Below are 144,179 nucleotides of genomic sequence, written 5' to 3'. Positions count from 1 at the left end.
TCTATCATTTAGGATGACTGACCCACTTGAAATACACTAAAAGTGACAGCAAATAGGTGCATGTTTGTAGCTTTAGTTTTTGTAGTTTGTGGTAAACAAAACTGTATTAACAGGACCTTGCATCATCGTGTAGTGGTTCAACAAGTGTGTGAAAATATAACCGTAGTGGCAATTTGTCCTCAGACTAAACCACAAAAAAAAAAAAAATCTAAATCTAACAGCCACTGAGGCACCGAAGGAATTCATCTTACACAGAGAATAAAAACGTCAATTGTCCAGGCAAGGATGGCGTTTTGTGAGGTTTATTTTTCCAGTTTTGTCAAGCAAAGAATTTAAGAAAAGAACAATGGTGTCTCTCTTGCCCTGATAAAAAAACCACAACCCCTGCCCGTTATCTAGCTACCTGGTACTCTTCCTGCTTACTCATATATAGATACTAGATAGATAGATGGACTAGATAGATAGAAGGCCGTTGACGCACACAACTGCGGTGAAGCTAAGCGAGCATGTCCCATCTCCATGGTCAAACCAGCTCACTTCATCTAAATACTCTGCTCCCTGACCCTTCCCTCTGGATTCTACACAAGATATATTGCTAACGTTATGTAGCCAACGTTAAACATCGCTAAAGTAGCTGACCGCTCCAGCAGCGAAGTAACGTTAACGTTAGCTGCTATGGCTATCTGTTTATAAAGTGGAAGTAGATAACTTATCAACTAGCTAGCTAATCTGTCTGCTTATCAACTCCCTGAACGGATTATAGTAACTTTTACCACGGATTATTGTAGAAAGGCCACTGCAAGAAAAACGTATAGATTATTAAAAAGACATCATTCATGGATCATTGATGTTTGTTTGACTGCCGATGTTAGAGCTAGCGAACGTTAGCACGCTAACGTTAGCTCGCTGCTAGCGCGCTGCAATCATGCAAAATAAAAAGCAATCCAACAGCACATTATACAACGTAAACTTCGAACCAAATAAAATCAGAGTTTTTTTTTAAGTAAATGATCACAAAATCAATGTTTACTGATGATATACAGTATTACTTCATATTTGAAGCATATATAAAACATTTCACATCTAATGAGATATGGTAAACAAAAAGAACAAACAAAAAAAACATCTCAAAGCTATCAGCTGTCAAATAAATGTCACTGTTGCTCACACCTCTATAATTCCACAGCATATTAATGGCAATGACAACAACAAATATACTCAGTCATTCAGTAGCCTATTTAAAAGTAATTTCTCACAATTGCATCTCTAATTGCATGTCCAGTGTGTCCTTCATTAGGTAAGAACATTGGCGGCTGTTCTGGCTCAGGTCCATCAAAATTGTCATCAAGAGGGATATGACGCCTGATGGCGATGTTATGCAAAACAATACAGGCAAGGATTATGTTGCGTGCCACCTTGGGTTGTACTCGCAAGTAGTTAAGACACGCAAACCGTCTCTTCAGGACTCCATTTAAGCGTTCAATGGCACATCTTGTTTTACAGTGTGAGGAGTTGAAGCGTGCCTGCTCAGGTGTGTTTGCAACTGGAAAAGGGGTCATTAGCCATGGTAGGAGTGGATACGTGCTGTCTCCCAATACTATGCCATTTGGTCGGTGGGATTGAAGCTCTCTGTATAGTGCACTCTCTCTTAGAATACGTGCATCATGAACAGACCCTGGCCATTTAACAACACAGTTGGTTATTATGAGGTCGGCGCTGCCCACAAGTTGGATGTTGATGCTGTGCCTCCCCTTTCGATTGACATACTTCCACTCCCTTTCACAAGGTGCTTGGATATGCTTGGATATGCACATGTGTGCAATCACTAGCACCAATAGTGCTAGGCATGTTCCCCATTTGAAAAAAACTTGTTTAGTCTGAGCTGTCTGGTCATCCTTGGGAAAGGAAACCAATTGATTGATCAGACTGCCCAGTGCTACTGACATAGCCTTCACCACATTACTCACGGTTGATTTTCTCACTCCCATATTGTCACCAATTACTTGGTAGAAAGTCCCAAATGTGTAAAAGCGCAGAGCGATTAAGCACTGTTCCTCCACAGATAAAGCATGACTCCTTTGGGTTTGGTGTTGGAGTGTTGGCCTGACAAGATCCGCAATGTACTTAATGTCATCTCTCCCAAAGTGAAAACGTGCATACAGTTCTTCTGTACGTGTATTGCTCGAGTGGTTTGGCACGCTCAGCATGCACCCTTTCACGGTACCTTCTCCTACGGTAACGATGAACAATACCTGCCATGTGGATGCCTCTGTAGGCTAAGAGAAATGGGTGCAAAGACATGATGTGTTTAAATGGTGTCACCCATTAACCAGTAATGAGCTGATTGGTGTAAGCCTAATTGAGCACAGGCCAAAGCAATCAGGCTTTTAAGATCAGTGTTGTCTACACCAAAGAGTTGGAACCATGGACTCAAAAGGACCTAATTTCCCTGTGACAGAAACCTGTGCACTGCTGGAGGGTGTTCGGGGCAATTGTGCTTCGATAGTAGGAGGTTTCAGCCCCTGGGGGTGGATAAGTGACCTAAAAAGGAAAAGACAACATTTGGGAGGACATAACCTATCATGTCAATGCCATGGGGTCTGGCCAAAAGAGGACTATAAAACAAGTTATGTTGCGATGGAAGAACCTTATGGCCAAGGCAACGAAAGACCTTACTGAAGCCAAGAACCCCAAAACAGGTAACAAGCCATATAAGAGAGGTGATTTCACTGATATGGTCCTTGATATCATAGGAGGAGAAAACTCAAAATTCTCCTGCAGAAGAAATGTTTGTCATGGACCTGTCTCCAGTGATTGAGGAGGAAGTGGATGTAATGAAGACAGTCCAAGACGTTCCTACAAGAAAACGCAAAAATTTCTCAACTACAAACCAGGATGGTGACAGCTATGAGTTGCTTCTGAAACGGGAAGCAGAAGTTTACAAATTGAACTGGGTAAAGAACAAATCTTGCTTACCCAACTGCAGCAGAAACAAGTGCAGATGGAGATACATCTCCTAAAGGCAGAGATGGAAAGAGCTGGTGTCTGTCCTGTAAATGATTTTTGACTATTGGATAGTATTGTTTTTGTTTTGTAAATAACAACATCCAAAGATGGATGGATGTTTTTGTTTTGTTATTTAACATTATAAAAAATAATGAATGTAAAATGTTTCTGTTTATTACAGTTTTTCTGTTTTTTAAAATTAAAACAAACAATGGCTATTTGTGGCCACTGGCATTTTGCCTATCTGTTGTTCTTTGCTAAGCCAGTAGGCTACACTGTTGGTTCCATTTAAGGCTCTGGTAAACAGGATTTGGTAATCCTGAAATTTGGTATTTGGATCACAGTGATCCAATCCAATGTTCCTTTAAAAAAACTGGCATAAAAGTAAGATGGAACAGGTGATCCTGGATAGCAAAACATGGGATTTCCAAATCTGCATCAATTTGATCCAGATAATTTTTTTTTTAAAAACTGGGTCCAGAAGATCTTGCTGTATACAGTGAGTTAAATAGTTAAACAATGAACACAATATGCATATGGTCAGAGAAGGATGCATCCTTAATGCTTATGTTATCAATGGAAAACCCATGGGATGAAATCACATGAAGGGTGTACCCGAACATGGATCGCCTGATTTATGTACTGGAGGAGGCCAAATGACTCCATTGCATGGCAAAACTCACTAACCAAGGGTTTACCTGGGCAACAGACATGAATATTAAAATTACCCAAAATCAACAAACGGTCATAGTATGTTGCATAATGAGACAGAAAGTCTGAGAATTCTTTTATGAGATGTTTATCTGATTTGGAAGGCCTGTAAACAAGTGCGCACATCAATGGTGTAGTAGCGGATTCTACTTTTATGCATTGTACTTCAAAGGAAGAAAAGCTCCCAGCAGAGCCGCAACTTAACCTTTTTGTTTTACTCTCCTCAATCTCATAAGCATTGTTTTTGGCAGCCCTTTTAAAGCAAAAACTGTAAAACCTCGCTGTAAATTACCCGCTCAGTACCAAACAGCAGACAAAGTTAGAGACCAGCAAATTAACATAGTGGCATAGAGTTTAGAGCTAAAACTAACTGGTCTAATGTTCAGTCACAGTAGAGTTCAGACCCAGTACTGGACAGGAACATATAGAAACGTAACCCTAGTGTTAACGTACTGTATGAGATGAAACATCGCTTTATCTGTTAAGTACAGAGTGAAGAACTCCTTATCGGGAAACATTATAATCTCTGAAAGGTTGTCAAACATTGGTTGAACTCTGCCTGACTTCAGTCATGAAAGATAAAAACAAGACAAGAAATCATATACGGTGAACACAGCACTTGGTTGCACACCAGAACACATTGGTTAAACTCAGCTAAGGACAGCTTACGTTGTAGGTCACAGGATTCAGTGAGTTTTTGTTTCATTTAATGGTGCTGGTGAAGCCACAGGTTACCAGCAAATTAGGTGTGATGTGATAGTGGACACCGCTGGATTGCTTGTTTGTATTCATTATTTGCTGCTGGGACGTCAGGCCTCTCTTCTCATTTCTCTATTCAACTATTATATGAAATACTGCATATAGTTGATGATAACCACTTTTTAGCGTTAAATGTCCTTTTGATGTCTGTGTGAGGGGATCTTTGTGAAGTGCAAGTCCCCAGAGGGCTTCCCGCCACAGACACTATTTCTGGGATACAATTTACTGGGTCTTTCCCTCTATTTTCTGCTTCACTTGTCTATTCCCATAACAAAAAAATTTACATTAGATGAATTATATAAAAAAAGATATAAAAATGAACTAAATCAACTGTCCATAAAGCATTGATGATTTTTCAAAAAACATCCAATTGTTGTAATGGTAGCATTTGTAACATTATTTACATGAGTCACTATGACTTTGCTTGATATTCCCAATATTTTCTATTTTAAAGAAATAGTTCAACGATTTGAGAAATGTGTTATTAGTTGTCCTACATGAGACGATCAATCCTAGTCTCATGTTTGTGCATAAAACATAGAGCTTCACATAAAGTAACTATTCCTCCGCAAACAAATTCTGTACAATTCTGTATCTAGGGCCACAGTGCATTTTTTTTGTTACAAGACTCAGAAGTCACTACAGGCAATAGCCTTGTATAGTGAAAATACATTCTTCCATTAAAACCGCAAACTGTTTTTACATTTCCATGTGTGTACAGATTAAATACGCAAAATAAAATGAGATAATAGTGGGAGTTTTAGCTAGTGTATTTTTGAACGTTGAAGAGAGCCAGTCTAGCTGTTTCTCCCTCCTTCCAAACCGTTATGTTTAGCTTAACTGTTCACCCCCCAACTATAATAATGCACAGACATGAGTGTAGTATGGATCATTTAACATTCTGAAGGACAGTAAATAAGCAGTGTTCCAAAAATGATTCCTTTTAAATGTATTTTTGTGCTGCATGGTGTCCTATAGGTGAATAACACGGGGACACTGCTATGCTAACTGTGCAGCAATATAGGTCCCAGGTTATAATTAAATAATGAACTGATTGTTGTTGGTGCGGTGGTTTCAGCTATCCTTTCATTGGATATTTCCATCGGCTGTAATTCTGCAGCTCTAATCAATCGATAAAAGCTTCCCTGTCATGCCAAAGTGGGAATTTTTAGGGGTCATGTCCTAGATGAAAGAAAGAAGAGAGCAAAAGAGCTTACGTGTGTAAATGTAAGTAATTACACAAAAAAGTTGCTGCAATGCAGTGAATAATTTGAAAACACGTTTCTTCTTTCTTTTATAGTCACCATATACTGAGATGACCAAATCAGTGAAAAGTCAATGCAGTAGAAATACATCTTGTTTAACACAAACACAGTGTTACATACAGTATATCTCTCTGTGAATGATTGTCCGTGACACAGTAGTCTTACTTTACTTCAAGGGAGAGGAGCTGATAACCGTTTCATCTTCCTTAGGCATATACTGGTTGCAAACAGCAATGCATCTACAGTTTAAGATTATTGGGGTGAATTTGCAGTGTTGCCAGACCACAACTTTGATGAAAAATCCTTAAGTGGCTTAGTTATGCTTCTGTTGTGATGTTCAATTTATGCCAACTGCTGAAGGGCCTAAGTTGTTTTTGTGGGAATTTCCTTCCTGCTTACAGGATCTTAAGTTAGTTTACCCTTGGTGGGGTATAAGCCATCCTTTCATTACATTACGTCTGGTTTTACACAAAAGGGAAATAGTGGTTCTATGCAATAGAGGTGAACTCGCAACTGCAATGCTCTGCAAAAGATTCTCGAACTGGACAAACTAATTTCCATTTCATAATTCAAAACCGTCATATCATCCTTGTTCACGGACATATGCAGTTGCTTCTCTACATGATCATTTTTCCAGCTAAATATTTGAATGGTTTCTCCCTCTACTGACCCATGTACCTGTGCACGTATCTCTTTATAAGTGTTTACTGTTGTCTGTGTAGTATTTCAAATTGTATTTTATGTAACTTCTAAACTGTATGTATTTCTAATGAATTCATTCCCTTTCCCTAAGTGGCTATGCCACTTGTCAGTCCACCATTGTAAATAAGAACCTGTCCTTAATGACTTGCCTGTAAAAATAAAGGTGAAATAAAAAAAAAAAGGTAAAATAGGTTTACCTATACTGTAATTCTGTTGATATAGATTAAACAGTGGGAGCTGATAAAGTTCTTTCAGTATGCTTTTAGACCATAAAAAGAAGGCATGTCCCCTCAGCCTGGAATATGTTCTGTCCTAGTAAGTAAAGAAACTTTAAGCAGGGTTCAACGTTAAGACAACAAGACAGTCACGCGTCACTAGTGCCAACTCAATTATAGATTGGCTAACAGCACATTCAAATCAAATCATTCAAAAACGGGTGCCCAGATAGCACAGTTGGTAGAGCGGGTGCCCATATATAGAGGTTTACTCCTCGACGCAGCGGGCCTGGGTTCGACTCCAACCTGCGGCCCTTTGCTGCAAGTCATTCCCCCTCTCTCTCCCCTTTCATGTCTTCAGCTGTCCTGTCAAATAAAGGCCTAAAATGCCCAAAAAAGCATTCTCCGACGTGGGCAAGGGGATGGGGGCAAGAGAACGATACATAAAGACGTAATTTATATGATAATCGGAAACATTTTTGAACTTTTTTGTCATACCACTTGCCCAACGTGGCGTTTTACCTGCCCTGGACCATCGGGCAACCCTTATTGTTGAACCCTGGTTAAGAGAATTTGCTGAACTTGAAGTGGCCAGTAACCCTATCTGTGGGTCCCAAACTTTTCATGACACCACAACAACAAGGGAGTTGTCAAGAGATCCAAATGTAATATTTAGAAAATACAGTAAAATGACTTTAAGTTATTTTTCTATTACAAATATAACCTCATCGGTTGACCAGTCCTAAGAAATTTCCTATAGACCCATCTGCACATCAAACGACTTCCCTGTGAAGCCCTGACTCCATAATTGAGTAAGTACTACATAATCTATATAGGCCAGTTCGATTCTGCTATCAACCTGACTTGCACGTCTGTGGCATTTGTGAAGGAACATAAAAAACGGGATCCTCCCTGTATGCCTTGTGCTGTCAGTTAACGACTTACCTTTCAGCGACCCCATAGAAACCATAAAATGTTTACGCCTCTTTGAGTGATTATTGTACAGTGTTTCAAGCAAATATTGGAGCACAAAGTTAAATTAAGATAAGAAAACCCAGACATGTCATGTTACCAATATATTTCCCTGTGGCAGTTTTTGAAATGCATAACTGATATTTAATTCATTAAGTTTTACTTTATATACTGATAATACATAACTATATTTTTCAGTTTTGTTGTTTTGGGGCTTGGGCAAACATGGAGGACCAAATAAGAGCCCTTACGTTTGTTGGGCAGTTGATGAATGTCATAATACACACGGATAAACAAGAATACATGTTTGTATACTTATATTAAAACAATGTCCAGATGTACATAGAGGACTAAAACTTGTTGTTATTGTCAATCTAACCTTCAGTATTCTAAAAAAATAAATAATATGAAAATCTACCCAAACAGGGATACCAGTTAGCAAGAAAAACAAAATATCAAAAGATCCATTATTCCAGAAATAGAAGTTTACAGACAGTACATCTGGTCAATTTTGTGTTTCTATAAATATTTTGGTCACACTTAATGAAAAGGGTACAAGTAATATCCATGAACATATGATGTTAATGGTGAACAATAGTAAGTCATGATAGCCTATATCCTGTATTAATCACGCATTATATCAAGAGTAATTTGTTAGTTACTACTGTATATACCATTACTTAAGTGTATAGTGTACCTTTTATTAAGTGTTATTAAATTTCCCTACCAGCTATTCATCCAAGTGTATCTGCTTTCACCATCACTGCACATATGCATGCATATTAAGCATGAAAAACTAAAATATAAATGATCATGTGGAATAAAGAACTACTTGAGGAGAATGATGCTGACAGGGCTTTTGCCACTTGTCAGTAAGATTTAGTGATTATCTCTGTGAATAATTTACCAGTTGTATAATCTTGTGATCACAAGTACTTCTGTTTTTTAGAGGCTTATGCAATCATAAAATTATGGTTTGCTTGCCTAGTTATCTGACTGCTTCTAGGGGGGTCACAGCCAGGACAACAGTATAAAGCTGAGCCAGTGTCAGAGAAACAGTAGAGACAGAGCTACAGCCATGGACACCATCACACATCAACAGAGCAATATCCCAGGTAAACATTTGATTCTACTAGCTGTGCACAATTTCACTTCAAATCAATTATTTGTTTAATTGATAATGTCCCTTGTTTTATATGTTGACAATGGGTCTATGGTTTGCCCTAAAATAAAGTTTGTTACATTTTTCCCCTTAGCGCTAACAAATTCCAAGTCTAGGCAGAACATCGACCACTTCACAGATGTGCATGGTCTGCCTTGCATTGAGAAGATTGTGCGCTCAGTGGAGGATAACCCTAATCCCATTAGCACCGTTATCACTGGAAAAATCCCAGAATGGATCAACGGACGCTTCTTGAGAAATGGGCCTGGGAAGTTCGAGATCGGAAACCATAAGTGAGTATAAGATTTTAAAGTGTTGATACATCTACTGCTGCCACTACATCACAAAGCTGACCCCTTTCTCTTGTTCCCTCCATTCTCATCAGGTTCAACCACTGGTTTGATGGTATGGCTCTCCTGCACCAGTTCAAAATATCCAACGGACAGGTGACTTACAAAAGCCGCTTCCTGTCCAGTGACAGTTACAAAGCCAACAAGGAGCACAACCGCATCACAGTGTCAGAGTTTGGCACTGTCAAGATACCAGACCCCTGTAAAAACTTATTCCAGCGCTTCCTGTCAAGATTTGAATTACCAAGTGAGTATTTAATCAAACTAATTGAACAGGAACAAAACTCAATGCAGCGAAAAGACGTAACCTGAATGCAAAAAGCCTTACAACAGTTTAATTCACTTCAATGTGAAATACAAAATATGAGTGATTAGTGAGGTGTTTTTGTGGTTGTGCTGTGTTGTATTAACTTTGGCATCTTCATTTTCTCCTCTAGAGACCACAGATAATGCCAATGTGAGCTTTGTGACCTACAAAGGTGATTATTATGTCAGCACTGAAACCAATGTGATGCACAAGGTGGACCCTGAGACACTAGAGACAACTAAAAAGGTAACATGATTTTGAATGTAGTTGTAAGACATGTAGTTGTAGCTGATACTTCTGCAGGGACACATCTGTGCACAGCAGTTTTATTGCTAAGGCAAGTCATACACAAGTGCAATATTATTGCTATTTTATAGCCGGCTTGCAGGCTACTGTCACTCCCCATTGTATGATTAGCTGCTGGATAAAATCATAAAATAGAAATAAAGAGTTAACAAAGTCTTTGCACTCATGTATTTCTACCTTAGGTGGACTGGAGCAAATTCATTGCTGTGAACGGAGCGACTGCACACCCTCACACGGAGCCTGATGGAACAACTTACAACATGGGGAATTCATACAGCGCTAAAGGTAATTTAGGAAACACCAAATCAGTTTGTTCACAGGGCATCATCAAAAGTATGTCTATTGTATCACTGTATGTAAGTGTACAGAACAACAAAACTGCTCCCCATGTGTCTGATTATGACCTTCAGCAAGAAATTCATTGTATCTGTGCTGACAGGAGCGACCTATAACATCATCCGAGTGCCGCCGACCAAGAAAACAGCTGAGGAAACCCTGGAGGGAGCCACAGTGCTGTGCTCTATTCCCTCAGTGGACAAGAGCAAACCATCCTACTACCACAGCTTTGGTAAGCAAAAGTTGTAGCACTCAAATCAAAGTACTCATTGCTTACACCCTTGAGCCTTGACTATAGAGCTATTTCAAGGAGTTAGATTAACTCTTCATGTTTATTCAACCAATGAATGGTATCTGTGCATGTACTGACGTTATTAACTGGGCTAGGTATTGGCCAGATGAGACAGATTAAATACAGTTTCTTCAATGTGATTGAAGTCAGTGTTTCTGCTATCACATTCATTCAGTCACATCAATCCCTAGCTTACTTAAAGTGCTCATATTATGCTCATTTTCAGGTTCATAATTGTATTTAGAGGTTATATCAGAATAGGTTTACATTAGGGTTGGGTACCTTTTGCATCTGAATCAATACTAGTCCAATACCGGTACCTGAAATTCGGTTCCCGGTACCCAACGGTATTTTTTCCGGTACTTTCCCTCTGTAATTACAAAAAATTATTTCAGTTGTAAAAATAATTCCAAACCTATTTACTTAGAACATTGTTATTTATTTAGAATATTTTACACTGACAGAAATTCAACAAAAATAAAAATGAAACCCCTCCCTCTCTCCTCCCAAACCCATCCCTACAACCTATTGAATTGAATAATTATTAATTTCTTACTCACTGTAACTTTTATTCTTGTATTGGTATATTATTCTATTTTAGCCTGTTTTATTTTCATCATGACCGTTTTTAATTGCTCTTTAATGTTTTATGTAAAGCACTCTGAATTGCCTTGTTGCTGAAAGGTGCTGTAGAAATAAAGTTGCATTGCCTTACAAGCTCAGCCTGTCAGTCAGTCCCCAGGGCATAGAACCCACTGTTGTGCCTACTTGTCTCAGAGGAAGTGTAACGTCAACAGCACCGCGACTGCTTTCGGCTCGCCATTAAAATGATATCACAGTGAATGCTGTCTGCGTGAAGTTTTGAAAAACTGTAACCACACTTGAAACCACTTTATCGGCATTGCCGTGACTCACTGTGACTTCAACAAAACTGCACCGCAGCTCCGTGCGTGCATGTGTCTCGGACCTCTGCTCTCTGTCAACATGCAGAGAGGACAGATAAGCTTGCGCTTACTCTCAGGTACTGAAATTTGGCACGGTTTGATTTTACGTGAACCAATACTCGGTAGTACCGACGTGATTCGGTCGGTACCGGTAGAAGTACAGGGTTCGGTAATTTAAAAAAAACACCAAATGCTACTACACATTGCTGCAGCTCTTCTTTTCACCCTGTGTGTTGAGCTCTCTGTTTTAGCTACAGAGTGAGGCATCACACTTCTCTGAGTCGGACATGCGCAGTACCTAGGACAGCACTACTAGCCAGTCAGAAGCAGAGTATGAAGGCGTGCCACGCTAGCAGCTAGGCGAGCATTATAACGTGCATTACAAAGTGACGCAAAATGAAGCGCATTTGTCACAGAAGTAAAGGCTGGACTATAATAGAGCCGTTTGGAACAGTTTGTGAACAGTGTTTTCTCAGAGTCCTTTTGGGGTGGACTATGCCAAAAAGCATAATATGAGTACTTTAAATAAAAATTATCAAGGGCTGCAACTAACGATTATTTTCATTATACATTAATCTGCCGATTATTCATTCCATAGATCATTTGACCTATGAAATTAATCAACTAATCATTTCAGCTCTAGAATGATCCCAATGAGTTCCACGCAGAGAGGTTTACAGATTTGGGGAATAAAATAATATAATAATAGCAGAGAGAGCACTGGTATCTGATCAGGACTAGGTATTGGCAGATTCTCTTGGTTGAGGAATCGGAATTGGTATCCATCTAGTTTCCTTATGAAAATGTCTGAACAGAATGCCAACTACAACTGAATCATCTTTTCAGAATTTTGAATAGAAACTAATATAACCGTCTCAATTCATTACAGCAATGTCAGAGAACTATGTGGTGTTTATTGAGCAGCCTATCAAGATGGACCTGTTAAAGATTGTGACAGGCAAGCTGAGAGGGAAAAGCATCAGTGATGGAATTTTCTGGGACCCGAAACGCGACACCATCTTCCACCTGATTCACAAGCATACAGGAAAGGTCAGGAAATAAAACGGACCTTGAGTTCTCTGAAATGCAGTGTATTCACTATGATTGTACTGTATATTAACAAATATAGGCTGTTTTTTATTCTTCTACTCAATCCTGTGTTGCAGTTAAGTTCCATCAAGTACCTTGCCAAGCCGCTGTTAACTCTGCACCAGATTAACGCATACGAGGAGGATGGCTTCTTGATCCTAGATATGTGTGCTTCAGATGATGGCAAGGCAATTAATAACTACAACATTCAAAACCTGCGCAAGTCTGGAGAAGATCTTGATGAGGTAAGCAGGTTAAGTAAAACGGTCAATTTTTTTTTTTTTTTTTTTTTTTTTTTTTAGTCGATCGAGATGTATTTACCCTGAACATTGATTTTCTATTTTTCTTGTTCTTCTTTAAAAGTTCGGCTTTGTTGTTCCTCTGAACATGAACGGACTGTTTATATTTTAAAGAAAAAAACCGCGCAGCCACTTCGATAAGAACTGCCAAGAAGACGGTATAGTCAGCCAACTAATGATCTAAACGTATCAGCACAAAAGAGATTGTGAAAAAATTTTTGCGTAGTAAAAAGGAAAAAGATGCAAACTCCAACTGATAGCAAAACACATTAGGTAACTTAAAACTTTGATAAAATGGTAGGCTACCACTTACGACAACTCTCTTTCTTGCAAAGTTTTATGACCGAATGGCCATGTGCAGACATGCTTTATAGTTTTTAAATCCATTTAGTGTTTTGTAAAACATCACAACTGTTTGAATTATGTTTGATATCCACAAACAGAAAAGCTATTTCTTTTTAACATTCTGATCTCATTTTAATTACTTGTTTTTTGAGGGTGGATACCTTTTTTAATTTAATTTCCCCAACTGTTAATTAAAAAAAAACAACTATAGAACTGTAACTGCTAATGTTTCCTGAGTCTCATTAACCAGGTTGCTTTTTCTTTGTATAGGTCTTCTGTACCCATGAGGACCTCCACGGAGAGGATCTTCATCAATATGGAGGTCTGGAGTTCCCCCAGATCCACTACGACAAGTACAACACCCACCCCTACCGCTACTTCTATGGCTGCGGCTTCAGACATCTTGTAGGAGACACGCTGATTAAGATGGACCTCCACGGGAAACACATGAAGGTGAATTGAGTTTTATTGATTTCTCCCTCGGATGTTTCCAGCTGTTACAGCATGGCAACAATTCATTATTTTAGTGATATGCAGTCGTACATGTAGTAAAGAAGTGTTCTATAATATTGTAGTAATTAAAAGGGAGACAAATTCTAACATCCAGTCTATGATCATTACAAGTCATATAACAACCAGTACAACTAAACATTTCAGATGTACACTACCGGTCAAAAGTTTGGGGTCACTTAGAAATTTCCATTCCACTCCATTACAGACAGGATACCAGCTGAGATCAGGTGCATTGTTTTTTGAATCAGGGCACAGTTTTCAGATTACATTATCTGCTTACATAATTGCAAAAGCATTCTAGACTGTTGTAGAAAGAAGTGGCTGATCTTTAATGCAATATCTACATTGCCCATTATCAGCAACCATTCATCCAATGTTCCAAAGGCACATTCTGTTTACTAATCTGATATCATTTTAAAAGGCTAACTGAGAAAACATTGGAGAATCCTTTAATAACATAATGTAATCTGAAAACTGTTGCCCTGGTTAAAAAAACAATGCAACTGATCTCAGCTGGTATTCTGTCTGTAATGGAGCGGAAACTTTTGACCGGTAGTGTACATTTGCACATCATTTGTTGTACTTTTTATATTATAAACAACAGTCCTTAAGATTTAAAGAACACAAAAGAGAAGTAAAATATAGAGCTATACTGCAGCAAACTTAAACTCTACAACTCACGAGTAACTCTACTGTATTTTCTCACAGGTGTGGGAACAACCTGGTCTTTATCCCTCCGAACCAGTCTTTGTACCCTCCCCTAATGCCACGGAGGAGGACGATGGTGTCGTCATGTCTGTGGTCATCACTCCTAATAAGGTCAGTCACGTTCAGTCAAAAAAAAAATTGAAAAACGGACCACACCTCAATTTCTCATTTTGTAATGGCAACAACATTACACTTTTAGACTGCCTTTTAAACACAGTCTTACTACAGGTTACAACCCTGAGAGATACACTTCATGATTTTGTTATAGGACACAAATCCCCCAAAATTTCTTCCCAGCTCACTGTTGGTTCAACACAATCATACAAACACAGCTGATTATCAAAACAACAGCTGTGAGGTGGGAGACAATTGTGAGAGTTGGAGGCACTATACCAAAATGAAGGTGTACAAAAGACATACAAATGCAATTGCTCAATAAACGTGTGAGTTCTATAACTCTTACTCTTAAAGGTCCCATGACATGGTGCTCTTTGGATGCTTTTATATAGGCCTTAGTGGTCCCCTATTATACTATATCTGAAGTCTCTTTCCCAAAAGCCTTGGTGCAGAATTACAGCCACTAGAGCCAGTCCCACAATGAGCTTTCCTTAGGATGTGCCATTTCTGTGTCTGTAGCTATTGAGGAGGAGAGAGGGGGGCAAGGTGGAGGGTGGGGGTGTGGCCTTGACCAACTGCCACTTTGCTCGTTTGAAAGCCATGATGTCTCTCTCTCATGGATAGGCCAAATTCTCTGGGCGGGCAAAGCTTCCAGATCAGCCCATCTGCGCTTTCATTTTCTCAAAGGCAGAGCAGGATACCCAGGGCTCGGTTTACACCTATCACCATTTCTAGCCACTGGGGGACCATAGGCAGGCTGGGGGAATGCATATTAATGTTAAAAAACCTCATAAAGTGAAATTGTCATGCCATGGGACCTTTAAACTCTATAGCTTTAAACAAGTTTTACACCTGCGTCTTCATTTTTTCCAGGACAAGAGTACATTCCTCCTGGTTTTAGATGCCAAAACGTTCGAGGAGCTGGGCAGGGCTGCGGTGCCCGTCAACATCCCCTACGGTTTCCACGGGACATTCAATGCCACGCCAGAGATGTAGGAGAGGAGGAAATACATGATGAGTGTACCTTTGACCTCACATGGATGGATAGAAGTCCTAGCATAAGTTATAAACTATTTAAACATGATTGATGTTGACATTTTGGTTGTCTCAACATACACGTAAATTTAGAGGTCACTACACAAATATGAATGTAATGTATAGTTTACTTGTTAGAGAAAGAAGACAAAGATTCCTACTCATATTTAATCCTATTGTAGCTGTATTATTGAAGTTGTGCTGTTGGAAATCTTTTGGGAAAAATAAGTCCTGTTTTAATTAAGTAAGTTCTTCTTTCTATACTTTAAAACATTCTCTTGAAAATGTTTGTAAATAAAAAGGAACTGATAAGTATAATGCATGCTTTGGCACAATTACCAGATGTTGGAAAAATGTATGTTAATTAAAGAAATGATTCATTGTTAATTAAAGAAATGATTTACTGTATAAATGACACTATAAATAAAAAAACTGTACTTCAACATTTGGTCTATGTGGATTAATTTCCTTCTGGTAGTAAAAGTTGTTTAAAAAATAAAAATAATGTGCTTGCTAACTGAAGGTAGATTTTATATAACACAACTAAAGATTGGCTTATTACAACCGGTGGAAAATATTGTATTGCTTTAATTGGAATCCTATAAATGGTAACTAAATTCTAGAAACTGTACATTTCAGTCACTGATATATTATATATTACATTTGTACAACAGTACTGGCAAAAGTACTAAATATTTCTAATTGTTAATGTCAATTTATAAAGTTGTGGTCACTGAGTGTGGCACACTTGCACCCTCTGCTGGCTGGCCAATTGAAAGAATACTGCTTGAATACCGATTAAAAACAAGCTTAATATATATAGCCAAAAAAAAAAAGGAATGCAACAAAGCTTTCTCTACTTTTCCTCTTGGTCATGGGTTTTGGATAAGTTTTCCTTTTATTTATTTATTTTGTGTGTGTGTTTTGGGAGAGGGCATTTCCCCAAATCCTTCTTATTAGCTATCAATAATGACAACAAATAAACATATTTCTTACTTAATTGGCACTTTAACTCGGAATAAACAGTAATAGATACATTTCTGCATAGTAAACTTTCTTTTAATATTCTTTCAAAAATAATGATGGTTGGTTTATATTTAGGCAATATCACAAAATTTAAAGTATGAAGAATCAAAGCGAAATTGTGATATGGGATAAGGAAGAATAAATAATATCCTATTCACTAAAACTATTCACCTATTTACTAAAACTCATAACTCAATAAACATTTAACATATATTAGTTTCTTTCAAAATCAAAGTAATGCCAGAGTATTAGTTAATGACTAACATATGAACTGCAGAAGGCACATGTGCAATACATAAACAAAGCCGTTCACTGAAAGAAAAGCATTCTTCAGTAAAATGAACAGGTCTGCATCTTTACATAAGTAACAGTCCATACAACAGACTTAACCCTGCAGTTTATCCGAAATCAGAGCCAATGTTTGCCTCAGGTGCTTCTTCTTCTCTTTTAGGTAGGACTCTAGGCTTTGAGCTTCTGTCAAAATGCCCTCCAGTTCCTTCATCTGGGACGTATCTGCTGCAGCTCTCTCACTGCAGAAGAAGCAAGTGTGTGTCGGTGTTCAATCGATTAAAATAGTTTGTGGCACTAAATTAAGAAGTCAAGGGATCAACAGAGTCATTAGGACTCATCCTCTGGGACTATCTGTACTAAGTTTAATGTATCTCCATCAAAAAGATGTCCAGTAGTCACCACACCTTTTACTTTTTTAGGAGAAAAACTGATGAATAACGTTAAAATGACTGCATTGGAGTTGTGTGTGGCTTTCACCTTCTGTATTTGATGTCTACCTGCGAGCCAGCAACTCACTAGAATAGGTGCGTGTTTTCCCACAGTTCTTCAATGTTTTATTAGCATCATTTTCAGATGGAAAGGTCGTAACTCTTTCATTTTGTTTTACCTAATTCGTTCAAGGTTTTAAGCAAAAATAGATAATCAAGAGTAGAACATGACACTACTTTGTGAAATCTAATCTAATTTGGAATGTGACCTACCTTAATACTTCAGCAAATTTTGAAAACAGCATGCTGACCTCTCTACTTGCACCTGTAACAGAGAGCAAAACAAAGGAGGGATGCTGCAAATTTCACTCGATGGCAAAAAATATCTTGACAATCAAGCTGAATAAGTATTATTTTTCCCAATATTCTAATTATGTGACTGAAAATTTGATGTGGAAGCATTCACTGGTCTGGAACCAGACTATTTCAATCAGCACAGTGACGAGCCGCAAACGGATATTTCAGCAACAGCTTTGAACCACATTCACGTCATGCAATGTGTTTACACGACACTTTTCTCATATCCTGTTTTTAATTCACACCACTCGCAGGCCACTTAGTTGATGGGACACTTCATTCTGACTTTCTGTGAGCTCATGTTGCTGACAGTGTGACAGCACAGTTTGTTTTTGCTTTCATTTGTTTTGACATTCAAAAACAGTAACATGTATGAGAAGAAATTATGCATGATATTCCTTTTCAATGGAATTCCATTGCTAGGCAACAGCCTGGGTCTTTGTTAACTTCCTGTGTCAGCTGATGTCATTCACATAGACTGCAACAAGGAAACTTATAATGTTTCTAAGCTTTGTTGCACTGAAACAGGAAATATACTGGGACCCATTTAGAATGCTTATGTTTACATCTGTGAAATGGCCTATAGTACTATTTTATTTGTAGGCTGAAATGTAATGTGACGGCCACTACTAGGGGTGGGAATCACCAGAGGCCTCACCATACGATATCATCACGATACTTTTGTCACGATACGATGTTATTGCGAATTTAAACATATTGCAATATTCTGCGATATATTGCAATTTATTACCTTTTTTTACAACTTCAAATGTTTTCCCCAAAAGGAAACTTTGTCAACATCTGTTTTATCTAAAAACATACATTTCTCTGTTTGTTCATCTCACTTCAATTTTATTGCTGCAAAATGGGATTGTCAAGCAGACAAACTGACCAATACATATATATAATAAAAGATCAATACTTGGTGTCTGTGTATCGATACAGCATTGTCACAGAAAATATCACGATACTATTATGTATCGATTTCCCCCCCACACCCCTAGCCACTATAGTGCGACATACCTGCAGTTGTAGCCACAAATAAATCTGCTGACTCCAACGTGGATGGTTTAGAGGGAGGTTTTTTCTTTTTTGGTGGAGATTTGTCTTGATTTGCGGGTGTATGTTCCGTCTATTGCAATGGGGAAAAGACTGGTTGCATTTAAACATTATTTAAGCATTGAAAAATCTATCTGTTTCAAAACAAGTGAAAATCTCATTATACAAAAGCAGTACAAATTCTGTACCATTTCCAGCACACACATTACTTTAATTATTGTTATTTCCTTATTCTGAGGGACTGTGGCAAACATTCAGCAAAGAGCTCTTTGACCCTCTTACCTTCTCAGTATCTGTTAGAATACTGTATTTCTGAGCTGTCAATGACTCAAGATGAGCTTTATTTAAAACTTGAATAGATTTTTTTTCTTGTAAATGACTGAATACACATTTCCTCATTTCTTACCTCTTGGGGTGTTGTCTGTTTAGGGGCTTTGTTGTTGTTCACTGCCCTCTTGTTTAATGTTGGGGGAATCAGCTTTCCTACCATTGGTGTTGCTTCTTTCATTGTCACGCAATGTTACTGCAAATGTGAAATTAAAATAGACATTAGAATTACCTGTAGTTTATTAATCACAAAGGTCTGTTTGTCTCTAAATACCATCAGTGCTACAGTAACTTATAGTGTGTGCTAAAATCTGCCTATATAAATCCTGCGTAGGTCTTTGAATTACGGTTTCTTGTATTGCTCATCTTATTCTTCACAGTCTCAGTCACAGCTGATAACCAAAATATTGTTAAATCATGGTTTGGTAACAAACTGACTTAAGTCTGACTCAGGTGTACATTTTACTACACCTTGTCTATTTGTGTCTGTAGTAGATTTCTCCTAAATTCACCAAAGGTTTGCATTAGATAACGCCTCATTTGCACATTTAGCAAAACATAACATTTCAGAAAACTTGTAATAAAAAAAGTATTGTCTTAATGTAGCTAGCTAGTTAAGTAATCAACAGGGGCAGTTTCATGGTAAAAACTATTAACGTTAGTTAAAATATTTACCCTATTCACCTCTAGTGTCTCCACTAAACTGTTAACACCTCCATGTCATCAATATAGCTAACTTTAGCTAGCTAGCTATTCTACAGGTCTTTCATAGCTAACTATATATAGTGTTATCATACCATTTTGACCCCATTCACTTAGTTAGCTAGTCAGTTATTATAATCAACTTAGAATTAAAATTAAATGTTAATAGCAGGTAGCTAAGCAAACATTAGCTGCTAACTTAGCTAACTTACCTGCTAATATCCAACTTTAGTTAACGTTAGCTAACGTTAGCTGTTGATGGCATATAGCCAGGATTTTTAGAGCAATGACAGTTAACGTTAACGTTACTTACAAGACATACAAGGTCTTAGTCGAAGAGTTGAATATTTCATAAAATAATTTAACAGAGTAACAGTTAACTGTCAGATATTAGCTATATCCCTAGTATGTGTACAGTGAGTTATCGATTTTAACGTTAGGTCCAACTTCCATAACGGGCAGGCACTTGCGCGTCTGGAAAATGTTGCATTCAAGGATCCTAGTGAATTCAGGTTCCACAGTTCTGCAGAAAATTCAAGAGAGGAGGGGGGTATAACTGACTGTAGAAGAATAACTGTATTTTAACTTTTATAAGAATACTCATCCTACACACCATGGACAAAATGTTGCATTTAGCTGTCAAAAATTGGTGGAATTTGTATTTTAATTTTCAAATGTTAGCTTCCATCTGGTGTAGGCTACTAGCCTACTGAATAAAACAATAAAATAAACACACAAACAGGCAATTAGGCTGCATCATACCCCTCACACACGTGTGGGCAACGGACCAGATTGACAAACCATAGCTTTGCTGATGAGCAGTGTGATGGCCTGTTTATTGATAAGGGTCACCAATGGCAGAGCCAGACAATTCCAATAGGCCAGGCTGAGGCCAGTACTCACTTTGGGGTGGCACAGAAATGAGTAACTTGTTCAGATTTTTCTGCATGGCATGGTGCTGCAAAGGTTAGATTAAGATGTTTTCTTATGGCCAAAATTATTTAAGCCGCCCATCTGTGTTTAAATTAATTTTGTCATTACAATCAGATTAGACAAAAGTTATTTGTAAACCAGGTGCCTTTTTGAAGAATGGCCCTCCTTAGTTTAAGTCACATTTGTTGTACATTAGCCATGCCTTGTGCCACTGTATGTTCTGTTTGTGTTCTGTACCATGTGATTATGGTCCTGAGCCACATGAATAAATTAATTAAATTAGCCCCTGATAGATGTGCAGGCAATAAGAGAGAAACCGTGCCATTTTATTTATTTACTATTAGAAATGTTTTCATTGATGATATTATATGAAACTTTTAGTAGACCCCTCGAGAGGAAACTAATTGGGCCATGCTTTTTCTCTTTCCAATTAAGGTTGTAATGGAAAATCACATATTTGTCTTACTATTGACTTGTTTTTTTTGTTTTAAGCTGTGTGAACTTTTTACCCTTATCTGATGTATGGACCTCACTTTATAGCCTAACTTTATGTTCTGCTGTTCATCTAAAGTGCAGAGACTGGCTTTTCTCTACCTCCCATTTCGGTCCCAGATTTGGAGGTCAGAGTTCAGATGGACTTATAGTCACAAGGGCTGTTAATTTTACCCCCTCCCTCTTTCTGTCAGCTTGTTAGAGGGTTAATTAGCAATTGATTCTCCAAGACTTTTTGTTCATTCTCTCAGACTCAATGAACTGAACCTTCTTTGCGCAAAGAATAAATACTTAAAAGACTTGGTTAAATGAAGCCTTATTTCAGATCTCACCTAGGTATTAGAATTTCTACCACAAACTGAGCAAATATTAACTTAGCTTTAAAAGTGACAGATCCATTCCCACATGTGGATTAAGATGTTTTTTGCACATGGAAAATGTCTCTTTTAATAAGAATAACAGAGACTGGCTGTCATAGACATGCAGTGTCATCAAATCTCTTCATGTAGCCTAGGTGGATTAAATCAATGGGATTATACAAAAGAAGATTAGCAGTACACTGTGAATATGAATAAAGTGGATATCAGATGAAGCTACTAAAGTGGTGGATTTACCGGCAGATCAATGTTGCTGCCCACTGGCAGCAAAGTGGATTATTGTAGTGTAAAAAAATAAAAACATAAAGTAGCAACATAAACTGAATAAAGTAAATTAACCAGATAATCAGGTTAAGGTGATAAAGTTGTACCACAAACTGTACCAGAATTTGATTAATGTGTAAATACTTAGAAGTGCTAATCTTACAAGAGGTGCAATGTTGTTTTTACACTGGAAATATAGTATGACCTGCTACCTGGATAGCATGGGCCTACAACCTATTACCTTGCCCACCTCACTTAGATCTATTACTTAATTTGTTTTTTTAAGGCATCTGTCTTTAATTATCTACAATTAACCTGCTCCTGTTTCTAACTTGACATAACACAATTCTTTTTTATTAATTTTTTATTTTTATTTTTTTGTGTGTGTGTTGGCTCCTGTTTGTGCAGCAGCACAGCAGCACATTTGGGATGTATGCAAATTTACTGTTTTTACTTGTTTGTATATTGGGGGAGGGAGGATCAGTTGGTGTTGGAGCTGTCAGGCTTGGGAGTGCTGTGTGTATGTGTGAATGTATTTTGTGTTTTGTATTTACTGTTTAATTGATTTAAGGACCCCTGTCGAAAATGAGATGATTCATCTCAAGGAGTTATCCTACTAATACATACTTCTAAATACAATGTTGTTTGACTGGACATGTTAATTGTTTGTGAAATGGAAGTGACACTTTGTAATGTCACCAAGTTGTTTTTATGTGTTGTTGGAACTTGTAGCATTTTTTTTAAATATACTGCATGTGTGCTGATGAAGTATTTTCTGCATGCAAGATCACTTGAAGTTTAGCAGCTATGTTTCACATTTCTTTCTTATATATATATATATATATATATATATATATATATATATATATATATATATATATATATATATATATATATATATGTATGTGCACACATTTCCCTGAACATAGTTCTCCATTTTGAGCCTGACTGGTTCTGAATGTTTTGAACACTGAAAACAGGAAGGTCACCTCCATACAGACTGAATATACTGTCCATCACATAAATTGAATATACAGTGCATATACAGTGTATAGAGATTGTATTACATTCAGCGGTCAGATTTTCTGCAATGTAATGACTTCAATAATGATGTTGATATACTAACTTAAAGACTTCTTGAATTTAGTGCAAACTAACCAAATCGATAATCCATACCCGTCTTGAGTGTTATAAGGTCACTGTAGTTTCTAGACTGCTTTAAGAACTAAACCAAAAAGTTACTTTTTAAACCATAATGAAACCCTCCTGCAGGGCTCACATTCAGACGAGCTGTGTTTTCCTGTAGAAGTGGGAGTCCAATCAATTTCCAACTAATTCAAAAGTTTTACAGGAAAGAATGAAATTATTGGAAGATGTTTATGAATGCAATCCCTGAAGAACACAATCGATGAAAATAAAGCAGACTGAATCGATTTCAAAGTAGAGATATTGTAGAGAAATGTGTCTGGTTGATATTGTTGCAGAGCTACACTGACCATTTGCAGAGTTTGACTGTACATATAGCATATAAAACTGATTTAAAAGGAAAATAAAGAGAAAATGTATTGATTGTCAAAATCTGGATTATTCCTTGACTTGATATTTGACCTTGACTTGAATGCTGGAAGACCTTACTTACTTGACTTGAAAACAGAAATGTAATGTATTGTAAAGTTTAAAGTAAAGTATATACTGTATGTAAAAGAATCAGGCAATTCTTACATAGCCACACATCTTGAATATTTAACTATTAGTCAATGAAATGACTTGGTATGTAAAAAACAATATTAGTTCAACTTTAAAAGGAAAATGGGCCAGCATACAAAGACCTGAAAGACTTGCAACTGACTTGCAATTTTTAAGACTTGTGACTTGACATGGACACTTGACACTTGAGATTTTGACAGACTTTTTATAAGCAACTATCCCTTTAATATTTCTTCTTGGCAGGCTATACTGTAAGCCATTGTTGGCAATGTTGCAAATTGATGCCTGATTGATGACTTTGTCTAAGATAGCCGACATGAATTGCATTTATTTGCTTCTGGTATCCCGAGAGGTGGCTAATTTCCTTTATTTATTTATTTAACTTAATGTAGCCTAATTCATTTGTAACTCGTATGATGATAAGTAGGCTATTCCTTTTCATACTGCGTATTTTTTTATTTCATGTTTATTTTTGCGGTCGCCAGTGTGTGTTTCTTTTGTTCTTTTGTCTCTCAATTAAAAAAAGACTGCGTCGAGCATCGGAGACTTGCTGCCTTTGTGTGTAGTAGCCTACTAACACAACGTTAGGATGTTTGAACTGAGAAGTCTAGTTGTTCCCTACATTCCTACGGCTTGTGAATGCAGCATTAAGGGGCATCACTGCCAGTAGAAGGAGCTCTTCAGTCTTACCTAATCCACAAGCCAAACATACACAAACATGGCGATATTACAAGCAGGCAAGATGCAGTGCTCTCTTCGGTGGTCGTTATATTTATTAGTCCTCTGGGTTGCCGGAATTAATTCGTCGACCCTTCGTCTGCACACGGAGCGGGACTACATACTGCCGCAAAACAGAGGATTTTTCACAATAGAAGCAAATGAGGATTTACCAGACAGAGATGGAGGAGGCGCCGCGGCTCCAACGCTGCTTCTGGCCGCTCGTAGTGCCGCTGAAGGCGGGTCGGACTCCGGCGCCTATCCGCAACATCGAAGCCGTCGGAGCCCTGGTGAATCGGCTATGCCAAAGGTGTACGGGCAGGTAACGTAAATGTAGTGCATCTCGGCGGTACTAACGTTACTCTGTTAAATCTACATACTGTGCATCACCTCAGACTGCCCTTAGCTGGCATTGATGTCTTGAAGAAATTACGCAAGCCCCAGTGTTGTTTTCTAAGTCACACCATGTATTGCACCTTATGCTGAAGTAGCCCTGATGACTGTTGTATGGAGAGACTAGGACGCAAAGTGCCCTGTTTACCTCAAAGCAACATACCTAGCTAGTGCACAGAACACTCGGTGGTGTTTTCGACGTTTACAGCTCACTAAACATGTATTGAAATGAATGCCAGCTGCACAAACCTGGTTTCCCTTGTAGTTGGTTATGGGCAACCTGTCCGCGGCTTCTAAAGTAGATACAGAAATAAAGTAAGAACTATCTAGGTACTACGTAGCTTAAATGTATGTAGTTACCAGAAAACCCTTAAGAGTCTGAACAAGAATTTGTTTAGTGCTACCGGGCGTGTATGTCCGCCGATAAAAAAGAAAGCAAAAGACATTTATTTTGTAATAGTTGTTCTCAATAGAAGATAACGCGGACAGAAGAGTGGTGCTAATGCAAGGTGAGAGACAAATGGTTCAAGCTGTTGTTATCCTTTACCCGCTGTCTCGACGGGATGTTGTGCTGACATTACATTGAAAGTTTGTGTTAAAGCAGCCAGTTTCTCAGAGAAGGACTCAGATTCAGAGTATCTCTGTTAAGCTGTTCAGCCAAACTTCATTCAAAATAAGGCAATTCAGCTGTCTCTGGTCATCGTCAGATACTGTAAATTACACCTGGTAAAGATGCAATTTACATTTTCTGTAGTAGCCTACATGACAAACCTTTATTTTAAGAGTGGCATCAATAGCTGTCAAATCAAATCATTTGGATCTGCGGGAACTTAGATGAAGGTTGAATTTAGCAAAATATAACATTTTCTGAAAAATACAGCCTACAGTTATGGTCAAACATTTCAGTATTGCAAGGCCACAGTAAATTAAGTTTTTTTGTTGTTGGTGTGGAGGTCGCCACAAGACAGAACACAACCTTTTGGTGCTAGATCTAAATTTGGAAGCAAACTGTTTTTCTCCCGATTTGTACCAGTCCAGCAGCTGCTGCCAGTGTTTGTCCAGACTCTATCCTAAATTGGCCGTATTTGAACATATTAAACTCTTACAAAACTGCACTTGGTTGAATTTAAATTGGATGGAGAATGGAAATCCATGCTTGGTGTCACAGTTAAACATCATTCCTTCTGTCCTTGTTCAATATGAGACAGTACTGTTAGCTGAGGAGCAGTCAGAGTCCAGCGTTGGTTTACAGCGTCGGTATATGATTATTGGCTGTGGTGCAATCTGGTATAGCATTGTCATTCATTACAAAGACCGTTCATTCAGTAGTCTGACATCTTGCACTGGACTGTTGCACTCTCCTAGCCTACCGGCATTATGAAGCTGTTGAACACATTTAGAGACAACACCATGCTTGAAAAAGTGTAATGAAGCATCTCTGAACAAACTGCAGCAGTCTCAGTGAAACATGATTGCCTGGGAAAATATGTCCTGCTGCAAGTGGAGAAAGAAAGTGAGAGTTAGGGCAGCGTCATTGTGAAACTAGTCTGGGAACCTATTAGTTGGTTACAGCATGAACACAAATTGGCTGGAATTGTAAAGGGGACATGGATCTATGCCTCAAAGGTTAGAGCTTTTCTACGATGGATTGAAGGAGGGCGGCAATTATTAGTTGATTGTTGATTATAAGTTGATGGAATTTAAGAGAAATGCCAAAAATTCAGTGCTTGCAAATGTGAATTTGTAGGTTGTCTTAGTGTAATATAAAAGAAGACTGTATGAATATGAACCCCTGCTCTCTGAAAACTTGTGATTCACATTTTACAGCATCTTCTAACACATGATAAATTGACTAATCAAGAAAATGGTGTACAGATGTATCAACAATGAAAGTAATCCTAAATTGTATCCCTAATTTGAAGCATTAATGGCTCTAGGGCCAGACAAGGAAGATGAAAACACAAAGATTTGTGCAAAAAAAAGAAACTGTGTGGGTGCTTGTCTTTACATGTGTGGATGTCTGTGGTTGACAAAGCCAGAATGAGCTTCATAAGGAGGAAGAGAAGTGAGCAGAGGGAAGTGTTTATCTCCATCAGCAGCCTGCTGTCTCACACTGAACGTTGCTTCCTTGTCTGGTGACACACGCAGCCCAAACACAGCGAACGGGCAAATAGCCTCCAGAGAGTCAGATCAGGATCAGGTTTCGTTGCTCGTGCAAGATGCGACCGACAGAGGTTGTTATTAAATGCTTAGCTTGTTGTCCCTGTTGGCTTGTAGCAGTATGACTGGGCTTGTTAAGCTTGAGCACTGTGAGCAGGCATCATAATTAGAGATAATGGCTTGGTCTGAGTGGGGTGCAGTTTGCATACTTAATAATCATGCCTCCGTTGACCTAATCTGTGGGTAACTGACCTGGTATGAGGTTTGATAGTGCTGGCAAAAAATTCCCCGTGAAATTCTGTGTAATGTGTGCTCTTACGTAGGGCTGGGTATCGTCAATGATTTTTTTTCGAATCAATCCGATTCTGATTCACAAGGTCCCCGAATCAATTTTATTCCCGATTTTATTTTCGATTCAATATCAGTTAGGTTAGGAACACTTCAGTTACAATACCAATTTAGCTTGGATATGAAAGAGATTCTACAATTGTACAAGGTTCCCTGTAACCTTCTGCATTCTTAAAAGTATTAGTGTTTACATTAGAACTGACCCCAAAGCAGTTACATTGCAACGTACAGCTCTACAGACTCTACAATCAGTGAGTATAGAGTGACATTTCATTCAGATATATTAAAATGGCCAGGGCAGTTTCTTCCTGACTGACTACATGTAGCTAGCCTGGTTTACAGAGAGTGGGTCTGGGAAAGGTTCATTGACAGCTCATTTCCAATGGGGCGTCACCAACGGATGCCGCTCAAATGCCTCTGGGCGCATTGGATAGTCCTTCAACCAATCAGACCAACAATCCGGGTGACGCTGTGCTTCGGTAGCCGCCATGTTGAATGTAAACAAAAAGCTGCTCGCCGTCGCTGCGCTATCATCATCGCGTAAAGCCCGCCTCAGCGGTTGTGATTGGTGCCTCGATTTTGGGGACATTGGAAATGGTTTTGAATGGGCTCTTCACCAGACTGACTTGCAGAGCAAATCTCAAATTTGCCGGAAGTTCGTCAGAGTTTATCCAGGCTAACATGTAGCCTGACTGTAGCCCGACAAGCTAGCATGACATAGTGGGGTACCAATGGATTTCTTAGGTCTTCTAGTTTCATGTGATACCTGACAGATATTGGTCCGTGGATTTTATGAATTGATTTTGGATCATTCAAATGAAAATTGATTTATATTGGAAAACCAATTTTTTTTTAAATCCAGCCCTACTCTTACAGGAGGTAACAAATGTCAGTCCTCAACGGAGCGATATATAGGCTAGCTAAACAGAGAATTTCCATGACCACAGTACTAAACAAACATGGCATCTCTGGAGGAACTGTGGTTGTTTTGAGCAGAAGTGAACCCAAACAGAAGGGTTCAGCTCTCTTTTGTTGTTTCGTGTTATAGCTCGCCTAGCAGCAACGCTCACACTGCAGCTCAGGCTTGCGTTACAAATGTCAGGTGACTCATTCAAGAACTAGAATGATGTAGGTCCCCTTCAAAGCCAAGCTAATGTTAGAAGTCCCTCTAGTGGACAGAACGTGTAACGAAAACCACATGCTTATCGTGGCATTGGCAATGCATAAGCCTGAGTAGTGTAGTACATATTAATAACAGGCTGCATATAGCATTAAATATTCGAATATTATTTGAATATAAAAAAAAAAAATGAAATTCCAGTGGTATTATAGAGGAAGATTGACACACACAGAAATTCCTTGCTTGATAGTTAGATTCCTGTCTCTGTGTTAACATCTTACAGTCAGCTGTTAAAAAAATATGACTGGTTTTGAGGTTTCAGCTTGCTGAGCTCGCTACAGGAGAGCAGCATCCAAATGACAAGTCAAACTGCTTTAAGTCCTCAAATCTGCTGTTCTTTCACCAGCTGTTGTTGTTCAGAGACAGTCACTTCTATTTCTGGTCTCCCGATGTTGCAATTACCCCCTCTTAATCATAATGTGCTCGCAGTACTGTGGAGTGCAAATAAACCACACAGTGAGTATGCACAAATTTGTACTGTATGTTGTATGTTAAGAGATATTTCTGTTTTTATCCCTATCTCCAGGAACATTTCATTCCAAACAATACAATTTCACTAGTAATCCCAAAAGCTTACATTAAAAATGATGTCTGTTTAGCCCTAATCTAATTAATATAAAGTTGTATTAGATATTACATGGAGTGATTCAACCTGTGGCCTACATGCAGTTTCAAATACTTGGAGTCTAATAGATCTTTGCTTGTGAAAAGTGGGAAGAACTGGGTCAGGTCAGTTTACCAAGGAATTCAGTTCATATCAAACTGCAGCACAATTTCTGTCCAGTGTCAACGTTAGTTGCTAGTACTGGAAGTGTTGAATGTATAGAAGCATATTAATGAAAAAAAATTGAGAGAGCTGAAAACATAGTCTTAGCAATACTGTTCAAGTCAACATTTGAGAGCACACAGGCATGGACTCAGAACATAGCAGAATTAGGGCCTGTGTCTATAGCCTTTTTTTCTGGCAGAAAGCGCTGGCAGGGAGCTGGGAAGCACTTTGAAGTGCTGCCCGTGGGTTTTGTTTCTATGACGGCATTTACGTTAGCTAGGTAGCAAACTTAACGCTACGTTAACAATGGGTTGACTACATAGCCGACTACAAAGGCTAACAGACTAACAGGCTTACAACGCGTACGCTAATAAAAGCAGAGCACTCACCAGCCGACAGTCAGTATTGTGCTCTCTTTTCAATGGGAACAATTGAAAAAAGACGCTGGCGCTTAGAAAAAAATTGTGGACACTAGGCCTTAGATTTGTGCAATCTCGATCATGTGATGCTCGTTTCCGAGTCTGTTCTCTCAACTTTCTCCAGCTGTTTTGGCAGCTGCTGAGCACTTGAGCTCACAAGATGTCACTAACCAAGGAAAAGTCTGCACAAGGAGAAAAAAAAAGCTTTTTAATATATATTGCTTCTCTGTAAGAAGCAATTGGTGACCATACGACTACATTATGCCTTATAGGGCTGCGCGATATGGAGAAAATCCAATATCACGATATTTTTGACCTAAAACTTCTATATCGATATTGCAGTGATATTGTAGGGTTGACTACTGGTGCTTTTCACAAAAATATTTACACAACAGGATTTTTGATAATCATCAATTATGTCAATATAATAAGTGGATAAAGGCAAATAATAGAACAGCTAGAACAGTCTGGTAAGTTAAAAAAAATTGCATCCCTTTACTGTAACGCAGCCTGTAAAACCAGGAAGAGACAACACTTACGATGTGACGATATCCAAATCTAAGACGATATCTGATGTCATATCATGATATCGATATAATATCGATATATTGCCCAGCTCTAATGCCTTATCACTTAGCCTACAATTTGAATTATTGCGGGTGTGTGGATCTTAGTACCACCTAGGGTTGGGTATCGTTTGGGTTTTTTCGATACCGGTACTACAATGATACTTTTAAAACCTGAACCAATACTTAAAAAAGAAAGAAAAGAAGAGCATAAAATGACTGGTTGGTGACATTAAAGAACGGCTTGCTTATTGCTAAGGCCATTTGGTCAAATTTAAATGATATAAATGTAATAACAATAACTTATTTTACCAGTCAACTGCTGGTTCACTCCACATAAAATGCATCGGAACTACATTACATCACTTCCCGGAGAATAATGAGAGCAAAACAGCATCACTGATCTGTTTTAATCAAATTTAATCAGGTCTAGCTCAGTTTAAAACACAAAAACACAGATTTCGCTCACAGTCGTTCACTATGGAGCCTGTTTGTAACCAGTCGGCTACCACTAATGTTATCTTCACTTAACCTGTTCAACTGACTTTTGCAGTTTAGATAACCCACTCGACTGTCCTGCTATTATTTCCGACATGTAAACTGACCACAGACAGTTGCCTCGTTCATAGGCTCACGGCGGTGCAGAATGAACGTAGGGGAAACACTGGAATGAATATTTGCCGTTATTTCTGACATTACAAAAATTGCCTGGTGGGGGTTCCCTGGCGGCCTGTTCAATTATAGGAGAAACACTAATTGTTAAATATTGATTATTGCAATACAGATTACAGATTATCAGATTATCTTTGGGAAGTTCGTTATTATAAATTGGAGACAAAATACAAAAACCAAACCCGGATCTTCACAGACTACCACTATGTGTGAGAGTGACGTGTATGTGTGCATTTGAATGCATGCTACATTTGAACTATCGAGTGCATAATATTTATAATTTTATGTCTATGATTTGAGCTGAATGTAAAATCCAACCGAGTGTCTCCTTAAATGACCCAGGGCTGAAGCAGTGTAAACTTACCTCCTCAAACCACCACACACACTCGTCCTGACACACTCACACGCCTTCATAACGCACGGCGCCCATCTTTACCCTTAATGCTTGTGTGCTGATTCCGATTCTCAAAGCCTTCTTAAAATTCATCACTGACTCTCACTCTGAAATCCCTGAGCTCGGGCTTGAGCTTGAGGGGTGTGTGTGTGTGTGTGTGTGTGTGTGTGTGTGTGTGTGTGTGTGTGTGTGTGTGTGTGTGTGTGTGTGTGTGTGTGTGTGTGTGTGTGTGTGTGTGTGTGTGTGTGTGTGTGTGTGTGTGTGTGTGTGTGTGTGTGTGTGTGTGTGTGTGTGTGCGTCGCGTCGCGTGCGTGCGTGTACTTAGCTCCAGTATGAAAACATCTTCATTCGTTTTTGACTGGTTGACTTTGTGCAGCTGCTGTCAAGACGTTTCAAGCTGAGCTTTCTTGGTGTGAAACCACCTTAGCCCACTCCACATTCACAAGAACTAGAATATAATATTAATCATTTTTATTGAGTGCCTCCTCCATTCCACGCAATAGAAGGTCTTTGCATTGGAGCTTTGTTAACGTTCAGTTTCACCTACACACAACGCGTTGGCCAATTTTCCTGCATCTTTGTATTTGTATCCTGTTTTGTTGTCTCAATTCGTCAACACCTTGCTTTCCATAGGTGAAAGCATACCTGAAAAGAACCCATATGGGGATGTGTGCTGTCACATTGTGAGGACAGTGGCTTAGTTGTATTTTTTTTCTGCCTGTAGCCAGAAATACGCAGGTTGCTAACTTACACATTCAAACTGGAGAGTGCTCAGTGCCTGGTGAGCGCGCAGCGAGCCTTCCTTGCCTGCCAGTCCTGCAGATATGATGTCATTGTTTGAGACTGGCTCTGCCACTGATGCCCCCCCCCCCTCCAAACACAGTTGAATAATGGAGAGCTCTGAGCTGAGGAGAGGGGAGGGTGGTGGAGGGGGAGAGTGTAGGCTAAATGCCCAGGCATATTGTTGCTCCGTTCCGCTCCTTGGTAGTACCAGACACAGAGCCTAACTCCTCCACGCTACCAATAGGATATCAAAGTGCTAGAAGGGTGGGAAGGAAGGAGAGGAATGCAGCAGATAGCAATAAAGTGGTTTCTGTATCAGTTTTAAAGCCTGTGCTGCAAAAAGATTCTCTCAATTCAAATCAGAAGTGTCATTTCCCTCATGCTAATGCCATTTTCTGCCATCTTAAGATTCTTGTTTCCAGACAATTCTGAACAATCTTACTTTGCTGGTTGAAGAAGGCTAAAGCTGCAGACACACTGACCAGAAGGCCGACCCTCGAGAGAAAAGGCAGTTGGACTGATCAGTCTCCCCGAAGTTGGTCAAAAAACCACCAAACACCAAAGCGACGAGATGTAATACGTCTCCATAACAGCAGGCGGCGCTAATCAAACCCCGACACAAATGTCTTTGCTGGTTTAAGAACAACGCAGTTGTCAATTTCCCGTCCAGTGCAGGGCTCGACATTAACTTTTTGAGGCACTCGTCTTTTGGACAAGTGCATTTACGTTTCACTTGTCCATGCACAAAAGTCACTTGTCCGGGTAAAGATTTATCATTTTATAATTTTTTTGTGTGTTTTGATGCAGAATTCGAACAAACCGTTGAAAGCATCCAAACACTATCAACATTAATAAAATTCAGTTGAAACAGTAGAAACAAACGTGTCCCAAGTCCCAAGAATAGATTTGCCCTTCAACAAGAAAAAAGGATCTCCAGACTCCTAATACAGAGTAATACGTTTCACGCCGGTGTGCAGTGTATCACCAGAGGTAGTGGTTACTTGAACTTATACTATATCTAAAATAATTTTGTAGACATAACAATGGATTTTGCCACTAAATGTTGGTGTTAACGTTTTTTTTCTATCTACAAATTCACTTTCTACCCGTCAGGTACTTTACCAAGGGATCCTTTAAAAGGTGTAGCTACTTTACAGTTGATTATTAGCTGATATTTAATCCGGGCAAGTCGCGTAGCTGAGGTTTAACAATAACTGACGGATAAACGAGCAGCGGAGTAGTAACGTTACGAGGCAGAGAGCCGGCCGCTAAATGAGTCAAATTAACTTCATGCTTCATCCACACAAATCTGTCACCACGAGTGACCGCTTTATTCGGCTTGTTTTCTGTGAATGATGTGGTGAGTCGACGGTGTAACGTTAAGTCGGAGTTAGCAAGCTAACGTTAGCTAACTAACACCGGCTGGTTGGCTTGCTCGTTCCACCGTGCTTTTATGCTGCATCGCTTACAGAGAATGCTATCCCACTGCCGCTGGGTCTAACATTAGCGGTCCGCTATCCCACTGCCCAGCTAACGTTAGCTGTCCGCTATCCCACTGCCGCTGGGTCTGATGTTAGAGGTCCGCTATCCCACTGCCGCTGGGTCTGATGTTAGCGGTCCGCTATCCCACTGCCGCTGGGTCTAACGTTAGCGGTCCTCTATCCCACTGCCGCTGGGTCTAACGTTAGCGGTCCGCTGCCCCGGGATTGGGGGGAAAAAATTTATTTGTTTCAAATCGGTAACATAGACGTAATGAGTGGCACATAACGTGAAGTAACATGGCATTTTATTTTGTTTTATTTAAGTTTTAACTTGTCCAGTGGGGCAAGTAAATTTCTCTTCCATTTGCCCTACAAAAAATCCACTTGTCCCAGACACACGTACAAGCCTTAATGTCGAGCCCTGCAGCGCCCACGCCGTTTAAATAGCAAATGCACCTGCGCCCAACTTTGCGCCCATGGGCGTGCTGGTCTTACAGGGAGGTGTGTTCAGGTGCATTCTTGGTGTATTGCTACCTTGAGGCAGCGGAAAGTGATTGCGCCATTGACCAACAAAAACCTGGTTTAAAGTCAATAACGCAGCATTTCATTGTTATTTTAACAGCGCATTAGTAAAATGCGCCTAGGCTCGTGCACAGCGTGAGCACACTATGCTTGTTACACACACAGGAATGCGCAGCAGCACACAAACATGCAAAAGTAGTATTATGAAATGATCTGCTCACGCGCTTTCACTTCACGCACGAGCAGGTCAGTTTCTTCTCCTGAAAATCTCTCCTTCCTGACCCAGGGAGGAACTTTCTAACGTATTGTAATAGATTGGGCAAGCAGCATTGTCTACAGCAGCGGTTCCCAAACTTTTTAGGCAACGCACCTCATTCTACATCCTGACCGGGTTGATGCACCCCCAATCTTTTTTGATCTTTTCTTTTTATGGCCAAATTAAAGTAAGGGGCTTTTGACTTACATTGGCATGCTTTGTGTTCAGGTGGCAACATAGATAAGAGGGCTTCATACAGTTGTTAGCCAGAACCTCACTGCACACCACAAACTGTGGCTTTGGGAAATCTGCATCGCCAGTCCAAGGGAAGCCCAGACCTAAATAAGTTTCGTCATATTTCATTCGTTTTCTTCCAGTCTCATTGCCTCTTTTCCCTACTTGCTTGGATGATGAGCATATGTCCTCTTGATTTGCCTGTGCTCTCCGATCCTCCTTTTCAGTCTCCCTCATCTCATCGTTCTCTGTCTCCCGCTCAGTTTCTTCTCCCGGTCCCGGTCCTTCCGGCCTAACTCATCTCTCCGTTTCTCTTGCCTCCGATTCCCCAGTCTCTCTCTTTCTCGCTACCCTTTCATGACTTATAACTTTAGATGTGCCACCTGAGAGTTTCCCTGATTTTAGCCAGTTGTGCATATTTGCGTAAATAAACAATTTCAGCTAGTAGGCTAGCCAGTAGGCCTACATAAGTAACATCAAAGTGATGATTCGGAGTAATTCACCCTAGGGTCCTTTGCACCATGACCTCGAGCCAAACACCCCCCCAGAAGCTTTTTTCACCTGGGTCTAACATTGGGAGAGTTAGCTAGAGTAGCGTTATCAGCTGAATGCGTTAGATAGCGTTTTTAATGTTTATCTCTAGTTACCCCACTAATAATGCCCGAAATGATACCAAACGTCTACAAGTAGTACAAATAGGTTATGCTCTCATAAAACGATGGATTGGAAAGTTTGTAAGTACACCAGAAGTTTATGAATACTTGCCTGCTCTCTTCAGCTCTCTGTTGCTGCTGCTGCTACCTGCAGTTAGACGAGTGCTTAGGGACGTCTACAAATTACTACACCGAAAAGAGATACAACAAAAATACTTATTAATTTAATGATTAAATAAGGTAATGTCTCCAAACTTACCTCAATTATTACTTGTCTCCTGCTAGTTATACTACAGCACTTACTTAAAAAAAAAAAAGTGAAATAAAAAAATATTTTTGTTGCATTTCTTTTCGGTGTTGTAATTTGTAGACGGCCCTAAGCACTCGTCTTACAGCAGCAACAACAACAGCAGAGAGCAGAAGCCAGCAGGCAAGTGTTATTTACATAACCTTCTGGTGTACTTACAAACTTTCCAATCCATCGTTTTATGAGTGCATAACCTATTTGTACTACTTGTAGACGTTTGGTATCATTTCGGGCATTATTAGTGGGGTAACTTACGAGATACAAACGTGGGTCCATTAGCCCCTGCTCTAAGCTATTCAGCTGATAACGCTACTCTAGCTAACTCTCCCAATGTAAGACCCAGGTGAAAAAAACTTCTGGGGGCGTGTTTGGCTCGAGGTCATGGTGCAAAGGACCCTAGGGTGAATTACTCCGAACCATCACTTTAAAGCTAGTAATGTTATGCTACACGTACGTTACGTGAAGACAGGCTGACTGGCAGGAACCAAAGTGCATTTTGGGTACATTTATTCATTCATTAAAATGTAAGTTTTTAATTTAAAATGCATTAAAGCAAAGTTTTCAATTTTAGGTTTTAATTCATGAAAAATCCCACTAAAAAAGTATTGGTGTAGTTATTACACCATTACATTTCTCCTCTCGCGCACCCCCTAGGGGCACCTCAAGCACCCCAAGGGGTGCGTACACAACACTTTGGGAGTGTTTGTGGTGTTCAAGTTTCACTTACATTGCTAATCCTCTGACGAGATTTGTCTGGTCTGGATCACTAATGTTGCGAGAGGCTGATCCTGTTTTGTTTATGGCCATTGTATATAATATACTTTGTGAATACTAAACACTGCAATTGAACATGACAAAACATGACAAAATAAATGACATTAGTTCCATTCCAAATGTTCAGTATACATTGATGAGGCTTTGCATAACCGCTAAAGATGCTCCTTAACTGTTGTCAGACAGCCAGTTGAAACCCCTGCAGCTTAACAAGACCAGAGGCTTTTTATTTAGATCCAAGCACAAATAAGGAATGCAGCCAGTTTCTCAGTTGCATGTAATGGCTTGTTAGTGAAAGGAAAAGCCTTGCTTGTAATTTCATTTTTGTTAGTTTTAAACAAAAACTAAAGTAGTAGTAGTACTAGTTTTTGTACGTGAAATTCGTCTCAATTTGTCATGCATTTGAATGTCTTCGAAGCATTTTGAGATTCTAGCATTATGTCTGTTATGTACAGTTGCCATGTTTACATAATGTGTCCTTCTCGTACATCAGGAGGATGTTTGTTTTCGTAGTTTGACCTAGCTGAGTTGTTGTTGTTGTTGTAGCTGCTTCTTTTCTAATTCTCAGCGTAGATACATTTAGTCCACAAGTCTGGTTCTTCCCACAACCGTAACATCAGATAACATTATAGACACACAATGTTATTGAATGCAAGATGCATCTTATTAAGAGTAGCGCAGCTAAATCAACTTTTGGTTATTTCTCTTACTTTGGGGGAGGAGGATTGATATACTAATTAGCGCTAGAGGTTACAGTGTGTGATTCTGCAGATGCATGCAGGTTGCTGAATAAGACTGCATAAAAAACAGTAATGCGTTCATTTTTCAATTTGTAGTTTTGTTTTTATTTGTTGACAAAAAATAATACATAATATATTGCATTATAGTATTTGCAAATATTATTTGGTCATAGTTTTTGTTGATGAAATGAACAATGATTGGACTCTGTAAGGTGTAAAATGAGATAAAGAGCACAAAAGGCATTGGTAACTTTAAGGATACTCCATGGTCATTACAGGCCAAATGATGATACCTTAGTGTTTTGTCCAGGTGTTGGGGTCACCTGTGCGGGTGGGCCAGCTGGGGTGGGGCTGGTGCTTAACAGACTCTTAAGGCCTGGTCACAGCAGCATTACAATAACTAAATTCTGCAACAAAATCCGTTTATTTTTATGCAGTTGGTGCACTCCGTATACTTGCAAGGGTAGGGTAAATCTGTGCGAATTGTCACGTTGAGTTCAAATTTTTCAAACTTTCAAATTTGTGCTGTTGACAATATAAAAACATCAGTACTGAAGGAACAAAGAGGTGAAAAGTCCAAAAACAAGGAAGTTATTGTAGCTTAGTTGCTGTGTTGCACCAATCACTTTTTTTTAAAGGTCCCATGGCATGAAAATTTCACTTTATGAGGTTTTTTAACATTAATATGCTTTCCCCCAGCCTGCCTATGGTCCCCAATTGGCTTGAAATGGTGAAAGGTGTAAACCGAGCCCTGGGTATCCTGCTCTGCCTTTGAGAAAATGAAAGCTCGGATGAGCTGTTCTGGAATCTTGCTCCTTATGAGGTCATAACAAGCAAGGTTACCTCCCCTTTCTCTGCTTTGCCCGCCCAGAGAATTTGGCCAACCCATGGGAGAGAGACATCATGGCTTTCAAATGAGCAAAGTGGTCAAGGCCACACCCCCACCCTCCACCTTGCCCCGCCCTCTCTCCTCCTCAATAGCTAGAGACACAAAAATGGCACATACTAAGGAAAGCTCATTGTGGGACTGGCTCTAGTGGCTGTAATTCTGCACCAAGGCTGAATTTCGGGAAAGAGACTTCAGATACAGTATTAGGGGACCACTAAGGTCTATATAAAAGCATCCAAAGAGCACCATGTCATGGGACCTTTAACCTCCTCTGCCAGAGTATTAACTGCAGCTCCAAAACGGTACCATTATGAGACCGGTGTCAGTGGTATAACATTTTATTACTTATTCCAGTTAGACATAATAATAATAAAATGTTATAATACAATTTCATTTCCTTGTGTATGGGATTATGTGGAGACAGAACTTGTGTATCAAGGATGGGCCTGTATAGAAGAAGTACTGTTTAACTTGGTTTTAAGAGGACTGCTTAATGGTCTCTAAAAGTCTTTATGGCCTTTTTCCAAATTCCCTTTCTGGCAGTTTTACTTATTTTTTCGGGACTCAGTGGGCCTTAACACAGGAACCAGTTTTGCCCATTTCACCTGTGCTGACAGGAAAAACTAAGCAGATATAAAATGTTACAATTTGGGGGGTGTGGAGTTAGACAGATTGTCTGTCTGAATCTTGCTTATCATCTTTGCTTGAGACTAGCACTTCAAGGCTTCATCAGCCGCTACTAACATAACACAACCGAAACTCCTATGGGAGTATCCGAGGTCGAGTTGCATTGTGGTTTATGATGGCTCCAGGTTTTGACACGGATAAGAAATGTGTGAAATAGGGGTGTAACAGTACAGAAGTCACAGTTGTGTTCATACCCCGGAGTCGGGGTTTGATGGGAGTTTGGTACAGGGGATAATAAAATAAAATGCACCGTAACATTTGGGCAGGAATACATAAACTGTTACAGCCCTAGTGTGGAATAAAAAACGATATATCTGGTTCTGCTTTTGATTTCTAAACTGTCCATCATTAGTCTGACAGTGTGAAACAAGTGAAATGCAAAATAAGTGGAGTACTCTTTTAAGTAATCCTAAATGTATTGTGGGATCAAACCCTGGAATACAGTTTTGGCAATAATATCATAGCCATTAGTCTTTTTCAATGGGACTAGTATTACCAGGGGACCTCATGTGATTTAGAAATGACCCCACCCTACGTCTGTGTTTATGGCAGCGCATTGATACGGGAAACTAAGTGAAGTCTGTATTTTACTCAAATTTAGTGGATATAATGTCAAGGCTCTGTCAAAACTTTAATTTATAATTGGCAACGCAGCCAATATGACCCCAAATCAGAGATGCTGATTCACAGGTGACTAATATTATTGTATCTGTAATTATTATTAGAGCTGGGCGATATGGAGAAAATCAAATATCACAATATTTTTGACCAAATACACTGATGGCGATATTGTGGCGATATTGTAGGGTTGACTATAGGTGCTTTCACAAAATATTAACACAATGAGAGTTTTGATAAATAATCACCAATAATGTGGATACAATGATTTAAGCGTGTTAAGGCAAACAATAAAACAGCTAGTAAGTCTGGTTAAGTTAAGAAAAGTACTTCACTTTACTGTAATACAGCCTTTAAAACCAGGAAAAGAAGGTATTACGATATCCAAAATGTAAGACGATATCCAGCCTCATAATCGATGTCGATATAATATCGATATATTGCCCAGCCCTATTTAATATACAATAAAAATATACAAATTCTGTGTTTAGCGAATTATGGTAGGCTATTTGTCGTGTAATTTTTCCTTTACAAATTACTGACATGGCATGTTGGCATGGGATCAAGATCATGGCGACCTCCCTAATTATTACTAATTACTAGAGGTTCCCAGGTAATACTAGTCCTGTACGAATAGGGCTTAATTCAGACTGTGGTTATTATGAAAATAGAGTTGAATATGATGCTGCTGTCTTTTACAGGACTGTGTGTGAGTGACTCAGACATCCGTAATTTGTAACACCATTAACTTCAATTTACTGAATGTAAAATATAAGTACAACTTTTCGCCGTATATTGGCCTACACACTTTTTCTCAAACAAGGTTTGATCCATGTACGAATGTTAAGTAAATATGTTTTTGCTAAGTAGTTTTTGTATTGTATTTAGTATTTGAGCAGGTTGTGCCAGTGCAGATATAAATCTTCCCTCATACCAGAGGTAGTTGGCACTGTTAAGATGGCGACAAACTCACTGTTCCAGTCTATCGACTCTCAAGGTCTGACTGAGGAGTGACCCATCATGAAAAGAGAAAAATATTTCCCCTCTGCACTCTGCTCGGTCAGGTATGAAGGGTTTGCACCAGATAGCTTTTGGTGAGATGGAATGTATAATGAATGTGAGTGTGAGCGCGACAGACAGAAACCGTGGCAGTACAGCAGCCTTGTTGGCTGTCTGCGATGCGCTTGACGCCAACTCCTCCCTCTATCCCCCCAACTCCCCCAGGTGACCACAAAGCTGTCGTAGAGATTGATGGACGGAGCAGATGAGGAACACCTCTCTGCCACTTATAGAGCCACCTCTGGACTACCCGCCATGTTGCAGTGCAGCGTGTGATGGAAAACAAAGGAAACAAACAGCACAGGCAAAATGCATAATACCATGATCATTACTTAAATCTTATCAGCATTATTTTTAGACAACATGCATAGCTTTGACATAGCAACGTCATCAGTGTCCTAATGCATATATAATTCTCCGCCTTGTTTAAATAACAAGCAATGTTGACAAAGATAGTGTTGCTATGTAGAGATCATATTATGATTAAACCGTACAGTACTTTGCAACAGGGAGATAATTAACCCTGACTCGCAAAAATATTTTCTGATGTACTTTTTCATCCTTTCATGCTATAATCCTTATATAGATGCTATTCATGGTGTCATTTATCCAGTAAAAGCCATTTAGTGTATATGCATTTAGTAATTACCTTTTGTATACAGTAGTTTTTATTCTTTGTGGCGGAGGTCGCCATTCCCATGAGGGATTTAAATGAAATACACACGAACAAGAGATTCATGTACTTTAACATTACGGTTTGTAATGTTATCTCATTAGTATACTTTGGGAAATAAAAATTAACCTACTTATGAGCAGTCACCTGGAGAGTTCAGCACTGTTTTGCAGCCCATTTTGAAGTGTGAAATGTCGGACCTCGTGTTCCAAAGACGGACCACTACGGACACGTTTACAGCTACAGTGTTTACCGGTAGTAAACACCGTAGCTGTAAATGTGGGGGGTGTCAGCAATGATGTACGTAGACAGTGCATTCGGAATTTTAGTCTTGGTCATAATCTAAGGAAAAGGGCTGCTTGAGGTGTGATGTGCAACTGTCTGGGCATCCATGAAAAGCCCTGGTGTAGCTTATGTGAGGGAGGTCATGAAAATGTCAGTTTAGCTTGAAGGAGAGCTGTGAAACTATAGTTGTGAACCAAACCACAACGTCTGTTCTGTACAGGCTTACATTAGCAGTTTATGGAGCTTACAACAAACGGTGCCGTGTTGCATAAAAAGATACCCAGGAGCTTTTATGGTATACAAATGCACCTCATTATGGTGGAGATAGTGGCCCTCCCTCCATTTTGAGCCACTACCGATGAACAGGAAAGTGATCATCTATGGATGGGCCCTTGCAGCGTTAACTCTCATGCTGCAATTTGCTGCAACCGGGCACATTGTTTTCATCTTCACAGTCCTCATCATTCTATACATTCAACTGTGTCAGTCTGTGGAGCCGCTGGCACCCTTTTGTCCCGCTTGACCGCGGCCAATGAGGCCTAAAATGCAGAGATTTACTGCTGCAACACCTCAGACTGAGAGCCCTGGCTTTTACTGAGGCGGCCCAGAGGGAGGCAGACTGAGGAAGATGGAGAGGAGGAGGAGGAGGAGCAGGAGGCTGATGACTAAGGCAAGAGCTGGAAAAGAAAGTTGTGTATCAGTCAAGCTGGCTTCATGACAGTGGCTCATAATCGTCCCTTTGTTTAGAAGTTAAATGAGGAAAAGGTTAAATTAGTGTCTTTCTGGCGACATACAGTCTAGTCCTGCAGTGTTGGCTTTGCTGTTGTCTGGCGACGACTGCAACATCATGCTGAAGGAAAATATCCACAGTTAGGTCGTCTCTCTTTGACTTATTTGTCATCGATCTCTGATGTTTGATGCTTTTCCTTTTTTGTTGTTGTTGCGATAAACTGTTATTTTCCAGAATCACCCAACCCTTTATTCAATGCACAATATGTGTTGTGTTGCTGTATTGCTTTATAGATTTTTGAGGCTTCTGTGGGTGGTGATATTAGTGTCTCTGCCTTTTCTTCGATGTAGGCTATTTCTCATGTAAGATTATTGTTGAGTTTAGATGGAATCTAGGACTGCAGCTATCGATTATTTTAGTAATCGAGTATTCTACAGATTATTCCATTGATTAATCGAGTAATTGGATAAGAAATGATGTTGCTTTGTAGTAAATAGCTAGAGTAAATATATAAAGGTTTTAGTTTTGGAAAAGCAATTGTATTGCTTAAACGTATACAGTACAATAACAGGAATAGACGCTAATATTTTTAAGCACTGGCAACATGGCCCACCCTGCCCCTAAATCAGGTGGCCAAAGTACCAATCTTTTTTGCCCCCCTTCCCCTTCATGCCTTTGGCTTTTTACACTGCATATACAAAAAAGCTGCTCACTAAGCCCAGGTACAAAGCTTACAGCAGGGCTATTCAACTATACTGTTCTGGGGGGACACATTTTCATAAGGCTGATCTGAGTGAAGTTTAGAACGAGCGAAGAATGCAGATGATGTCAGCATCACGTGCATATTGAGTAGCCATGTGCAAGAGGCGCTGGTTTAAGAGAAAGGGGCTGGTTTGTCTCCGCCAGCAGCTAAGTTTACCGACAGCTTTCGTTTTAGCTTATTTTCTTAAACAAATCACTATTTGCAGAGTAGCGTGCTGTAGTTGTGTAAAACGCTGGACAAGAGACTGCATGCAGACGTCAACGTTACCTTGTGTAACTTGTCCGCTCCGTAACGCACTGTCCAGAGTTTTTGGTTTTTTTTTGCAGCTTAAAATGATCCTAAACCTTCTGTCGTTTTCTCCGCTTGTCTCTTCTCTTAGCCCCTCACTATTTACGCTCTCTTCCTTCATTTTGTAATCTGCGCCGTAAGTCTTCACAGCATGTGTCAACAGCAGCGTCAGTCCGTTGTGCGACGGTAATAATCATCCGTGCAGAAACCCATACAACCATGTAAAATATTAACAGCATAGTAACAGTATATGTATACTGTAAGTGACCATAGTTTAAAATACTTTTATTTTGAAATAACACAAACAGTTTAAGAGACTTTTATTTTGAAATCACACGGAACAGGAGGAAGCGACAAAAAGGAAAACATAGCAGCGCGCAAGCACCTTGCTAGACGAGACCGCTACTTTTTCGCTCTCTTTGCTTAAAACATACACCACATGTACTATACAACATGTAAACTCAACATTTTTCATTGTCTTACTGAAGCTTATTTGTATGTCCTTCAGATTACTTTTTAACGTATATGCTCGGTGTTAAGTTTCGATGAATTACCAGCGTAATAGACAGCTAAGTATCTTTCACCCTTGGGAAGTGAGCAGAGTATGGAATCTTAAATACTCTTATTTAACGTTCATGTTCAGTTGTTCTGAACTTGTAATGAGTGTTAAATTATATTTTATTGTTTTATGAGTTAACCGTCATGTATTGAATTTAATGTGAACATTGGCTTTACTGTAGCCTATTGCATTTATCATTTGAGCATCAAGTTAATATTTTGATACCCATGCACTTTATTTGTAATTTATTTACTTGCTCTTATTTGTATCATATCCTTTAGTTTCACGGTGCTGGAAGAGCGGCAATAAACGTTATTGCACCCGTTTTCGAGACTTCTCTTCATTTCGGTTCCAAGGGCTGCTACAGTGAAACTCGTCACTACGCTTGAGTCATCTACCATGCTCTGCCAGCATCAGCTGCAAGACGTCCTGTATGCGGTCTACAGATAAGTCCACAATCAGAGACTGACAGAGTACAGGTTAAATTCAGCAACCATCAACATTGGACCTTGATACATGGAACATGATTTATGGTATTGTGTGTTTACAAGATAATCAAGTAATTTCATGTTAATCTTGTGACCTTAAAGATGAAAATAGATATTTTAAAATGAGCAAGAAAACAGAAAGTCAATGCATTCCACACTGTTTATTGTGTCAACCTGAAAGAATTTAAAGGGAATATATTGTTTGATTGTAGATCATCAGTGATATTATCTATATCGTGATTGTTGTTCTCTGCTTATCTTAGTGTATCCTTGAAGGGTAAATGTCTGATTTGAGTGGTTACATAGTTCAATATTTGGTTAGAGTCACTTAACGGATTTGAGTACAGACATACTACACTTAAAGGCTTGTAACATAAACAGACACATAGATAAACAAGATGTCAGAAACCTCTGAAGAAGCAGACAAGATATCAGAACCCACTGAAGAAGCGGACAAGTCACTGCAGGTCAGGTCTAGCCTCGTGGAGCGAAATTTAACAGAAAAAGGCAAAGAGTTACATGAACAAGAAGCAAAGAAAAATGAGAAAGCATTCAACAAAACTTATGAAGTGTGGCGACAGACAGCAAGGGAAATAAGAACACAGCTAAAGTCGTGCTGCTCAGATGAAGAGCTTAAATCCTACCAAGTTAACATTGAATCTAAGCTCAGCACAGTTGCTCAACATTATCAAGCTATGCAGCGAAACTACACTACTACTCCAGACATTGTAAGTCGAATGGATACATGTGGCTGTATAACAGCAGAGATATGTGAACTTGCCACCAGACGGCTAAAGAACATACATGAAGCCTTTAACGATCGACTTGAAAAGGAAAGAGTGAGGATGACATTAAATAAGCATGAGTACGGGTCAGTCTTCGGCAAAACAAATACTGAAACAGTGTTCTCTGAGCCACCTGAAGAATTAGATAAGATCTCTAATACCAACTCCGGGGCGTCTAGCAAACGTGCCGATGCTGAGGCTGAGCTCGCTGCCAGATTAGAACAGGCAAAGGCCATGCAAGAACTACATGCTCAACAGTCAAAGCTTGATGAACTGGAGAGTGAATGGAAAGCCAGGGAGGCTGAAATGAAATTAAAAATAGGGAGAGAGAAAATATAGGCAACAACAGCTACAAGCAGAGAGTGATGTAAGGTAGTAGCCGCTGCGGTGAAGGCTTACAATGATTGTGATAGCCTCATTCATGGTGGTGAAGAAACACACATCCAAGCCCCACCAGACCACCAAGACACTGTCATAACTCCAGTAAATGTACAAGCCAAACTGTTCCAGCCTCGTCCATACACCACAAGGAGGGTGTGACAATCAGTCAGAAGTCAACTTAGCTCGAGAAATCGCTAGCTCATTCACTCTAAGTCGTCTACCTGTTCCCGAACCCACAACATTCACTGGCGACCCCCTGAAGTTTATTGATTGGCAATTATCTTTCAATGCCCTAATTGATCAGAAGCCCCTTCCAGTTGCTGAAAAAATGCTCTATTTAAAGAGTTATCTTGCAGGAGAAGCACGCAAGGCTGTGGAGGGATTTTTCTATCGGAATGCAGATGATGCATATAAGGGTGCTTGGGCGGTCCTTCAAGACAGGTACGGGAATCCGTTCATTGTTCAAAAGGCTTTTAGAGACAAGCTTGCAAAGTGGCCGAAGATTTCTGCAAATGACCCAATCGCACTTAGAGAGTTCGCTGACTTTCTTAAAGGATGTGCTGGGGCCATTCCCCACGTTAAGGGACTGAGTATTCTCGATGATTGTGAGGAGAATCACAAACTTCTTAAAAGGCTTCCTGAGTGGTTGGTTCGTAGGTGGAGTCGTATTGTCGTGGAAGAATTAGACCAAAGTGGAAATTATCCCAGCTTTGCACGCTTTACAGAGTTCATGGCAAAAGAAGCCAAAATAGCATGCAACCCCATTGCCTCACCACTTCTGCTTAATATTAAAACCACAGAAGAGAGGCTCCCACAACGAGCCAAAGTCCTAAACACAGTCACTCAAGCAAAAGATTCCACTACAGAGACAGTAGAACAGTCAAGGGCATGGCCGCCTTGCTTATGTTGTCAGGACGAAGCTCATGGTATTGCTAAATGTCCAACCTTTGCTGCAAAATCCATAGATGATAAAAGAGCATTCATTTATGAACATCACCTTTGTTTTGGTTGCCTAAGAAAGGGGCACATTACCAAAGAGTGTAAAAGGCGGCACACTTGCAACACATGTGGTCGACGTCATCCTACATGCCTGCACATAGAAGGAAAGATAAACTCAAATGAAATAGTCACAAAGGACTCTGGAGCTGTGGGAGAGCATAGGAATGAGGAAACACACAAGGTTACATTTTCGCTTTGACACAACGTGCGCTCAGCCACCTCTAGCATTGTCCCAGTTCTTGTGTCTTCGACGACAGCACCAGAGAAGGAAATCCTCACTTATGCACTGCTTGATACACAGAGTGACTGTACTTTCATATTGGAGGATCTAGCTGCTGGACTCAGTGTGACCACTCTTTCGGTGCAACTCAAGTTAAGCACCATGACTGCTGCCAATACAGTAATAGCAAGTAAGACTGTTAGTGGTCTACAGGTTAGGGGACTGAACTCTGAAACATACATCACAGTAAAACAGGCCTATACGCGAGACTTCATTCCAGTCGATAAGTCACACATTCCCACTAAAAGCACAGCAATCCAGTGGCCTCATTTGAACCACTTAAGAAACAAGATGCCACCATTGCAAGACTGTGAGGTGGGACTACTGATTGGGTACGACTGCCCGTCTGCACTGGCTCCCCTAGAGGTCATCACAGGTAGTGAAAATGAACCTTTTGCGCAAAGGACTGCATTAGGCTGGAGCATCATAGGGTCGACCGATCCCCATTTGGACAGACAAGAAAACCATAGCTTCGTTCATCGAGTCTCAGTGAAGGAAATCCCAGTGCCATCTGCCCCAGATGTGTTGAGGATTTTGGAATCGGACTTCAACGAAAGGACCTATGAGAATAAATACGTGTCTCAGGATGACGTCCGATTCATTCAGTTTCTGAGCGACAACATTAAGCAGAAGGACAATAGACATTACGAAATGCCACTCCCATTTAAGAGCACTGGTTTACCAGTTCTTCCAAATAACAAGAAGCTGGCCACTGTTAGGTTGCAACACCTGAAGAAAAGGTTGATTTCAAACAAACAATACTATGACCACTACACAGCCTTCATGAAAGACATCATGGACAGAGGTGATGCAGAATTAGCCCCCGCAGTCGCTGAGAGAGAAACTGTGTGGTACATTCCGCATCATGGGGTATACCACCCCAGAAAGCCTGATAAACTTCGAGTTGTTTTTGACTGCTCTGCTAAGTTTAATGGGATCTCTTTGAATGACACACTACTCACTGGCCCTGATTTGATCAACTCTCTAGTGGGAGTTCTTCTACGGTTTAGAAGAGAAGCTGTTGCTGTGATCTGTGACATTGAGAAAATGTTTCATCAGTTCTCTGTCTTGCCTGAATGCCGTAATTACCTGAAGTTCCTTTGGTGGGAGGGAGGTCAGTTGGAAGCAGAACCTCAAGAATATAGAATGACAGTTCACCTTTTCGGCGCTGCCTCCTCCCCTGGGTGTGCCAATTTCGGACTCAGGTACCTGGCACAGCAACATAAAACTGACCATCCCCTAGCATCAGCCTTTGTAGAGAATCATTTCTATGTGGATGATGGGTTAATCAGTGTTTCAACAGAGGAAGAGGCTAAAGAGCTAATCATCGGGGCGCAGCAACTTTGCAAAAGTGCAGGCTTGCGCTTACATAAGTTTAACTCAAACCGAAGAGAGGTCCTTACCTGTGTAGCTCCATCAGAAAGAGCAGCAACTACTGACCCCCTCAATCTCAATCCAGGCACTTTAACAGAAGGACACGTACTTGGCATTCAGTGGTCCATGGAAACTGACACCTTTGCCTTCAATATCGAAGCCAAAGACCACCCCCCAACTCGCCGTGGTATCTTGTCAGCTGTCCGCCTCTATGACCCACTTGGGTTCGTGGCTCCATTCACCCTGAGAGGGAAATGTATCCTGCAGGAGCTGTGTCGCCGAGGTGTTGGATGGGATGATCCCATTCCTGTAGGCCTTCAGTCACGGTGGGAGGAGTGGAAGGATGGTCTTAGAAGATTAAAGGGGATCACTATACCCCGATGTAATGTCCCTCACAACTTCGGTACCATTGTAAGGATTGAACTACATCACTTTGCAGATGCCAGCAGTACAGGATATGGCGCGTGTTCCTACCTAAGGTACACAAACAACAAAGGTGAGATCCATTGCAGTCTCGTAATGGCAAAATCCAGAGTAGCTCCATCAAAGATCTTAAGTATCCCGAGATTGGAACTCTCAGCTGCTGTCACCGCAGCCAGAATGAGCGTCATGTTAAAGACAGAACTTCAGATGAAAATTGATGAAGAATCCTTTTGGACTGACTCTCAGGTGGTGCTAGCATACATCTGCAATGAAGCACGAAGGTTCCACGTGTTTGTGGCCAACCGTGTTCAACTGATAAGAGGAAGTACAGATCCCAACCAATGGCACTACGTTGACACAACACAAAACCCGGCTGACCACGCTTCAAGAGGTGTTAACGCAGAAGAAATCGCTTCATCTAACTGGTTATCCGGGCCCAAGTTTCTGTGGGAACAGGAAGTGCTCTTGCCACCTAAACCCTCAACTGAATTGCTTGTCGGAGATCCAGAAGTCAAGGCAGTTCAAATATTTGCAATCCAAGTCAATGAAACAAGTGATATCCTAAGCCGTCTGAACCGGTTTTCCTCCTGGACAAAGCTAGTCAAGGTGGTTGCAAGAATCAAGAGAGTTGGATCTAAGGAAACCTCACAACATGTTGACTGTGTGTCCATTGAAGAACGTAAGAGAGCTGCTGAGGTTGTGATTAAGCTGGTCCAACAACAAGCCTTCTCTCAAGAGATAAAGGTACTTCAAACAAGTCACAAGGGCAAGTGTCTCCCAAGTTCAAGTCCTCTTCTTTGCCTAAACCCCATTCTTGATGAAGGACTGCTTCGTGTTGGTGGGAGACTAAAAGAGTCATCCCTCAGTGAAGAACTAAAGCACCCCATTATCCTCCCAAGGGACAGCCACATCACTGAGTTGATTATAGCTCATTACCATGCCCAGATCTGTCATCAGGGACGAAATCAAACATTGATGGAACTACGAGCTAATGGCTTTTGGATCCTTGGTGGGAGTAAGACTATTGCTAAGTTTGTTCACAAATGTATAAAATGTCGAAAACTTAGACGACCTACAGAGGAACAAAAAATGTCTGACCTTCCAAAGGAACGCTGCCAACCTTCAGCCCCTTTTTCATTCTGTGGGATGGACTGCTTCGGCCCATTTGTCACTAAAAAGAGTCGCAAGGAGTGCAAGCGATATGGGCTTATCTTCACATGTTTGTATTCACGAGCGGTCCACATTGAAATGCTTGAAGATATGTCTACTGACTGTCTTATCAATGCCATAAGATGCTTTGTAAGTCTGAGAGGAGCAGTCAGTCAACTCCGTTGTGACCAGGGCACAAATTTCGTCGGAGCTAGAAATGAGCTCAAGGAAGCTCTTAAGCAATGTGATACGAAGGCACTGGAAGCTTTCCTGGCAGATAAACAATGTGAGTTCATCTTCAATGCCCCTTCCGCCAGTCACGCAGGAGGCGTCTGGGAGCGACAAATCCGAACCATTCGAAATGTGTTGAATGCTACTGTTGCTCAGTGCCCAGGTAGACTAGATGACTCTTCTCTCAGAACACTATTCTACGAAGCCATGGCCATTGTGAACAGTCGTCCATTAAACGTGGAAGGAATCAATGACCCTCACTCATTAGAGCCCTTGACTCCAAATCACCTCGTCTTGATGAAATCCAAAGTTGCTTTGCCACCGCCTGGGAAGTTTGTCAGGGAGGATTTATATGCTGCAAAAAGGTGGCGCAGGGTACAATACCTTGTTGAGCAGTTCTGGAGCAGGTGGAAAAGAGAATACCTCCTGAACGTTTCCTTGAGACAAAAGTGGCACTTACCCGGCGCGAATCTAAAGGTAAATGACCTAGTTATCATCAAGGATGACATGCTCGCCAAGAAATGAGTGTCGCGTCTTGGACGAAAGTGATCGACGGCCACAGAAGGAAGTGATGGGTTGGTTCGTCGAGTCAAGGTACTAGTAGGAGATCGGAATCTGACGGGAAAGGGACACTACACTTTCAAAGCATCAATTATGGAACGACCTATCCAAAAACTTGTCTTGCTACTTGAAGCTCAGTAAATAATTTCCAACACAAACCACTTGCATCAGACATGTTTGGGTTATCTGCTTTGTTTCCTCTTATGTGAGATGTTTCTGTTTTTGTTTTTGTTTTTTATTTTTTTGTGTGTGTGTATTAAGGTGGCCTAGAAATCATGGCTGATTCATTGTTTAATTTTCATGCCTACCTCATTCACGTTACATGATTTGGTGGGAGTGTAAGTGACCATAGTTTAAAATACTTTTATTTTGAAATAACACAAACAGTTTAAGAGACTTTTATTTTGAAATCACACGGAACAGGAGGAAGCTGCAAAAAGGAAAACATAGCAGCGCCAGCAAACCTTGCTAGACGAGAGCCGCATTTTTTCGCTCTCTTGCTTAAAAACATACACCACATGTACTATACAACATGTAAACTCAACATTTTTCATTTCTTACTGAAGCTTATTTGTATGTCCCGCCTCAGATTACTTTTGAACGTATATGCGCGTGTTAAGTCTGTCGGTGAACTACCTGCAAGTGGCTAATGGACAGCTAAGTAGACTGCTAGCTTTGCACCCTTTGGGAAGTGGAGCGAGGTATGGAATCCTTTAAATGACTCTTATTTAACATGTTCAGTTGTTCAAGTGAACTTGTAATGCAAAGTGTTAAATTATATTTGCAATGTTTCTTGCGGTTGAGTTAACACGGGTCAGCAACTTGTGAATTTAATGTGAACATTGGCTTTACTGTAGCCTATTGCATTTATCATTTGAGCATCAAGTTAATATTTTGCATAAACCCATGCACTTTATTTGTAATTTATTTTAGACTTCTCTCATTTCGGTTCCAAGGGCTCTACATATACAAAGTTCGTTACATTGTTTAAACAAAGCTTCGATTCAAGGATTTTTAGTAATCAAATTATTCAAGTTACTCGAGGAATCGTTTTAGCCCTGGTGGAATCCAAACCCTGATCCAAATGTTTCAGGCTGAATATTTTATTAACGTTTTTCTCGATTGCTAAAACACATTTCTTGAAACCCTCACCCATTTTCTCAAAACTGTGAACACAAAACCAAATTCTCAAACTACATTCACATAACACCTGACTCTGCTGTCAAAATCAAACTCAAAATGCTTTCAGATCATACACGCAGCCAGTCAATAACTAAACACTACAGAGCATTCATTAGACATTACCTTAAAAATTCGAGAACACAGTGTCCGCATCAGCATTCAGTGCTCCTGTGCCACCTGTGCACTCTGAACTGGCTTATATGCTCTACGATTGGTTAGATCACCTCAGTAGAAAGCATGTGTACAATTTTGAGTCGCTGTGTGTAAACGATAACAACTGTATACATGGTTGTGGTTTAACTTTTGCTGCTTGTGTTAACCATTTTGCAATACAAGTGCATCACAGTGTGAAATGTGTTTTAGCGAGTAAGAATGTGTTTAGAGTTTTGCAAGCAGAGTGATGGATTTGACTAATGGGTGTAGGCCATTGAGCATTTGGTTCCGAGAATGGGGTTTGCAATGGGAATTTGTCTGAAATAAGGCCCTAAGGCCCGTCAAATGTGACTCTAATAACTCTAACTCCTGCGCCTTCTTTTATTGGACTTAAGTTTACCAGAACACAAGGATCAATCGGAGACGAAGAGTTCAGTTAAGCAAAGTTTACTGAGTCCAGCATAAAAGTTACAACACAATTGTGGGTTCACAAACAGAGTCTCAGTTTCCCTAGCTACAGACATAAAGTCAGAGCCCGGTCCACCAAGTTGTCCTCTGAATTATGAGCTCCGATCTGTTCTCTCCCTCAAGCTTTTATCCTATCCTCATAGGGCGGTGTCTTCTAGTTTCTAGACAGAAACTGTTACTTCACAAACACACACACCTAGGTCGGGGCCTCTGTGTGGTGCAACTTCCTCTTCTATTCTTTTAACTTTAACTGGCTTTTCCTGGTCTTCTGCTTATCTGTCTGGTACACAATGCATTCTAATGCCATAAAAGGCTTAAAGCAGTTCTTCAATGACTGCACACAGCTCTTTTATGAGCACAAAATACAACTTTAACTGCTAATATTCTACAGGATTAGTGTTTTAGCAATTCAGAAAAACTGTCAAATCCGAATTCCTCATTTTATCACAACATTTCAGCACTGTTACCCACATCAATGTTGTGTTAGTAGAAAATACAAATCGGAACTGGGTCAAGGGTTGCGTCTGTTCACAGCTGACAGGAGTAGCAAAGATATTTGTTGTTTACTCCACAGTGCAAGTCACTAGGAAAGTGAAAGGAAAAAAGCCTTTGAAGCAAAAACGAGCCTGCCCCCCTCTCGAAATCATCAATAAAAGATAAGTGAAGGAAGCAGCACGGAGATAAAATGGTGAGGCAGTGACAATGAAAAAGATGAAATAGCCTATTTCTTTTCATTGATCTATGAACCCGTTGGGAGGTGCACTGAGTGGGGAATTAGTATGTGTTGGAGCAAGTCATTGTATTACCCCCTCTTTACATGAAAGTAGACGTGCTGTACACACATGCACATACTGTTTGAGCTTGATTTACCAGGTGTTTATATGGTTAAAGGTATGTGTGGCATGTTATTGTTTTTTATTGTCAGCTAATCTTATAAAAAGACCAAAACCAACAATGATTTGATTCTGCTAACACATATTGTCTGTGTAGCTCTTTCCTCTGTGCCGTAGAGCTCCATTGTTGTCCAAAACCTATTAAAACGCATCAATGAGCCGCACTGTTGCACCGGGTGACATGTTCCTTCATTACCATGAATGCACAAACACTGTAGTTTATTTTTACTCAATCCCACACACCGTCCTGCTGCGGCACATACTCAACCAGCGCACCAAATATATATTATTCCACAGCAGGAAATAGTCCGCAATAAATGCACAAATTTCCCCCTGTTTGAGTACCATTTGCTAAAAACTACAGCAGCCAGCAGTTTTAACAAATTAATGATCCTTTAAAAAATGGTATCCAAAGTGCTTAACATCAAGAACAAGAATAAAACAACATAACCTACAATGAAAAGAATAAAACATCAAATCAGAAAAGGTTATATAAAAGCAGCAGGAGGAGGAGACACAAAATGTCACACCGCTACTAAAAGCCATTCTAAATAAAAATGTTTTTTATCACTATATTAAGTTGTTAGAAAACGTGTTTCTATCCACCTAACAAATATAAATCCAATCTACAGTCTTCTTTGGGCTGTTTTGGTCTCTGCCAATTTCTGAGTAAAAATATCAGACTCATTATCTGCTAAATTCTCCGCCATGTTTACTAGCTAGTCGCTATTTCTTTATGCCATTTGGTGCTGGAAAGGTAGCATACTATGTGTTTATCAGAGCCTTTTCCTGCTGCTTGCTGTGTCTGGAAACCAAAACAATGAGCTAAATTATGCTAAAATTGTCTATAGAGCTGAGGGAAACGGCAGAGTTGGGCTACTGTTATTCTCTGTGGGGTTGTCACTAGGGGTGGTACGGTTCACAAAACCCACGGTTCGGTTCGTATCACGGTTTTAGGGTCACGGTTTTCGGTTCAGTACGGTTTCTTATTTTTTCTTTAACACTCCAGAATATACTTCAACATATAGCTACAATTAGCATATTGAATGCATGTTGCACAAAACGTGCACACAGTGGCAGTTCTATATTGTTTTATTTCCATATAGGTAACGTGAAATCCAAAATGTTCCCACACACCAGACTATAAACGACGCTGGCGACACTCCAGCTCTGGGCAGCCTCTCTCCCACTTGACATTTCTGCAGGTGACGTGGACGTGACCTGCAGCGGGACCCCACTCCACTTGAGGAGCGGGCCGCTCGGTGTCTCTCTAAATCTGATGAAAATCTTTTAAACTGACCTTTGTCGATCTGAAATGAAGAAAGATTCAGCAACTGCATGGCCTATTTCTCGCTTAAAATGTTTTCAGAAACACGTTTGCGTGAACTATTTTAGTACAATGTGAGATCGTTATTCTGAACGAGCCGCCATGACAGTCTGTTTTGAAATTTGGGACCAGCCAGACCCATGTGACGCAATCGTCCAATCAGCTGCCATGGTTGCGTTTGTCACGCCATCCCCGGCCGTCATTTCCAGTAACTGTTTTAACATAGGTGTCGAAAGTGGACACTACGGCAGTAAGAGGTTAGTGCACATTAACAGTGTACTGACGAACCGTGCGGTACACACATGCTCCGAACCGAGACTAGCGAACCGAGCGGTTCGGGTGTTTTTTCATGAACCGTACCACCCCTAGTTGTCACTACGAGCAACACCTTTTTGCATAGTCATTTGGTGACTTTTTCATATACAAATATTTACTAGTGCAGCTTTAACCTTGTTACTCATTAGCCTATTCAGACTACAGTATATGCACAACCTTCTTGGATTTGGTTATTCGTTTTGTGTTTTTTTTTTTTTTTTAACTCATAACAGATACTTGGCTGTACAGCATGAGGTTATCTCCGGTCATAGCCTTGTGTGTGAGCATTAGCCACACCTTTAGCAGTTGTCATTAAGCCTTAAGGGCTGGTTCAGCTGTTGTTAATCTTTATCTTCTTACATTGTTTTAGTTTTGACAGTTGGGCTGTTGAAGAAAGAAGGTTAGTGCGTCTTTAGTTTCAAAAATAAAAGAAGTGAAATGAGCTTGACTTGGTCTAAATCATTACAGACTGCCAGGCTTTATGGCTGAGGTTTTACTGTGAAGACAAAAGTCATTACAGTCTGCCGTAGCCTCAGATTCAAGCCATATGTTTGGCTGATGAGATGTCTACATCTATTCTTGTGACTGTCAGCACATCAGGCTGATTTGTTATAGGTCTACTCGTCCCCCCGAGTATGAAACATGTTCACAGTGATAATAAGAATGGGCAACAGCATATCTCCCTTTTCTTTGTTCTTCATCTTAACACCAAGGGGTGACATGTACACGTCATGGGACTAGCATTAGCATTAAGCACTATAATAAAATATTGTGATATTTTTAAACAAATACAACAATATCAACATAAAATAATGAGTTCAATCAAAATAATTTGTACATAATGACCAAATTCATGACATTTTATTTGTAACTGATTTTGTTGAGCTGGAACATTCAATGGCAGGCGCCATTCTTCTGCATGTCCTGCCCGCGCTGCAGTAACACAGAGATGGGCCTGGGCATGATTCGAACTAATGGTGTGAGCTTGAAGGAGAGAAAAATTGGAGCGGGAGATAAGGCGACGTTCCAACTTTTTAAAAATCCGCTCTGCACTCCATCCAAAATCCCCCTGCCCGGTCATGCCGCGCTCTGCTCACATGCTCTGATTCCCACTAGACATTCCTATTTTTTAATGTTATTTCAACAGGAACTGAACTAATATTATCACCTACTTTTAGAGACCGCATACACAGATATTGCACTAGCCGGACCAACAAATGTATGCTCCCGGAGAACACTTATGTAGGTCGACACTTGTGTTGTTGCAAGAGTGGGTCACTAATACTAGTATTACAGTAATGCTTCCACCATACTAGTAACGCTGTATCTGTGAATCATATGAGGTGTATTTGCCTCGGTGACAGCAAAACTTTACACACACTGTCCAGCGGGCTACTACAGCTTTTGGCTATAAACACGTTTGTGACTTTAGTCAAGCTTACACAACATTGCTAAGCAAAGCAAAGGAATCACTGTTTCTGAAATACCTTACAGTTTGACCTTTTGTTTTTCATATGTACCTTCATGGCACTCTATCAAGTAAATCCACATACACACACGCACACAATACAGCAAACACACTGGCGAGGATCACAGAGCAGAGGAGGCCTTCATGTAACAACAAAGCCAGCTGAGCTTCTGTTGCGTTATAAAGTTCTACAAAAAACAACATAAAAAACAACATCCAACCTACTACTGTCGTTATTTAACTGACGGAACGGTCAATAGGCTAAACTGCAATTAATAATAAAGCAGAACAAGTAGCGTGCTTTGGTCACGCGTTGTTACCAGGAGGAAACCACAATGGCGGTCAGCTAGGTCGATTCGGCAGGTACTCCGTGGGCGAGGATGGTCAGCTAACTGGAGGTGGTTTCTATGGCACATTAACCCCCTATGACGTCATAGCCACCGTCAAATCTGACTAGCTTGTTGTTACACACGTTTTCTGATGGATGGAGCAGGAGTAATAGAAACAGGATGGTCTTTTCTCATACCTTGGGGGTCTCCAGACACACCGGGGACACATATATATGTTGAAAAGCCTTTCAAATTCTCTTTGGTCCATTTGTCTATCACTTCACAGTAACCCAGTATCAATGTAGTTTCATTTTACATCGGTCTGAAGAGTGTTTCTGAGTCTGCTTCCCGAGGTGCCTGTTTAGTTCAATCTGTTTTGTCCTGCAGGCCAACCTGAACGACTCTCATAACCAGATGGTGGTCCACTGGGCTGGAGAGAAGAGCAACGTCATTGTCGCCTTGGCTCGAGACAGCGCAGGAGCCACCGGGCCCAAAACCAGCTCTGTAAGTACACCTGAACACATCCATGCATAAGACATATAGAAAAACTAAACATAGCGCATCCATGGCCTTTTATGGTCTGTTATAACATATGTATATCATCAGTCTTACCCCCTTTTTCTGTTGAATCTCAGTCACTAATTTGCTTCAATAAGTTAGCAGTGCAGCAGAAGGTGTGTGTGTTTGTCTAACGTGTTTCTCGTGTTTCTGTTGATGTTAGGACTGTTGAGCCACAGATTAAGCTCTCCATCTGCTGCGCACACACACACACACACACACACACACACACACAGGCCTCAAGCACAATTTTTGGACCTAGCATTTCTGTTATTTATTTATTTCTGTTTTGACTTCCCCACCCAGGCTGCTGTGCATGTCATTAGCTTTCAGAGCTTGCCTGAAAAATGTAAAGTTAGGAGGCAGAAACCTTCCATATCCATCCGTTTTTAAGGCCAATACCAATATTAAGACCTTTTTAGATTGAAACGGTTATCTTTTATCCTGCTTAAAGGTTCCATAAATATTACCTAGTATTGGTCAATAAATTAGGTACTCATATGTAATCATCCATCATATAATAGATAGACAACATCAACTGGACAATATCTGATTTAAAATGTTGGGTCTATGAATGTTTGATAGAGCGTAACTGTACAGACACTGGCATGAAAAAGAGCATATTAAGCAGACAACAGCCAAGATTAATTTTTTGTTGATTTTCTAATTCACATAGAAACTACAGCTGAGAAAATGTACAGGTGACATTAGAGTAAGCGAAATCCCCCGTTGCCCACTTCAGTTTTCATTTGCTAAGCTTGTCATGACACTGTTAATTATGTAATTAAAACATAGGCGCAGGAAAATTGTAAATTGCACAGTTTTAAATCGCAATTTTGATGTAAAAACAACTAACCGTTCAAGCCTTTTTCTACATACTGTAATCCAGGGCCATGTTTTTTGTACAGCTATCACAGACCACAAGGTGTAGTCGTTGATTACTCCCTCTTCTCCTTTTCGTCTCCAGGTCTATGTGTCCTATGACTACGGGACCACTTTCACACTCGTCTCAGACAAGTTCCAGCTTTCAGCTCAAGGCCAAGGATGGCAGCAAGCAGATCATCTCCCAGTTCTACCACAGCCCTGCCGACAACAGGAGGGTAAGTCACGACTTACTCGTGGGCATTGAGGAATGCACTGCTGAAGGTGAAGTTATGAACATGAGGTGAAAATGTACAGCAGAGGAGTATCTGTAGACAAGAATGGAATTATGTCATCTGCATGCATAATAAACCTATCTAACAACAGGTACAGTAAGTGGACTTGAGGGTCTTCGAAACACACTTTTTCCATTGTACAGCGATGAAAGCCATTGTGCTCTTGGGTACGGTTTATGATTAAGGATTGTGACTTTTATAATACCACGTCTCCAGTCTGTTCCTCAACACAGATACAGTACATATTGGAGAGCTACCACATTCAGACATATATGGAGTTGTTTAAGGTCCTGGCTTTGGTTTTCCTTTGACCATACCCTCTGAACTTCACGCCATGCATCTTTTTTTAAAGAATTGGCACAGTTTAATTAAACTGCTATGATGGTCTAGAGACCTTCAAGGTTGATCAAAAGGAATTAAAGCAGTCTCTCCTAAAAGTAGTGTTCTAAAGCCTGGGTATGTTTAAAACAAACTAGTTTACATAGCATGTTGTCCAACAAGTCTAAAGGCAAAAGTTTTTATAGCTGTAAATTGCCCCGCATGAAGGCAGGGCTAAAAGCCAGCTATCATAGAGACAGCATAATTGTTCAAATGTGGATGACTTTTGGTCAATCTTTTCTCAAAGGCATTTATTGTTTTGCGCTCAGTTGTACACATGAAAAGTGACTAAATCAGTTTGACAATCCATTACGCACTTCCTTTGAACATACCTGTCAAGTATCCCGTTTTGGCCGGGAAAGTCACGTATTTTACCCTTCTTTCCCGCCGTCCTCCCGTATTAGTATTTTCCCGTAAATCTTCCGTATTTTAACCTGCGTTATTAAAAAATAATAATAGCCCGGGCCCGAGCGGAGTAAAAAAAACAAAAACATTCCCAATCTGAGCTCTGTCACTAGCCTCGCGATAACCTGCAGTAGGCAGTAGCCTACTACAGCATATATCTATGCCTACTAGTACTGTAGGCGGCAGTTGACGCGAGGTTAGTGTGTGAGGTCAGATGATGAGTAACAACGCAGGGAAAAAAACAGAAAAAAAAAACAGACGGATGATGGACGCTACGACAGAGACGGTGCGCTGCCAAAACTTATGAAGGCTTTACTATGCATTCCCCATAGCAATGCAAGTTCAGAAAGGGTGTTTAGCATGGTATGAAATATTGTTACAGAGAATAGGATGACGTTAGACAACAGAACTGTTTGCGCTCTACTTTCATGTAAAATTAACCACTTTGGCCCAGCCCACAAATACACTCCTTCCAAAACAGTCTTAAAGAATGCAAAGTCTGCAACAAATTTGTACAATAACTCACTAAAAGAATAAAGAAAGGTTATGTGAAATGAAAAGAAAAACTGTAAAAGAAAATCAATATGAAATGAAAAGAATGTGTGGAATGAAAATAAAATGTAAATGTAAAGACAAGCAATGTTATAAATTGTAAATGTTTTCAGCATTCTGCATCAAGTGGTGATTTTAGCTTTCTTGTACACCTGTCTTAAAATGTAAGGGATACTGGAGCTTGGTTGGGGTGGTGGGACTGCTCACGGTGGGCGCCGGAAAATTTCCCTTATTTTCAAATCCAAAACTTGACAGGTATGCCTTTGAAGCATACTGAGATCATACCAAAGCGAGACATAAAACTGTTTTATATTTACTTAAATGAAGCAAAAGTAGGTACCATTTATTCTTTAAAGTATCATTTCATTATAAGACCGAATGGCCCACATGGTTCAGTTGCAGTTTCTCATCCTTGGAAGAAGGATTAAAGCTAATCTTGAAGAAAAAGGCCTTATTCTTTCCAATGTACTTCAAAGGCTAATATTCATTTAAAAAAACTACTTTGAGAATATTAAAAAAAATGTAAATGGAGGTTTAGTCCGCACCCAGCACAGAATTTTGACAAAGTGCTAATAATAGATCTTCTTAATTAAGGAAAGTGAACATTTTCATGTAAATTGGTGGAGCATCCCTTTTGAAAAACTGAAAAAATATTCAGTGGAGAGTTTTTCAGTAATACTTTCTGGATAAGATGCTACTAAGTCCTCCTAGTGGATATTACATTTTTATGGGAGCATCTTTATTTCTTCTCTTAGTGTGTCTTTGGATTCTGGCTATCATCAGTGTAGCTATACAGTTCCCTGCTTACACAGAATTGAGTGGTTATTGGGAATACAGTTACAAAGCACATCAAAGCGAGCTGAGAATTGTGGGATTAGCACAGTACCATTACATAATCAAGAGTGCTGGGGAATACATGTGTTGATGGTGCACTTAATATGTAGGACTCATACATTTCTGAAGTAGAATTTGTCAAAATAAGCCAAGACATCATATTTCTGTTTCAGATAGTTTCTTATGTCTTAGGCCTATGTTGCCCCCCCCAGGTCTAAGTCACTGGGAATTCTTTTGTAATTATAATGTATTTTTAAGCTACAGTTATGGTGGGGCAGCTCGGTTGGAAACTTGGACGTAGTGATATTTTCAAATCTCCAGTTAGCTTTTAGCACTGACTTAATGTAGGGCCCTATGGAATCTCTCCTATAGCTTTTTTAAAATTCTCAATTTCGCGATTCCGTCCATGATTCTGTTTTCACAGAAACGATTGAGCTTTACATTATTGCTGCCATCCGTCTGTGACTGGCCCCAGCCGGGCTCCTCGTCTAAAAAAAATAAAATAAATCAAGACACTTGCCTCTGGGCAAAACAATTTTTTCTGGGGGAAACCCTGTGCCTTGGTTGTGCTAAAAGTGTGAATTTTCTTCTTCTTCAGTACCTTTTTGTGGACTCCACCAACAACTACCTGTGGAACACCTTTGACTTCTGTAAGAGCGTCCAGGGCTTCTCTCTGCCCTTCAAACCGACAGATCTGCTGCTCCACAGCAGAAGATCCAACCTGGTGCTCGGCTACGACGGCTCTCACCCAAACAAACAGGTAGAGACTCCACCTGCAGCGGCGCCAGCTTGATCTTCACGGGGTGTGGTCTGATCATTGTTTTATGATCCAATCTCATGTGGGACATGTCAAGAATCACACAGGCATATTCAATATCAAACCATTTGAAATCGATTCATGTGACTGTGAGAAATTTGTGAAAAGCTGTGCTGCCTTCCTGCTTCTTCTAGAGAAGCCTCCTACTAGAAACTCCTACTACTAGTATACCTAGAATAACTATAAACATACATAAATGATGATATGTGAGTATGGTGGAACACGCTTTGTTCAAAATTCCTTCACTTAACAGTCTTGTTTCTGTTGCATTTATTTCCTTACAATTTAATAGTAGGAAATGCTTCAGTTGAGAATTTGTTGTACCTCTTGAGCTGCTATCAAATGTTCAGTAGGTGTGTAATATAGTGCTTCATGTAAACAAGAGAAGAAACCATTGGTTGCTGTTTGCATGGAAGCTTTTTTGGTTTCCTTGTCTTGAGCACAATAGCGTCAAACGGCTCTCCAGTGTCTCCTTCTGACATGTGTAAGAGCCAAAACGAAGAAATGAGCTTGACCTACATTTTACAGTGCACCATCCCCCTTTTCTTCCTCTCCTTCTCCCCCTCTCCCCCTCCTCCTCCCCCCCTTACACTGTCTCTCTCTCCTCCTGTAGCTGTGGAAATCAGACGACTTTGGGGAGACATGGGTGTTAATCCAAGAGCACGTGAAGACCTACTTTTGGTAAGACAACCGCTGTCTCAGCTCACGGCAAGTACAGTACAATATGCAATGAAGAGCGTCCTGCACTCTACGCGGCCTTCAATGATACCGTATAAGGAGGAATGAGTTAATACAACCTTCCAGTAAATACCAGTTCAGTTCGTATCAATACACAAATATGTCTCTTGTCAGCTTTTAATTACTCAAGAAGACAAAAAATGAATTAATCAAAAATACAGGGGTGATTCTGACGTACACACTAGGATGTACTGGGATCATCAGTGATCATCAGTGATAAAACCTTGAAAGTACATACCAATTATTTTCTCTGCTAGGCGGAGAACTGCACTCTACTGAGTGCACTTTTCTGGTTTGAACATAGATTAATGTAGTGGCAGTAGTGTTTTGATCATATTTACAGTGGTGATAGACTGTGTTTATCTTTTGGGAAGGGCAAGTGAATGGGTTCATTATTTGAGTTACTGAACAGGACCAGACCTGATTGCTGAAGTGGTTCATGTTTACTTTCACTTTGTCAGTTTCTTTCTGTATGTGTGTGGGTGTTTGTTTTTTTGTATGAGCTGTTAACAGTGGCACTACTACTTTTTGTCATGGCATTGAAAATGGAAGGATCAACAAATGATCATGTGTTTTAAATTATCTGAATGAGTCTCATGGTCTGCAGTCTCAAATATATATATTTTATGCTCACCGTCCCAAGCACAGAGCCAACCCTAGATTGTTAAAGGAGCGAACTAAACATCAGTAGAGACACTTTCTTCTAGACGCCCCAAAAAGTGAATACATCTCATTTTGTAAAGAGGAAACATTACGCCACAGTATAAAACAAATGCTGGTTCCTTTACCAAAATACATGGCTTAGATCTTAGACCTGGCTTCATATCTTATTTATAATCTTATTTCTGTTTTAGTATCAGAATAACATAGAGGGGGAAAAAAAGAAAATGTTAAATAGCTGAAACTGTTGTAACTTCATGTAGGATTCCGTCGCTCAAAGTAAGAAGTCGATTGAAAAAATATGTTTTCAGGTCAACCATGCAGGTGGCCTTCACAGTTAACTGGATTAAAACAGAGTGGTGTTTTTTTTACAAGACATGATTCATTCCTCCAGTTCATCTCTGCAGTCCTTGAGCGGCAGCACAGAAGTTGGGTAGAAACAAACTTGCTTAGCTTCGGCAGCAGTGGAGATAAAAGGTGATCCAGATTATCATGGAGCAAAGTCAGAACCCAGCCCCTCCTCTGTGTGCCGTTTATATTTCATCGGTGCATTACTATGTGAACAAATGTCAAAGCCTCACATCAGTCGGTCATCCCTCTACTTTGAAGCTCTGGAGTGATAGATCCTCACCATCTCACACCTCGTTAGACTCGTCGTGTGGTTGGTTGGTATTATGTATGAACATTTCGAGACAATGCGAAACCCAGCAAACTCGAATTACTAGGGATGTCCTGATCAAGCTTTTTCAGCCCCCATCCCATTCTGAGTCCTTTTAAATACTGGGTATCTGCCAATATTGATCTGATAAATATTTCTTCATAAACTAAAGCAGCTACAGGATTTTTTAACTGGTTCAGATACACTCTCAATTTAATACTGATGCCTCTATATGAGCTACATAATCAAACTAGACGGTCAGCGAGAAGACCGGCTATCTTAATATAGTTATTCTTAATGCCTGTCTGTGGGTTCGATCCCCTGCAAAATCAGATTAAACTATTTACGGCACGCAGACCGGAAGAGCATATGTTTACAAATTTTCCAGGCAAAGATTCACAGTGAGTAGTGCATTAGTCAGTTAAAAGGAAGCATGAGAAGGGCATTTTCTTTTTGACATTATATTTTGTGGTTATACTCTAGCTGATACTGGGGATGGAGAGAATGCGAAATTTGAAATAACTCAAAATGTATCCTGAATTTGTTCTTGTTACTTGTTAGGATTGGTGGATTAACAGTTTGTCTTGTGAATCATTTAGCCTACTTTGCACTTTATTTTACAAGAGAAAAAGGTTGCTCCTGCTGTAAATCCAAATAGTTGATGTATATTCTGCTTTAACTATGTTTGACAAAAGCTAATTAATAGCTTCGGTGTAGAAGTAGCCTTTTTTTTAAGCCTTTTGGAACTGCACTGTTGCTAACAACCAATGGAATCACTGATTGCATTTCCATGCCGAATGCTTCAGCAGTCTGTATCTGTTATTTTAAATTGAAATGAAAGCAGTCAGCATACAAGGCAGTGCTTAAGCCTCGGGAAAACAAGGGCTGAGAGAAAATGAGGAAACAGCACTGAACGGTGTTGTTCATCAGACCACTCTGATGTCTGCTAGCTGATAAATAAGTATTCAGATGAATACATGTCTCCCAACTCCTTTCTATGCATCTCCTCCTGTATGAGTGGGTGTTAGATGGAAGCACCTTTAGACAGATCACATGTAGCTGGGTTGCCCCCACCGCTGCTCCTTGGTAAAGCTAAATTACTTTTTTGTCTGTGAACGAGATTCTGACAGTGATAGAAAGATAACACACACCCACTCACACCCCTCACTTAGATCATGTCCACTGGTGATGACTGAAGAATTGCATGTGTGAACATAGTAAACAGGTTAAAATGTCCTAAATGAGAGTTGCCGTTACATTTCAATTACTTATTATACTTATACTTACTTATTATAATTTGAAAATGTGAAAGCAGCTGAAATCAGGTGGTGTAATCCTGAAATAAATCTTCCTCTTCCCGTCAAACAATTTCTGTTCTGTTAGCTTAGAGAAAATGAGTGAAAACCAAGTCCTCTTTGGCCATGTCCATCATGTGTTCAGGCATCCACCCTGCCTAACACCGCATCAACCAAAAGATGACGTGGATAGATGCCTTAAACCTCATGTTGGCATGCACATTTAAAGCGAGGCAATGTAACCTTTTTTTGTAATTAACAGTTTTTATTTTTTTAAACAACATTCAAAACATACAATTCGCAACAAGAACATACCCCCCCCCCCCCTCCGATTTCTTCATCAACACCCACCCAGATGAAAATGAAAAAAAGATGACACATTAACTACAATAGTCAAGACCATACAACAAAATAATAACAAAATAGACAATAAACCAAATAAATATATGTATAAATGACACCATAAGCCCATCATAAACGTCTCTCCCCAGTACAAAGCTTCTTAGGAGCCCCCCAGAAAGCTCAGGCACTTTCCCCATTTTCTAGTATAGACATCCAATCTGGCAAACCGTTTTTATGACATCTTTTCAAACACCGACACCCTAGCCATCTCAACAGCCCACTCCTGGATTGACGGCACCCCTTCATTCCTCCATCCTTAAAATAATCTGTCTGGCAATCATTAAACTAGTCTGGACCCAGCTTCTTATGCGCTTATCCATCCTGTTTATGATTGACTCGTCTCCCAGAACAGATAATCTTGGGCTGAATGGAACCTGGGTCTCTGCAGTCCGACATAGGTTATCATGTATCCCGGTCTAAAATTCCTGGACGTTATCACAGGACCGTAAAACATGAAGTAATTGGCCGTCTTCTATGGCAATGTAACTTTTTAAAGGAGAAATAGCATATTCTTTCTGTTACATATGGACAGATACATTGATAATGGTTAAATCAGAACAGATCATACTTCACCAGGAGTCAGGCAAATTTGACCTCTGAAGTGTTTTTGCAATTTGTATTTGTTTGCTCCACACAGCAGATGTAAAAAAGTGCACATGCAGACAGTTTGTGTTGATGTCAAAACTCACCAGGAGCATAAATTCTTTCCTTTTATTTTCCTCTTTTCATTTTTGTTAAGTTTTTGTGCATTCATGAATTGAAATCATAAAGTTTTGGGATTATCCCAGATTCTTTTTAAATTTGCGCCACTCAGCCATATGGCGTCCACTAGTGTCTTTGACTTATCATGCAGTAACGTCCTCTCTCTTCAAGTGTTCTTATCATCTACCAAGTACTCTTACTGCAGCTCAACCGTAATCCCTTAGCACAATTTTTTGTTTTGTTGTCCTAGATTAATAGATTTCCTAAAAATGTAACTTTTGATGGCATTAAGCTGTCAGCCAGTAAGATCCAATAAAGTCTGTTAAAGCTACACTACTGTGGTACACAACAAGAGTAACTGCAAATGATCTGAGCCTCTGAGGACAAAGGCAGCGCAAGTAAAGATTGATCTTAAACTCGCCCCCCCCTGTGGCTCCATCCAATTTGGGTCTAATCCTGTTTGTTCTGGCTTTAGCAAGGGGCGCTGCTGTTGTGCTGCAGATCAGTCTTATTAGGCTTTGAAAGCATGACTCTCAGCCTGCTGCTGGATGCGTTTTAAAACCAACCCGATTTGATGGGGTCAGTCCCCCACCCAACTCCTAATCCTCTGATCTCCCTGCTAGGAAACAAACTGAGTAAAATCCTCTGTGCATACAATGACAAGTACAATCTCTTTTTCCATATGGATTACAGACAATGATACAAATCCTGTAGACAGAGTGATTTTAAATGCACTGAGAGAAACAAACAGAACAGTGAAAAAAAGATGGGGCAGAGTCGTAAGGTTAACAAGAAAACACGATATTGGAATGAGTAAATGTCACTGCTCAAGAAAGGAAAAGAGCAAATATGCCTTTGCAAGTCCACATAGACTTGTGAAGGCTTTTTTGTTTAGTAAAATGGACCAATTGACATGTTGACTAAGAGGGCTGTTGCTTTTTATTAAAAACCTTGAATTACTGTACAAATTGTGAGGAAACAAATCAGTCTGTAATGTTCTGATCAAATTCCGCAGTTTATGTGTGATGGGTCGAGTCTTGTCACTTTGATCTATTGTGTGCCCTGTTGCATGATAAGTAAACTAGGCTATTGTTGTAATTTTTGTTAACCAAATTTGGAGAAAACAAGCAAGCCATGATGAACGGATAATTGTGACCGTTCAGAGAAGTGCGGACCGTTTTGGATTCAATACCATAGACATTCTTAATTAAATTGTCCATAAAGGTTAGGCTATTTGCTGACTTCTTAACTGCGTTACTGTGGTTTTAGCTTGTGACGTTAGCTTGTGACGTTAGCTTGTGACGTTAGCTTGTGACGTTACCTTGCCAGTCCAGTGAGGCAAAGGAGGCACCGCAAATACAACCAAACAATGTTAATTCTACAATGTAGTTTAGAATTGGGCTATGCGTTCAAAATAAACAGAATTACTTTTTTGTTAAATCAAACTCTTAACAGTGCCAGCCTTATTGACTTAATCAAAATATGGATGTTTAGTTTAATTATATAAATAATGGGGTCTGAGGTGTTCACCTCATTTATGATGGCTTGTTTCGTTATATATTTTTGTTTCATTGCATATAAGAAGCCATGAAAGTTTGGCCTGAAATAGTCACGTTAATGAAAAACTTGGCGGTTGACAGTTCAATCTAAAAAGGGGGGTAGTTTCCTTCAGAAACATTTAAGGGAAACTCCTAATTGAATGACAAACAGAACTGGCAGAAAAGGGGGGTGGGTGATAGGAAGTGTTTTAATGAAAGTGACGGAGACAGACTGCGAATAGCCCTCCGTGCAGTCTCAGTCCAGACAGTGTCCATCAGTTGAACAGGGACCTTTGAAAGAATGCCACAGAGGCAGAGCCGAGCCGAGACACTGCTCTCTCTGTTTAGCTCTTAAATCCCTGGAGGAAAACACACTGATTTGGAAGGCAGACGATAAGACCCAGTGAACCTCCTTCATTCATTCCGGCTGACTCTCCGTGCCACGGTTTCGGAACACACTTGTGGCCACTATTTTGTACTGGCATTTGTTGTTTTTATTTATTTTGCCACTGTTTATAGCACCAAATGACAAGGATTCTTTGTGAAATCGAAAAGCCTCAGAAACAGCTCAGTGAAAGCCAGAATAGTTATTTTAGGTGGTGAATTGAGCACGTTTTTCAGAATGACCGCTCAGAAGATGTTAAAAGTGTAAAGTTCTCCATGCTAAAATGATAACTTAAATCAGAATGGAGAACAGCCTCAAAGGACCCAGAGTGGGAGTTTTTTTTTTGTTTTTGTTTTTTTGTTTTTTTTTACCCTAGCGGGCAATTAAACCAAAACTGGCACTGCATTAGAAATACACAGGAGACTGCGTTGGTAGGAGTGTGAGGGAGATGTAAACAGTAGCGTCACGCTGTTCAAGTTACAAAGTAATCTACCAAAAACAGTAACATAAGTTCTGTGATTAGATGTTTCCTGCCAAAATGCCCCTTGGGGAGTCATAGTTAATGTTTACCTTAAAGTTTTTAATATACACAGGATTGTACCTTCAACTTTTTATCAAAGAACCAGATTTTTTCGAACAGAGTTGTTAATCTTTTGTACTCCTTCAACCGGGAGAGTTTGATGCTGATCCAAGCCGTAGAAGTGCTTCACCTGTCGGTCATCTAGCATAGTCCGTCTACTTTAAAATACTGTGTTTTGAAAAAAAGTTATAGGATTTTGATATAAGTTTGCAAGAAAACTAAAATGGTTTGGCATCCATGAAGATTATGTATGTTATTTCAGGAAGATTCTGCTAACAAAATAGTTCTCCCATCTTTGTCCTTCCTCCCTCACATGCCCTTTCTTTATCTACCCCTCAAAAACTTCCTTCCCTGCAATCCACTCTCTGTCACCCCTGTTGCTTTCCCCCCACTCGTTTCTCCCTCATCACAGGGGTGTGGAGCCCTACGACCCCCCCACCAGAGTGCTGGTCCAGAGACACGAGCCCCAGGGTGTCTCCACTATACTCAGCAGCACCGACTTTTTCCAGAGTGAACAGAACCGCACAGTGATCCTGGAGCAGGTCGACAGCTTCCAGCTCCGGGACAAGTACCTGTTCGCCACCACCACACGGGTAAGAGAGCTGGGGGAGGGACAGCTGAACTCGCAACGGTTTCAACATGTCTGGTTAATGACCTTAATTTATTAAACTTGGCAGGGTGAGGTGTCTTGCCATTGTGTTATCTTTAGGCTCAAACCCTGCTTTTTTTCCTAGCACATTACACGTGTATAGCCTAATGGTGGTGATCTTTATTAAAGGTTAAAATTGAGCTGAAACAATTAGCTGATTAATTGACTATTTAATAGACAGAATATCACTTTCAAATGCTCATGTTTTTGTTTCATTGTAAATGGAGTACCTTTGGCTTTTTGGACTGTTGTACGTTTTACATTTTGGGATTTAGGAACATAGTTAAAGGCATTAAGTCCTAGACCGTGAGCCTAAAAGGAATAGTCATATATTTTGGGAAATACATTATTTGCTGTCATTGAGATGAAATTGAGAAAGCGAATAAGAGATTCATTTTATTTTTTTAACAACATAAAACATGCTGTTTAAATCCAACTTCTCAGGAATGCTGTACATTTAAGTCTTAAAATTAACTGCTTGAAATATGTCCCTTAACTGAGCTTGACCTATTCAGACCTTCTGTATTTTAATGTGGGAATATTAAATTGACTGATTTTAAGAATTTCTTACACGGCTGAATAGCATTCACTGATACTGATAGGAGCATGGTCCAGTGTGGCCTTTTCTCAGGCATTGTACGCTAGAAAGTAATGACTGTGAGATTTGGAGAAAATAAAAAAAGGTTTTTTTTATTTACTTTGTTTAGTCAACCCTAATTACCCTGGTAGAGTTTTTGTGTTGTCTGTAGTTTCCCCCCCAAAAATAGCATTCCCCACTTCATTTAAACTGTACCAGACAGCAATAGACAGAAATGAATTCTACCAACTGACAGTAGCCAGTTCCTACTGTTCCTACTGTGCATCGCATACATTTTTAAAAGCCTACATTGTAATACAGCATAGTAAAGCAATGTAGTGAGTAGCCAGTTTCCCACCTCAGCATAATGTGCTGAGGACAACAGACGTTAGATCAATATTTGGCTGCCGGCAATGTGAAGCGCTGTATGTTTGTCAGTGTTAGTCTCCAGTATTTGTGTCGAAGAAGCTTCAGTTAGGCAGCAGACAAACAGGCAGCGTTACAGATGGTGAAATGATTTGGATCTCATCTCGTCCCTTAGTTTCACAGGCTGCCGCGGACAGATTTTGCTTTCCTCCGCGTCACATGTCTGTGTGGGCTGCCGGCAGCCTGTAGCTACAGTGTTTCAGAAACTGTTAATTTTAAAGAGAGGTCGGCTGTCGAGGATTTCTGTGACCTGATAAGTGATATCTAAGTAAATGCTGCTGTGCTTAAATCTCACTTATTTGATTAAGTGGCTGTTTGCATACTGGTTACATGTTTTAATGTCAGGAGTTTTAGTTTTTCTCATCTGCTTCAGCTGAAGATTGATATTTCTCTACAAAATGATTTTCGGTGCTAGACTGACAAGCCAGACCCAGATCAAGATGTTGGGTCTGGGAACTCACCATTGACAGGGCTCAATCCGAGGGGCGGGATAAACGGTTGTCTTTCAAATTCCCTCTGCACCCAATAGGATAGCACTACAACCAGGCAGAGCAACGAAGAAGGATGCGAAGCTAGTTGATAGATTAAACTTTTGCCGTATCCGGTCTGCAAAACTCCGAACGCATCTTCCTTTTTTAAGAACGATTTCTGTGCCGTTCTTTGTTCTTTTCTCAAAGAAAAGCTGAACTCCAAGTCTTCCAGAAGACCGCTGTTCCCAGTAGCAGCAGCCATAAGCCCGCCCACCGACTCTATACACGATGTGATTGGCCTGACCAGAGCCAAGCCAACGGAGAGTACCTAGACCCCCCTGGCTGCAAAATAAATTTGCTGCCACTAGGGTGCGTCTAGATTTCTAGGCTGTTTCGGTGCAATACTTCGCTAAATATACAATGATTTCAATGACTGAACGTACTAGAACCTGTTCGCTATCTGCTCTGCTATTTGCAAATAACATAAGACCAATAACAACAAAGAAAGAAATCTATCTATATACTCTGTAAATATGTTTTCATCGGTTAGTGCAGTTGCGTGATGCATATGGTGCAATGTACTGTGTACACAGCAGGCAGGCAGTGTTAAGTGCTGGGCTAATGACTTAGTAGAAATATACAGCAGCCTTAATAAGTACATGTGGTCAAAACTAACGAGTACACCTCATTTCCAATTACTATTGTGGTCCAATAAGACACAGAGGTTAACCTCAAAGTGTTGAGAGGCCAGCAGCTGCTAAGTGTGGTGTGTGGTTTTGTTTACTGCTCAGAATGTGAAGCAAGATGTTGGGAAAAGAGGCATGTGAGGGATTTGAGCCAGACACAATGGCTTCCTCTTTGGGCCCTTTATTATCCCCCATTTACACAATGTATCAGCATTTATTTTGTGAGTTAACCAAACTCAACCAAAGTTGGCTTGTTAGAGTTGGAAACTGTTTTGATATTTAAAAAGTTAGTAAGGATTGTGACTTTTTTCAAAAAGACCAACAGGGGGATGAGCCATCAAGCTAGCGTTAGCTTTTTAGCCTTGTGCTTTGTTTGCTTTGCTATAGCAGTCTTGTACTGACCGACAGAACTGTTTTAGTGAGAATCCCTCAGTTACACTAAATTACTAATTTCAGGGTTTTATATTGTCTTTTGACCACCGCTGTGCTACGAAATACAGACTTTAAATGGCCTGCTTGGCTATAATTGATATCTTAATCACCTTAATTGAGATCTCTGGAGTATTCAAAGCAGCAACTTGTCCTGTCAGTCTGTGAAATGATAGTGTGTTGCAGTTGTCCGTTCTCTACAGGAAACAACAACAACAGTGTTTCCCACACATAGACTTATGTGTGGTGGTGCGCCACACTATCAACACCGGCCGCTGCACTTTTTTTTTTTTTTAAACGCTATTTAAAACACGTTCCGCTGCATTTCCTTTCTCTCCGTCTCTCTGTCACTTGTTTCTCGCTCACACACACACACACACACACACACACACACACACACACACACACACACACACACACAGCTCCTCCCACCGTGTGGTGTTTGGTGTTTTTAGCCCCCAACGTCGCCTTCCAGGCAGCGCGACAATGGTTATAGTTAGGGTTAAGGTGAGGGTTAGCTGCCTGGAAGGTGACGTTGGAGGCTTAAAACGCCATCGAGCTCACCGTGCACAACGTCTGTCTCCATAAAGGAGAGAAGACGGCTGACGAAATTCACAAGTTCACCAAAGGTTGGTATCTATCTCGTGAACACCTTTACACAATCACACATTCACAATCACATACCCAACTCTTGCGCCTGCTTTAGAAAGTTAACTAGTCTAGTCTTAACTAGACTTCAATCCAGATGAGTATTGACAAGTATTTTCCGCGACTGAAAAAGGCACGTGTTGAGGATGAGGACCAGGCTGAACCGGAGGTATCAGTCTGAACAGAGCTGAACAGTCCGACCAGTGTAATTAGTTATGTTATTAATTTGTTTACAATATTTTCAGGCTTCAACTAGTGAAAGACAGGGTCAGTGAGAGAAAGAGATAGATTTGTTAGGCATTAAAGTAGGAGAGGAGGACAGCATCCAACACCGTGATCCTCCTCAGTTTTTGATACTTTGTCCTGTAATGTATTTGTGGAAGGGCCAGACCTTACCCTGCAGCACCGTGAAGATAGGTCTGGCAATGCAAGACTAGTGAAATTATAAAGTTTGCTAACATTAGCTCAGCAGCCAAAGGGGAGGCTGAGATATATTGACTGAAAATTGTTTCAGATATCTTCAGCTTCAACTGTCAGACGTGACCTACCAGCTGTCTGTCATCATTACCATAAGTACAACTACATAGCAGTCCCCACTAAATGTTCTCAGATAAATGCATGTTGGCACTATCAAATGTAGCTGCTGTGGGTTTTAAGTGACTGTCAGATGCAGGAAGTTGTAAAGTTGTGCATAAGCTTAAGCAGCAACAATTTCAAAACAGGATGTTGTTGCACAGTAAGTACATTTTTTTTATACAGCTTTGGAGGCTGTTTTGATCTGATATCAGCACTATTTTTTTGGTGCTGCTTTCAGTTATGATGCAGTCAAAAGTTAGTTTTGAGGGATGAGAGCATCATCAAAACTGTGTACACACTGTGAGAAAGACATTCAGTTTGACCAAATAATCTGAAATATCAAATCCAAAAATGTATGTAGATTGGAGAACAAAACCTTCTCAAATTAGTCTGTGATGTAATACTGATTCATCTGGGGCTTGCTGACATGGAAAAGACAGAGAGGCTTTGAGCACAAGAGGGCAAAATAATACTGCCAACATTTGGCCTGTTTGTTTAGGGTTTTCTTTCTGTAGTGTTTCCTCAGATACACACATTTCTAGACCATTCATCAGTGCTGCATGTGATTAAGGAAGTCAGGGGGAAGCACTAAACATTACTGATATCCAGATAAGCTCAGAGAGTTTATTGTTGCAGCTCAGAGACATACAAATGAGAGATGGTTATTGATGAGTGCAAGCATACTGTTTTTTTAAGTGGTACTGCTCTGCAGTGGTTTTACCATAAACATGGAAAAAGGTATGGTGAGTTGAGACTGTGGTATGGTGAGTTGAGACTATCACAGTTTCCTGTTATGATATATTTTCCTTCTGACTGATTGTCATTTTCAGTAATTTTCTCTACAAAACTCTACTAGCTGCCGATGTTTACAATATTAGCATCATTCTCAACTTAAAAAATAAGAACAAGAGGTTTTCATTAAAACAGTATTGTAACTCTTACTGAAAAATCAAAAAAATGTTAAGGTCCCGTCAGACAGAAGCAAAATGTGTTGCTCTAAATATTTAGCATTCTCATCTAATCATCTAATCTTATTGTTAGGAAACCCAATGTTAGACCAATTCATTGTTATCCACAGACTATTAAAAACAATGAGCGACATCATTGCACTGCATGACTAGGGTTGGGTACCGTTTGGATTTTTACGATTCCGATGCCGAACCGGTACTTTTAAAACGATTCCGATTCCTAAACCGATTTTTGAAAAACTGAAAAATGACATAAAAGAAAGGCTTTTTATAGTTTTTTTTTTTTTTTAATTGAAAATTACTTCAATTTAACAATATATTAACGTTTTAAAGTACTTAAATATATAATAAGTAAACCTAAGTCACCTAACTCACAACTACAATAATTTAACAAGTACCAACAAAACAAATGTTGAGTTGGTATGCCAACCAGCTTCAAACTTTAGCAGTTCTTTTGCAGAAAAATGACCATATTTGCCTTCTCTGGCAAGATAGGAACTGCAGTCAAGCCAGCCTCCACTTCAAAATGAGCGGTCAAACTAGCCACCCCTATATTTCGCGGTGCGCGTATACACTTGCTATTACGGTGAGACCGTCAAAACTAAAAACAGGGAATTTTCCGACGAAGGCAATTTCCCATTCATTTATTCTGTCTGCCTGCCTGTCTGTCTGTCTGTCTGTCAGAAAGAGAGAAAGAAAGATTTTAGCACACCTCACAACCTGTCATTGCATGATATGCTGAATTCCAAAATAAGAGCCCCCCCAAAACTCATATATACGCTGTTTTGTCTACACATTCAGAAAATTATAAAAATAAAAGTCCTAGCTTCCACAGACCAATTTCACCTCAGATGGAGAGGACACCTTCTCAAGGTGTCAACTACAATGTTTCAGGACATTCTGATGTTGTTTTCCAAAATAAGAGCCCCCCAAAACTCATATATTAGCTGTTTTGTCCATACATTCAGAAAATCATAAAAATAAAAGTCCTAGCTTCCACAGACCAATTTCACATCAGATGGAGAGGACACCTTCTCAAGGTGTCAACTACAATGTTTCAGGACATTCTGATGTTGTTTTCCAAAATAAGAGCCCCCCAAAACTCATATATTAGCTGTTTTGTCCATACATTCAGAAAATCATAAAAATAAAAGTCCTAGCTTCCACAGACCAATTTCACATCAGATGGAGAGGACACCTTCTCAAGGTGTCAACTACAATGTTTCAGGACATTCTGATGTTGTTTTCCAAAAATAAGAGCCCCCCAAAACTCATATATTAGCTGTTTTGTCCATACATTCAGAAAATCATAAAAATAAAAGTCCTAGCTTCCACAGACCAATTTCACATCAGATGGAGAGGACACCTTCTCAAGGTGTCAACTACAATGTTTCAGGACATTCTGATGTTGTTTTCCAAAATAAGAGCCCCCCAAAACTCATGCTGTTTTGTCTACACATTCAGAAAATCATAAAAATAAAAGTCCTAGCTTCCACAGACCAATTTCACCTCAGATGGAGAGGACACCTTCTCAATGTGTGATCTACAATGTTTCAGGACATTCTGGTGTTGCTTTCCAAAATAAGAGCCCCCCAAAACTCATGTATATGCTGTTTTGTCTACACATTCAGAAAATCATAAAAAAAAAGTCCTAGCTTCCACAGACCAATTTCACCTCAGATGGAGAGGACACCTTCTCAAGGTGTGATCTACAATGTTTCAGGACATTCTGGTGTTGTTTTCCAAAATAAGAGCCCCCCAAAACTCATATATATGCTGTTTTGTCCATACATTCAGAAAATTATAAAAATAAAAGTCCTAGCTTCCACAGACCAATTTCACATCAGATGGAGAGGACACCTTCTTAAGGTGTGATCTACAATGTTTCAGAACATTCTGATTTACAGTTTCAAAATAAAAGCCTGTCAAAGTCAAATATGAGACAAATTAGATATGATTTTTGATTCACTTCAAAAGGGAAACGCCCTGTTACCACAGACTAATTCCACTTGAGGGTTGTAGTACACGACCCCTTGGTGTGACCCATTAAGTATCAAGACATTCTGATGTACAGTTTCAAAAAAAGCCTCTCAAAGTCTGAAATATGAGACAAATTAGATATGATTTTGGATTCAATTTAAAAGGAAGCGCCCTGTTACCTAGAATAATTCCACTTGAGGGTTATAGTACACCCGACCCCATAGTGTGACCCCGTAAGTATCAAGACATTCTGATGTATAGTTTCAAAATAAAAGCCTGTCAAAGTCTCAAATAGAACATATGACTTTGGATTCAATTTAAAAGGGAAGCCCGTTATCACAGACTATTTCCACTTGAGGGTTATAGTACCCCTTGGTGTGACCCATTAAGTATCAAGACATTCTGATGTGTAGTTTCAAAATAAAAGCCTGTCAAAATGTCAAATATGAGACTAATTGCATGATGTTGGATTCACTTTAAAAGGAAACCCCCTGTTATCAAAGAATAATTCCACTTGAGGGTTATAGTACACGGACCCCATAGTGTGACCCAGTAAGTATCAAGACATTCTGGAAAGCTGGAAAGCATGAAGACATGCTGGAAAGCATCTTCTGTTGGGGGTAGATTTGCTGCTGACGAATCTAGATGCTAATCGCCTCAGCACATCCAAGTTGGATGTCCATCCAACTTTTCTTTGGCCATACAGAAGGAGGGCATACCTTCTTGCCACAGGCAAAGCCTCTTCGGGGCTACCAGAGAGTCCACATTTAGTAATTGCCTGTAACTTACAAAGATGGGTCTTCAGTCTTGTGAGGGCAGTGGCCTTCCCAATTCTGTACAAACTGCTTGTGGTGTTACAACCTGTTGAGGACGTTGTCAGGTAAACAATCACAAAGCACTGCTCCAAGCTTCTGAGCGATCAACTAGGGACAAATCTTTCCTTAAGGCCATGTCCCGAGTGCATAAACACTGCTGAGGATCCAAACATCCCTTTGCTTGAATAGTATAGCAGCAAAACTATTACATCTGTATCATCACATTCAACAATTAGACAAGAATGTGACTGTGCAAGGTGTATTGCATGTACAGTGCCTTGCAAAAGTATTCACCCCCTTGGCTTTTACCTACTATTTTTGTTACATTAGAGGCTTTAGTTCAATGTTGGTTTTTTATCTGAATGTTATGTGATGAATCAAAACACAATAGTCTAAGTTGGTGAAGTGAAATGAGAAAAATATACATAAAATTATTTTTTAGAAATAAAAAACAGAAAAAGTCAATGTGCATAACTATTCACCCCTACTAAAGTCAATACTTTGTAGAGCCCACCTTTGCGGCAGCAATACAGCTCTAAGTTCGCTTTGGATAAGTCTCTATGAGCTTGCCACATCTACATCATCCCATTCCTCCTTGCAAAACTGCTCCAGCTCCTTGAAGTTGGATGGTTTGCGCTTGTGAACAGCAATCTTTAAGTCTGACCACAGATTTTCTATTTGATTGAGGTGTGTTTGGGGTCATTGTCCTGCTGGAAGGTGCACCTCGCCCTAGCCTCAAATCACGCACAGTGTTACAGGTTTTGCTCAAGAATATCCCTGTATGTAGCTTTGTCAGCACCTATATCGCCAGTACTGGGCCAACAAGTGCTGAGAGCCTTGTACCAAACAGCGGTGTGGCGTGACAGCCACCTGGTCAAACCTCTTCTCTGGAACCCAGTTGGAGGATGGAGGCTCAAAGAAGATGGGTGCATTGAACCTGTGATGTTACAGAAGACACCAGCACCTAAAGAAGTTAGAGACATCACCCACTACTATACTGTAAAGACGGAAACTGTAACGATGCTACCAAATGCCAGTGTCTTTCAGTGGGCTTGACCTGCACAGAGTCTTGCTCTTGCCCTTTCCCAGGCTATCCAAATATGACCCACTTTGTCACTGTGTGACAATGTGGATGAGTGACAGTGGTGTGTTGCAGTGGTAACATCATGGGGAGCTGACCTCCCAAAGTGGCCACTGGAGATGGCCTAACCCCCAGAATGACTACCAAAAGCAGTTCATGTTCCAAATGGTTGCTGCTAGAAAGAGCTTGAGATTCAGTGATGAGGGGGGTCATTCCCCCTCACAGTGTTTATTTTGTTAGATTGCCATTTGTTTGTTTAAGACAGTCATTTAATTTGTATTGTGTTAAATTATAGTTTTATTAAAAGGCTCATTAAGGTCAAACTGCAATCCTGAATCCTGGTCTCCTGTTTGTGCAATGGTAAGGTGTTATCTTTTGATTTCAATCTTTGTTTCCATATGGACTATATAGTACAAGGTGCCATATGATACCACTGATAATGGGCTTTGGACTTGAGACTAAATTATGTCAGTGTTCCATCTTCTTTCATTTTAGACACATCATGCATTGAGTGAAAGAACACCCTGATTTGTCATGCTATATTTACACATTTGGTATTGCTGGATTAAGCACAACCCCACTTTTCCAACAAGAAATCATATGTGTTTCTATTATAATCCCTGGAAAAGTAACCACAAAGTAAATGAAAACATTCTGCATAGATATTAATTTTTGCGCATGTTCGCCTATTTTAGGTATGTCTTTATTTATTCCATACATCATGATATTCATATCCAGTCTTTTCTAGTAGGTAAAGCAACTTCCTGACTACAAACATGCTAAGTTTCAAAGCTCTCAGAGCTTGTGTGATTGATCTGCATTAGTTTAGATGCCTTAACTCCCATGGACAGGCTATATTTTAGTCCTTCTTTGGTTTTGGGTTGTGTAACAATATCTGTTAATTTAACAATCTTAGCAGTAAAATATCTTTAGCCAAGAATCAATTTCATATATGGGAGACCCTAGGGATGAGGAAAAACATTGTTGGGTTTAGTTCAACCTCCAGTAGGGGTATCTCAAAACTAAAAGCCCTTTTTGACCATTTGTCACCAGCCTAAATATGCCTCATATTTGAGACTTTGACAGGCTTTTATTTTGAAACTGTACATCAGAATGTCTTGATACTTAATGAGTCACACCGACGGGGTCGTGTAATATAACCCTAAAGTGGATTTATTGTTTGATAACAGGGTGTTTTCTTTTAAATTGAATCCAAAATCATATCTAATTTGTCTCATATTCAAGACTTTGACAGGCTTTTATTTTGAAACTGTACATCAGAATGTCCTGAAACATTGTAGATCACACCTTGAGAAGGTGTCCTCTCCATCTGAGGTGAAATTGGTCTGTGGAAGCTAGGACTTTTATTTTTATGATTTTCTGAATGTATGGACAAAACAGCTAATATATGAGTTTTGGGGGCTCTTATTTTGGAAAACAACATCAGAATGTCCTGAAACATTGTAGATCACACATTGAGAAGGAGTCCTCTCCATCTGAGGTGAAATTGGTCTGTGGAAGCTAGGACTTTTATTTTTAGATTTTCTGAATGTATGGACAAAACAGCTAATATATGAGTTTTGGGGGGCTTCTTATTTTGGAAAACAACATCAGAATGTCCTGAAACATTGTAGATCACACATTGAGAAGGAGTCCTCTCCATCTGAGGTGAAATTGGTCTGTGGAAGCTAGGACTTTTATTTTCATGATTTTCTTAATGTGTAGACAAAACAGCTAATATTTGAGCTTTGGGGGGCTCTTATTTTGGGAAAACAACATCAGAATGTCTTGAAACATTGTAGATCACACCTTAAGAAGGTGTCCTCTCCATCTGATGTGAAAGTGGTCTGTGGAAGCTAGGACTTTTAATTTTATAACTTTCTGAATGTGTAGACAAAACAGCTTATATATGAGTTTTTGGGGGCTCTTATTTTGGAAAACAACATCAGAATGTCCTGAAACATTGTAGATCACACATTGAGAAGGAGTCCTCTCCATCTGAGGTGAAATTGGTCTGTGGAAGCTAGGACTTTTATTTTCAAGATTGTCTTAATGTGTAGACAAAACAGCTAATATTTGAGCTTTGGGGGGCTCTTATTTTGGAAAACAACATCAGAATGTCTTGAAACATTGTAGATCACACCTTGAGAAGGTGTCCTCTCCATCTGAGGTGAAATTGGTCTGTGGAAGCTAGGACTTTTATTTTTATGATTTTCTGAATGTATGGACAAAACAGCTAATATATGAGTTTTGGGGGGCTCTTATTTTGGAAAACAACATCAGAATGTCTTGAAACATTGTAGATCACACCTTGAGAAGGTGTCCTCTCCATCTGAGGTGAAATTGGTCTGTGGAAGCTAGGACTTTTATTTTTATGATTTTCTGAATGTATGGACAAAACAGCATATATATGAGTTTTGGGGGGCTCTTATTTTGGAAAACAACATCAGAATGTCCTGAAACATTGTAGATCACACATTGAGAAGGAGTCCTCTCCATCTGAGGTGAAATTGGTCTGTGGAAGCTAGGACTTTTATTTTTATAACTTTCTGAATGTGTAGACAAAACAGCATATATATGAGTTTTGGGGGGCTCTTATTTTGGAAAACAACATCAGAATGTCCTGAAACATTGTAGATCACACATTGAGAAGGAGTCCTCTCCATCTGATGTGAAAGTGGTCTGTGGAAGCTAGGACTTTTATTTTTATGATTTTCTGAATGTATGGACAAAACAGCTAATATATGAGTTTTGGGGGGCTCTTATTTTGGAAAACAACATCAGAATGTCTTGAAACATTGTAGATCACACCTTGAGAAGGTGTCCTCTCCATCTGAGGTGAAATTGGTCTGTGGAAGCTAGGACTTTTATTTTTATGATTTTCTGAATGTATGGACAAAACAGCATATATATGAGTTTTGGGGGGCTCTTATTTTGGAAAACAACATCAGAATGTCCTGAAACATTGTAGATCACACATTGAGAAGGAGTCCTCTCCATCGGAGGGGAAATTGGTCTGTGGAAGCTAGGACTTTTATTTTCATGATTTTCTTAATGTGTAGACAAAACAGCTAATATTTGAGCTTTGGGGGGCTCTTATTTTGGAAAACAACATCAGAATGTCTTGAAACATTGTAGATCACACCTTGAGAAGGTGTCCTCTCCATCTGATGTGAAAGTGGTCTGTGGAAGCTAGGACTTTTATTTTTATGATTTTCTGAATGTATGGACAAAACAGCTAATATATGAGTTTTGGGGGGCTCTTATTTTGGAAAACAACATCAGAATGTCCTGAAACATTGTAGATCACACATTGAGAAGGAGTCCTCTCCATCTGAGGTGAAATTGGTCTGTGGAAGCTAGGACTTTTATTTTTATAACTTTCTGAATGTGTAGACAAAACAGCATATATATGAGTTTTGGGGGGCTCTTATTTTGGAAAACAACATCAGAATGTCCTGAAACATTGTAGATCACACATTGAGAAGGAGTCCTCTCCATCTGATGTGAAAGTGGTCTGTGGAAGCTAGGACTTTTATTTTTATGATTTTCTGAATGTATGGACAAAACAGCTAATATATGAGTTTTGGGGGGCTCTTATTTTGGAAAACAACATCAGAATGTCCTGAAACATTGTAGATCACACATTGAGAAGGAGTCCTCTCCATCTGAGGTGAAATTGGTCTGTGGAAGCTAGGACTTTTATTTTCATGATTTTCTTAATGTGTAGACAAAACAGCTAATATTTGAGTTTTGGGGGGGCTCTTATTTTGGAATTCAGCATATCATGCAGTTGTCACAGAGGTTGTGAGGTGTGCTAAAATCTTTCTTTCCTTCTTTCTTTCTGACAGACAGACAGACAGGCAGGCAGATAGACAGACAGGCAGACAGAATAAATGAATGGGAAATTGCCTTCGTCAGAAAATTCCCTCTTTTTAGTTTCACCGTAATAGCAAGTGTATACGCGCACCGCGAAATATAGGGGTGGCTAGTTTGACCGCTCATTTTGAAGTGGAGGCTGGCTTGACCGCAGTAGATAGGACACCTCTCCTGACTTATGGCATGTCCTGCCCAGGAAAAACTCTCTCAGACGGTGTCCAAGAGGTCTGTACACACCCAGGTATGAGTTTGAAAGGGCAGACAATTTGGGGAGGCTGTCCCGCCTCCCCACACCACCAGGCTACATGGTCTTGTCCTGAACGATAGACTAGAAGAGTAAGTGTAATGTTTACTAGAGATCACGTGCAGTCATTGAATGGTTAATATGCTTTTACGTCCGTTTTGGTGAGCCCAGAGGGAAAATATGCCATTTTAAAAGTAGCCTACATTTACGGTAGCTAGCTAACGGTAGACTACAGAGAAAGTGTGATATTTTTACGTCCATTTCAGAGCGTGTACAAAAAGGCGTCTATCAGCAGGGATTGTAGAGTGCATGTCGGGGGAATAGCGCGGACACACGCGTCACACCGCGAGCGGGCACGTGTGCCACTTGGCAGAAAAGGGAGAAAGAAAAAAAGAGTCTGCTGCTGTCCGGAGCGACAGAGGGAAAATATTTCAGTCGGAACCATAGACTGTATATATTAACAGTCTATGGTTGGAACCGAAATTTGCGTTCTAATCCGGTCCGAATACTACCGTTTGCGTAGGAACCGGTACAATAGTGGAACCGGGTTTCGGTACCCAACCCTATGCATGACATGTTGCTTCATTAAAATGAACATGCACAGTTTATTTTGAGTCCATCTCACATACCAAATGTGTATTAATCCGCAGCTGAAAATAGCCCCCAACAAAAGCACTGTTTTGTTGAAGAAATGTTTGCTAAAAACGACAATGCCCAGCTGTTTTTGGAAATTAGACCCGTTTATTATGTCTTCAGTAGGAATGTGTGGGTTTGGTTCTTAGTTCCTTAGATGGACTCGGTAAGTCAGAAAGTATTGAGAGATGGACTAACATAGCTTCTGTCCAGACCTCTAAATCCCAGCCTTTATTTATCATTTGTTCAGCAATTCAAATTGCTCCGATTCAAAACTCTGGTGTTGGAAAGCCAGTTGACCAATCAGAGCTACAGTATGTTGTCAGGATTAAGAGAAGATAGCTAGCTATATCCAAGAGAAAAAGGGACTGAAAAATGGTGACAAGATTTGAGGTGATTGAAACAGCTGTAGGTTGTTGTAAGTACAGTAGACTTAAAGAAATAATGTTGAGTTGAATGAAAGCAAAATGGCAATTTAGTGCGGCTATCAGGCAAACAAATTTGAATTGGAATTGTAGGGTTTGGTCATTTCATGAGATTTGTTGACAGTAATATATATTGCCTGCCTTGTCCTTTTAAAGTACATACAGAGAGCTTTTCAATGATAAACAACAGGGTTTGCTTGCTGATCTGCCTCCTGTCTGAGCTCTGAATATGACCTCCAGAGCTGAACAGAGCTGATGAGACTAGTCTGACGGACCAGTGCAGCCATCAGCACAGCCACTGTCCCTGGCTTTTTGATAGAAATGGTTGTATAAAGAGGGGAATGGAAAAGATGCACGCTGACCTGTCACAAAGCATTAGCTCTATTAGCCAATCACTAGTCTCGGATTGCCAGACCTTCCTCCATAGCGCTGCGGAGGAAGGTCTGGCTAGTCCACACAACATTCCGGGATTGGAGAAAAACGTGCTCTGGTTTATTGGCATTTCTTTAAACCAATCACAATCGTCTTGGGCTGCGCTAACGGTGCCGCTGCAAAATAGCCTCGGGAAGGAACTTGTTTTAGTGGAACATGTGTACGTTCAAAGGTTGTTTTAGTCGTGCTACAGAAAACTCAGATTGGACAGATAGTCTAGCTAGCTGTCTGGATTTACCCTGCAGAGATCTGAGGAGCAGTTAACCATAGTCCTCAGAAATCCACCGGGGTTTAGAATGCCAACCCAAAGAAAGCGAAAGGTGACGGACATCAGGCCTAAATGAGGGACATCCGGCGGAATTTCCGGTGGCACCTGAACAATCCCGGAAATGAAACATTGTTGATATAGACTAGCTACTGCTAGCAGGGCTATCTTTATTTTCTACCATGCTCATTAGCTATGAAAAGACGGATTCTTCTCACTAGTCTCAGTTACTTTCTCTCCTCTTCTGTCTTTGGCTTTCACTAATAGGATTAGAATAATGGAATATCACAAGTGCTTTTGGCAGTGCCAAGCTGCTTAAGCTAATTAAAGAGCCAGAAATGGAGAGTTTTATCTAACAATAGAGATCCTGAGGAATATAGCGCTAATCAGACAGGAAAGACCGCAGCCTTTGGTCCCATCGAGGAGACCTGGGGAAGATAACTGGCTTAGTAGATGTAATGGGGAAGTCAATAAGGCCCATTCCCTCTCTTCACAGTTATTTGTTAGCCATATTCCTTCTCATTTAGATCACAGATTATCTGCAAAAAAAGTCTGGGACAGACTGAGAAGAAAACAGGAAGTGGAGATTGGAGAAGGAATGATTCCTCCCATTAAGGCACAGCATACTTTCTAGTGGCTTCTGAAGCTCTTGCTTACTTGCAGTTTCTTTTAAACAAATCAGTTTAGTGAATACCACAGACTGTTCCTGGCAATCCTGGCACTGTCCTCTTCTATGTTTTGGTATTTTACAGGAAATTCCCAGAGGAGATATGCTGTTGTTTAGAGCTACATGTTACCACATTGACAGTTGCTATTGCTGCTATTATATTGCTACGCAATAGAGAAAATAGTATGATTATTTATTTTCTCATTCTAAACCAGCCAGCAGGTAGGGCAGTATCGTGTTCCCACAAGTTCCACTTTTGCAACCCCTTGTTTTACAGTTTGCGTAATTCATTAAAATCTCTGTAAACAGTGGAATAATCAATTAAAGTTGATATGGCAAATGTGTTAGCAAACAGTTCTTTTTTATTTATACATCCAGCAGATCACAGAACGACATCTGCATTGATTTGAAGTACTTGTTTACTTGCAATCCTGCCCCCATCTTCATTTTGTTTTTATATAAATAAAACCCATTTTTGTTCATTTTCACACATTAGCTCTCACGGTTATCATGTAAAACAAAACTTAAAGATACTCCACAGATATTCAGGGATATCAACGAATATCTTTTCCTGTAAAATGTCCAACGTAATCGATGTTGTCACAAGTTTATGAACCGGGGGGGAAAATGTCCCCACCGTCCCATCCCTAATACACAGACAGTAGTTGCAGGCCTGAAAACCAAAACAATGAGCCGAATGACGCTAAAATGCTCCGTAGAGCAAAGGAAAACTGCAGAGTTGGCTGATAAATCTTTGTGGGTTTGACACTTTTCCCATTTTTCATAATTATTTCATTAATTGTTAATATAAAAATATTATTTAGAGCAGCTTTAAGTATCAGGTCTCTCTCAATCAAAGTGAATGTGTTTGCAAGTAAGATTAGTGCATTATTAACAACTGTACTGTAGTTTATTCAACATGCTAAGCAATTTTATTATAATAATGTTACTTACTACTTTGATATAACTGTATGTAATTGAAGACAAATGTATTCACATGGTTTTTATCTTTTTTTTTTTTTTACTGGTTAAATAAGTCCTGATTTCATTCTGATACCACACATCCGTTCTTAGTTGGTACAGAAATATCAAAGACCGGAGATAAGTGTGCTGGTTGCCACATGCATGTTTCTAGATTCTCAATTATTAATTGATATTGGAATGACTTCACTTTGATGTTTTACTTTTAAACTGTGGTAAACTCCTGAAAGCTCATCATGTCCCTGAATAATGCCTCTTCAATCTGAATGTAGTTGAGCCCCAGACTTGAGATTATACCTGAGAGCAGAACCACAAAAACAGACGTATACACAGTTGAGGTAGACAGGGTAGAGGAGAAACCATGCGCTAGACTTCAGGAGGGATGAAAGCATCTCAACTGCTGTTTCACAAGACTGGGCTGGAGTGTTGATGCGGTACAGGTTTTCATCCATTTGTCTATTTTAAAGAATCCCACATGCACGACAGAAACACTTGACATAATGCATTTACATAAGCACCTGAGAGTCTCATTGTCTGAACTGTAAAGCATATGAAGGTCTGATAGGATTCAACTGTACAGCAGAAACTAGCAGAAGGCACTTTGCCTCAGAGGATTTGGCCTGTGACATTTACAGCTTGTTTCGGTGTCGGCGCAGATACCTTTTCGTTATAATAAAATGTCAACCCCGAATGTGTGCTCTTCCTCTGGGCCAGTCATTAACAAATGTCACCTTGTGGCTGGTTACTGTGTGGGAGTGGAGCTCTCACTGTGTGGGCTTGTGGGTTTTTAAGGATGCACTTGTTTGTTAGTAGGGAGGTTCATATAAATCCTGGAAAAAAAGTTGCAAACATTTCTTATAATTTTACTCTTACTTTATATTTCATAGTTAATTTTTATTGGATAGTATTGTATGCAGACTATGGTATTGCTTTCCAACCTACTGTGATTGTGTTTGCCACCCGGGCTGAGTTAATCTGAGGCCTAAGAACCACATCTCATTTCAGGGATTTGAGAGTTTAGAGAAGATCGGTTTGAGAGAACATTAGCACAGTGTGGAATGTGTGGCTCACTTACAGTTGCCATTGCAATGCAAGCTGTGGTTTCAGTGGAAAAATATATAATCGCCATGCCACTTACTGTACATGTGAAAATACATAGTTGATATTCTGCTGTCAAATTTTCCCTCTCGGCTCACAAAGTAAACTGACCTGAAAATCCTGATTAAAGTAAAACGGGTAAGGAGTAGAACAAATAGAACCACTGTGTTAGTTTTTGAAATTCTTCTTAAGTCTAGACCACTTTCTCTACATCTCAAAGGGAAACATGCATATCTGCTTGTTTGTTTTACATTATTTTATACCATTTGGACCTTTACTTCCATTTGTTTCCCTCCATTTGTCTCAGTGTAGTAGAGACTCACTCACTCACTCACTCACATTATGATTTTCAGTTGCTTTATGTTGTGCATGTTATACCAAAGAAATCTAAAATCAGACCATACAACTATCCAGCATAATAATATGGCTATTTATACTTTTTATAATAATAATAAAAACTAAATCATAATGATAATAAATCACTTCCATACATCTGGTGAATTGTGGCATGAGAAACCATTCTCATAGGGATCACTTCTGAAGTAAAAATTGAATGTGTATCTTAACATTCTGTACCGTCTATCAGTAGAATTAGGTTCTGAAATTCAGTTCTATATTGGTTTCCAAAACGGGAAAGCACCGGGATTTGCTAAGCTCCGATTGTTACCGCCAGTATTAGCTCTTCATATTAATCTAATATTAACATCCCAGCTAGAATAAATTGTGAATGTCCAACTCATCTCACTGACTTCTCTCTACTGATCTTTCTCTGTTTAACTCCCTGATGGACTCAAGAAGGTGTTGCTGTTAAAGCCTCAAACAGGGTGGTCCTAACTAATCCAGAGTAAAGTAATGAAGCCTCTTGGCTTTCTGCCACATATAAAGTTACAGCTGGGAGAGCGAGGGATGAGATGGAAATAGAAAGGGTAGAGAGTACGTCAACTGTTAGGACAATGTAATTAGGAGTACAGCGTAGAGCCGTAATAAGCACAGCGGGCTGCTTTATTTACAATGCAGACACTTTTCTTCTGTTGCTATGACTTTACACTAGAATAAAAAGGAGATAAAAAAGTATTTAATGTGGCTAGACAATGTTTAACTTTATAGTGCTCATATTATGCTCATTTTCAGGTTCATAATTGTATTTAGAGGTTGTACCAGAATAGGATTATGTGGTTTAATTTTCAGAAAACGTCATATATTTGTTGTACTGCACATTGCTGCAGCTCCTCTGTTTTTTAGCTACAGAGTGAGGCATCACACTTCTGTTCCATCTTTGTTGGGATTCGCGCATTTGCAGTAGCTAGGTAAGGACTACTAGCCAGTCAGAAGCAGAGTATGAGGGCGTGCCATGCTAGCAGCTAGGTGAGCATTATAACGTGTGTTACAAAGTGACGCATGTTCATCACTGAAGTAAAGGCTGGACTACAATAGAGCTGTTTGGAGCAGTTTGTGAACAGTGTTTTCTGTTGGAGATGGTAAGTCCCTTTGGGGTGGACTTTGAGCTTTTTCACTTTGTAAACCTATAACATGCACAAAAAAGATACATAACCCAATACAGGAAAGGGGAAAAGCAAAAAAGTATAATATGAGCACTTAAAGGGGTGATAGAATGATTATATAGGGTATTTCACACTGTTCCTTATGGTCTCCTAATGGGGTATGTAACATTGGTTGGGCTGAAAATGGCCTGGTTGATATTTTACTGGCCCTTATGCATCCCTGTGTTTTGGCCTTATTTGTAACAAGAGCTTTTCTTCCAAATATGGTATGGTCATGAATATTTAGATGAGCTGCACGCTGATTGGTTGAGCGACTTGCCATACGCACATATTAGAGACGCGCTGATTGGTTGAGCGAATCCCCAATACACATACATTAGAGAAGCGACAGAATCTCATATTCCAGACACTGCAATGTTTCATTACCAAATTCACTTCTGAGACTTTTTTTAAGCGAGAAATCAACTATATAAAGCTCAAATATGGGCCGTTTTACAAAAATTTATGGCAAATTGCAAATTTGGTAAGACGTGTCGGACTTTAGGAGCTCCACACAGTCTGACGAGAAAGCGGCAGCCTGCTGGGCTCCATACCCAGGGCAAAGTCACCCTTTGTGGATACTGCACTACGGGGCTCCGCGGCCAGCTGCCGGCATAACTATAATATATTTACGGTTTGAATTTCGTCACGCCACTTTGATTTTAAGGCATTTTTATGAACGCGAGGCGTCTTTGTAGGACCAGCAGCTGCTTGCTATATGTCCCATTCATTACAATTGGGAAATACCGCAGCTAGCTAGCTACTTTGTCGCCATAACTAAATTATATTTACAGTTTGAATTTCGTCACGCCACTTATACAACATCATTCCCCAATGTCTTATAAAGCTAACCGTTGTGTCCGATTTGATTTTAAGGCATTTTTATGAACGCGAGGCGTCTTTGTAGGACGAGCAGCTGCTTGCTATATGTCCCATTCATTACAATGGGGAAATACCGCAGCTAGCTAGCTACTTTGTCGCCATAACTAAATTATATTTACAGTTTGAATTTCGTCGCCCTTATTATACATCATTCCCCAATGTCTTATAAAGCTAACCGTTGTGTCCGATTTGATTTTAAGGCATTTTTATGAACGATGGCGTCTTTGTAGGACCAGCAGCTGCTTGCTATATGTCCCATTCATTACAATGGGGAAATACCGCAGCTAGCTAGCTACACTGTCGCCATAACTAAATTATATTTACGGTTTGAATTTCGTCCGCCACTTATATAACATAATTCCCCAATGTCTTATAAAGCTAACCGTTGTGTCCGATTTGATTTTAAGGCATTTTTATGAACGCCGGCGAGTCTTTGTAGGACCAGCAGCTGCTTGCTATATGTCCCATTCATTACAATGGGGAAATACCGCAGCTAGCTAGCTACACTGTCGCCATAACTAAATTATATTTACAGTTTGAATTTCGTCACTCCACTTATATTACATCATTCCCCAATGTCTTATAAAGCTAACCGTTGTGTCCGATTTGATTTTAAGGCATTTTTATGAACGCGAGGCGTCTTTGTAGGAAAGCAGCTGCTTGCTATATGTCCCATTCATTACAATGGGGAAATACCGCAGCTTGCTCACTTTCGCATAACTAAAGTATATTTACAGTTTGAATTTCGTCACGGCATGAATATTACAGGTTCCTCAAGGTCTTACAAAGCTTAGCTAACACTTGTCCGATTTCGGATATCAATTGAATGTATTTTTGTGAATGTCAGAGTTAGAAGGAGGCTAGCTAGCTCTCATTGATGGACTCCATCTCACCGCGGCTCTATCAATGAGACTCGCGGACAAGAGGCTTTATTTCCCCGATTGTTTGTTTAAATAACTCAACACACATACCCATTATAAGATTAACTGGAACCTGCGGGCTGCGGTAAAAGATTGCGGGCGTAACAAGCTCGGCGATGTAGCAACCCAGGCAGCACCAACACCGGCACTAAACTCCGACACACAGTCGGAGAAAATTTGCAATTAGCCATCCTTTTTCGTAAAGCGGCCCATATTCAAGCTTTATATGGTTGATTTCTCGCATAAAAAAGTTTCAGAAGTGAATTTTGTAATGGAATAGCAGAGATCTGCGTGACCTAGCTAGATTCAGAAGACTACCTGATCTCAGGTCAGTTGTGTAGCCTATGTAAATATTGGGGCGTGACTGTTCTCTTAAGGTTCCGGATTTTGAGACGCTTGCGTAAGCAACTCAGCTTTGTTGGGATTCGCCCGTTTTCAGCGGCAGTTTCAAAATATGAGATTTTCATAGTAAAGGGGTGTCAGGGGGACTTTGAGCTTCTATGTATGTCCTATTTACCCACCGAACTGTCGTTATTCAACTATGACAGGGTAAAATCGGTTTTGCATTCTATCACCCCTTTAAAAGATCTAGTACAGAGGAGAGAAAAAGAGGGTCCATCATCTCAGACAAAAAATGTTTGGGCAGGTAGGTTTTAACATAGTTTTTGTAATTGCAGACATACAGGAATAAGAAGGCAATCTGTAGTGAAATTAGGGGATCAAAAATTTGAGCCTTTATGACCTAGAAATCATGTAACATGATGTGAGCGAACTGCACACCCTCTGAACTAAATTAGCTCTTTGTAGATGATGATAAAAACGACCTCTTTAGGGAGCCGAGCTCTGTCTGAAAGGAGCACTTCTTTGATTGATTTTGAGGAAACAGTTTTCTATTGTCCCTTTCTATTGATAATGAAAAATATGCGTTGAAGGCTCGAGATGAGACTGAATGACTTCTTAAAATGGTTATTTTTTTGCAGTCTAAAACACTAGATTGATAAACCATTTTTGTGACCGATGATTTGATGGACCGCAATTTTGCACAATGCTCAAGTTCTTAGAACCACACATCATACAGTATATGCATCATGTCCTCGCTGTGCTTATGTATGGTGGGTAGTTCATTTGTTGTGGTACAAATGAAAATCTGAGTCACTAATCCAAATAAAGTAGGAGAAGTATATCCCCAGGACACACACACACACACACACACACACACACACACACACACACACACACACACACACACACACACACACACACACACACACACACAAACCCTCGGGAAGTCTTCTTAAATCTGGACGTTTAATGTTTTCTGACTCGCTGTCGGGCTCTGTACTGCGGGGATATTAAGACAGAAACACATCATCAGGACAGTCATGATAACCAAAGTCTCTTGTCCTTATCCACAACCTCACTTGACTCCACATGTGACAAGAGTGTCTTCTTTAAAAAAAATTAAAAAAAATCATCATCAAGATTTGGGCTAACTCGTAGAATTCTTTGTGCAGTGACAGATGATGAAGCATGTATATCAATTCCAAGTTGGAGCTGCTGAGCAACAAAAACATCACCGTGTGTTACAAAGATTGGCTGCCTCTGAAATGTTCAAGGGTTTGACATAAATGATGAGTCCTTGAATGAACTGTGTGGTCTCTGTCTCTGTGTCCTCTGCCTCTCCAGAAACAGTTTGGCAGCCATGAACCTTCGTCTGTTCAGCTCTGGGTCTCCTACAACCGCCAGCCAATGAAAGCGGCCCAGTTTATGACCCGACATCCAATCACAGTGAGTCTCTTTCACATGTACTGCACCAGTAACTCAGAAATGAAGAATGTATAGACCTTATCAGTAGACTGAATGAGAAATCGATGTTGAAGTCAGGCTGGGTATCGACTTTCAATACCTTTTTGGACTGAAATGTGTCTGTAGTATTTTTTTATTTTTTTTTATGTCTTGTACAGCTGCTTGAGTATAGACAGGATTTATCATTTGAGACCTTTGGCTAGATTATTTGGCTATCGGCAAAATTTCCAATACAATTTTTCATACGGTATTTCTTAGAGTAAGATATTTCAAAAAGCGTCGGGCCTCGTTTAAGAACATTTTCATATTCTCATCCTAAACCTCTCTTTTTATCTGTGAGGCTTGTTTGTGTAAGTGTTTCAAATCAGATTCACATTTTAACTCAAATTGCAACAAAATGTGTGTTCCCATCCTTCTTTCTTTTCTTTTGTTGTGTTGTTTGTTTTGGGTATACAATATCTTGTAGAAATGGGGATGAGAGCTTGTGTTTAGAGGCGTTAGACCGTCAAGGTGTCAAGATTGTGGTCCCCAAATGATCACCAAGTTCATGAGCTTGTATATATTTGGCAATGGGATCATTCTCGAGTCAGAGATGAGTCATTGTCACATCACATCCCCAGCTCTGACAACCGCTTGAAACAACTGCATATGAACAGTGTCGCTTCAATTTCTAAAAATATGTGACACAATCGACGCCCTGATTCTGATGGAAGAACCACCTACACTACACTACAGTATACAAGTCCATGTTTACATGATTTTGATTGTGTCCAGTCATGTATTGTGTCCTCAGTCTAAACAGACAGTAGGTTGGTGAACTAAAGATGAGCCCCTCTCTACTCCTAACAGGAGTACTACATAGCAGATGCGTCAGAGGACCAAGTGTTTGTGTGTGTGAACCACCTGAACAACGTCACACACCTCTACATCTCAGACACACAGGGCCTGTCCTTCTCTCTGTCACTGGAGAATGTTCTGTATTACAGTCCTGAGGGCTCCAGCAGCAACACACTGATCAGGTACTGCACACACACACACACACACACACACACACACACACACACACACACACACACACACACACACACACACACACACACACACACACACACACACACACACACACACACACACAGAGGCAGGCATCAACTTGCATTTATCAAAAACTCGTTAGGCTAGTTTGAAAACAAGTTTAGTGAGAACTGACATTAGTATCACAGTCGAAAAGCTCAAAAAAAGCTTGAGTTTCCAAGGTTAAGAATGAACTTTCATGCTTAATAGGTAGTTGGATACATATCAGTAGTTAATTTGCTCTTTTAGCCTTCGTATAAGAAATGAACCTGTGCTCAAGCAAATTGTACCAGCATATAAAAATAAAGCCGGTGTGTACTTACAGTACAAATTAAGCACAATCTGCAGATTTGCTTGTAATTAAATCGAGCAGTTCCCATAGCAACCTCTGGAATTGACTGGAAGACCTCAAGCTCTCCTTACGAATGCCAGATAACGCTGATAATACAAAGGCTTTGCAAACACAGACGAGTAATGCTTCTTTATCTAATAAAAGACAATCTATTGATCTGACGCCGCAACCCCGTCTGACCTCTGAGCTCCGCAATCATTGTTTTTCTGCTAAGTCTTCTCCATAACCACATCAGGAAGATCCTGCGTTGTTTTGGCAGAAGCAGCCACAGTATTGGCTCAGGTGTTTGCCCGCTAGCGATGATTCTTACTGTGTATCTGACGCTGTGTCTTCTGTTGATGAAATGAGCTGTGGCTCCTGTGCCTTCTGTTAATGTTAACATAAAGCATCCTGTGCTGGACAGGTTAACAGTTTTTTTTTTTACATCATTGTGTGTAAGGTTGCCTAGTACAGCTGTAATTTCAAAATGCTGATGCGTTTAGTTGATGAGTGTGTTTGCCCTTTAGTGTTCTCGAGCCACGTGAACAAGAGCATGTACAGTACAGAGAAACCAGCAATAAAAAATAAAAAAGGGATACACAATTCAGAAAATGTCACGATTCAATATCAATTTTCAGGCTCAAGATTCGATTCAAAATCGATTTTCGATAAAAAAACGATTCTCGATTTAAAAAACAATTCACAGTACGTAAACGTAGTTACTTTTCCCATGTTATTGAAGTAGAAAAAAAAGAGTAAAAAAAATGAATCTATTTTGAATCGGTAGGGCTTGAATAGCGATTTGAATGTGAATCGATTTTTTTATTTTTTTTTGCACACCCCTAGAATTTATGCAAGAAATAAATGAGCAAAATGTTTTCTTAGCCATGTTCAGGCTGGGATTACCACAAATCACACCTCTATTCAAAAAGTGAATGGTGTTTAAATGCAAGTAAAGCATTGCTCCTAAAGCTGTAGTTGCATCAGGCAGCAACTGGGGTACATTAAGCAAAAAGAATTGTTCAAAATTCATCCCTTCCATGACCCTGACGATGATGTATCCCCTCCGTGTTTCAGGTATTTTGCCAATGAGCCTTTTGCAGACCTGCACCGCGTGGAGGGACTGCGAGGAGTCTTCATCGCCACGCTCATCAACGGCTCGGTCAGCGAGGACAACATGCGATCCGTCATCACTTTCGACAAGGGGGGGACGTGGGAGCTGCTTCAGCCGCCTGCTGCCGACAGCCTGGGAGGAACTGTGGACTGCCAGGTACACCAACAAACCTGCGTCTTTAATGATTTAAGATTTTGTTTGCTGACATCAGAAATTGGTCCCCTGTCATTTATTATTTTTATGGTGGATCTGATTCTGATCTAAGCCCCTTGTGAGGTCTTATCTGTAGCATAGTGTTTTGCACAGATCCTTACGTTTTCACCCAGATGTGCCACCACAGAGACCTCTGCTTCCAAACAATGTGTAGTTGCTGTAGAGAATAACTGTTTGGTTTTGCAGATATCTGACTGTCTTTGTTAGAAGAAAACCTTACCTTCTGCATCCAGTAGTTGTAAAGCAGAGAGAAGAGTAATGAAAGCAACTAAACAACATCACCTGACTTTCCTCTTCTCTCCCTTTCAGCTCGGAAAAGGTTGCTCTCTCCACCTTGCCCAACGCTGGAGCCAACTGTTCAACATCCAGCTGAGGAGAATGACAATTTTATCCAAGGACTCTGCACCAGGACTCATCATGGCCACAGGTGGGAGAACAAAGCAACATCACTGATAAAGACCGCATTTAAAAAAAACTCAAAGTACTGAAAATTCTGGTTGACATTCCATGTGTGGCCATTGAAGGCACAATCAATATTTTCTTTTAACCACATGCATTCATTGAATATTAGTGGTTTGGATCACAGATCATGCCTTTTTAAACCTTTGACATTGTAGTTGCATATTTAACCCGCAGTCAAATCTCATGCTTATACAACGCAAATACCACCAGAAATGTCTGGTATCTGTATGATGAACAGAAAAAAAGAAATCCGTTATAAAAGGTTTCAGTGAGTTTGGCCAGGGGTGTCTCTGTTAGTCAAGACTGTTAGTCATCTGTTGGAGGATGTTCTCACTGACAGAGCTGTAGCCAGGCCAGCTCGTGTTAGTTTTACAGAAACTTCCTCTTGTTCTGATGACACAGATAAGTTTGCTGTACACAGGAAACAAGCTTTACAAACCCACAAGTCTTTTTTAGTCTTCCTGTATTGCCCAAAACACAAGAAATGCGGTTGCACTCTGTGAAGAAGGTGGTAGAAACGTCTTGTTTAGCGTCAGGGCTTTAAGTTCTCAGGAGCCATGTCTGAATTCAGACATTGAGGAGTTTAACGTTCATATAATACTTAGATTCAATACATTGTGCACATTTCCTCCAGGGCAGCTTTTCAGGCTCACAAATGGTTTCTTGCTTCAACCCGTTAGCATGTCAGTGTTTTAAAGTTTGTTGTGTCTCTCCGAAAACTGTTTCAAGATGTTGCCGACTGATGGATTTCATCCGAGTGAAGAGATTTTCCACCTCGTTGCTAAAGCCGAGTTTCTGCCTGCAGTTTGAGGCCGCTTTACAGCTGCTGGAAAGCATTGATTTGTTGATACTCTCCAGTGTCTAGAAGGCTGCTTCCCCTGCACCCAGCCAGTCCCTCTAATTAAATTCTTATTAGATAATGGGCATGGAGAGAGACAGCAAGAGAGAGGAGGAGGACTGGCAATAGCCGGCGCCATTCGTTTCGTTATCGCTCTCAAACAGATGGGCTAATTACTGCTGCAGCACCCAGCAGGCACTCAACGGGTCAAACACACTCGTGAATACAAGCAAGCATATACATACACAAACTGCACACACATGTTTACATACACAGCAACATAGATAACCGGCTCATATATTTTGCCACACGTTTGAGTAACACGTTGTTTGCGATTATTATTCAAGAATAATTATGATTATTGCAAATATATATTAAAAATGAATAATATGAGTATATGCTGATACATGCATTGTATCATGCAGCTCTGAAATTCAAGGTCATTGTAACACTGGATAATTAATTCTGAGAAGACACTTCAATCAATTTCTACATAGGTATGCAAGAATTTGTTAGCAATATATTATTGTCTTATTTCTCTTCTTTTTGTCATTGTTGTTTCCATCGTGGCCATCTAATATTCAAAGATATCGCTAGCGCTTGACCCTGCGGACATACTATAGCCACGCACACACGCACACGCATGATTCCCTCCATGCCTGGTGGGGATAATAATGAAGTAACATGCCTTTCAGTAACAGTAATTGAGTTACTTTAATTGAAAAAGGGTGCTTTAGAGTACTAGTTATTGCCAAAAGTAACAGAGTTACTGTAACGTGTTACTTTGTAACTTGTTTGTCCTAATGCTGCTCCTGACCAAACTCAACCACACTTCATCACTGATGTTGGCTTTGGTCCGAGGTCAAACGGGCCCAAAACTTCCAAAGAGAAGGCAGCAAAACACTGCTTTTCAGCCTGGTGTTAAGTTACTCTTTAAACCGCGATAACGATAGAACTCTAGTAAGCACACATACACAGTGACAGCATGTTTGTGCTTGCCAGTTTCATATCTGCACAGTGGCAGTGTCTTCTCCAGAAGATTTGTTTGTTGTCTCAAGTCTCTGGCTTCTTGTTTGATATTTATTTAGAGTCATTAGCCCATTTTACACAGAGACGGTATGTAAGTCATTTCCGAGGCACATTTCAGGTTACAGTCCTTGACAGAGTCACAACCACCATGTTGCTCTCATTTGAGTCTGCGCTTCTTGAAGTCATTTACCCCGAAGTGAGATTTGATTAACAGGATTGATGTGTAAAGATGTAAGCAGGTGTCTGTCTGATCCTAAGTGCCAAAGGCAGACACTGCTGGTATTAATCATCCAATCCATAAATTCCATTATTTATCTTTGATGGATGCATGCTGTAGATAGCGTCGGTCACAAACTAACAAAGACACTTGCGTTGGGGCTTTGCGCTGTGCTGTGCTGGGTGCAAGATAGGGCCCTTTGTAGTTACGCTAAAGCGGCATGGCTCTAGAAAAGGCAATGTCGGCTGGTCGTTTGGTCCACCACTTTGGTCCAGACTAAGATATCTCAACAAATATTCGATGGACTGTCGTGAAATTGTGTACAGACATCCATGAATCCTACTGACTTTGATCATTGCCTGACTTTTCCTCTAGCTCACAAGCAAGTAAATTGTTTTATTTAACCAGTACACACACGTGTGAGTACACACATGATCATGTTCTTGATGGGATGAGTCTTAATAACTCTCACAAAAGCCCTGCACCATCCAATACCGCTAAACAAATCTCTTACCGCTTTCATGCTCACAACATGACAAACTCGCTTGATAAATGTTATCAAAGAACTTAACTCTAACACCACCGTTACCCCCACTTACATAATTTTGACTGCTAAGGATCAGAAGCAAACTTTGGACCTCAACTTTTATCTATCCCACAATTTGCTTTGCAATTAGCATTATAGCCTGTCATGGCTGTAGACTCTTAGTCACATTAGTTTTCTGAAAAACAAGTTTAAAAAAAAACAAACGATAAAGTTCAGTTTCCATTTCTGCATGTTTGATTTCATTATGTTTCTTTGTGAAATGCGTAAGCCGATCATTCCTGGTGATCTGCCTTATTAAATAAGAGCACACTGTCAGGAAAGTATTTGTCAGTGCATACAGAGGCCACATGCATGACAAGATACACAATGCTATGGTTTGAGTTCTGGGGTTACAGATTTTCCATATGTGAAAGCAAAAGCAGTGGCCACATCAAGTCTGTAATATTCAGGGAAAACCCCTATAATGTGTGTGTGTGAAATGTCTTTTTGTCCTCTGATTGCAGGATCTGTTGGAAGGAACTTGGCCAACAAGCCTAATGTGTATGTATCCAGCAGCGCCGGAGCTCGCTGGAGAGAGGTCAGTACCAAATCTGACACAGATGACAAGAAAAGCACAGCTTTGCAAAACTAAGTGATAGGCAGCTTGTCTGTCTAAGAGAGTTTCCAACATGTCGAAATCTATTTCATGTCAGTGCCTGTATAATGTTATCCAGGTATTATGGACCCTCTGCACTTTTTGCTTGGACTGACTTTCTATAGTCCTTGAAAACACATCTAGATTACACATCTAGGCTTAATATGAGCATCAGTTCAGACTTTAACTTGCTTATGTGTTATGGATACGCTGCATTATTTATAAATTTAAATACCTATTCTCTGTGAATGAGAACCTGTGTCTCAAAGAACAAGTTATGACGTATTTGCTTTACATTTCAGAGAATGGTGGTATTTATTTTGCTGACCACTTAGGGGCTAATAAACTAAAAGCACAGTATAGGTACTTTTTTTTTTTTTTTAAATGATAACGTTGTCATGTTGAACGTGTTAGCAAACAGTTGCCTAAATGTGGACATCCAGCAGACACTGAGCAACGTTGGCATTCCTTTGGAGTGGAATGAGGATTGTAAAGCAAATATTCACTGCCTTTATGTCTTGTTTTTGGTCTCCACCAACTCTTAAAAAAAAAAAGATCAGGCCCCCTTGCTTGTCTGTTGTTTGGTGCTGGGCAGGTAGTGGGTTTAGTTTTTCGATGAAAACAGCAGCCAAAACAATGAGCTGAAAAATGAGCCATAAAGCTGAGGGGAACTGCAGAGTACGACGATAATTCTCTTTGGGTTCGTCACTACAAGCGACCCCTTTCACATCACACGTAGTCATTCGACCCATCGTTAATATGAAAATATAAATTAGTGCAGTTTTAAATGATTTGAACCTTGACGATTCATGGACTGGTCATTTTAGGGGGTCTTTATCACATGTGACTCAACATCGTGCTCTGTTCAGATGCTAGTAATACTGAAAACATGTTGTAATTTGAATTTGAGAGTGCCAGGCAGCTTCAACCACATTCTCATTTACAAATGACCAGCGCCACAGTTTGCTTGGAAGATGTTCTTCTCAAACTAAAGATGTAACTGCACAAGAGTTTGTATTTTGCAAAACTTTAAAGACCCACTGAAATGGACATTTAGATTGTATGGTAACGAGTGAATCTGTATTTTTCCCAGGGAGGTGTGAACATAGTCTTACCAATAAAGCAATAACATAATTGTTTTTTAAATTCAATCCCGCCCTTTTGACCCTCCTATCTTATCAAACAGGTTTTCATTCCTTAAGTGATATTATAATGGTTTACAGTTTAGAATTAATCACCACCGTCCCACTACAGCATCCTGTTTTAACAGGAATCGCATCAAATCAAGGAAATAAAAGTGCCAGTTCATGAGGTCATAAAATGTATTTAGATCTCCTCCTCCAGATAAATTAAAGCTTGTATTAACCCTAGTGCTAAATTACTTTTTATGGCCTATTGTGTATATTATGTTCCATGTTTTCTGTTGTCCAGGCACTGGCAGGCCCTCATTTCTACACATGGGGTGACCATGGTGGTATCCTGATGGCTATCGCACAAGGAGGCGCCACCACACACCTCAAGTGAGTCCAACTGCCCTGTTGAAATGTTTTTTTTCAGGACAGGACAAAAAAAAAATCTGATTTGAGCTCAGAAGCGAAATCGGTCTTTCAGTTGTTTCTCAATAAACAAAACCGCTTCAAACACAAAATCCTGAGCGGCTGGTTTGTGACCGGAAGGCTTCCATTTGAATCCTCAAACAGCTTGAGGAAATCTGGAGAGTGAAGCACATGAACGGCACTTGCTCCAGTGGATGTGATCTTTATTTAGCAGGAGCAGATTGCGTGAATGTGAAGAAAATTGTTGTAGAGCAAAAAGGGAAATAAACCATCGCTCAGTAAACAGAAGTGTAACCTAACACCTCTATGCCAACCGCAGCATTTCAGGCTATTTGTAATCATGTGCAGGTGATACGCTATATTAATGTGAAAACCGCTGACCTCATTTAAATGCAGAGAGGATTTAGTTCCCGTATTTTGGTTACTCAGTAACCTGGTTTTGGCTTATACATACCAATGTCAATATAGCTATAGTTAAACCTCCCAATTTAAATGCCCAATGTACTCTACTGATATACAAACTCTATGCCATATTACCCCTAAACTCCTCGTTCCTCTTGTGCTGATGTTCAGTCAAAGAATGAGTGTGTAGGCTGCAAATTAAATGGAATTCTGGTAACTGATTTATAAAAGAAAGGACGGACACAATGTATGGGAGCTCATGAACAGTTTAAAAATCATTGTTAATGAGTTAAATATTGGCCACGTCCCCATCAGGTTCAGCACCAATGAAGGCGAGACGTGGACCGACTTTCAATTCTCAGACAGGGAGGTGTATGTTTACCAGCTGTTGACTGAGCCCGGGGAGAAGAGCACAATCTTCACCATCTTCGGCTCCTACGCCGACCAGAGGCACAGCTGGCTCATCCTGCAGGTCAACACCTCCGAAGTTCTGGGTAGGTCGGAGAAGAAGGAGGTTCAGAGGGAGGAGGCAGGGTAAAGGGCTTTTATGTTGGTGATTCTCAGCTCTTAGCAACAACATCTCACTGCAGCTATTTATAAGTTTACACTTAATTTAAGTGTGGCTAGTTAACATTGCATTGTAACTCATTTACTGTACATGAATGACTTTTAGCCTGTTGGCTAAATAAAGTCACGTTAGCTACCGTTGCTATTTTGCCTGTTAGCCATGTAGCAGCTGTAGCTAACACAGCCTAAAGCCAGCTGTGTGTTTGAGTTAACTGAGATGACTGTTTTCAGTTAGTTTTCGCTTGTCTTTGAGAAAACACTACAACTAAAGGAACCACAGTATAATAAATAAATAAATGTGTTTTTAGAATGTATCTTTAGCATAAGTCTTATAGCAGCCAACATTAAAAAAACAACAGTATTAGCATTTATTGTGAAAAAATTTGGAATATGTAGCTCAAATAAAACATGGAGATTGCTTTGGCAAACGTTACCACTCTCAGCGAAGTTTGTACTCTCTAACAGACGCTATTATTAAGTATTATTCTAAGAGTTATGCTCAGTAAGTAAAAAAAACTATTGCAAAAGGTAAATACAACAACTGTGGTTAAAGGAGCTACAATAAATATAATAAGTTACCTCACACTTGGTAGCCATGATGCTAGCAGTATGATGGAAGTGTATTGCAGTAATTGCTGTGTGCAAAACATGGCTAAATCTATACTAGCTGGGCTAGAAAAGTGAGAAATGCATGCATTCTCAGGTGTTTCCAAGAGTTGTGAACCCTTTTAATTAAGGCTACTAGATGGATGTTTCATCACTTGAACGTCCTCACCCTACAGAGCTAGAGAAGAAGGAAATAGAAGCCGGATTGACAAATGGACCACCAGGAACATTGGCAAGTGACTCTGTGTGAAATAACTACTGTTTTTCTTCATCTTCTTTTTGCTCCAGGTGTGCCGTGTTCTGACGCTGACTACAAGCGCTGGTCACCGTCAGATGAGCACGGTAACGAGTGTCTCTTGGGCAGAGAGGTAACGTTTAAGAGGCGAGCTCCCCACGCTACCTGTTTTAACGGAGAGGACTTTGACCGCCCCGTCACCATCTCTAACTGCTCCTGCACACGCCAGGACTACGAATGGTTAGGGATCCACACATGAACAAAACACTCATATTCATCAATGTTTGTTGTTGAAATCTTGTCTGTGTCCCATTGGTGTCTGAGATGGAAACAGTTGTGCATTTATACATGTCAGTAAAAGAAGCACATTGTTGGACTACTTGGAATTTTTAGAACACACCTGTATTTTTGCAACAAAGCTGCCAATATGACTAATTACACACTGGTTTGTCTACATACAATACCACATAATAGCATAAGTGTTGCTATATCTAAATGCATGCATTCATTAGCTTTAGTGTGAGTAGGACCTCTGTCATATCAGAGGCAGTTGGCACTGGTTCTTAATTAAACTTCAATACTCGCAAACCAATACATTGGTCTTAGCCTACTCTGCACATTTTTTATTGCTCCTGGAGCTCCCATCACAGCTCATAATGATCCTGTTTTAAAATGCACATCAGGTGCTGCCATTAATCAAAAGGCAGAAGCTAACTGGCTGTTTTTCTTTCTCCCCGTGTTTCTTCTCCCAACCTATCTTCCTCCTCCTTCTCTTCCTCCTTGTTCTAGTGACTACGGCTTCAAGCTGAGTGAAGACTTGTCTTTGCAGGTGTGTGTGCCTGACCCTGAGTTCTCAGGTGATCTCTATGCCCCTCCAGTGCCATGTCCTGTCGGTACCACCTACCGTCGCAGCAAAGGGTAAGCTGCTGTTATCGGACTTAACAGTGCAGAAATGTCCAGCCTGGGATTCCTTTGTGTGGTAAATTAGCATAATATTTGCATCTGCAGCACGAGTGGATTCACATTTACATTAGTTTTCATATTGTAAGCTATTTTACTTTGAGTTGTTTTGACCTTCTTTTTTTTTACTTTTAGTTATATTGACCCTTTGAGGTTTTGTCAAATATTTAAAAGTCATGGGCCTCTCTAAACTGACTCTTAAGTGGTAAAATATTTATTTATTTATTTATTTGTATTTGTTTTCATAAACTGTAGTACTGTAACAGAAGTGAGAATGAAACCTGAGTTTAATAAATCTCACTTATCTGCTCCTTGGTTTTTTCTGTCTGCTTTTGTGTTATTTATCTGGTCGCATTATGGTCAATGCACATGAGCTGGAATTTTAACGTCCTACCTGGTGTATATAAAATAATAATTTGGACCCACAGTCATTATTTTTTTATACTGTTCATTCATTTTAATTTCCTGAGAATTCCCCAGAATGCAAACCAGCCTTTGTTTTTTATGTGGTTTATTGCTACTGTGGAAATAACTGATGTTGTTGTCATTAGATATGTTTGGTGAGAGCACCACCAAGTGTTGAACTGAGGAAATCTCTTTCTCTTCCTGTTGCAGCTACAGGAAGGTACCAGGCGACAGCTGTAGTGGAGGAGATGTGGAGTCCAGGCTGGATGGAGAGATGCTGCCTTGTCCTGTCGGAGGTAAACTGGAACATCAGACATTTGATTAATCATGTGATCACCTGAGAGGTGTTCTTAAAGGTTACTCCTACACTTTGCTGTAAGTAGGAGTAAACTGGTAGTCTTCACCGTCAAAAAAACCCTTTTTGACTCTTTATAGCATTCCTATGTGTAAGTCTGTAAAGTTAGAAACCATATACCTTATTAAAAATTCACTTTTGCTTTTGAGATGTTTGGTAGGATAAAGACTGCATGACTGTCTGGTTGAGTAAGAGTAAATCTTTAAATTATTCTGACAATAAGATTTCCCTTTCTGAATTGTATTATACTATATAGAAGTACATATTTGAAAACATGAATATCATAGACTGCAAAGATTAAAGCAGACTCGTGATTATGTCAGTACTTATCCCACAAACCGTATCATGTGATTAGGTAAGGGATCATGTAGAGCCAGGTGGTCATTATAGCGAATACAACCCCGACAGGAATCCAGCGGATTGATAGCTGTCCTTCAGGGTGATCAGAACCGCATCCGTGGCAATGCTCTGCAATGCATGGCGATGGACTGTTCTAAAAAATTATAGCAACAATATGCGTTAGTGTCTTTTCCCATCAGTCGTGTCTCCTGTGCTCTTTCAGAGAGTAACGAGTTCATCCTGTACGCGGTGAGGAACTCCATCCATCGCTACGACCTGGCCACAGGCACAGACCAGGCCCTGCCTCTGGTCGGCCTCAGGGAGGCTGTTGCTCTAGACTTTGACTATGACAGGAACTGCCTGTACTGGGCTGACATCTCACTGGACACCATACAGGTTAGTGAGGAATTCAAGAGGGAGTGGTCCAAGAGTTTGTTTGCAGTAAACACAAGTGACACCAGTTGATATGAGTGCTGTGACTCGCGAGGAGCTTGTTCATTAGACACAGTTTTGTTCAAATGTCATCCTGCCAAGCTGGACATTTTGCTCACTTGTGTATTTAATGTGACTGTAGCTGCTACTGTATGATATGTTTACCAAGGTACCAAGTGTTCCATTTATGTTAACCTTCAGCCATCTTTCTTCTCCCTCCTGCAGCGTCTGTGTCTGAACGGCAGTACAGGTCAGGAGGTTGTAGTGAGGAAAGATCTGCAGAATGTGGAGGCTCTGACCTTTGACCCCGTCAGTAGGTTGTTGTACTGGGTTGACGCTGGAGCGCAGAAAATTGAGGTGTGTGTGTGTGGTGTGTGTGTGTTTGTACATGTGATTGCACTGTTAAAAGATGTGGTTTAACTAATCCAGATTTACATGTTGTTATCAGGCTAAAATAATCCTGTTAACTCCCATCCAGCTAATTTGTAATAAAGAGAATTGACTTGTTTTCCATTGTCTCCACATTTACCGTTACTTTTTACTGTTATACAGTGAATGCAGTTAGACGGAAATTGATGTTTTCATTATTAATCACATTTAATCAAATGTTCAGGTAATTAGTTGATTTTGTTGTGCCATCCGAAGGTTGTCCGTGGCCTGACACTTAAATTGACGAACCTCTGAAAAGTGTCACTGTTGTTGTGTTTGAAGGTGTCTAACCCTGATGGCGACTTGCGTCACACTCTGCTCAACTCCTCTATCCTGGAGCACCCCAGAGCTCTGGTTCTGCTGCCTGGAGAGAGGTAACACGCACGCACGCACGCACGCACGCACGCACAAGTCAGTAATTTTGTAAATCTAAATATGTGCATAAATATGTTCTTTTACTGACGAAACAAACATAAAACCAATTCTACTTTTAAGTAAATGATTTCTGAGGCTAATACAGGTGTGTTTACATTATTACATTTTGTAAAAATGAAAATAAATACAGATTTTTGTGGTATTGTACATATTTTTGTGGAGAGATTTTGGATTGAGGCTTTGACCACTACTATTATATGTTCCTCAAGTAACTCTAGCTTTACCCTTAAATAGCCCTTCTGAGGAACGGATGACTAGACAAAAAGTCCACACTTTCCCAAAATGCTGTCGCACTCGATGTCTGAAACTCACTCACATGCATCATAACAGAAAGTTGGTTCCTCTTCTGCAAATGTCATTCTGCTTTTGTTTAAGATGAATTCAGCTTATCAACAAAGTTACAACACTGTGGTATTCATTTTTCAGAAAAGGAATTTATCATTGCCTCACTGCACTCGCTTCCTCTTTCTCTCCTGTCTGGTCTCTGTTATTAACACAGGAATTTATGTAATAATAATTTATACTTTATTAATCCCGCTTGGGAATGTATCTAGGCTCTCTTTGTATTTGTGAGGAAGGAGACACCTTAGACCAGGCAGAGTGTAATTGTCTGACATTGTACAGCCTTGAATCAAATATTTCCATGATAATTAGATAAATGACCATATTCCTATTACCAGTTGTAGGGGGTGTGTTTTGTTTTAGACCTGTGTCACAAAGTCCAACCTTGGAAAATCTTGGATTTTTTTACAGTTACAGTGTAATGGGTAATGCTTAGCTCATTAGATGTTTTTCCCCACCATCAGCAATGTGCAGTACAACAAATATATGGTGTCTTCTGAAAATTAAACCACATAAATCTATTCTAGTACAACCTCTAAATACAATTATGAACTTGAAAATGAGCATAATATGAGCACTTTAAACAATACGCAATTTTTCGATTAATTCTGAGTTTAGTGAAACATTCCAGTTAAATTCTTTCTGTATATGTCCCACAGTCTGATGTTCTGGACTGACTGGGGAGACCGAGCGGCAGGTGTTTACCGGAGCTACATGGATGGAACCAATGTGTCCTGCATCGTGTCAGAAGGCGTCCGCTGGCCCAACGGGATCACAGCTGATGACCACTGGCTGTACTGGACCGAAGCTTACAGCGACCGCATCGAGAGGGCCGACTTCACCGGGGGCCAGAGGAGCGTTCTGATGGAGGGGCTGCCCCACCCGTATGCCATCGCTGTCTTCAAGGTGAAACTGTATATACAATAGATGTACATTAAAAAACTACAAACTTAAAAAAAAAAAAAAAGGTTGGATTAGGTTTTAAAATTGAATATGTAATTCCTCATCAAGAATCCGTTTTCACAAGCTTGTGTTGGATGCTGTTTTCAGAATGACCTGTACTGGGACGACTGGTCCAGAATGGGGATCTTCAAAGCTCCAAAAGCTGGTTCCCAGAGCAATGAGCTGATTGTTGGCAGGCTAACTGGAGTCATGGACCTCAAGATCTTCTATAAGGGGAAGAGCAGAGGTAAGGGACAGAGTTGAGTCATGTCCAGAAAGTTTGAAAGCTTAGCAGAAATGGTGAGAAATGAATCATTGAGATATAATTAAAGTGCCCATATTATGAAAAAAAACACTTTTTCTGGGATTTGGGGTGTTATTTTGGGTCTCTGGTGCTTCCACATGCATGCAAACTTGGAAACTGTTCAAAATCTGCACGGCTTTCTACGTCACTAGCCGAAACGAGGGGGCTAAACCATGCTAGCGGTTAGCCCCTTCGTTCTCAATGGCAAAACACTGCTACAACACACACAAGTTCACCATAATCTAAAAAAGAACTACTTACATGTCACTGTTCTGCAGCTATCCACGCAAAGTTGGAAGTGCACCTTCATTTAGAAGAAGTCTCCCGGCTAATCCTGCCTTTCACTGACTGCAGTTAGAGAAACAGCTAGCTAGCAGTTGTGAGCCTTACCTAGCTACTGCGTATGTGTGAATCCCAACAAAGATGGTACAGAAGTAGGATGTGTCACTCTGTAGCTAAAATAGAGTCCTGAAAAGAGGAGCTGCTGTTGTATTATTCTTTAATACAACAAAAATATGGTGTTTTTTAAACCATGTAAACCTATTCTGGTACAACCTCAAAATACAATTATGAACCTGAAAATGAGCATAATATGAGCACTTTAAGGCAAATGGAAGATTGCTGCTTAGCGAGTTTCAAAACTGATTTCAACTAAACTGTATTAGTGCTCAAACTGAGGTCTCGATCTTTCGTCCACCAGGCCATAATGCCTGTGCTGATCAGCCGTGCAGCCTGCTGTGTCTGCCTCAGCCCGGCCACCGACACACCTGTATCTGCCCAGACGGTGCCCCGACTGTAACCACGCCCAACGGAGAGCTGCAGTGCCAGTGTCCAGCCGGCTATCAGCTCCAAAACAACACCTGCGTCAAAACTGGTGAGACAAAAGCACATACTGCGGAATCATGATTGTTTGCTGTGAGATATACAATCTTGTCTCTGTTGGAAGTGAGGCCTCAATTTCAGGGGGAACTATCTGATTAATTAGTGGTTGCATGTGATCCATTCTTTTCCTCCAATCAGTGCACAGCTGTTTGCCCAACCAATACCGCTGCTCTAATGGCCGCTGCATCAGCAGCATCTGGAAGTGTGACAGCGACAATGACTGTGGAGACATGAGCGATGAACAGGAGTGTCGTAAGTTTCCAGCCACATCACTTTTCTCATTAGGGAGATGAACGATCAACAAAAAGAACTAAACATATTTATTTGTCCACCTTTAGCCACTACGACCTGTGACCCGTCCAACCAGTTTCGCTGCATGGCCTCAGGTTCCTGCATTCCCCTGGCCTTCAAATGTGACCATGAAGACGACTGTGGAGACAACAGTGATGAAGAGCACTGTGGTAAAATGTGGATGTTTATCTGTGTGTATGTTTAAATGTGGAGAATGTATTATGTCCTCATGGTAACTGTGACATATATATATATATATATGCATGCTATATATATAGCATTATTTAATTACTTCAGCCCTACTCAAAACATCTAACAAGATTTCGTAGGCTATTCCCAGTGCCACGTTTAATAGGCTTGTAATGGAAATACTTATTACAAGTGCTTTTTTGCATAGTATCTGAGCCAAAGCATGTTTTAGGAGGATATGTCTGCAAAGAAGTGAGCCCTGTGGGACTCCATGAATCATATCTAGCTTACCAGACTAACATTTTGTTATTATCCTAAAACATACAGAACAATAGTAAATGCTAGTTCAGTACCACATACATTTTGTATTTGAGATTTATTGGATTTGTTTGTCTTGTATATCTAAAGTTCAAGTCCATCTAAGCCAAAGTGACCCTTAAACAGCAGTTAAGTTAATCAACATGTTTTATTTTTTTTTGTTTTTTTTTGCTGTATCAGGGATGGCAATGGAAATGCATAGTTTTTGCAAGTACTAACTGTACTGTTGATGTATTTCTCAGAGTCTCACCAGTGTGGCCCAGGAGAGTTTACATGTGCGCGAGGTGTTTGTATCCGCGAGGCATGGCGCTGTGATGGAGACAATGACTGCAGAGACTGGTCGGACGAAGCCAACTGCACAGGTGAGGACAGTGTTATTGACTACATAATACCTCATGGAAACACTATGGAATAATGCTTCTTACAGTGGAAATAGAATCTCATTAGCCATGGGAAAAAATGTTCTTTTGCCAGTCAAAGTAATAAATAACAGACAACATGATTATTTATGTACCTACCTATTTTAAATGCCACTGCCCTGTATATATTTGCTTATGCAGTGCCACTTGCATTGCAGTTGGAATCATAACAACAGATCAAAGGGCTTTAATGCTGTCGTCTGTGAAGCACCTCTGTTTTACCAGCTTCTCCAAGCCTTTAATCTCTCCCCGTTTGTCCCTAGTGGGCCACCACACATGTGAGGCCAGTAGCTTCCAGTGTCGCACGGGTCACTGTATACCACAGCGCTGGATGTGTGACGGGGATGATGACTGCCAGGATGACTCCGACGAAGACCCCCAACATTGTGGTAAGTTGTGTCCCACACATACTCAACATTGTCATCGTGACACACTAGTGTTGACCACATACTTAAAAATGTGATTGTTGTGCTGTAATTGTAATCCGTCAGAATGTACTGACAGCATATATTTGCAACGTAGCATGTCATTTAACAATAATCTAACCAACCAGCCCTAGTGAAAATACATTCCTAGTGAAAGTGTTGAATAATCTTGTTTCTTATCAGATATGAGGCAGGTTTGCAAGGCTTCACTTTTGTACCGTTATTGGACATGGCAGTCATAAACAGCTATAGCTAAGCAAAGTCATGAGAGAAAAGGTTCCCTGTTAGCAATAATATAATATTTGATTTACATTATTCTGTGTGTTTCCAGAGGGAACTCGGTGTAATGGCTTCCTCTGCTCCAATCACACCTGCCTTCCAGCCACTGCACACTGCAACGGTATCAAGGACTGTTCAGATGGCGCTGATGAGCACAACTGTGGTGAGTGATCCCATTTGTTTAGCAGAATGCACAGTAGTCATCAGATATTGAGTCAAATGAGTAGGGTCGGGTAGTGGAAGATCATATCTAAGTGAATTATGCAAATCTGGGTATGGTAGTGAATAAAAACACAACAACTTTAAGTCCAACAGGATGGTTAAAAAAAAATGAATACAAGTAATATTTTGAATCCTGTCCGGTAACGTACTGTTGCTAGAAGGGTTTCTGAGTTACACAAAAATCCCGAGAGTCATAATTTGAGTGAGAGAAAATAAAGGGGTAAGTGACCTTAATGTCAGCTAAACATTGGTTAAATTTTTTCGAAAAACTCAGAGTGCAGAAAGCACACATGCACAGTCCTTTAAATATATGCATCAAAAGTTAATGTCAGATAATGCTGTAAAGATCACTGTGGATAATAACCAGGGGAAGTGCAAATTAGACTTACACATGTGTTATAATTTGAAAAAAAGACTTAGACATCTACTGTAGACCGTAATGCACTTCTGACATGAGGATAGGTAAACCGTTAGAGGGACTGACTGTTAGAGGTCAGTAAGGTTTAAAGGAGGCACACCTGTGTTAAAATGATTTTGCAGACTGTTTCCATTGCCACATTAAATATGTATGTAATAGAAAAACAATAGAAAGGTATATTACCAATGTGTTTATTGAGTATCACTGAGCCATAGCATATTTTGGGAGAATAAGATAGGTCAAGATTAGAGCCCCACAGGCCATGTCTGTGTTATACAATGTATAGCTTAAAACATACAGATCATCAGTCAATGCAGTTTATAATGTTGGAAAAAGTGTGTTAAGTCATTTTGCATGTTTGCTTCTGTCTATCACCCACAGACCCGCTGTGTACTCGCTACATGGAGTTTGTATGCAAGAACCGAGCCCAGTGTCTGTTTCAGTCCCTGGTTTGTGACGGGATCAAACACTGTGAAGACGGATCTGATGAGGACACCGACTATGCCGGATGTGGTGTGTTTCTTATTCTTTAATCCCTGCTCACAACAAGTTACTATTCTCAGAAAACTATAGAAAGAAGTGATTCTAAAAAGCAGGTCTGCACAGAAGTGCAACGTGATTTGATTTGTGGGAATTTGATCAATCTTCTCGAGATTCATTACCTTAAAATGCTCATATTATGGTTCATAATTGTGTTTAGAGGTTGTACCAGAATAGGTTTATGTGGTTTCATTTTCAGAAAACGCCATGTATTTGTTGTACTGCACATTGCTGCAGCTCCTCTTTTCACCCTGTGTGTTGAGCTCTCTGTTTTAGCTATAGCGTGAGGCATCTCATTTCTGTACCATCTTTGTTGGGAGTCGCACATGCGCAGTAAGTACTGCTAGGTAGTCAGTTGCAGAGTATGAGGGCGAGGCACGTTCGTCACGGAAGTAAAGGTTAGACTAGAATAGAGCTGTTTGGAACAGTTTGTGAACAGTGTTTTCTCTGAAAGATGGTAAGTCCCTTTGCGGTGGACTTGGGGCTCTTTCACTTTGTAAACCTATAACGTGCACAAAAAAGATATATAACACAATAAAGGACAGGGGGAAAGCCAAAAAGCATAATATGAGCACTTTTAAAATGAGAGACAGGATTCAAATCTGCAGTAATTCGAAACCCGGACTGAACGGTACGACAACCTGTATTAGTTGAAACTATTAGTAAGAAACTGTACTAACTAATGATGACTGTTTGTGAGATAATAACCGCTGAGAGATGATGATAATGGTTTGGATCTGTTTACACAGCAACAATCTGTAACAGTTGCTCTGTCCGTCACTTGTTTTCTTGGGTGCAAAAACTAGTTCTGTAGTTTGTCTGATCATGAATCTTTAATTTCTTCTTTGCCTCTGCTAAACATAATGCTATAGCTATAGATGCTTTAATAATCCTAATTATTACCTGTATTAATGCCAATAGTATAAGGCAAACATGAAGGTGGCAAACAGATGAAGAAAAAAATGTAAATTGTACATTTTCTTCCTGAAGTTTCCCAAATTTGCTTTTGCTTTATTGTGCTGTTCATTACATAGCATATTGTATCTTTTCCCCACAACTTCAAACACATTTTTACTACTGTTGTACTAAAGCTCAACTGTTTTTTGCATCTATACATTTCCATCAAACATTGTCGCTATTGTTATTCTGCTTCATACCCTCAGTGTGACATATACATGTTCATTTTTTCCTGTGTCTTTTTTTTGTTTCAACGATCTGATTTGCGTAACCCACTAACCTCCTGTGTTCTTTCTGTCAGCCACGCCGTCTGAGTTTGGCAAAGTGTGTGATGCCTACACCTTCCAGTGTGCCAATGGAGTGTGTGTGAGCCTGGAGTGGAAGTGTGATGGCATGGACGACTGTGGGGATTATTCTGATGAAGCCAACTGTGGTGAGGAGGAAGAGGTTATGCTAACACACCATGTGAAATACATGTTTAATAAATAATAGATGTGCATTTGATTTTTGTTCTGAAAAGTTAAGAAGTCCAGTGATATTGAAGCAGCAGCATCTGCTAACTTTAGCTCTGTGTGTTGCAGCTGCTCCCACTGAGGTCCCAGGCTGCTCCAGGTATTTCCAGTTTGAGTGTAGAAATGGACGCTGTATTCCAACATGGTGGAAGTGTGATGGAGAGAACGACTGTGGGGACTGGTCTGATGAGGCCCAGTGTACAGGTACGCAGTTAAGCTGTGATAAGGCTACTTGGTTGTTAAAAGCAACAGAACACTTAGGGTTGATGTGTTATCATAAATGACATCAAACCTCATAAATCCCTCTTGTACTGTAGTCTGTTAGGACCCCCACCCCCTCTCCCCCCCCTTCACTGTCAACTGCCCAAATATCAATTAAAGGCGATTTTGCCAGAATAGTTATCTTCAAAAATTGCATCTTGCATATTTTAAAGGGACTCATTAACATCTATCCATACATATAGTGGGGAACTATTTGTTGTAACAACCTGATATACATGCAAATGCATTTTGTACTGTCTCTCTGTATAGGGATCTGGTTTAGTTAAATAATTTGTTAATTAATTAATTATCAATGAGATAAATTGTTGATACTTTTTACTAAACCCAAACCACACTCTTTGAATATGAAATATCAAATACATGTCTGTTAAATGACACCTTTTTTATTTTTTTTATTTGAACTGTATGAACTTCACACTGCATATTTATATTGTTTATTTCACATATTTGTAATTGTCTGTGTTTTGATAGACCCTCTTGTGCATGCCCTCAGGATGCTTACTCTCTATGGGGTTCCATGTTTATTTTTGCTTGAATTACCAAACTCCTCATCCATCCCCAGTCATTAAACTTGAATCTCCACCCCTTGTAGGTGGTGGTACTCCTCACACTGTAGCCCCTGGTCCCTCTACTTGCGCCCCCAACCGCTTCCACTGTGGCTCTGGAGCGTGCATCATCAACACCTGGGTGTGTGACGGCTACGCTGACTGTCCTGATGGCAGCGATGAGCTGGGATGTCCCACAGGTACCACCTCTGTCTGTTGAACGTTGTAGGTTTTTTGCAAAAGAAGTGGTTCATATCTTATGTGCATGTTTGTATGTCATGTGTTTTTTTTAAATAATATATTTATGTAAAATGTATTCATTTTAGTTGACCAAACTGAATACTCTTAGATACAATATAGTACAATTAAATAGAAAAGAAGAAGAACAAACAAAAAAATGCCAATATTAACCTTGTATTTCTCTAACAGCAGCTAATGGCTCTGTGACGATGGCTCCAGTACCCACCCAGGCCCCGCCCTCCCCTGCACGTTGCAGTCGGGGTCAGTTCCTCTGCCGCCGACCCCCCCACTGCATCCCCGACTGGCAGCGCTGTGACGGCCAGCTCCACTGCCAGGACGGCTCCGATGAAGCCCACTGCCGTGAGTTTGATACTGTGCACCTGTGATACCATCACAAACAAGGAAACAGAATGATAACCAAGGAAAAAAATCACGTTATGGTGAAATGTTTTGGATTTAACGGTAAACAATGGATTAAAATAAAGAAATAGATAGGATAAACTAAAACCGTTGAATGTAAGACACTGAACCTGAACGTATTCAGTTTCAATTCATGCCACACCTTAAAATCCATCTGTTCTGGTTTTATTTGCTAAAAGGTTAAATTACTACAATGTTGTTAAGTTGCAAAGCTGCATTTGCGACCGAAACATGACACCTGAGCAGCATATAATGTGCTGTAGAATTTAGATCCTGTAGTTTTTGCTCACACATTTAGGCCCTGATGACAAGAGATACATTTTTGTGCATACCCAATTTTTCATTTATTGTAATTCTAATAAATGTAAAATGTTACTAGTACTGCACAGAAAACATTATACAGTACAGGTCTAGACAAGTAGTCTAAATAGTATAATTTTCATTTGTTACTTGCATATTTAGAATACAGGTAATAAAATAACAAGACCTGTAATGTAAAAACGATCCTCTCTCTCCAGCCACTCGTGGACCTTTGTTCTGTGTTAATGGGACTCGCTGTTCTGATGGTGAAGCCTGCGTACTGGACAGTGAGCGGTGTGATGGCTTCCTGGACTGCTCTGACCACAGCGATGAGGACAACTGCACCCGTAGGTCCCAAATACTCTCACCATGACCAAGTCTGTTCACATTACATACACGTTGTTAGAATTAGATGGCTTTGGGGCGGCCTCTAGCTCACCCAGTAAGAGCGTTCGCCCCATGTTGGCTGAGTCCTGCAGCAGCGCGGGTTCGAATCTGACCCGCTGCCCTTTGCTGCGTGTCATCCCTCATCTCTCTCCCCCTTTCCGGTCTATCCACTGTCATTAAAGGGAAAAGCCCAAAAAAATAATCTTTAAAAAATAAAAAATAAATAAAAAGAATTAGATGGCTTGATAATATTACCTTTTAATAGAAACTCACATGTGAACCACTCAATGTTCAGTCTATTGTAAATGCCAGTATGTCTACTTGCTACTTACTATACTTAAGTAGCATTAAGTATATTAAAAGCGGTGCAATGCTGCCACTTGCTGGCTGTTGGTGCCCTGTTCAAATTAAACTGAGCCATTGCAAACATAATAATCCATAAGGAGTCTCTCCCTCTTTCTTCCAGTGGACTCGCTGGCCTATAAAGTCCAGAACCTCCAGTGGACACCAGACTTCTTGGGTGCCATCACCCTGACATGGTCTCGCCCCAAAAACCTTCCTCTGGACTCCTGCTACTTCCTCATATACTACAGGTGAGCATTAGCAGCCTGTAACTTTGCACCAGCTGAATGTTTCTAAATGTTTTGCTGAAAGATTGAAACAGCCATCTATATTACAGTTGTCGCACTACTACTGCAATATGCAGTTGATATGATTATTGTCATTAAAACTTGTTATCAGCATTTGCTATTCCACACTGCCAAGAATATATATCTGCGTAACACAAACTCCTCTGGGCGCTGCTCTCAGTACCATAACCTGCCCTGGTGCCTTAATGTCACTTTGTCTCGTGTTTTTGCCTTCAGGCTCGTGGGCACCCAGCAGTGGACCATTATGGACACTCACAGCAACAAGACCAGCTACAAACTGACCGTGCTGAAACCAGACACAACCTACCACGTCAAGGTGCTCACTCAGTGTCTCAGCAAGCTGCATAAGACCAACGAGGTGATCACAGTCAGGACACCAGAGGGCTGTGAGTATCATACGATCAATTTACAGAGGCTCATTTTCAGTCATTATGACTCATATACTTTCATACTTACTAATTTACATCGCAGTAAGTCACAATCCTGATATCTGCTGATGTTTAAACTGTCAACAGATGTGCAAGAGGAATTTAAATATCCAGTTTGTTTTAAGCTAAATCTACCTTTTTATTTTTGGGTGGTTGTCTGGTACTTTGTTTACTAATCCATTATGAGTTTATGGTGATCACCATTAAACAATTTATTATTTGATACTGGCAAAAGTCATTTTTAGGTCTAGCGGGGAATCAGTTTGACACAAAGACAGGACTTTGATGCACATCACAAACACCCACCTTATGATGTCAGATAGCTGCCATGTTCATCCTCATCATCCAGAATGAAATGTGAAACTGTCCTAAGCTTATCTATACTATAATACTGTACTATAGTACATCTTTTCATTGTGTTTGTCCGTGTCCGTCCTGCAGTGCCCGACCCACCCAGGAACCTGCAGCTGTCTTGTGATCACGGTGAGGATGGGACAGTGGACGTTTCCTGGAGCCCTCCTGACAAAGGACACGGCCTCATCAGAGAGTACATTGTGAGTCCTCTTCATCTGCATTAAGCTGATTCACATGTACATTTTTTGTCCGTATAATTACCAAAACAATCAAGGCCATTAGCGAGGAGACCCCACCAACCTGCCAGCGCCTACACTATACTGTATTTAAAATGATTGGCATGGTCTGGTTGCTTTTGATTGACTGAGCTTTGAGACTTTCTATCAATCGCAGATGAATGAATGAAACCGAACTTTCTGCTTACTGTATTTATCCTGCTTCACTTAGCAACAAGGTTATTGTTGCAGTATCATTGTCTCACTTGTTTGATAATTATTCCACATATTATATTTCATTTGAAAATGATGTATTACGCTGTCCTGTGACACACCTAGTGTAACAAGCTTATGGATTGTAAATTTCCTGTCAGACCTTTCTGCCTTAACATACCTCCAACTACTGTCTGATGTCAGGTTGAGTACAGTGAGCGAGGGAGTCTCGATTGGACGTCACAGAGATGCACAACAACCAACACTGAGGTGAAGGAGCTGCAGCCAGACACTCTGTATAGGTTCAGGGTAAGTCTCACACACACACACACACACACACACACACACACACACACACACACACACACACACACACACACACACAGATAAAAATGGTTAGAAAAAAAATTAAACAAATGGTGTTTTCCACAATCAATAATGTTGTGATATTATCATGTACAGTATAAATGTTGGCGTTGCTGTGATAATGTTTCCCAGGTGGCAGCAGTGACCAGTCGAGGTGTGGGCAACTGGACCGAGGTTAAATCCATCATCCCTAAGAAAGGTAAGTTGTTCCTCCCAACAGTGTCACACACACTCTGGTTTAAAAACACTGGCACCTACTGGTGTCTACAGGTATTTCAGGTTGTACAGGTGTTTGAAACTACACCAGTGTTTGTAACTTCACGTGTAATGTGAATGCTGCAAACGGGATTGTTTGCCATCTCCTGCATTTGTCTCTGCCTGTTCTTCAGGGAGTGCAGATGTTTGTCTCAGTCGTCAGAAATAGCCTAGTCTCGCTTTGTCAGAGGTCTGGCTAGTCCACTCCAGCATTCCTGGATGGGAGAAAAATGCTCTTGTTTAATGGCATTTCTTTAAACCAATCACAATCGTCATGGGCACTGGGAAAAGCAGCGGTGCCTCTGCAAAATAGCCTCGAGGAGGAACTTGTTTTGGTGGAACATGTGTATGTTCAAAAATTGTTTTAGTCGTGCAACAGAAAACTCAGATTGAACAGATAGTCTAGCTAGCTGTCTGGATTTACCCTGCAGAGTTCTGAGGAGCAGTTAACCACAGTCCTCATAAATCCACCAGAGTTTAAAATTACAAAACGGAAGGTAACGGACATCCGGCTGAAAAGAGTGAAATCCTGCTGCTGCAGGCTAAATGAAATGCAACTAAATCACCCTGAATATATTTCCTTGTCAGCCATCTGAAATAAATAAAATGCCCACCAATATCATTAACCGTGAAATTCCATTTTGACACCTGCTCTTTCTGTGCTGCAGCTCTGCCCCCACCCTCTGTGATCGCTGACAGCATCACGGCCGACTCCATGAGCCTTTCTTTCAGCTTCAACTCCCAGTACGACGTAAGAGCACCTCTTCAGTTTGTTACCTTAAAAGCTTGTGTCCCGTCTGTATTAGCACAACTGATGGGGTTCTTTCTGTTTCCTGAAGGTGAAAAAGTACATAGTGATTCTGTCCTGGCAGTTTGACACCCACGTCAAGGAGAGTAGGAACTACACGGTCACAGAAAGGATCCTTAAAGGTACTGTTTGTGTATGATTCTTTAATTAGGTACATTACATGTTTTAAGCAAGTGCTCCACTATTTCTTCCTCTGAAATTGTCACTGTTGATGTCTCCTGTCTTTTTCCAGCTACAAACCTGACAGCAGGGACAGTGTATGAGGTGGCTGTGTGGGCTCACACCAGTATAGGAGACAGTCCCACCGCCCTGTCCCATCATCAGACCACCGGTACCCAGCCAGACCGGCCCCTCCTCAAAGCCCGGGCCCTCAACCAGACAGCTGTGGACTGCAGCTGGACCATCAGCAGATCCCCTGCTCAGGTACAACAGATAGTAGAGTTTGACCTCTGACTGGTACATAGTATACAAAGGGTTTATCAGTATGTCATGATGTATGCAACAATAGATCTCCAAAAATAGGTCACAGGATCAAAACACCAAAACATTTCACTAAAGTTGGAAATATTATTTTGAACTTTTATGAACTTTGAGACAGAAATATGTCCTGGGAATTATGCTTTTATGCTGAAGGCAAATATATATAGACTTAGAGTTAGGCCTGGGTATTGTTCAAACATTTTCGATACCAATACCGTGACTTCGATACCAGTTCCTAAATGATACTTTTTTCGATACCAATTTTATAAAATCCGATTTAACAAAAGGTAATTACAATATTACACATTACGGCACAAATCTTTTTATTTCTTTTTCAGCTCCTACTACGTGAGCCACGTCTCTGTGCATAACGTAGAATTTTTCCTGTGTGTCTCTACGACATGTAACGTTAGGCGGACAATCACAAGCTTTATTAGATCTTGGTAGAAGTATGCTGCATGCTTATTGGCTCACTGACGCTGATGAGATTTACTTCTAGAGGGATTGAAATTTGGTATTGAATGACGAGGCATTTTTCGATACTCGATACTAAGGAGGCAATTCAGTGGGGGCCTAAAAAGTATCTAATTCGGTACCCAGCCCTACTTGCAGTATAGACTCACTTTAAGTGTTATGCTGCATTGTGTGTGGTGCCCAACCTATGAGTCAGGACCCTCCAGAGGAATCGCAAGATGATAGACAGAATGAGTGTTTCTTCAGGCCTTTAAAAAAATACTAAAATTAAACCACCTCAAATAGGAAAATCTCTTCATGGCTAAACTGCTCACAACAACTCATAGACAAGCTGTTAGGAGGGATTGCAAGTAGACATTGCTTTATTTCAAGAGATCATAAGCCTAAAAGGTTGGGAACCATTGCACTGTACTGTAAGGCCTTTACGTTCTTAAAAATGAATCACATTTTCCATATCTGGAAATGAAACTTTGATATGGTTTTATAAAGAAAAACTCACTCACCAAAAAGCCCTTTACTGAACCACTTTACTGAGTAGACACTTGTTTTATTGTGGTGTTTGTGTGTAGGTGTATGGTGTGTTTTATGCCACCTCCTTCCTGGACTTGTACCACAGCCCTCGCCTGGTCTCCACCACTTCTCTCAGCCTGACAGTCACAGTAGACAGTGATGAACAGTATCTCTTCCTGGTGAGTCTTCTCAACATCCTACCAACTTCCTCTAAGCTCTAAACTATTCCACTCCACTCAAATACCTGATGCCATCAAGTGTGTCCTGATCTACTTATTATTTTTGGCTTTGATTATTTAATGTTTGAGTATCTGCTTATAAGGAAAACTGCACCACTATCATTGTATTTTTGTGCATTGTTTTGCGCTGTAAAGCTCAAATCAAATGTTAATTCAGGACAGACGTGAAACATCTTTCTGGCAATCTCTCTGTGTTTTCACACTGAAAAGTTTGTTCGTGGAGCCAGATTTGTTCCAGCGGAAATGTCTGTGGGAAGATAACATGTTATAACGCTTAAATAACTAATGATTATTAACAAAATAATAGTATACTGTGCAGGAGGTGAAAGGTAGGCTTTTTATTTTTTTTTGTCACTGGGGAAATTATTTTATGATTTTGTGCCTGTTTTTGTCTTTCTTTTTCAACTGAATTTCATATTTATATTTTGATATATGTATTTAAATCAGTATGTTTGTTTTGATGTGTGTGTAATTTTTGCTGTGTTTTCCTTCCCTTAAAAATGTAATTATTGTTTATAGGTGGGACGATAGGGACAATATAGGACACACAATTAAAAACCAGCATGTTAATAGTAATATACTATATTTATAGGTTAATTTGCCTCCCATAGATATCCATTGTAGAATTGGTTATATTGATATATACAGATCATGTTAGGAGTGAAGATGTATTACATTGGTCAAAAATGCCCAGGTTATATCAAGCTATTGTAATATTGGTCCATTCCTTTTCTGTTTTATTCTCTTCCATCACTCCATGACTTGTACATTTTATGATACAGAGCATCATGATGGTACTTTTTGCGGTTTGCCTTCAGGTGCGGGCTGTCTCTCCCTTCCTGGGTCCTCCCTCTGACTACGCTGTGGTGAAAATGATTCCCAACGAGAGGCTGCCACCAAGGAACCTCCATCGTGTTCGGGTAGAGAAGACACAGGCCATGCTGAAGTGGCAGCCGCCCTACGACGCCCCAAACTCAGCTCTGGTACAACACTGTCTCGTGTTACTGTGATGGAGATACACGATGATAAGCATGAGGAATGGGACCAGAAGGGTGTGTCAGGATACCTGATGATTGTATTCTCAGAATCAGTTACTGCTGATATTCACACCTGCACTGATAGGTGCCTTTAATCCAACAGCAGGACATATTTGGGAAACCAATCAGGTTTAAAATCTTAGAGACTTGAACCGGATCTCACCAGTACACAATCTATGTATTTGTCTGAATAGATTTAATAGTTTGCATCAGTTACCTGAATAATGCTAAACTGAATGTGTTCACATTGTGTTTCAATGCATCTGACCTCAACTCTATCATCTGCTATGATATACAGTACAAAGAACGTCTTGTAACCCTATGTGTTGTGGTGGTGCCTTACTGTCCTCTCTCTGGCTGTCTGTGTATCTGTAGACGTATGCGATTCACGTGCGGGACGTGATCCGCAAGGTGGAGCGGGACTACAAGCTGACCACCCAGAACAACACGGTGGAGTACCTGCTGAAAGGCCTGGAGCCCGGAGGAAGATACAGCATCTCTGTCCGCCTGCGCAACATGAGCAAGGAAGCCAGCTTTACTCTCAGCACAGGTACACTCACAGGACTTAGAAGGATAAATGCTAATTTAGCTTCCTTTCTTTTCATTTCATCAGAACTAACCATCCGGGCGCCTGGGTAGCTCTCCTGGTAGAGCCCACGCGCATATATAGAGGTTCACACCTCGACCCAGCGCCCGCGGGTTTGACTCCGACCTGCGGCCCTTTGCTGCATGTCATTCCCCTCTCCCATTTCATCTCTTCTGCTGTCCTGTAAAAATAAAGGCCTAAAATGCTCCAAAAAAATCATCTTTAAAAAAAAGAACTAACCATCCTACACAGCCTGGTAATTTGCATCACAAGTTACAGCTCATAGAAGTATATTTGTTTAGTTTAGTTTATTAGTTTATATGTCGTGGACAGTCCCCTTTAATTAACTGCACAGTAAAAGGAGCAGCTTTAGCCTCTATGGCTAATTTCCAGCTGTAGTCCCCGGCCAGCTGACAATTAGGCATCCTAAAACACAACGGTTAACAAATTAAAATAAATTACATTACATCTATAATGGCAGCAGGCCGAAGCAAAGGGGATTAAGACATACAAACAAGTGGCCCACAGACAAGCAAGCACACACAAGCAAGCACAGATGCAATACAAAGGAGATAAGGGAAAGGAGAATAGTCACAGAGGCCACATTGAAAGCACATACAAGACAGAACATGGAGGCAGGCAGCAGAGATGGAATATAAGTTGATTAATTCACCTTTTGCGAAGTCCTGCCCCCCTTTGTTACTGCCCCCCTTTGTTGTTGTCCTCTGGCTGTCAATCTTTACATTCTATCACTGCATATGAAAGCCACATAAAGAGATTTTTAAATATGCACTTGATGGCTACATATGGTTTTGTGCTAAAAGAGTCCAAAGTCAGCATCGTCACCAGGTAATGATCCATATAGAATACATATTAAATGAGCAGCATTGTCCTTGTATTGCAGTTTAGAGCTAGTTAGCTCTAGTATGATAGTACAGTATTATAAATAAAAATGTAATTTACATAAAAATAAAAATGTTCTTTCATTCTAACATGGCCCCATTTGGGTGCATAGCTTACTCTAGAATTGTTTTTGGACAAGCAACGAAGAGGTTACACTTTTGCTGTATTATTTTGTATCAAATAATATTTTCCTCTTTTAGGAGAGAAAAGCATTTGAGAATGAGGACTAACCAATATATTGCTATCTCCTTTTAACGAGTTTGGCTGACTCTGCTCAAGTATAGTTTCCTCAATCCAATAAAGAGCAGGGTGGAGCTGCTAACTTAAGCCTACACTCTGATATAATTGGTATCATTGTCGCTCCCAAACAGCCAATTGCTGTGTTTCTGGTTTTGGAAGGACAATAAAAAAAAAAGACATCACCCTCCAAAATCTTGAGATACCATTTATTGCTCTTACTGCGCCACACCTCTTCACTATGTGGTTAAATTTGAAGCTTGACAGGTGTGCCGTGCCTAGTTACAGTCGTTGTTCCGAGGAGGGCTTAAGCGAACCGTCAATTGATTGGTCAATCAACAGAGAATGAAAAACAATATCGTTCATTGCACCCCAATTACAACATCTGTTTCACTATGTGCAAATACATACATGATTATGGTTGGTTACTTTTAAATTGCGATCTGTATGTGCAAAACTGATTATGATTTTGTGAAACACATTCCATGGTACTGTATGTATTTGTAACTTTGGTTCAGTCTCATGTCTTTCAGTACAAAGAAATGCATTGCTTAAAGAAGCATTCTCCCTCTGCTGCAGTTCCTCTCCCAGCTCCTGAAGCCCTGAAAATCTTGACAGAGAAAGATCATGTGTTCCTCTTCTGGAAGAGTCTGGCTGTCAGAGAGAAGGGCTTCAATGAGAGCAGGGTGAGACACCAGTGACCAATGTCTTGGGTTTTAAACAGTGTATCTTTTTCTTCCACCCTGCTTGTGTTCTAACTCTCTTTTCCACACACTAACTTTGCATAGAGGGTTTGATATGAGTATCTACCACTGTACAAATATTTAATTGTATACTTCTAGGGAATAATTATATTCTAAGCCAGTGAATATAGTCTAATAGCAGTCCAAAATGAGCATAATTTGTAATTCTTTTAAGTTGTGTGGTTCTTTGCTCATAATATCTTCCATTAACCTTTATATGATGTTTACAGGGTTATGAAGTGCATGTGTATGACAGTGTGACCAACCAGACGTCCTACCTGGGAAACACCACAGAGAACTATTTCCGCATCAGCACCCTGCTGTTGGGGCACAACTACACTTTTTCGGTGCAGGCCCGCTGCCTGCTCGGCGGTCAGCTGTGTGGGGAACCTGCACAACTGCTCTATAACCAGATGACAGCCGGTAGGAGAACACACACACACACACACACACACACACACACACACACACACACACACACACACACACACACACACACACACACACACACATACTTACTTTGAAACGTGAGCTCTAGCAAAAATCAGCAGATTTGGAGGAAAAAATAAGTGCAGTGAGTTATAATCTTACTTTTCCACCTGTCCAGGAGCCAGTGATGCCTCCCGCGGTGAGGGCCACTCAGGAGACATGGCGGCGGTGGTGGTCCCGGTCCTCTTCCTGTTGCTGCTGGGGGTGTGCGGCGGCTTGGTGGCGCTCTACATCAGACACCGCCGACTGCAAAACAATTTTACTGCCTTCGCAAACTCCCATTACAACTCCCGTCTGGGCTCTGCCATCTTCTCCTCAGGGGATGAACTGGGTGAGACAATCAAAATATCTTGGTAGCCGTGTCAGCCTTTGGGCCATCCAGGCGCTGGACAGCAGACACTCAGAGATCTGACTGTGGTACTTTTAACTTGACTGGGCACTTCAAGGAGTGCAATTTACAAGACTGATGAGTGTGAGCCTGCAGCGGAACTCCCAGTGGTTGGTCAGATTGGTTGTAAAATGTTGAAGGTGGGGATTCTGAGGGAGAATAAAAAAAAAAAAAAAGAAAAAAACTACTTGTCACTGACGGATGGAAAAGGCACCTTCATGCTCCATGTGAATTGTGAGGAGTCACATGTATGGGCAGAAATTATAGCATTAGAAAACTCAATTGGAATTTGTATTGTTTAACATTTGAAATTGAATTTATTAGTTTGGAACTGAATTCCAATAAACTTGAAACTGTAATATTATGCAATTGAATTCAGTTGCTCTGAAAACTGTATTATATCCTCACTTCAACTCTCTATATAATTCTACATTCAGTTCTCACCATTCAAATTCAGTTCTTGCAATTCTATTTCAGTTCACTGAGACACACATCCGGTCGTTGAGGAAGATCAATTGAGAGCAGATTCTGCTTTGGTTTCCCCCAACCATGCTAGTTGTTAGCTGTTAGCTGCTTCACTATGTTCACAAGTTACGTAGTAGCTAACTTTGTTTATTAGAGTTTTTTTGTGCTAAAAAAAACATTGGCTAATATGGGGTTTGTCACTACACTAAGTGACCGCTTTTTACGATGAACATAGTCACTGTGATCCATTATTAATATAAAAAAAAATATTGACTCCTACAGGAAAGACATTTTCCTTAACATCCCTCTCTCTTCTTTTCCTTCCCTCTCAAGGTGATGATGATGAAGATGCTCCCATGATCAGTGGCTTCTCAGACGACGTTCCCATGGTCATCGCGTAGCAAGACGTCCCTCCATTACCTATTTCTCTCTTCCCTTCTCCCCTTTTCTTCTTTATTCCCCATCACTCCCCATCAGTGGCGAGGTACGATGGAGTGAAGGTGAAACAGGCGGAAACTTCGCCATCCCAAATACGTTGATGATAGCCACCCCGATTAGCAGGAAACATGAAGAAAATTGGAAAAGTGTAAAGAGAGAAAGAGATATTTTTCAAATATACAATGCACTTTTTTTGGATGCGCAATAACTTATTTTTTATAATATTAAATATATATATATATGGGGTCAAAAAAGGACTGTGAGAAAGAGGTGGACACTGAAGCAAACTGTGAAGGATTTGAGTTTGTCGAGCACGCCAGGGAAAGAGAGACCCTATTTGTAATGCAAACTCACTATCCATAGGAGTGGTTCATTGCTTAAAGCCAAAACAAGCATCCAGAGACTGGGGTATAGAATGCAAAAAGACACATAGGAAAAACATACAGATATATATAGACAAATGCTGTATACAATATGTACAAATGGAAAATATTGGAGCAGTGATGGTTACATATTTTGGTAAAAGTACAGTGTGTACAATAGCAGTATATGTAACATTGGTGCCCAGTGTGAGGCAGTTGGAAGAGCTAACTGTGGATCATGTTTCATCACTTACAGAATCTGAATCGTTTGTCTATTTGAATGATCAACAGTTTGGAAAACCGCTGATTATTGTAAATGCATTAACAAAATATATTGGATTAGATAGATACACCTTTATTTTCCACCACCAGCACACTGTTGTATGTCTGTACGGAGAGGCAACACATGAACCATGACACGAGAATATTCCTAGGGGGTGGGGGAGAAGAATCCCTCACAGCATTGTCGACATCATCAGACCTATTTGTAAATATTGGCTTTTATTATGTCCTTTCCTTGTAATGCTGCACCATATCATTCTGTAAAATGTGTTTTTTTTTTTTTATCGTTTCGGACCACATATTATCTTCCCCAGCATTTTGCCATAGCTGTAGTCGTAGAGGAAGTGGGTTCTCAGGGAACTGTGTCGGAGAGGACACCAGCGCAGCACCACCATCACCACCATGGCTTAGGCAGCACTGTCAATCTACTGTTGAATAGGTACAGAAAGCTTTGATGAAGAGGAGTTGTGGGTGGAATGACTGGCAGACACAGATTATTGTCAGTTGTGATGAAGAGTCAGGTTCAGGCTCACCATCTGGTTTCGAAAAACAATTAAAGGGTCGATTCAAACAAAAGAAAACATGTTTTAACTCACCTGTTAGTAGTATCTAGTAATGCAGATAGTTTTGTTTCAATCATTAACCTTTTTTTGCCCCCAGTTATGCAGCCATACATTTAGCACACATCAAACGCAGGGCACATGAGTACAACACTAAGACCAAAAAAGAAAAGAAAAACATAAATACACAGTAAAAAAAAAAAAAAAAAAACTCATTTAAAAGGATATAGAAAACGATAAGTTAAACCATTATGCAAATGACTGCCTTGGTTATTTTTTCTCCAAGTTTTTAGATATGTCTGAGATTTCAACAGCAACACGTCTTTCCAGAAACAGTTTGTTTGCTACTCAGTATCAATTTTCACCGGACGACTACTACTACTACTTTCTGATTAGAGACTAGCACCTCTAAAAACTGTTTACACTGTGGTTTATCCAGAGTAAGCACCTGGTCACAACAGAAAGTGGCAATTAATTAGCATATTATTGCGAAATAGGTGGGACTAGACGTTTGTTGACTACTTGTGGGGCTAGTTGGGAAGTTTCTGTGGCTGGGAAGCTAACCAGTGTTATGCTAGCTAGCTGGTCATGTGCTAGCACGAGCCAGCCACAGGAGCCAACCATCCAGGGCCATGAGTACATTTTAAAAGGTATGCCAGCTAGCTAGTAGCATGATAGTTAGCTTGGTCACTAACCAGGCTGAAAGTAAGCTCTGCATCTCTCTGTTCTCTCTCTCTCTTTTAAAAAAAATAAACTTTTATTAGCAAATTGTTTTAACAACAATACAAAAGTGCTTATCATTTAAATTACGTTTTATGTCATCAAAATGCAGTTATATAACAAATACTAAAACAAAATGTTTTTTTATTTTCTTGTCCAATCATTTTGTCTTAATTATCCACAGTGCACTTGTTATATCCGACAAACGGTCCAAAACGCAAAGATATTTTGTTTACAATCCTAAATGAATTATAAAAGCAAGTACTCTGAATGTCATTTTTAGCGAATCCACGGATTGCTGTGATTATATTCAAATTAATAGATTTTGGTCCAAAAATTAGCCTTTACGGATGTTTATGTGACTGGGCCCTAACAAGGACACTTTTTCTGAAAAAAAAAAAAAATTTTCTGTTGAATATTTAAATGTAATTGTTTTATGCTGTGAGCATCACAAAATACATTTTAACTCACATGTATTGTGTTGGTGTGAAGGCTGTGAGCCAGATCTCAAAACCTGGTCAGGCTAGACACTACTAGGGGAATGTGACAAAACATGCATTTGTTGTAATTTGGATGGTCCCTTTATAAGTACCAGTAAGTAGTACCAGTTGTATATAGAGAATCAAACTGTTGCACGTAAATGTATCAACACAAAAAACATTTTAAGGAATCATCTTTGTTCTGCTCCTGCCCCCCCCCTCACCTGACCCTATACTGTAGTCCATTAACTGATATTTGTGTTTTGCCTCTCGGCTTGAGCCATTTGAACTGATGGTGTTCTGCTTTCTATTGATCTTTTTCTTGTTTTGTTTGTAAAGATGTCTTCATGAATGTATTTTATACCTGTACTTTTAAAGGTACTGTCCCAGCTCATTATGCTACTATCACCGCCTGTGAAGTTAATGCACACACTCTGGTTTCACCCTTGCTACAGTGAATTTGTAACCCATTCATCACTGTGGACAACATACTTTGTGTTGTTACTCTGTAGAGTGGCTTCTGCAGACAAATCTTACAAATTTGTTACAACCCAAACCCAATTCACAAAACCCAGAGCAACAAACCATTTTTGTCAGGAAGAGCCTAGATATTTCCTGCATCATATTTTCTCATCATCTTATTGTTCCCAAGCTCATTAAACGGTGTCTGTTTCCTCAATACTTCAGCTTGATTTCACGCAGCTCTGCACTCTGTTTATGACTTTGTTTTGTTTTCTTGGCCTTAAAAAACAGATTTTCTGGCATTAATGATGTTTTTTGCTCTGTGGAGTTTCTGTTTTCTGATTTTCTGCCACATAATGCCTTATTAGAACACATTGGGTTTGTATGTGATATACTATTTGTATGATAGAACACAAGTGCACACACGCATGCATACACACAGTCAAACACACACACAAATGCACACGATTTGAGGCTAAGGAGGCTGAAGAGGAGGAGGTTACTGTTAGGGCATTTGGTTAATTTTTGTCAGATCACTGCTCCTTTCTGCGTCGGCTGCTGTAAGCCAGCCACTTAGTCTCTTCTTAGTCAGGTTTTACACATGTACAAAGTATGATTATTGGTTATTATGTGACTGTTTGCTCCCCACTTGTCTTAATGTTGACTCTTGTCAAATAGTTTGCTTAAAAAATGTTGTTTGCCACAGAGTTTGATCATGTTGGACTTGTTGGCCATGTTTGAAGATATTAATGTCTTGCTTGCTTATCTCGGAGGTTGCAAGAACAATGAGATGTTTGGAAAAAACAGTGAGGTGTTTTAAAACCACTTATACTGGAATAAACTTGCTGAAAATCAAACTCTGTCGTCCCTTTCTTTTATTCTGTATATATGTTGTTATTCTGTATTTGATGAAAGTGCAAGGAGCATGAACACTAACATACAGTGTACAGATGGCATGCCTGTGCCTCCCACTTGTTCAGCTAGGCATGAAGATTGAACTGTTTTATGAATGACCCTGGTATGGAGCCTGAAATGTGTCTCCAGAGTGATTATAGAGGTTTTAATTTAACTATAATCAAATATTATAAATAAATACAACTTAAAGGCATAATAACCAAATCAAGTAAATCCACAGACAGTATACAGTCCTTAAGTAAATCAAAGTAAAAAGAAAAAAATATAAAATTCTCAATTTCCATTTCTGTCTTTATAGGACCAGTGGGTGGGATTTATCGGGAACTATTGGAATGTAATATAATATTCATAATTATGTTTTCAATGTTGCAATCTGCAACCTCACTGCTAGATTTCACTAAATTCTACACACTGCTCCTTTAAAAAAAAAAGACATAGTAAGGCAGTAGTAACTAATTAATAATTGAATATTAAAATGGTATTATAAATATGTTTCACGAGTCACTTGTGACTTTTGTTACTCTTTTTATATCCCATCTTACAATTCACTGGTTTCATGCTTTAACATTTATATATACTTTCCCTTTTGTGTGGAAAACAAACTGACTTATTGTGTCACAGCTCAACTAATGTTACCAGCAGTCAGCGCCATCTTTGAGGGCCGATGCCAAAGCAGGGCCACTAACATCACCTGTGACCCGACCCACCCTGCTCACCACCTCTACAGGTGCCTACCATCTGGCAGGAGATTCTTATTTTTTGGGGAGGGAGGGGGCCGAGACGAGATGTGTCACCTTTGTCAGCCCTTCTGAGTTTGCAGGTATGATATACAAGCCTGAACTACTAAACAGTTTCTTCCCCCAAGCAGTAAAACTGTTCAATGGTTCCTAGTCTCATGTCACAAGTCATCAAAATGATTTATTTATTGATCCATTTATTACTTAGGCTGCTAACTTATCAGGAATGAGCAATACAATCTGTTAACTGTTATGTGCATTATCTACTGCTGGGACTTTGTCACTTCTTGGTCTTATTTAACTGACTTTTTAAAAATCAATTTTTTATTTTTATTTTTTTACATTTTTATTGTTTGTTGTGATTTTTGGTGTTTTTTTAATTCTCAGGGAGTACCAATTTAATTTCATTGTAATACTATCAGACAGTGGTGCAATGACAATAAAGCGTCTTATGTCTTATGTATTTTGTGTTGCAATATAACTTATTATTATTTATTATTATTATTATAAATTATTTTTTATTTACTTATTATTATTTGAAGTCCAACGCACAAAGCAGCTTGAGCTCGGATTGGCTGTTTTGTTTTGCGCGGGTGAAATGGCACCTCTGACAATGTCATTAACTATATACATTAGATAGGCTACACCTCCGTCTACATCGTTGTGACTTTCAAAAACTCTAATTAGTCCCCTTACCGACATTATATAAACTAAATAATGCATACAGATGAATACATCTAAAATACAAGAGATTAATAATTGATAATAAGATCCTTAGTTACAGCCTTACTGTTGTTTAAAAATCTATATCCAAATAAAATATAACCTGGCTCTGGAATTGACTTTATCACAATCCTGACAGTTTGAAATCTTACTGTGACTTGGTCAATTTTAGCCACTTATTTGACTTCTTCCCCCGACCAAAACTGACATTCTGAGAACCTACTACTCATTTATTTGTCATGACAAAGTTGAGTTAAACCTGTCAATAAATTTACCAATAATTTTAAAACAAAAAAGAATGCAGCAAATTATGACAGACAGATTACGCAACCTGAGGACAAAAAGCGGCCACAGGCACCTTCCTCATTAACCCTTTCACTGCTGAATCAGATTTTTTGAAAGCCCCTTTAGTGACAAATGCAATGTCCTAGTTGGAGATGATTGAACTTTCTGAGGATGACTGAAATCTGTGTTGAGAGAAGGAAACCGAAGATTTCTGAAAAACAGTGCCCACAGACAGATATCTCAATGTTTAACAGACTGCACTCAAGCCAATGTCTTTGTATGCAGCAACTTACGTCTGTGAATCAGCATTTTCTACACTGAAACACGTTAAGTCAAAACATGTGAAAGCGATTGTTCGAGTGGCCACAACCGAGTACAACCAGACCTAAAAAGGATTGTGGATAACAAAGACTGTCAGGTTTCCCACTGAATCAATCTAGGTCAGAAAAAAAAACTATGAAAACTGCATCGTTGCGTAATTAGATCTGGAAGTCACTGTTGCTGTTGTAGTGTGGACTTGTAAGTGTTGTGGGGCTCTTTGCTATCGTGTTTATTTTTTGGCCCTTCTCTCAGCTCCCTCAGGTGGGTTAAAGGGGTGATAGAATGATTATATAGGGTATTTTACACTGTTCCTTAAGGTCTCCTAATGGGGTATGTAACATTGGTTGGGCTGAAAATTGCCTGAATGCTATTTTATTAGGCCCTTAACTACCCTGTGAATATGGTTCTATTTGGAACAAGAGCTTTTCTTCCAAATATGGTATGAATATTTAGAATGATAGATTGGTTTGAGCAAACTACAAAGAAACACGTGGGAGACTCAACAGCAGGTCTCATATTTCAGACACTGCAAAGTTATACATTGTTTGTCGGGCTATTTCGTTATTAAATTCACTTCTGAGACTTTTTTAAGCGAGAAATCAACTATATAAAATTCAAATATGGACCGTTTTACGAAAATGTATGGTTAATTGCAAATTTGGTAAGACTGTGTGTTGGAGTTCAGCGGCCGGTGCTGCCTGTGCTGCTGCCTCGCCGCCCGGCCTGCCTTCCTTCACAGACCCCGGCTTGCTGTGAGGTAGATAGAGCTCTGTCACGACTGGAAGCCCACAGCACTCCATACCCGCGCAAAGTCACAGTTTTTTGGGCCAATGGACAACCAAACGCCGCTGCTCTGACAGAGCTCCAGGGCCTGCAACTCCCCTCTTACTGCTAGCTAAATGGGCCGTGTGTGACAGTGAGAGCGCGGTCAGCGAGCTTGTTACACCAGCAATCTCTTACCACAGTTCCAGTTAGTCTTGGCTGGCTGCCAGCTGCCGGCGTGACTAGAGTAGCTGTATTTACAGTTTGAATTTCGTCACGCCACTTATACAACATCTACCTAAATGTCTTATAAAGCTAACAACGGTGTGCGATTTCAAGTTAATGAATATTTGTGAAGATTAGGGGTTTCGTTAGCTGCGACTGTCCCTTCAATCCTAGCTATGTGCTAGCTACAAATAACGGATAGTTAGCCGCAGGCTCTATCAATGAGACTCACGGACAAGCGGCGTTTATTTCCCCAATCGTTTGTTTAAATAACTCAACACATTATAATTACACACATTAAAAGATTAACTGGAACCTGTGGTAAGAGAATGCTGGTGTAACAAGCTCGCTGACCGCGCTCTCACTCACATACACCGGGCATTTAGCTAGCAGGAAGAGAGGAGTTGCAGGCCCTGGAGCTCTGTCAGAGCAGCGGCATTTGGTAGTCCATTAGCCCAAGAGACGATGACTTTGCGCAGGTATGGAGTGCTGTGGGCTGCCAGCCGTAACGGAGCTCAATCAAGCTCACAGCAGGCCGGGGTCTGTGAAGGAAAGCAGGCCAGGCGGCGAGGCAGCAACCCAGGCAGCACCGGCCGCTGAACTCTGACACACAGTCGGACAAAATTTGCAATTAGCCATCCATTTTCGTAAAACGGCCCATATTTGAGCTTTACATAGTTGATTTCTCGCATAAAAAGATTTCAGAAGTGAATTTTGTAATGGAATAGCAAAGATCTGCGTGACCTAGCTAGATTCAGAAGACTACCTGATCTCAGGTCAGTTGTGTAGCCTATGTAAATGTTGGGGCGTGACCGTTCTCTTAATACACCCATGGGTGTGACAAAGGTACAGGTCTTGGGAGGTTAACGTCAACTTCCAGCTTTGTTGAGATTCGCCCGTTTTCAGCGGCAGTTTCAAAATATGAGATTTTTATAGCAAAGGGGTGTCAATGGGATTTTGAGCTTCTATGTATGTCTTATTTACCCACCGAACTGTCGTTATTCAACTATGACAGGGTAAAATCGGTTTTGCATTCTATCACCCCTTTAAAGATGCCATGATGAACTGGGTTAAACCAGAATGAGAAAAAGGATGGAAAAGGTTTCATTACACCGTGAAAACGCCTAAGAAACCTAAATTAACAGCATTTAAGTAAATATGTTTTTAAATTGTGCCAACAAATCAAGTCTCTTCCTTCAACAAAAGTAACATACTTCACATCTTAAAGGTCCAGTGTGTAACGTGTTTAGTTGTTCATTACGTAAGACCAAACATAAATCCAGGGGTGATCGTGCGTTTGCGGTGGCAGCTCCGAGACTCTGGAATGAACTGCCTTTGCACATCAGATTGACCGAGTCTCTTCCCGTTTTTAAATCTCGTCTTAAAACTCATTTATTTTCTTTGGCTTTTAACTCAGTTTGAGGGATGATTTTTGAGGTTGTTTTTCTTTTTTGAATTTTTTGTATTATTATTTTATTGTTCTATTGTGCCACTACTATATGTTATTGCTTATTTTAGATTGTGTTCAGCACTTTGGTCACCCATGTTGTTTTTAAAGTGCTTTATAAATAAAGGTGGATTGGATTGGATTGTATTATCTAAATCTCTGTTGCCCATTCACAAACTTGTCCTTTTTCATGAATATTTACTACCACCATCAATTCCAAGTATTCCTATCGGCTTGAAATTTGCATTTGCATGAACTGGGGTATACGCTCCATATTCATGCGCCATCTTGAAATACGTTAGCCGGTAAAGGACTTACTGCTCCGCCTTTCGCGGTTTCGCTGTCACATGATAAACTCACAGGTGCTGCTGATGCTGCTAATGGGTATTGTAGCTTCCCAGCCCGAGCAAGTTTGAAGAAGGAAACATGGAGGACCACACGTATTCAAAATCCAAATTTCAGGAACAGGAGTCTTCTTCTTCGCCCAGCATATATATAGCCTCTAATTCTCCCACGGAGATGGGACCCAACTGGAGAACGTACCTTGGACTTGAGGTCAGGAAGAGCAAGGACCGGTAACTGATGACCTGGCTTTGTGTTGGACCTTTAGACAGCCATGAGCTGTAGGCGGAGCAGAATGTACATAATGTGTTGACTTGAGGATTTCACAGGGACTTGAGGTCAGGAACGGGAAGTCCCCTGTCCCTTGCCGTTCTTGACTGAAAGTCCCTGTGCCATCTTTCAGTGTGGTCCCCTCTCTGTGGGAGAATTAGAGGCTATTTATGCTGCCTTACTCCCTTTTTTTCTTCCTCATCCACCTTAATCATGATTAGTGAGTCCTTCCTGTCCAGTGCAAAATTCATTGACCAACTTATCACCTGGCTGTGGGTTGGACCTTTTGGAAAGCCAGACAAGAGGCCGGCAACGTGACAGCTGAGCTGAAATTTATTCAGGATCTGCATGAGCTGTAAGACTTATTGCAAAGAACAAACTTGGGAACCATGACATCTGCTCAACACTGGACATCATGGGTGAAAATAGGTGAAAAAAAGGAAGGAACAAAGGGAGGAAGCCTGTAGCCCACTGGAGGATGGGCTTGGACTTGAGGTCAGGAACAGGAAGGACCGATAACTGACGATGACTTTGTGTTGGCCCTTCGTAGAGCCATGCAGTAGGCTGGAAACATGACTGCTGAGATGGAGGCCAAGCAGAATGGACACAGTGTGTCGGGATGATACGGTACCATACTGCATTGTAAAGGAATGGATGAATTCTATTCAGGATCTGCATAAGGTAAACAACTTCAAGATTAAAGAACAAACTTTGGAACTGTGACATCTGCTTAACACTATCAGTTTGCTGATGCTTGTGAGGATAACTCGCAAAGCAATGGACTGGAAGGATGCACACATCACAGATTCAGGTGGAAAAAGGAAGGAACAAAAGGAGAAAGGCACCATATATGGCCTTGAATTCTCCCATGGAGATTTATCCTCAATGGAGGACGGCCCTGGGACTTGAGTTCAGGAATGGCGTTATGAGCGACAAAGACCGGTAACTGATGACCTGGGTTAGGGTTAGCCTAGTCTTTATCCTTGACGTTCCACTTCCGGGATTGCTCCGGTGCCACAGGAAAATCCGCCGGATGCATGTATTTTTGCATGGGTAAATTGAGACAATCTGTCCAATCTGAGTTTTCTCTCACACAACTTTTTTTGCAGCGGCTCCGTCCGGCGCTTGGCACCACCCAAGACGATTGTGATTGGTTTAATGTGATTGGGCCTTTTATCATAGACTGTCCCACATGAGGAAGCTGAAGATTTTCTCAGACAACTTGTGCTAAGAGCACTAAAATGTCTATCATTTAATATAATTTAATCTCTTTTGATTTGATTTGATTACATCGCCAAAATGCATACGTCGAGGCGATGTGCTTACTGCGAAGTAGGCCAAAAATAGCCAGAACATGCCTACATTATAGTTAGGCTACGTCGTTTACAAAAATAATATTTTTTGTAAACAAATTAGTTTTTAGTGGGCACAACTTAGTATATTCTGGCCACAAATTAGCATACACATAGTGGCCACAATTTATTTTCTTCTTTTTTTTAGTAGTATCAATATTTTCACTTTATCGATGATATTGGATCGTTGAGGATTGAAGCGATGTATTGATCCAGATCGATCTATCGTTACACCCCTAGTCAGTTCCTGGCTCTCGAAAGTAAGTTTCCAGGTCAGGCTCTGTTTTAGAACAAAGACTTGTCTGTATTCATGCCATCATTGAAGATACTCTCTTACAGTATTAGACGCCTTTCCAAAACATTTACATTTGACGGGCTTATCACTTGGGATAGATGAATTTCTTAGTCGGACCTCTGGTTGGCTGAGTGTGTACTGTTGAACTGTCGACCAAGACGACCTGAGTCCTTTACAGACCGAGTAGCACATTTCTTGTTATATATATGTGTACATATATAGCCTTTCTCATTTTAACTTAGGACATCTCTAAAGATGAGCTGTTCCCCCTGGGCTGAACTGAGGATAACCTTTTGTTTTCAAAGGAGGAAGAAGACTTTTGAGCCTCAAGGTCTTCAGACTGGACTTTTGAAAGGCAGGTGATATGAAGCAACAGCAATGGCAATTTGTTGGGCATTTTCACCTTAGCAATGCTTCACATTTTATATAATATATTATGCATAATGTGATTTTTATGAAAATGTTTAATCTGTAAAGTAACTGGAAACTACAGCTGTGGAGTAAAACGTAAAATAGTAGCCACTAAAATGTAGTGAAATAAAATGTATAAAGCAGCATGAAATGGAAATATTCAGGCTGAGTATCCCTTTAATATAGACGTTAATTGGGGATGCTGGCTTAAGTTTAAAAGTTATGTATGTTAGGTTTAATTAGAATCATCAACTTTCATTTGAATATATCAGAGAGAGCGTTTTGGCAGGTGTCCTGCGGAATATCATTTTGTTATGAATAGCTGTGGGCAGCACGTTATCAGCCCGGCAGTGTGCAGACTGAGTGCTGTCTGATGATGAGTGGAAGTTTGGACGAGGAGGTCATTCGCTGTAGATAAACAATCCTATCCTGTCCTGGTCAGGAAGTAAATGTCACTAAGGCACCCACACAGAGCACAGTATTGGATGAAATGAACTGACCTAAAAAAAGGTTCACTCCTTTGAAGGGCAGTTTGGTCAAAATGGAAGTCATTGGTGTGTCTTGTGTTACTGCTGGACATTGTTGAAGCTGAAACTGGGCTGCGTTTAGCTAGTTAGGCCCCTTAGATGGGCCTCAGGTTGCAGAGGAACAAGGATCCGATTTGGACGACAGCATTCACTGAGCTCGAGTCGGACTGAACACAGCTGTGTCTTTGCCTGAGACAGCCACCAGGAGGCAGGAGTGACTCTGCAGCAGTCATATCAGATGTTTTATTGAAGATGCAGTTCAGTCTGTCTGGTGGATTTTACTACTACTACTGCAGCTCGGTGTTTATGGTTTAGAAGAATTAAGGCTCAGATTTTCTATAAATGACCCAAGCTAGCAGAAAAATATTAAATGGACTTTACTATATTTGTGAATCATCACATCTGTAGGCCAATATCAAATATGAAGAAGAGGAAGAAGAGGACATACTTTATTAATCCCCCAAAGGGAAATTACAGTTTACACTCTGTTGTTACACAGGTGTAAGGTCACCAGGTGTTTGAGAAGAGCTGGGGCCGGCAGTATTAAAGAGGAGCTGAGTGTGATGTGATAGCATCACTCTGGTAAATTAGTCTGGAGTCATAGCATGTTATGCATCAATACAAAGACATACAGTGTAACAGAGGCTGTCACTATGCATACGTGTTAGTAAAGTTAATATTTTTGGCTACATTTGTGTCCATATAAATTTTGACAGTATACAAAACATGTGGTTGACTTGCTGGCACCATTGCTGGATGGCATTGATGTCTGTCTTTTGGTTGGTGGGTCCACCATATTTTAACAATTATTGGATGGATTATTGTGAATCTGTATGGATATTGCTAGGATGAATTATATTGACTTTGGTAATCCTCTGACTTTTCCATCCATTTGTCCAATACTTGGATTTATGACAAATGTTTCAACTCTGCACCTGATTAGTTTTACCTCTTAATGCTCCTAACATTTTTTAAATGAAGCTTTCTGAGAAGATAAAATCAGTCTTAAATTACTCACAATTCAGACATATGCAATCTGTGACAAGAAGTTTCTCTGTTTGCCCTAAAGACATGATAAAAACAAGTAAAGATTCAACACCGTATGAACTGAAGAACCACTTATCTGTAATGATTGAAACCCGACATTCTGATACCTTTAAATACCTGGCAATACTTAATATATATTTCTAACAAATGTTTGCAGTGTTTTTATATTGTAGCAGTGTGCTAACATACAGATACAGACACCGTATAATTTTGACCTGATGATGGCCCTCGATAAATAAGTCAGGGAATCACCAAAGTTATTAGGATACTTTGTCTGAGAACCATGAATGTCTGTACAAACTCTCCTTTCCAATCCATCTAGTTGATGGAGTGGTCAACACTGTCACTGTTGGGGTAACCCAGAATCAGCTGAGGAATTTGTATTTTATTTGAACTGAAAACCAAGCTCAGTGTATTTTTAATTTAGCGAGCACCCTCTGACCAGCTTACGCTGTCCTATGAGTGTTTTCTAATGCCTGCAGCACGCACGCACACGCATTTACACACACACACACACACACACACACACACACACACACACACACACACACACACACACACACACAACAACAACAAACCGCTCGTCTTACTCTTGACTCCACGGGTCAAGAGGTGGTCAAGAGGTTCCTGACTGTTTCTGATTGGCCAGGGTCAAAGGTCAACAGACTGGAAGCAGACAGTGAGAGGTCAAGAACAGGTGGAAGCTTCTGAGAGAGAAACAAGAACAACAGAGACGAGTCGGAGCAGAGAAGAACAAAGCAGAGTACTCACCCTGTCAAAGCCTGACAGTCCTCAGAGTGTTCTACCAGTGCTCTACCATCATGCTCCACTAAAGGACAATTATCATCATAGTAAAGGAGGATTACACTGGCTCAGCCATGACACATTCTTTTCCACATTCAGCTGATATGGAGAACCTATGGAGTGGTAGACCTCGATGAATTCCTTACAGTGTAACATAAAACAGTGATGGGACTTTACCACCACATTCTTCATATCTGGCAACTGTATACATTTATTGTGTATGTGTGTGTGTGTGTGTGTGTGTGTGTGTGTGTGTGTGTGTGTGTGTGTGTGTGTGTGCAAATCTACAAACTTTTTCTAATTGTCTAATCTAGTTGTCGACAACTATCTGTTAGAAGCTAGTTGTTCTTTGTAACATTCAAAATCTTAAAACATTGTGAACCAAATGTTCTTTCTGCACTGATGTGTTCGTAAGAAATTACAGAGGAATATCAAGGAAAGATCTAACTGAATCTTTGTACTTTTCAACATACAATGGACACACTTTTTTGATACTACATGCTTAAAAAATCCTAAACTTAGTAAGAAAAGAAAAATCTGTATCCTTGCGGCCATCATTCCTATTAGTTGGGATAACAATTTAGCAACCCAAAAAAATATGTTTATACACTACTAATTTGAAACAGCAAATACATTTGGAGAGCAATGCAAGGAAACTTGAAATACATTAATTACCATGATGAGGAAATGTTTTCAATGTATCTGCAAAGTCAAATGTTGTGACTGCAAAATGTTTAGTTTCAACATATTTAAATATTCCTTTAAAACATGAATTTGGAACATTTTGTCTATTTTAAAATTTCATCAATTTTCATTATACAACTTACTGTCACAAAGCCAGCCAGCAACTTTCAGACAAGACTTACAGGCCTTTTGCTTTGAGAAGGAGCAGGGTGGTCGTCCATGGGCGCAGCCTAAATTTTTTTGCAGGTGATTCTGCCTTTGGTCGTCATATCTTAACCCCAAAGGCAGCTGACCTCATACATTTTTAGCCAGTACACTTGATTCTCAGTGAATAGTTTCCAGACGAATATGAAAATGTCAAAACTGAACTTGCATGACATAGGCTTGCAGCGAATACATTTCTGGCAAAAGCCACTGGTCCGGGCATGCATTTTATCTCCCCTAATTCACATTAAACTGAACATTTCCGTTGATGATGAAGTGAGACAAGGTGAATGGGACTTCTTTGGGAATATTTATGTTGATGTTTCTGTCCTCATTCATCTCGTTTCCTTCTTGCACTGCCGCTGCAGTTGACACATATTGTACCAAAAGTATTTAATTAATGCTTAATCAACCTTTTATTTAATTACATGATTTAACCAAATCTCAATACATATCATTTACTGAAATCAGAAAGTGTAATAGCATTACTGTACCATTTGAAAACGTTGCCTGCTCACAATGACACTTACACTGTACAGTATGTAGGCTTTGCAGTGTTAAACAGATCTGGTGTGTTCCTGAATGTCCAGTGGGGAATTACTTGGCAAGAAGATGAGAGTTGAGAGACAGGTTGTGGTGATGTGGGTGTATGTCAGTATCTCTATTTACTAGATTCTAACCTTTATTTAATAAAGCAACTTGCACTCAGAATCTCTTTCAAGGTATTGTCGTACATGAAGTTGCAGATACTACTACACCGAGACAAGTCTACAGCCATGCTAGTGGCTCTGTGAGGCAGTGCTTTGAATGCTAATATTAGCATGCTAATGTGCTCACAATGTTAACATGCTCTAGCAGAATGGTCATTTTCTTATTATGCAGCTGAGGCTGATGGGAATGTTTTTGGAAGTATTTGCTCCAACACCAAATAATTGGAAATGCTGAAATTATGACCTGCTGATGGCGCCAGATGTCAGTCAGATCGACAATATCATTAGGATACATCACCTTGGGACCATGAATGTCTGTACCAAAAATGACCGTATAGGTCTATTATCGAGCAGTTCATAACAACCCATAATTACGTTACCTGTTAGGTGGTGACCTTTTGTGACTGTAGTAATTATCACAAAAGCAAACAAAAAAGCAAGGTGAAAAAGTATAAAGCGCCATATTTTGTGTAAGGAGGAAGCCAGGTTGGGGTGGTGGATGGGTCAAAAAAACACACGACTTTCACTCTTGAGACCGGGTCACGGTCACATGTTGTGTGGATACAACTCATATTACTACGTATTAATGTGTTTTTAATAATTTTAGTGTAGTAGTGAGAGGCCATTGGTATTGTTTAAAGTGCCCATATTATGAAAAAAAAAAACAACTTTTTCTGGGATTTGGGGTGTTATTTTGTGTCTCTTGTGCTTCCACACGCATACAAACTTGGAAAAGAATTTGTGCTGCTGCTAGCGCCGCTAGCTAGCTAGTAGTAGTAGCTAGCTAGTAGTCCTTACCTAGCTACTGCGCATGCGTGACTCCCAACCGAGATGGGATAGAAGTGTGATGCCTCACTCTGTAGCTAAAACAGAGACCTGAACACACAAGGTGAAAAGAAGAGCTGCAGCAATGTGCAGTACAACAAAAATATGGTGTTTTTTGAAAATTAAAACATGTAAACCTATTCTGGTACAACCTCAAAATACAATTATGAACCTGAAAATGAGCATAATATGGGCCCTTTAATATTGATAATATATGTCTTTGACAGTATCACAGTTGGGGTGGTGCTTTGAGTTGAGACTCGCCCTGTCTGCTTGAGGAATCACTGCTCTGACCTTGTCAGACACAGACAGAGGCAAGCAGCAGCCCCTCAGGGATCTGTCACTTTGCCTTTCTGCCCTTCAGAAATATTTAGAAGACTTGAGTTTCTAGAGCTTGATGGGGATTGAAACATGGATAAACCGCTGGAGATGAGCAGACAGCAAGTCATTTATTTAGTTATTTTTATTTTATTTAACCTCTTTAATGTCTTTACCTTTTATTTTAAGATAAACTCACAAGATAGAGGTACTATTTCACATTATACTGACATTATATATCTAAGGAATGAAAGAGCACATTTTTCTCTTCGGATTGAGTTTCAAAATTTCAAATGTTTTCTACTGTTGTCTACAAATCCAAATATTTACTGCTGAGATTTGACTCCTCCATGTCATGACACCACATGTTCTATGCATGCCAGAACACCCGTTCTATGCATGCCTACTATTAGGAGGCTAGTGTCAGAGTTGTGCCAAAGCAAAGGTTTCTGCTAACATGACAAATTCTTAAGCACAATGTTACTGTTACCACAACATTTGGGGTCTTCTAAATTCTAATGGCTAATGCCAAGGCTAATATCTCTTAATAGTTTTGGAGAAATTCTGACTAATTACAGTGCTGCTCCATTCCCAACCAAGTAATTTTTTTAAACAGCCGAATACACTCCACGGCTTGCTACTAAAATCCCCTGTTGCACAAGCACTTATTTATTTTTTTATAGGCTGCCATTGTAAAAGAGATGTATGTAAGACTCTTGACTCTTTGTATTGTGACTTGTTAAACCATGAAGATTCACTACTAGAGAATAGATGTGTATTGTATGTGTGTGACATCTTCTTAATCTTAAAAGTCCATGGGACGAGAAGGTCAAACCGAGGAAAAAGACAATAATGCATATTTGTAGAAGGCTGCACAAGCTAGATGAGCAACTTTAATGAATGGGCGACATCTTAAGGTCCAGTATCCCATTCTTAAAATACAGCTATGCTACCAGCTAACCTATTTCTCTTCACATGATCAACTTTAATTATACGCCTGGTCTTTATGTGATAGTACTAGATGAGAAAATGTCTGACTCTGGGTAAAATTGCTATAAACTCTGCTTAGCACATTCATGGTCAAAAGGGTGTGGACCCTTTTCATTTTAATGACTCAATGGTGTATCCTCAAGTGCTGCCCTTTCAGCAAGTCCACAACATCCAAACACAGTGGCCTCACTTCTGCCTCTGCCACAGTTATTGTTAGGTAACATATACTGTATATATATATATATATATATATATATATATCTGCTGTAGGGATAATTGCTTTCTACAGTCTCTAAGTAAAGCTGGTGTTTGTTATATAGTTGATATAAGTGTCATAATATGTTTCTGTTGCCATGGCTCTAAGTGAAACTAAGAGCAGCACCTGACCTGTAATACGGCAGGAATGCTCTCCAGCATATGTCTGACAGATTTGTAAGTAAATGATTGGTAGGAAAGTACAGAAGTCACAGTATTCACATGATTGTGCCTAATCACACCAGAGCTATGAATTGTAGCTTTGTTTAATGTTAATAGGTAAGTTTGTGACTTAATGAATTGTAGCTTTGTTTAATGTTAATTGGTACGTTTGTGACTTAATGTTCTCTATTTATTTTTAGAGAGACTTTTATTGAATAAAGATATGAAAAGGAAAAGTCACTGACAGCAGCAAGATATTGATGGTTTCTTTAAGAAGAAACCAAGTAGTCAGACAGATGCTGTGCAGAGCTGTGCAGGCAAACCTTCCACCAGTCAGGGCCTAACAAATAGCCATGGATCTGCCAGCTCAGGTAAGAACCATCCTGAGAGGACCAGTGAGGGCTACACCAGTTATTTGCAGCAACATTGTATATATTCAGATATAATAATAAAAACAAGTGAAATGAATAATGAATGTGATGTTTTTTATTTAGCAGAATTACATTGTGTTGTTCTATCCGATCCAATGTTTCCTATATTTCTAAGCAGATTTTCAGTGCCCCCCGAGGGCCCCCCTGACTCAATTGCATTACTCCCCTGACTGATTATTGGTCCCCCCTGTGCCACCCCACTTACAAAATCCTAGAATCGCCTCTGCGAGTCTACAGCCATACTAGTGGCTCTGTGAGTCTGTACCCAGGCACAGTAATGCTTTGAGCTCAGTGCTAATGTCAGCATGGGTCATTACTGCAGCTTTCATACAGTAGCTTATATTTGCAGAAGAGTAGGCTAATACAGCAGGCCAAACACACCACACACAGCCAACCACACACATAAACACACACGCACGCATCCTTACACAGTATTCATACTTGCACCTGTGGTAAAAAATAATGTAGCCTAGTCTAATCTGTAGTAACTTAATGTATCTAAATAACGGCTGAACCAGTTTCAAACAGTTTTCTGCGCTAAAAATAAGCCCATGTCCAGTGCGCTGGATAACTTTGGATTCGGTGATCCATTTATTCACAGTACTGTAAAACACATGTTCACTGTAATGTTCTACTATGAGACAGAGATAAGAGTAAAGTTCTTGCATGGACCCCTATAAGACTCCTCAGCCACTGTGCGATCCCCTGGTCTAATGTCATTTACAGCAGTGTAACGTTAAGCATCCTCAGAAGCAATCGCCACCGCGGTCTGGGCCTCCCCTTCTCTGTCTCCATCCAGCGGCTTCGTCCTGGTTGGTGACAGGTTCACCATATCGCTTAGTCTTATTTACAGGTTTTGATAAAGTCTCCAACCCGTGACGTTTAGGGAGTAAAAAACGATCCATTTGCTAATCCTAACCGCTACCAAATAATGTGATGTTCTTCTTCTGTGTAAATATGTTACTGTATAAGTAAGGTCAAAAGTTGAATGTGTGCTGCGCCCATTGGCCGAATATGTTCACCTGTGTTTGCTTCATGTTTTTTAGTCTATAAATAATTGGTTTCTTTTATTCATTTAATTATTCATTTTTCAAATATAAATTATAGTATTTACACGTAAATATTTTTTTATAAATAAATCACAGCAATTTCTCTGGGATGCTAAGGGGGTATTATGGTAATCCTAGGGGTAGCTACAGCACCAATGCCAGGGAGGTGGTCCCTCCCTGGCACCGCCTATGGCTGTCCCTGGATTCAACACAAATGCAAGAAGAACACATAAGTGACATACATTACTTGGTCCCTTTGTCTTTTTAATGATAATGAAAAATGCATGTGTGTGCGTAGACACAGACCTTAAACCTCTCTTCTCCTCCGGCTGACATTTCACTATTGCCCTTTCCAACAGGTACCTTTCAGTCCACTTCAACCACAGTCAAAGGCATCACAGTAGTTGTGTCTATCACTGTCAGGCTGCTGTGGGACTTTTATTGGATGAACATCCTGCTCTTTCTGGCCAATAGAAGAGATTGGAGTTACATTTCTCCTAGCAACAAGGCTCACAGACTGTGTATTGCCAGTAGCTTACTGACACCCTAAATAAGAATCATTTCAAAACTATTCTTTTTGTCAATGTGGTGACATTTAAAGTGTTGTGACTGTTTTCCCTCATCATCCACAATGAATGAAAGCTTCAATATACTAAAGTAAACAGAGAAGTTGTGTGTTGAGCAACACATCCAACCTAGCTGAAATCTTCTTTTCTGTACTCATAATGTTTTTGTTTTTTAATCTTATATAAATATCATATTCATCTCTCATTTTAATTAATCACAAAAGTTGATAAGTAAACAAGCTTCCTTTTCAACTCCCAGAATACTGCAGAGTGTAGTAGCGCAACTGAACTGAAAATATGTTCTGCCGTCTTTTCACTGCATGCTGCAGGTAAAGAGGAAGAGTCAGTTAAGCATTTATCTTCTACTCATACATCAATGAGGCACTATTTGCACTACCCTACACTACATCATAGGCAGTAGCAAGATACCTTTAAAGGTCCAGTGTGTAACGTGTTTAGTTGTTCATTATCAAAATCTGTGTTGCCCGTTCACAAACTTGTCCTTTTTCATGAATATTTACCTCCATCATCAATTCCAAGTATTCCTTTTGGTTTGAAATTTTACATTTGCATTCGCATGAACTGGAGTAGACACTCCATATTCATGCGCCATCTTGAAATACGTCAGCCGGTAAGGGACATACAGGACATACTGCCCCGCCTTTCGCGTTTTCGCTGTCACATGATGTGCTAATGTGCTGCTAATGCTGCTAATGGGTATCGTAGCTTCCTGGCCCTCACCGAGCAAGAGACCGGCTTTTTGAAGCGTGAAGGCTACTGTAGCTGTAATACGTACTTTAAATTGCGTGGTGCGAGAGAGTTGATTGCGATATATGATCTCAGCGCTAGATGGGAGAAATTCCTACACATTGGACCTTAAATATAATAGGCCACCCTCTTGCCAGAGTAGAGCTGTTACTTGACTTGAAAATGTGGGAAAGAAATCCAATATTCAATCTGTAAAGATCTGTTGAAATTTAAAGTTGACAGTGTATAAGTGCAACAGTTGCAATATGCTGTGGTTCTTTTGCTAACTCAAAATAGAGAAAATTAGCAAGCCATGCTAAGCATACAGTCATGACAGCAAACCGAAAATGTGGGGAAGCATTTTGGATTTGACAGCATAGATG

The 144,179-nt window shown here is 40.1% G+C and overlaps 2 protein-coding genes across 2 annotated transcripts; both read left to right on the top strand.

The window, feature by feature from the left end:
* Positions 1-8,636: 8,636 nt before the first annotated feature.
* bco2b (beta-carotene oxygenase 2b) lies at positions 8,637-15,740 on the top strand. Its single transcript, XM_039788617.1, has 12 exons — positions 8,637-8,745; positions 8,887-9,085; positions 9,178-9,389; positions 9,580-9,695; positions 9,938-10,040; positions 10,195-10,323; positions 12,217-12,377; positions 12,494-12,674; positions 12,830-12,873; positions 13,331-13,513; positions 14,282-14,392; positions 15,272-15,740. The coding sequence occupies exons 1-12, from the start codon at positions 8,709-8,711 to the stop codon at positions 15,392-15,394; spliced, it is 1,599 nt and encodes a 532-aa protein (XP_039644551.1). The 5' UTR covers positions 8,637-8,708; the 3' UTR covers positions 15,395-15,740.
* An 8,332-nt stretch (positions 15,741-24,072) lies between these two features.
* Positions 24,073-127,249, top strand: sorl1 (sortilin-related receptor, L(DLR class) A repeats containing). The gene is given in 49 exon segments (XM_039784500.1): positions 24,073-24,435; positions 56,509-56,625; positions 57,647-57,727; positions 57,729-57,779; positions 60,604-60,765; positions 61,436-61,503; positions 68,193-68,373; positions 90,739-90,840; positions 91,708-91,877; positions 93,338-93,530; positions 93,897-94,014; positions 97,184-97,257; positions 98,746-98,834; positions 99,588-99,766; positions 100,734-100,920; positions 101,470-101,598; positions 102,256-102,341; positions 102,963-103,135; positions 103,397-103,528; positions 103,883-103,974; positions 105,037-105,283; positions 105,428-105,566; positions 106,324-106,497; positions 106,644-106,757; positions 106,844-106,966; positions 107,546-107,665; positions 107,986-108,111; positions 108,479-108,589; positions 109,448-109,579; positions 110,865-110,996; positions 111,145-111,279; positions 111,950-112,102; positions 112,332-112,502; positions 113,081-113,209; positions 113,716-113,842; positions 114,116-114,285; positions 114,769-114,881; positions 115,314-115,418; positions 115,608-115,674; positions 116,399-116,481; positions 116,570-116,660; positions 116,771-116,961; positions 118,062-118,181; positions 119,060-119,224; positions 119,654-119,828; positions 121,584-121,690; positions 121,978-122,170; positions 122,355-122,567; positions 123,423-127,249. Coding segments are annotated over 49 exon segments (6,699 nt in total). The 5' UTR covers positions 24,073-24,114; the 3' UTR covers positions 123,491-127,249.
* Positions 127,250-144,179: the final 16,930 nt, after the last annotated feature.

This window comes from Perca fluviatilis, chromosome 2 (genome assembly GCF_010015445.1).
Source record: "Perca fluviatilis chromosome 2, GENO_Pfluv_1.0, whole genome shotgun sequence".
NCBI lineage: Eukaryota > Metazoa > Chordata > Actinopteri > Perciformes > Percidae > Perca > Perca fluviatilis.
The sequence above is the reverse complement of the archived record's forward strand: the minus strand, read 5'-3'. Positions and strand labels throughout refer to the sequence as shown.

What these genes read in the sequence shown, in the direction of transcription:
- bco2b (XM_039788617.1), top strand. Translation starts at nt 8,709, where the DNA reads ATGGACACCATCACACATCAACAGAGCAATATCCCAG. An exon ending in TCAACAGAGCAATATCCCAG is followed by an intron (nt 8,746 to 8,886) that starts GTAAACATTTGA and finishes TTTTCCCCTTAG; the next exon opens with CGCTAACAAATTCCAAGTCT. An exon ending in TTCGAGATCGGAAACCATAA is followed by an intron (nt 9,086 to 9,177) that starts GTGAGTATAAGA and finishes CATTCTCATCAG; the next exon opens with GTTCAACCACTGGTTTGATG.